We start from the raw sequence: 143,478 nt of genomic DNA, 5'->3' as shown, positions 1-143,478 counted from the left end.
TTCTTGTGTCGCTGCAGAGAGAAAATAACTTTGCAGTCTGATTTTATGCTCTAAAGAAAATCATTCACACTGTGACAGCACTTCAAAATATTTCAATCCTTATTCTGTATATGCTGCTGGCTATGACTGCAGTGCAGAATAAAAACGCTTCACTGAATCAGTACTTATGGGAAGAGGTAAAGTTTCCAAATCACTCCTTTCCATCTTAATTTTGTAACTAATCCCTCATCCCTGCTGTATCTCCAGTTTGAGATGTCTCCCCTGTAACTCTGCACAGCTCCCAACTTTGGCATCGCTGACACAGTTGGTTGCTCAACACTGCTTGAATATTGTGCAGGGTAAGGTCAGATGGTGCTATGTGGGCTGCTGCATATGGAATCACCTCCTGGCTGTGGGGAATCTCCCCAGGGAAACGAGCCCTGGAGTGGGTGGTGAAAGAAGTGAATCAGAAAGACACTTATGGTGCAAGTACAGTGCGTCCTACCCATCCACCGAGGTAAGGTTTCTTTTAGAAAGGATGCTGTTCAGGTTTTACCTAAAATAAAACTTTGTGTGCTTTCTTGAGTGATGATCACATGTGTTCCCATGTTATATTGCTTGAGGTCACTTTGGGGAGCATGAGAAAAAGCTGCTGAAGACAAACAGGAAAGTTGTTATCAAAGAGGGCATTGACTTGCCAAGGCCATGGAAGTGACTGAACTGATGGACATTAATAGACTTCTTTTAATGAAAAAAAATTATTTACAGAGGAGGTGGCAAGCACATAGAAAGCAGCTGCACTATAAGGCTCATTTATAGGTTAATTTTTGCAGGTCGTAAATAGAACCTGAGGGAAAAGAGCAGTGAACAAGTCCCTCCCTACCTCAGTGTGCCACATTTATGAAATTGAGTAACAACAGCAGTCTCTCTAAGAAGGCAGAGATATTTAATCAAAAAGCAAAATATCAGATGTACACTTCAAACAGACAAATGGTAATTTTTGGGCCAAGGGGAAGAGTTTAATTTTGACAAAAGAAATTGTAATAAGTCATCTGCTTTACCACAACAGAAACTGCTACCACCACTCTCGTTTTTATTACAGAAGTATTGTTCCAAAAGACTCCAGATCCACATGTGCAATTCTCCACCTGAATATTGAAACATCACAGACCAAATTACACCTGCACTTTCAGAGAGCTCCAGTGGAAGAGCCAGTGGTTACATGCCTGCACTACTGGGATGCCACCCTTGCTCTGAGCTCAGACGATGGGGACAACATGGTGATAAGACAGATGCCATTACTCCAGCAGAAGGTGTTGATCAGGGACAATGGAAAATGCCAGAGTAGCTGTGTGCAGACAGCAGATTGAGATGGAAGAAAAGGAAATAATCAAATTGTGCATTAAGACAGAGCTTGCTTAGATATTTGTTTACATTTGCACTCACCTTGTGAAATGAATTTGCTGTTTTCCTCTAGATAAAGATTTCCTCAGATGACAAAATTTTAAAAACAGGCAGAACTCCCAGCTTAGCAGTAGGCCAGAACAAACTCAGAGTCTGAAAAGAGCAATTTCTTATCCCTGAAAGAACAAAGCTGGATGATTATGCTGGTTGCCTACAGCTTTAAAATGCTACTGCAGAGCAGAGCCTGACACTGTTCTCTTTTGCTCTGCCTGCCCTCTCTGGGACAGGACATGATGCTGCCATGGAGAAACTCACCTGGACAGAAGAGTCTGGCAGATATTCACAGGCCTTCACGTGCAGCTTGAAGTTTTCCCAACTATGTCAACAGTGTCCATATTCAACCTTTCTGTTGCAGGGTTCTGCCTCTTCCTCTCAGCTGTTTTATATCCTACTTGAACCTAAAACTTCAACCAGCAGCCAAGAGAAGAGCTGTGTGTGGGTTTTAGAGTATTCAGTGCAATCTATTTGAAAAATGTCTGATACTAAATGGTGTAAAGCCTTTAGCAGTCAAGAGTAGAACAACTTTTTGTCAAAAACAGATTATACCAGTCAATATTGATTTTTCTTGTCTGAGCAATTCCCAGATCAAATGTGCTCTTTCTACAAGTCAAAGGATGATATTTCTAACTACAGTCACTCCAAACTCTGAAGAGCTAAACCCCAAGTTTTTCTTTCTGTGCTCCATCATTGCTGTAAATAACAACTTTACAGCGAAGACTGGCCTTACCATTTGTTGCTGATCCAAAAAGTTTACTTTTTAAACAAGAAAAAAGCTTCCCAATTCAATAAACTGGACATGGCTGTGATGAGCAGTGGCACATAAAAAACTCAGTTGTGTGCAGCTTTTATTCTCCTGAGCACCCCAAGTGCTCTGATATATCCTGCCCCCTGCTCCCACTGTCTAACCTACACACCCAGCTTCCAGAGGACACGAGTGCTTGGAGTCTGTGTTCTTCTCACCAAGTTCTCTCTGCTTCAATCTGACAGAACCAACTTGTGCACACAACAGGGACAAGAAAGAGCAGAGTGAAGCAAGAGGTGAGAATGCCCAAGCTCTCGGCATCAGATTGGCATCGGATGAGATTAGTACCTCCTCTCCTTGGGGTGTTTAGATTAATTTCCCCTCCTCCTCCTTGAGGTTTGCCAAGGAGATTCTGCTTCTGCCAAGTGATCTGTGATGCTGATGTTTGAGATCTGCTGGCAGAGCTGCCAGAAGCAATATCTTCAGCTCTCCACAGAGGTGCTGGTTGAGAGCAGACCTGGAGTGAGCCCCACACAAACCTGCAGCAGTGTTGCCCCAAATACGATTACATAACCAAGATGATGGATTTTAAGAAATTAATAAATCAACATTTATTCATGAGTGGACGCTGGGAGGATTCTTAAAATCGGTTTCACCACTAACAAAAATAAAACTGGAATTTCAAAAAACAGAAAATATGCCAAATACCAAAGAGACATCCTATTGAAGGAGAGGAAATCAAGTTGACTTGACTCCAGAAACAAAACCTGAATACTTTGAATATTTCTCTGTGTACGACTGATACAATGACTTTTGTTTTTCCAGAAAAAAAACTACACTTTCATCTTTTTTATCTTTTCTTAAAATAAGTATTAGCCCAATATCTTTGTTGTGAAGGTGGAGTGAATGGTGCTGGTTTTCATTCTTGGACACTCTTGAGGAAACAAAGTTATCAACAAAAAGCTGATGGTGACCAGATCCAGACCAACACAGGTCTCATAACTTATAACACTTTGAACCTATGTCAGAGCCCAGACATTCTTCTGTCTGACCTCAGCCTCCATCCCCTGTCCCAAAGTGATGGCACAGAGCTCTGTGGTCCCCAGGCTGCCATCAACAGCAGAGTTGTTGATCAGCCTCCAGGCCCCAGAGTAGAATCATCCTGAAGCCCTTCACTGGCAGTGAAAGCCCTTTTGAGCAATCCCTCTGTAAAAAGTACATTTAGCTGCTCTGTGGGCTTTTTTGGTCTAGGGCACAGGGTTTTTTTGTTGCCCCAAGGATCCTTCTTCTCTGGTTCCAGATTTCCTGGCCTTTCTGCACATACACTTCTCCTTTGATCTCCTTCCTTCCCAGCCAGAACTGGGAGGGGTTGCATCCCTTTTTTTCCTGATTATTGTCAATATGAGAGATGTCCTAAATACCAGGTTAAAGCTGAATTCCAGACATTTTACATCTGCAGGAGCAAGGGCACTGCACGGTTATTTCCCATCTCCATTAAGTGTGTGGTGCCCTTCACATTCAAACAGAGCACTCGATCTTTCTTACACAATTTATCTCTCTCATTCTTTTCTCTTATAGTCTGCCACAGCAAGGCCCCAAAGTTATCTAATAAACAGAGATGTTATTACATTCTCCCACAATAATTCTAAATATCACACAGGAAACACCACCTAATAAATTATATAATTACTGTGAGGTAGGAAATCAGCAATCCTGAAAATTCACTGCAAGTTGCTCTTCATCTTATTGTAGAAATTCTTTCCATTTCTTTACTTGAGAGTGTTTTTTTAGTCCTGCTTTGCTTTTCAAGCTCTTCTTTTGCCTCAATGCTTGTGATCACGTGCAAGAAATGTATATCTCCAGGCACAGAAATATAAAGTGCAGTCATTCTTAACTGGCACGGGAATGCAGGTCCACCCAGTTAATTTTTTCCTTTTGTACTGGGTGGAGTGGCTCTGCAGAACCATTCATATACACACCCTTTCTTTTTTGGTATTGTTAATTATTTTAAACTGCTGTTCAGGTTGGTAGCATAGCTTATTACTGTAGAAAATGGGCAGTTTCTCTCCTTCTGTGGTGACTTGCAAGTTATGAAAAGCTTTCTAGCTTGATTTATTCTGAATTCTGACATGTCTTGCTGATTTATCTATTATGTTCTAAAATAAGGCCAATTAAGCCCAGCAGTTAAGCCAGACAAAGGGAAAGACATGCATTTCCCTACCCAAAAGGTACTTTTGAAACAAAAAGACAGGGCTTTAAGCCAGCAAATGGTATCTTTTGCTTTGAACCAAGGACAGCACTATAGGATTATCAGTGACTCTGTTGTCATGGGCACCTCACATTATTACTTCACTTTGCTTTGTTACCACATTCAGTCAAAGCGGAGACACACAAAGGAGAAGGCAGCGCTGTCAAGTGCTCCAAGGCCGGGATTGCTGAACGCTGTATTTTAATAATCTGACTTGTTCACATGAGCCGAGCCAGCCTCAGCCGAGGCGGGAGCTGTTGTTGGCCAACCAAAACACAGCTGTTGTCGCTCATTTTGAAGTCTACCAGCCTTTCTGCTGTTCCCTTTCAAAGATTAGGCTTAATCTTCTGTATGGAGGCTTATGTCACCTTATTCAGGAAGGGTTTCACTGACAGCCTTGGCGTGTTTTTTTTCCTCTTTGCCTCATTTTATGTGGTTCTGGCAGGGAAGAAGATTTAATAGAAACATAGCCAGGCAAAAAGCAAAACAGTGTGAATGCTGGGTGGTTCTGCCTCCCAGCCAGCCCACGGCAGTGCAAGGGCCCAGGGAAACACAAGGTTTTTGGGAAAAGTGCAAGCTGTATTTTGGAATGTTCTCCGTACTGGGGGAAGCTAACCCTCTAGTGTGGCTTAGGCCAGTGGGCATGTTCCCAAAACAGAAGCTGTGTTTTAAGCTGAGTTTTCTTTTTTTTTTTTTTTTTTTTTTTTTTAGCTTTCCCTGAAACCCAAGTGAAATTAAAGTGTGGGAGGGGAGGCAGTTGTCTAATCTGTATGGATCAAAATTTCATAAAATCTTAAGTGAGTAGCAGCAAAATGAAGCAGCTGAGCCTCTCCCCATGGCCTCATCTGTGCTGTGCAAAAGCCAAATCAGACCTATAAGTAACTCTGCTCCACTGCCAAGGAGTCATCACATTGGTTTATCCAGAAGGGCTCCTGCACCAAAGATAGCCTCAGGCATGTGGGTTACATTTCTGGTCTGCTTTTAGAAGAGGGCTGTTCTCAGGAAAGCTGAATGTTGGTCTTCAGGCCTATGCTGTAAAAGTCCAGATTTGAGCTTTCTTTACTGCCTGGTGTCACAGCGCTCCTCTAATGACCACTGGTTGATGCCACAGTTGAATAAGTTTCCCAGATTAACCAGCAAAAAGAGAAACCGTCCACCCTTGGTTCCTTTTTCATTTTATAATTATCTGCTGTTTCTCTACACTTGCTCTTTTATCCTTAGGTTTTGCTCCTGCCTGGATGTGCCCAGTGCCTTGCAATTAAAACGGAGCTGCTCTGTACAGTTCACAATCTAAGATCACATGCTGCCAACCCTTGCTCATTAGAGCAATCCCACTGGAGAGAATAAGGCTGTTTCACACCAGGCCTGCTTGCTTGGTGTAGTTGAGTTCTGACCTTAAGTTACGTATTTTAAAACATCAGCAAAACGTTCTCTGACTCACTGCTAATAGCAGAGCTGCTAATGGGATGAACCTCTAAAAAATACATCCAAATATTTTTATATAATAATCACAAAACTTTCATTCCCAAAGGGAAGGAGGAACAGTTGCACTTTCAACATCACTTGTGTTTTGGCCTGGAGGTGTCCTATATGCTGTGCCAAAAAGTAATAGTTAAAGGGACACAGTCAACATAAAACTAAGTTTATTGAAATTCCTAACCTGTGCTCCTTGGCAATGCAGCAGGGTGTTCAGAATAAGGAGTTTTTTAATATAAGTTTGTTTTGCACACCACTCAGGCTCTTTGTTCTTTCTGCAGTGCTCAGTTTTAAGTATAAAATTTGTTTTTTCTGGTTTTGCTTCTAGCTTGTGTTCGATCATTCAGTGTTTCTGTGCTGTATGTGTTCTGAATTTAAAAGACATCTGCTTCACTTCAGCTGGATCCCCTACTGTCAGTCTTTGCTTCCTCCTGTTATGTGCATGTTAAAATATCATTGGCATGAATATGCAAGGAAACTAAATGCAAAGCCAGCACCACAAATAATTGCTGATCCTTTTAAAGTGTCCAAGCCACTCATGAGGTGTTTGATGCAGAAGCTGTTAAGCAAGACAAAGATTTTGACTGCTCTCTTTGCAAGCAGCAAGAGTGAGCATCTGCAATTACTTTAGGAAAGCAACCACTGGTGAGAATTACAAATCAATACAATGCAATGTGCCTGGTGTATTTTATTTTAATGAAACCCTGCCTCACACAGCGTTTGGAGTTTCTCAGCTGCCTTGTTCATCCCTGGCAGCCAGGCAGGGTGATAAAGGAGTGAGCCACCTCCTCCCCAGCTGGAGTCATGTGGCAGATGCTACAAGAGACCCCACGAATTTTGCTGATTTCTTTCTTTGGTGGGGTCTCCCTTGGTTGGATGGTGTTGCAAGGAATTCACCGTAAATCACAATTCACTTGGGTGCCAAGAGTTTGCAAGTAAAATTGCAAGAGATTCGAATTAAAAAGAAAAAAGAAGTCTAAACCCACGTACCTCGGAGTCGGCAGGCGGCGTGACGCTCCTGCCTGTGTCAGAGGCAGCCGTGCCAAGCAGACATACCCAGCCAGATGTTGGCACATCTGCCCTGCCGAGGGGGTCTCGGGGGAGCCAACTCCCACCCCTGGGTTTGAGTGCAGGGGGCTCTGCCCCCCATGCCAGGCTCAGGGCCTCGCTCATGCAGCCCCACGCTTCTGGCCAGGAGCCACCTGCATCTGGCCAGCAAAAATCTGAGCCAGAGGAATTTCTGTCCATCTGCACCCACGGCCTGTTCCTGCTCAGGGTGCAGTTGGAGGTTAAAGCTAAACCAATCTTGCTTCTAGGAACACTGCCCTGAGCAAGGCCTGTCTGATCCACAAGATTTTATGTTCTCAAGATGAAAGAAAAAAAAAAGAAACAAAACCCCAAACCAAAACCCAAAAAGAACAATCATCTTTATGTCAAAGCTGTGCCATTATTCCCCCGCTTACAGGGGTCAGAACAAAAGGGTCTGGTGCTCCTACAGGGACAATCACAATCCAAAGGCTGTGCAATAGCCTGCTCTGCTAGTGACTCCTAACATGTCCAGAGGGGGAGAAAAAGCCAAAACCAAAAATGCTATCAGAAAGTGTCATGGATAGACTTGAGAATCCATAGGCTGCCCATCAGGATGGCTCAAGCTGGAATGGAGGATCTAGATACCCCATTGATCTTTGCAGTGAGAGCCAGCCCTTCCTCTGCAGCGGCAGCAGCAGTGAGGAGAGGACCCAAACAAGACACACTGCACATTTCCAAAGGTCCAAGAGAGCACTGGGGAAAAAATACTATAAATACTAAGTTGTATGAATGCTCAGACAGGTCCAAAAGCCAAGGGGAAGATGAGAGAGGCTCCCAGCAGAGCAGCACTGCAGGGCAGAAACCCTCTTCCTCCCAAGTACCGGGGGCTTTGCTGTAGCTGTGCTGCTTCTCTTTGGAATTTCATTTAGTTCAAATCTCTTTCTGTCCTGATTAGTAATTCTTCATGAAAACCGGTTGTTGTTTTTTACTTCAAGGGCTCAGTAGCCACTTGGCTCCTTTCCAGCAGATGCTCCCCATGCAAAGCCAGGGCTGTGTGCTCCTCTGTATTGCAGCTTTTATTTCTATATTCCCTGCCCTGAATGCAATGAAGAGAGGTTTGTCTGTAGTGCACCACGGAGGGGTGAGAGGGGGATCCTGCAAACCCACAGGGTTCAAGGGTGAATTCAGACAGAATTACAGCCACGTGCAGGGGAACACGTGGGGCCTTTGTGGCTGTGAGCAGACTTGGCAGCTCCCAGTGGCATGGGCACAGCTGCTGGGGGCTTGGCCCCTCGGGATGCACAAGGCACTCCCTGGGACAGGCTCCTGCTGCTCCTGGGGCCGGGGCACTGCAGAGCACACTCTGCTCTTGGCTGCTCCTGCAAGAGCAGCATAACCTCTCTGCAGAGAGAAGTTGTCTTTGGACTGGGAATGGCATTATTCCTTCTGTCTTTTTGCAGCATCCTGAGCAGGTTTGGATATAAACACCCAGGCTGAACAGCCTGGTCTTGACCTGTCCCCTACTGCAATGGGCATCCTGGAGAAAGTGTGCCTTTTGGGCTTTGAGGGTTCCCAGGATGGGGAGAAAGCTCAGTGCACCCCTCTAAAATGGTCCAGTTCTGCTGGTGAATGTGTGGCTCCCTCAGGGAGAAATGCCTCATTTGCTGTAATTCAGCGGCTTTCTCAGCCACATTGCATTTGGGATGTTCAAATCCTATCCAGAGAGGCTGGCCTGTGTGCTGCAGTGGGGAACTAAATCCCTGAGAGCTTGTTTGGACTGAGTTCTGCATGTGCACAAGGGAGAACCTGCTGAAATGATAAAAGCCTAGGCTATGTCCCCATGCCATTGTTTGACTGGCTGATAATATAACAATTCCTGGGGCAAGTTAGAGCAAAGAGACAGGTTTACCCTTTACCATGGAAGTGAACTGAAAGTGAACTTATACTCTGAATGTAAGAGAACTTGAAGAAAGAAAACATTGAATTAACACTGAAGGGTCAGCAAAACAGCCAGAAAAGCCCTTCATGTCTCTGATATTCACATGATGTGGGTGCTCAGTACAAGACAAGAGCCCTTTGCTTTTGATGGCAGCATTCCAACTTGTGACCTGGGCATTTCCCCATGGGTTCCATTTTGGGGGGATCCTCTGTCACAGCATGGGCTGCTTTTGTACCCTGTCTGAAACCTTTTGTCTTCCTGCAGCAGTTGGTGCCCTACCAGTGCAGGACAGGCCAGGATCACCTGGCAACACTTAACTCTCTCAAGAAGTGATACCTGCTCTTCCCCAGACACCTCCAGCACTGAGCACATGGCTCACAGTGGCAGGAGAGGAAGAGTGGTGTGTAACAAACCTGGATGTTCCTCAGAGAAACTCCTTTAGATGTACATTAGAAGATATTAACTTTTTGGAGTAAACTACTATGAATCAAGGTACCTCAGTTCTGTTCTGCTCCGCCATTGACTTGTTCTTCCATCACAGGCAAGTCACTTCATCTTGATATAATGTAGGAACATATACCCAGGGGAAGTCTGTTTCATGCTTTTCTGGTAATCACTTTCTCCTTTGTCCATGTTCAGTTGATCTGGAGATACACCTTTAAAGTTCAGAAGAGGGTAGTATGGATTAGAGGTCCTTGTTAAAGAGCCAAACATGCAACAGATGGTTTAAAATTGTAGTGAAGGTGTAATTGGTTAAAGAATGAGTTAAATGGAAGGGAACCTGTGGGAGGGAGGGCACAGAGCTCCATGTTCTCACCCCATCAGCCCACAGAAATGATTATGGGGCTCCTACATAGATTTCAAGATTCACTGGACATCTGGCTGCCATAAAACTTTTTGCCATAAAGAGCTACAAATGTGTCATGTTCCCCATGGCATTTACTTGTCTGGCAACACAATCTCTTCTGAACAAAGTATTTCTATAGTGGCACCACACAAACAGTGTTGCAGCTTGCTACCAAACATTGAGTATCCCCTTTCCAGAGCAGAAGGGTGGCGGGGAAACTGCTGACACCCCTGGGCCTGTGGACTTTCCTTCTGCCTGTGCCAGCTTTGGGGAGCTCTGCAGAGCGTGGGAGCAGAGCTCTGCATTCCCCAGCTGCTTCCCATTGCTTTTACACAGGACTCATGCAGGGGGGTGTCTGAGCTGGAACTGGGAACTGAGCTTGCCTTTGGGTGTGGGTTGTGAGGACTTCTTAATGAGACACTTGTGCTCTTCTGCACATCTTTGTGATGTGGTTTAGTACAATTCTGATCCCAAAGGGTGATGCCCAGCAAACATTCATCCCAGTGAGTCCTTGGGGTTCTCTGTGCTTGAATTTACTTTGACAATTCACATGTCTCACTTAGGTAATAGCAAAATATTCCCCTAGAACCTGGTTGAAGGATTTATATTCAAGACCCAGGGTGCTGCCTTTATATTGATCTCTTCTTATGCAACTGTCAATGCAGCTCATAGACTAGTGCACCCATTGTGTGCTCCTTCTGCACCTCTTACCATCATCTCCTTCTTCATCCTCACTCTCCTACACATCTCAGTCCATATCTTACACAAACTATGCCCACATTTTCACCCCTGAGCTTCTAATGTAGAGAAGACACAGCACCTGTGTCCCTGGCTCCAGCAGTGTCCCCTGTTGCTCCCATTCCTGGCCTCTGTGTTTGAATGGATAATAAAATGCTTTTCATTTCATCTTTATCAGGCTTTCCAAAAGGCTTTGGAAAATAAGATGTCTATCTGAGGGGGTCTCAAAACTCACAGTCTCAGTTAACTGCATGGCCTAGAAATCACCTGGAGGGCTTTGTAAAAAAATTTTTGACCTGTGAAATTTAAATTCAGCAACCAATATTTTCTCTGCAAGAGAGGGTGAAATTACCACCTCTTAACTCGAAGAACAAACCTACTTTCCTTGATTTCCTTACAATGCTTTAGGTGTAGTGATTAACAGTGTGAGCCTTCATTTCTGCCTTTGCAATACTGAATTTTGTGCATATGGCAACTGATGCAGGTACACTACATATTGCTAAAATGGATCAGCAACAATAATTCATTTCAGCTGCTTACAGTTTTGCCAAATTGCAACTATTTGGATTGAAACTTCCTAAGCAGAGAAGGTCTGTTTCATGCTGATTAATTTGATTTAAATATCAGCAAAAATGTTTCAGCTGTTCTTTGGCCAGGGATAAAGAGCTGCAGTATTGGACATTGCTCTTACTACTTTTATTATGGCGGAGGTTTTTTATCCCTTTCATAAAAGAAATTCTACCACCCACATGGGTTGTACTCTAAGCATGTCATTTCTTGGATGTGATTTCTGGTGTCAGACAGGGCTGTCCTGAGATCCTCTACGAAACAAATGGTAAAATCACAGTCCATTTTATTGCCTCCTGTTACAGTCTGTCTCCTGGAAATCCTGCTTTCCCTCTTCCTGTCCTCAATCCTACCATCCAAGCTGAGTAGATTTCTGCTGTTCCCTCTTTCAATCAAATGCAGTTGGGGTTTCACACCTCCTTCCCCTCAGTGTGGCAGAGCTGGTCCTTACAGGTCTGTCCCAGGTGCTCAGATGGATATTTCTGCCCTCCCTGAAGTCAGAAAATAGGCTGATTTTTTGTATGAGTCTGGATGTTGTGAACATTTCCACTTGATAAACCCTCTCTGCGCTTTCTGCATCTGGAGAGGATATGGACACTGAACACCTGGGAAATGCTTGTGTTACATGAGTTTCTGCTGGTTTCTTCAGATCATTGATTGATTTTACAGTCAATATTCTTAGGGGTAGGTGAGGGGAAGAGTTTTTTTGGACAAGGAGAAAACCAGATACCTGAAGCTAGTTAAGAAAAGATTCCTCCCCCTTCTGCCCCCTACTTAGATAATATATTTTCTTAATATCACTTAATATGATTTAAAGTTGGCAAGAAAGACTTGCTGCAGGAAAACAGAAATATTCACATCTGTCACTGTAACTAATGGGGACTTTGTTTAAGCACAGCCCAGAAAGTCAGGTGCATTTGTTTTCATTGCTGTTGGATGTTTCACCAAAAGCATTTGGTTCCCCAGCAGGATTTCCTGCTCTGGCTTCCATGAGATTAATTGTTTCAAAAGCTGGAGTGGATGGAAAGTTGTGATTGCTAAGTCCATATAGAAGCAGCACTAATTCTCCACGCAGGAAAAGCTGATATTTTGAGCAACGCCATGTGTTTTTGTGCAGTCTAATATTCATTCAGCTGTTACATATTTTCACTTTATTCAGTGATTATCTAACACATTAAGGAATGACATGAAGAGGTTCCATGCTGCTGTTGATTGATACCTTTTCTATTATAGTCTGACAGCAACTTTTTCAGTTTCATTGTCACACACACAAACATCAACATGCAGTCACAGATCAGACTTCTTCAAACCCAGGGCAGGTGTCTGAGGCACTGCAATCAAAAGGAGGAGATTTGGCTTTGTGTCATTCACTGTTACTCCGAGCTGTGGTCACAAAGAGTGGGATTTAGGATTAAGTTTCTCTCTGCAGTCCTGACTGATTGAAGAATACATTTGAGAGACTTCAGCTGAGAAGGGTTTTCTTTTCTTGGCTTCTGCATTGTCCAATGAAGATTTCATTGGAAAACAAGGTAGGTATAGCTCTTCTTCAGCTGAAGCTGTAGCAACCACATAGCTATAAATTCCTGTATAGCCAGACAGTGGCTCACGAGATCCATGGAGTCATGCTCACTGTGTCAAGCTCTGGACATCCTGAGAGAAGACTCTGGAAAGTTAGCATTCGCCTTGGCTGCATGCTTGGCTGGTTTAACACCATGAGTCTCTGCTGGGCTCTGCAGGAATAGTTTGGCTGGCTACAAACCAATGACCAGAGAAAGTACAGCTACAGGAGCAGAACAGGACAAGACAGAGTTGTGGTTTAACCCAGCAGACAGTAAAACACCACAGAGCTGCTTGACAGACTCTCAGACACACACAAGACTGGGGAGAGAACTGGGAACAAAAAGTGCAGGACAACAGTAAACTCATATACTGCACTGCAGTGGGGATGATAACTGTCAGAATACCAGACCTTTACTACATTTTTTTCCCCCTAATTCCTAATCTTTTCCTAGCATGGAGCCAGAGTTTATACTCTGGGCCAAGCCTATTTCTAGATAATGTTTAACCATGATTCCCTCTCACTGATTATCTTACAGCTCAGTTTCAGCTGCTTTGCTGGGCAGCATGAAGCTTTTCCACATGGTCTGTGGACATCATTAAAGTGTGACCTGAGGCTGGTGCTTTCAGCCCAGAGGGATTTGAACCCCCTTCAGCACAAGGCTGAGGCACAGCAGCAGCCCCCAGCCCTCCCCAGCCTCGTGGTGCAAAGAGGGGCTCTGCACAGGGAGCCTCAGCCCGCACACTCCTTGCAAGCTTGGATGAGATCCACGTTGCAGTACAGTAAGGATTCATAGTTCATTCAGAGCATATCCCTCTCTTCCACCTCTGCAATTTGAGCAGCAACTTTCTAATCTCTCACTAATTATTAGGTATTCCTTGTCTTGCTTTGCTCAAGCCAGGAGGTTGGGGGTGGTGTAGTCCTCCACCCTGCATTGGGGAGAGCCCTCTGGAGGACTGCAGGACAGAATTGTTGGCCAGGGGCATCTCAGGGCATAAGCCACAGAGAGGCTGACTGAGGCACTTTGTTCAAGCTCCTTCACTCCATTAGCGCCAGGATGCCAAATGAGAATAAAACAGAGCAAGCTTCAGTGCACTTCTCATTGCTTCAGGTTTTAAACATCGCAATATACGCTTGAGCTACCTTGTACTGTGTCCAGCTGGTGCTTCTTGGACATGCGCTCATTGGAATAGATAATCGTGCTTTGTTTAAATTAATTTCTCAAGTTTAAAAGCCCATTTATATCTGCCCAGTTCACTGAATTGAACCTCTGCACAGTAGCATATTCAGTTTCTGCTGTAACCTGCTACTGCTGATTTTAGCTGTAGATGTAACCACAGAAATAGCAGCCAAAAAAAAAAAAAAAAAAAACCCCACCACAAACACTCTACTCCCTTCATTTTTTTCCTTTTTTTCCCCCCCCAATGACACTGGCTGCACTGTTCATTGCAAAGAGGGTTTGGGCAAGGCATATGACTGTGCTGTCTTCCTCAACTGAGAGAGGAATTGGAATTTTCTCTGGCTTTGCTGAAATCACTCTATTGCTGAGAACAACTGCAGAAAGGAAGTAGCTTCTTCTCTTCCCCTCTCACTGACGGCAAACTTCAGAGAAGGGCAGGCTCATGGGTGTTTGTGTGGATTATTTTCACAACACTGAAAAGGGGAGAGCCTATCTCACTGCAACCAGCTCCAAATACAGCAACCTATTTAAAAAGTGCATCATTTAGCTGCCATCAATATATAGATTTGGTAGCAGCCAGACTGTTCTTCAACACTGTCAGCAGTACTAACACAGGAAGGCAAGCGCTCTGAGAGGAGGTCTGGCCCTGCCCTGGGCAGTGCACAGCACCAGTAACTCAGGCAGACACACAATCTGTGCTCCAGGGTGGCTCATGGTGGGACACAGGCTGCAATGAGAGCATCTGGGAACTAAGAGTGGCTTAAGTTAAAACACAGGCTTGAGTTTTTGGGAGCCCATGACACAGAAGCTCATGAATCATCCTTCCATGGCCAATCTCTACAAGAAGAGGCCAAGCCACTACTTGAAAACCTTTGATCTGAGGGGTTTGGCCTGCAGTCTGCAGGGCTCCTTGGGCTGTTGCTCCTGAATTGAGTGTGATCATAATAAAAGCTCCAAGGTCCTGTTTCCTTCTGTCTGTGGACACTGGGCTGAGGTGCTTGTTTGAAAGATTTCTTTAGGAAAGAGAGAGGCCAGCTGGCTTGGTTTTCTTTGCAGTGGCTCAGAGACTTGGAATGGGCTTTCTCCATACCACACTGAGCTGATTTGGTATCTCTCCAGGACTAAACTTCTTGCAAAAGACACTTCTGGATATAGTTTCTGGTGGAGGTAGACACCATTCTTCCTTAATATACCTCCTAGACATTACTGGTGGGTGGCTGTCTGATTTTAGCAGTGCTGGAATTTTCTAATGCAGACGTAATTCAATTAGGGCACCCAGAAGATTGGAGAAAAGCCTTTATTATTTTTAGTCTAAATAAAAATAGTACCTCAGGCTTCCTAGAATAGCGAAAACATAGAATATCATGAACAAGAGCTGGACTAAGAATATTTATATGCCTTTTCAGCCAAGGTTTCCATGAAATAGAAGCTGTTTGAATTGGATTTGACCAGCCCTATCATGTTCAGACATACGCAATTACTTCTCTATGCTTAAAATTGCAGTAACAGACCTGAGTTTGACTTTGTGGCTGTATGTGCAGGGTACAGCTTCACTAATGGTATTTAGTTGATGATGATTATTTTAACTGTACCTCCTTCAGTAAACAAGAAGCTCTGTTTTTAGTCGTGAGTGAATGTATCAGCAGTACTAAAGGGATTTTGGAACCTACAGCCTCAGCTAGACATGGTCAGTGAGGACAGTACCTAAGTCATAGAGGTTTCTTTGAAAATGTCATTCCATACTGTTATCTTTGTTCATTTTTCTCTTTCCCCAGGGCCAGGCTGCTTCGTTGTAGAATCTGCAATGTCAGTATTGCAGGGTTGTCTGGTTATGCTGTCAGGACATGGGGTGCTGAGAGGAGAAAGGACAGACCTGCTCAAGCTTCCTTGATGTGAGAGGAACAAGAACAAAAGGGACCTCTGTCCCTGCCTATAACACAGGGTTTTGAGGAGAAAGAGAAATTTTCCAGCATGTTCATTCTGTGGTTGAGGAGATTTCTACAGGACTGTTCTGAGCACTGATGGTAAATTACACTTGTTATTTCCAGTGTGGGGTTTTTCCTCTTCCCTTTGGAGCCAATTCAGAGGGATGTGTGCATTGTAGCAGTGATGTGAATGCTGTGGGGAAGAGAACTCTCTCCAGCAGTGCCCTGCCAGGCTGGGGAAATGCCTCCCTTGGCCACAACAATTTATCCCCACAGAACACCCCTTCCCTCCACTCTCAGGGACAACTCTGCCTTTGCTCAGACCTGGGGAGTTACAGAATGCAACACCCCAGGTCACACTCTTGTGCCCAATGCTGCTGTGCTAAGAAAGGGACTCTCCAAACGATGTAATAAAACTAAGGTCTCTCTCATGTTGTTTCTTGGCTGTGGCTTGTTGGATGCAGAAGATCCCAAGACTAGACTATTTGGTCCCAGGATTCTGGTGATGAACATGTAAATAAATTGAAGTCCAGGAAACAGGACTTTCCAGAGAGATTTCTGAGCAGTGTTTGCTACTTGCTCTGCTCCCAAGATACCAGGCTTCTCTGTGCTGCTGAGTTATGTACTTTCAAGCAAATAAGCCCAGTTTAGAATAATCTGGTTTATATCTTTAGTGAAGTTATAAAAGCCTGCTGTTAATGAATTTCTTTCTATCAAATGCATGTATCCTGGACATGATCCCTCAGCTGGGATAAAAAATTAATAGAGTCTCTGAGCAAATGCTTAGAGCAGCCAAAGGTCTGGCCTTTTCATTACAGGCTTTGATCTAACAATCCTGGGTTGCAAATCCATCACAAAGGCACGGTGTCTGCATGGGCAAGCACTGTCTTTTGCTTCCCTAGCACCAGCTTCAGCCAAATGGTTGAAAGCACAGTGCTCAAATTGCCTTGAAATATGGAGAGGTTTCTCAATGGCATCTCCAGGCTTCTCCTTCCCCATTTTGAGAATGTTTTTGGAATGCAAGCTTTTACCTCCAAGGAGAGAATTTCTTGTTCTGACGTTCTGGAACTGTGGTAACAAGGTCAACATGTGGTGATGCAGATGTTGTGCCCATCTCACCTGGCTCTGCTGGCAAGGCCCAAGAATGCCTGAATGCAGACAGAGGCTTAACAGAGCTGCCAACACTGGATTCCCAAAGACCCCATCCAGGTCATGGTGAATTTCTGTGAGGTTTAAGGCTACCCAGTAATGCAGAAACTGCAGTGTGTTCCCTCCAGATGTAGGGAGTAGTCAGATGGAATATTTCTTTGGGGAAGATTGGCCATGACCTGTTTTTAACCCCAAATTTGGGCAGTAGTGTAGCTCTCATAATCCCCCCCAGGGATTTAAATACTGCTGTGTCACACTGTGGGGTGATGCAGCAAGGCAGAGGATGCAGTCAGGTTTTCCATTGATTCAGAAATTACAGGCTTGGGCTCTTGAGAGACCATCCTTCCCTGAGGAACACGAGTATATAACTACAGGAATATCTGTATTTTTTTCCAAATATAAAGGATTTGGTGTTATTTATTGGGATTTGCAGTACAAGGTATGAATAAGACAGAAGATATTTTTATTAAATAATGAATACTCAAGAGAAGGTGACTTGGGTCCTAAAAAAAATCTGACAATGTACCTGGTCTGAGCTAGGTGTTTGTGAGCCAGGTAAAATTCTATAGATCTTTTTTCAGGAGTCCTTGTGATATTGCAGATACAGTTCTTCCTTGGAGGGAGCAACAGCTTAAGGAATGGGGAGGAGAGGGGAAAATTCCCACCTTAAGGGGGCACTTGAAATGCATGGCTTTTTGTTTGTGCTTGAAATGCTCTAGTTCCTCGTTCCCAGCCACCACAATCAGGCTGTAAGCACAAGCACTAAATGTGAGAGTCCCTGCCTGTGCAAAGCCTCACTCACAGGACATCTGTGTGACACAGCAGAAAAAAATCTTTCCCTCCATCTCCTCAGAGTTGTGTTCCCTTGCAAGCCAGAGCAGCTGTGCACTGAGCTGCTGTGCTCTGCCACACGATGGGCAGATCCCTGGCGTGGTTCTGCTGCAGAGATTTATTTGGTTTCCTCAGGATACGAGGTCCTTGGTTAGTTCCCATCTCAGCCATCACTTTCTCTTTGCACAACCCTGGCCACAGCTGGTACAGAGGTGCAGAGCCAACCAGTTGCTTTGGGCAGTAGGGAGAAAATTTGTGGCTTTCTTCCCTGGGTGTGCAAGAAACAGCAGAGCAGGAGGCAAACCCTGACCATGCTCGTCATGGGAGGCTTGACAGGTTTGCTGCTCTTGCTGTCAAAGGAACTGCAAAAGTGCCATCGTTGTGCCAGGGTCAATTAATTTGCTTTCCAGGGTGTATCTGTAAATCACATCCCTTCCTCAGGTGAGCCCTTCAATCAGACATCAGCAGAAAGCAGGCTCCCAGCTGGGACCAGTGTATAAACTAATGAAATGTAAATGCTTGGTACAAAAGACAATACAGTCCCTAGTTTCCACCACTGAATAAAAAGTTTGATGGGAGTTTCCATCCTACCAACAGCATTTCCAGTAAATACAGGCATAGGGTTGTCCTTAGAGCCTGTAATTTGGTTTGCTTCCATCACCACTGATGCTTTTAAAAGAAAAAAAACAAAAAAAAAAAACAAAAAAAAACCACCAAAAAACAAAAAACTGTTGCTTTTTGTTTTATTTTTAAATTGTGGCAGAAAAAAACGTTTAAGGAATGTTTCCTTGAAATATATTTTGACAGAGGCCAGCATTTCACCCAGTTTTTAGTTCCTTGGTCTTTAGGAAGATTTCTGAGGACATCAGGAGATTATTGTAAAAGGGTCCCTGGGAAGTCATTGGCTTTTTCTTTTTTATGTGGTGAGGGGGTAACAGCAAGGTTGACAAGCTCCAGAATTAGCCAGGTTACAATACTGACTACTCAGAATCAGATGCTGTGTGCACTATTCTAACCCTTAATACTTTCTTTTTCTGATGAGGCCTAAGAACTTGATTAACTCTAGGCAATGTACACTCTCATACCCACCAAATCAGTGGGACTCCTCAGGGGGCAGAATGTCTTTGGGGTTGGCTGCTGTTGTTTCCCTGCCCTGTCCTTCTGAGACCAAGGAGATTTCTCAAGGCATCAGTGCTGCTTTGTATGAACAAGTGGCAAAATCTGGCCGCAGATTTTAAAAATATACACAAAGCATCTTGTTATATTCTATTTAAAGAGTAATCCTCCAGTTACCTCTCCAGAGGTATTTAATGTTATTTTTACCTTCTATCCAACCTGTGTCTTTTATATACTGACCTTGCCAATATTTAGTCCAGCACTCAATGGTGAATAGTCCACCCCAGCATGGTTCTCTGCTGCTGTGAAGTAAGGCTCTTGTATATCAGTGCAAAGTGAGCATAAACAGTAGTGCATTTATGAAATAATATTTGAAAAGTCACATTCTGCAGGTGCAAAGGGCTACAGGAAATGATGAAAAATCAATGCACTGCTTGAGAAAGCAAGTATTCCAGCTTGGTGGTCTCAGCAGCAGTGATCTTTCCTTTTAATACAAAAAAGTGGCAGAATCTGGCAGGCACTCTGCTCATCTTTCTGGGCAAAATGTCACGAGTTCCTGTTTTGACAGGGATACCTCAAGATAAGGTGCTAGGAAAAATTTTTGAGGGTTTGTAAATCTGGAAAGGACTGCTTGACAAGACCTTTGGTGTCCATCTCGGGGAAACTTGCAGAACAAGCTCAAGCAGGGGATAGGCTGAGGCTTTGCAAGGTCCCTCTCAGGCAGCATGTTACAGTGATGCTGAAAAATTTAAAACACAGCATTGACAATAGGGATAGCCAAGGGTCCACGGAAATCCCAGAGGCAGGGTGATGTCTAATGCAGTTCTTAGGAAACAGGTAATTTTCTTAGGAAACAAAAAATGACCCATGGTCATCCCTGGAGCACTTCCCAGCTGCAGATCTCAGAGGAAAGCCTGTGCTGCACCAGTGTCATTGCTCCCATCTCTGCCCAAGCCTTTCCTCGGCGACACCCGGCGAGTGGCAGCACGGTCAGTGCACCAGGGCCACCAGCAGATGGGAGTGTCACCGGCAGGAAGCCAGGGAAAACTGCTTCTGCGGCTCCAGAATTAAACAACTGGGTGCAAAGTCAAAATATCTTTCTAGAAAGGCTCTTTTTCACAGTGGCTGGACAACCAGGCCTCAGGGAGGAGTACAACAGATTCCTCAGTTTCCAGCAGAGACTAGACACTGTTTAATTTCTATTCAACATGGTCATCAGACCAAAGCTTGGGGTTAATCTCACTCAGTGGCACCGAGGTCCTGGGAAAAAGCAAAGCATGTGGCAGAAACCTGCTGAGAAGACAGTAATGAGCACTACTAATGAGCAGAGAGGGAATCAAGCATGCGCTGCATCAAAGGCACAGCATCATTCGGCAGGCAAACAGCACTTCCTCTTCACCTACAAGTCAGCTGCAGTTCAGACCTTGGCAGTAACAAATAATTTCCCTCTGCAGCATGTTTTTAGCAACTTTTGATCATTATTTTTGGTTACCAGTATTGTTTTAACAGTCATAAATAGCTCCAGCCACTGTTTGAACCCCACGGTGGGAGGCACTGTGCACACAGGGAACAGGGTGGCCCTTCACAGCCTGTCAGGGAAGGAGCCACTGCGATTCCACTGCAAATACTCATTTATCATTCTTCCGATTAACCTGGCAAAGCAACAGATTAAGACACCAGGGATCAGTGCTTGCACACTCATTTCACGTGTGCTGCTGAGCAGTTGTATTTTCATGTGTGCTTCATTCATCTGCTGTTCTCCAGCCATCAGTGGCGCCGGGGCAGGCAGAGAAGGGCTTCTCCAAAGCAGAGCGAATGGGATGATTCCATTAGAAATAGCTTGGGATCATAATCTGAGACTCTGACAGTGTGTCCTATATATCTGCGGTGATATATAGGACACTACAGCAAGCACTGGTCACTGTTGTCTGCCTTAATGGGCAGGGGCTGCTCTTTTCTGAATGGTGGGGCTGCAGGGAAGGGGGATGGCTCGAGAGAGCAGCATGTGTGACCAGGGAGGTCTGTCACACACTCACGAAGAGGCAACAGCAAAGGCCTGACCTCCCAGCAGCTGTTGCCATTGCCAGCAGTCAGCTTTTATCATAATGTACTTCTCCTGGAAAATGGGTTTGTCCTTCTAAAACGGGTTTTCTCCTTCAAGAAGGGGTTTGTCCTTTGTAAAAGGGAGCATGTGCAGCTGAGTCCACATAGGAATCCTACAAAATCCACCCGATGTACTTCCGTTTTTGGCGCCGTGGGTCCGAACAGCACTTTCACCTCGGGCTGCTGAAGACCAGCCTCGGAGATGTGATGTGCTCACAGATGGCCCTGGCCCTGCCCCCCGGCATGCAACACAGACAGCAGGCAGCAGGACTCAACAGGTCCTGCTCAGTGCCTGCGTTTCTACTGGGATGTTTTACTGTATTTTCTTTAAAGGGAAATCCCAACTATGGGTGAAGTTTGGTTATTTCTACTGTTTTTATTCCTCCTGCTGAATCCAGGGAAGCTGGGCTAATGGGATGATTATTTTCCCTAGCTCCTCTGGGAGCTTTGGGCTAGCTTTTCTGGTGTTTCAGTACCTAGATATGCAAATAATGAAAAATTTACTAACAGTCTTGAGTACACCTTACAGCTTCTGAAAAGCTGCTCCAAGGGGGTTCCCACTGCACAGGCTGGATATTTCTTCAGTCATTGAACTCTCTCTGGCTCCAAGGACAGCAGTACCAGATATCCCTTTTGCTGACCCTGGGGTCTATCAGTCCACATTTACACGTGAGGCAGATCCCAAGTCATTCCACACTCATCAAGGGGCCAAAATTACTGCACCACTTGCAACAGAGAGCAGGCTGCAGCCAGCAGCACTCCCCATGCACTATCTCTTGCTCCTTAGAGGCTGGGGTCACGGTCTCTCCTTGCATGTACCAGACAGGCACAGGGCTCTGCTGCCGAGGTCTGTTCCAGCTGGTTACTGCACACTCTGCTGTGCCCTTGCAAGGAGGGATATCAGGGTCTCGACTGTGGTCTCATTTCTATTGCCCCTCTCTAGACCTTCCAACAGGGACATCAAAGAGCTGTGTAATTCATGGTCATAGCTCAACACAAGCCTGCAAAATGTGGCGTGTGTTCTTATTTCATTGCAGCTTCCTTCACTACAATGAGATTCTCCTCCTGGTTTCCTCTGCCCTAAATGAGGGCAGAATGAAGCCCAGCATGTGCACATACCCAGGCTTTGTCATTCCCGGTGGCTCCTCCTTGAGCTGCCCTCTTTTCCTTAAAACTACGTGTGTTGGGGCTGAAGAGAAGCAGTGAGTGAGTGTTGTCGGTGGAATCCAGCTCTTGGCCTGGCTAATTTGGCAGGTGCCTTTGAGTAGATCTTGAGTGTTTTACAGAGCTAAGTGAAAAGCATTGCTGCTATTTCAAAACTGGGGCAACAGAAGCTCTGGGCTGGTTCTGCCTGTGATTACGGAGCCCGGGGGATAGAGGATGCAGTAAGAGAACTCTGCGCTCTCACTTTCCAAAAGCATGCCGAGAGTAATAGAAAATTATGTCCTCCTTCTAACAGAAGTTTTTATTGCTTGAGGTGGAATTAGTCAGAAGCATTATTGCTTTCAGTAAAAGACCGCAGGGCCGGAGGTAGCCAAAAGAATATTAAAAAAAAAAAAAAAAAAAAAAAAAAAAGAGATGAAGAAAAGAGGTGTATTTTAAGTCCACGTGTATTTTAAGGCCACGAAACTTCGTGATGCTTCTGAAGTACTGAGTGCAGAGGAAAGTCATCAGGAAACTCCGGATGCTGCCAGCACACCGGCGACTCGGTTGTCCCCTCGGGGAGCCCTAGAGCCGTGCGGGGGCTGTGCAGGGAAGCGCGCTCTGCCCCCGGGCGCCGGCGGGGCGCGGCCCCGGCCGAGGGAAGCCCCGGGCCCTGCCCCCGCACCGGGGCCGGCCGGGCCGAGCCGCCGCCGGCGCCGCGGGGCTCTCGGGGGGCGAAGTTCCCGTGGCGGCGGCTGAGGCGCCCCGTGTCACTTCCTGCGGGCGCCCGCGGGGCCGCGGGGCGGGGCGGCGGCCGGCGGGGCTCGGCGGGGCTCGGCGGGGCTCGGCGGGGCTCGGCGGGGCTCGGCGGGGCTCGGCGGGCCGGGGCCGGGGCCGCGGGCGCTGCGCTGCGCCGCCAGCCGCGGCCGAGGATGCGGCGGAGCCGGGCGCCGCGCCTGGCGCTGGCCGCCGGCCTCGGCTCGCTCCTGCTCGTCCTCTTCTACTTCCAGAGCAGCCTCAGCCCAGGTGGGTCCGCGGGCGCCGCGCTCTCGGAGGGACCCCGGCGGGGGCGGGCGGAGAGGGGTGGCAGCACGGCGGGCAGCCCCTTCCCTGCTCCTGGAGCCCCTCGGGTGTCGCCGGTCCCCGGCCAGCTGAAGTTGAGTCCGCCGGTGAAGTCGCCGGCGGCTGCACATCCCTCGGCTGAGCGCACTGAAGTTGGCCGCCGCGCTGGCCCGCGGTGTGAGCGGCTGTGCCGTCCCCTCGGACACCCTGCGCTCCTTTCCAAAGCCTCCTTCTCTCGGCTGTCCTGTTCGGTGTCCGTGCGGGGCACGAAACCGTGCTCGGCTTTGGTCATGGAACCGCACAGCTTCGTGCAGCCCTGCCGGGGCTGTGCCGGCTCGGAGCCCGTAAGGGAAGCTGCTCTGTCCCGCAAGTGCCGATTTACAGCCGCGGTCACTGAAATTCCTGGGAGTCTGAATGGCTCAAGGGACTTCTCTAGCGTGTGCTCTTAGAAATTTCTTTAAAGATGGGAAACATTTTTGAACTAATTTCTGAACCGTTTTGTACTAGGGGAATAATTTATTTCCCTGCCTTTTTCTGCTCCTTAGGGGAAATTAGTTCCTCTTTCCTAAGAGACGTTATTGGGTAATTCCTGCCGTTTTAACAATGTATTAATGTTTTCTGAGTACAGCAGAAATCCATCAATGGGGCCTTTAGAGTTACTTCTTAAAATTCAGAAGACTGACTTGACTGAAACGTTAATGGAATTTTATCAGTGTAGACTAAATGAAATGTGATTTTCCTTTTATAGGGACTGCTCCATCACTTTAATGTGTTTTTTTCCTAAAAATAAAAAGGGCATAACTTGCTGGCTGAGTAAGATTGAAAAGGAGTTGGGTTTCAGCGAGCATTTGTTATTTCTAAACGAGCATGTGAAACTTGTCAGATGAATTCAGAAATCCCAGAAGATCATAATCAGTATTGTATTCCTTTAGTAACTTTTACTTTTCTTAAGGAAATGATTTATGCATCTTATGTTAGTATTGGGACTGCTCAGTAAAAAGTGCAGCACTGAATCAGCTTAAATCTCCAGGGGTGCTAATGAAGAGATGATTGTGTTTTACACTGGATATGCTTTCTAGCATCTGACTGCAAAACATCTCTCTTTTCAGGGCTCGGATTTTGAAAAAGAGATTCTGTTGGTCTGAGTCAGCAGAACTTTCTGTGCGTAGTTGACTTTAACTCCTTACCTGATCTCAACCCAGTTTCACACAGAGTTCCCGTGAGGTCAGAGCAAACCAGGTGATGGTAATGGTGGTGATGTCTCATGAGGCGCTGGAGGGAGGTTGGGTCTGGAATCCTACCTTGAGAAGTGCTGGCCAGCTGAGGCTTTGGGAAGTGCAGTGCCCTGCAAATCTATTCTTTCCTGTGGGGCAAGTGTGGTTATTGAAAGTTCCCATAGATGGTGATAGGTCTGAGGTAGGGGTCTCTAACTGCCGGAATCAAGTAACGTTTGTCACTCAGTGGGAACCCGTTTGTGAGGGTATGGATGCCCTCTGCAGATTTGCCCCTTTAGATTCAAAAAAGAGGTGAGTTCAAGCAATGTGTTCTCTAGCATCAGCTTATTTTCTAGTCATACAGTTATCTCCCTAGGTCCAGCCTTTATTTATGTGCCATTTCTTTCCCTTATTATTTTTCAGTTTCCAGTTTTTCCTTTCCTTTTCAGATGAGTGAGAAACTTACACTAGCAGAGGAAAGGTCATTACCATATACAGGAAAGAAGCAAGCTAAAGATTGCTTCACTTTTTATCCCAAAGGAAAACAAACTGAGGCAAATTACTTGAATTTTAGAAGTTGCAAGTTACAATAATAGGTAAACAATTTGCAAATGAAAATGTCATCTTCAAAGTGATGGCTGCCTGGGGGTTCTTTGGAGTTCTAGTTGTCTGGTGTCATTTGGTTTTTATGTAATAATGAAGAAAAAATGCTAGGGAAAAAAAAAAAAAAACAGCAATGCTATGAGTTTCCCCCAGGAACAGTCAGATCCTTTCTCCATCATTAGCAGGATTGAGTAGGTTGCCTTCCCTGGGCCACCCACGGTCCATTACATGGAACATGCTGAATTAATCCTTCTAATGGCACGTAGAGACAAAACCTTTCTGTGACCAGGACAAGGAATGGGAAGAAAGATGAAATAAGCAGAAACCTTTAAGCTTGAGAGTGCTAAGGGCTCAGTCATCTCAGGGAGCAGGAATTGGCTGTTCTGTTTGCATTGCTCCATCCAGACCCTTGTGCGCCGGAGTGGTTTGTGCGGAGCTCCATGGCTGGGCTGGAATAAGGCTTTCTTGTTCTGCCTCGGGAGCCACACACCAGCCTGCGCTGAAATAACTCTGCCCCTCAGTGCAGCTGAGCGGGTTATTTTGGTGGTGGGCTGAATTAGTTTGTACTGAAGTCAGTGGTGGAATTCCCTGTTGTACCTTCTGGAGGCAGGAATAAGCTTGGTGTGTTTGCCGGAGGGGTGGGCCAGGTCTTGGTGCTCCACAGGGAGGTGGGCTTGTGTGCCTGAGTGTGCCCTGACTTGGTGGCTCTGGTGGTTTTTTGTTGCCTTTCCTTTCTGCTGGCTGTACTAGTGAGCAGACACAGGGGCTGAAGGCCCAGCTTTCCCCTGGCCCTGGGGTGGAGCTCTGCCAGGGACTGTCCCCTGCTCCCTTCAAGTCAGTGGTGACCTGTCTGTCCTCTTGGCCATCAGCTGTCCCGCTCCAGGCTCACAGATGCATGGCCAAGGGCAGGATGTCTGCATTGCAGGAAGGTGTTGAAGTGGTGCTGAGCACACTGGCCACAGGACCTTCCACACCATGCCACAGCGAGTAGTTCCAGGGTTTACCTGGAACAGTCACCTTTCAACACCTCCTGCACCTGGGCTGGTGGTGTGGGCAAGTGCATTCAGCTCCCAGGCAAATCTCATGCCATCTCAGCTGGGCTCAGGGAGTGATGAGGGCCACCAGGAGCCCTTGGTGTACCCCACAGCCATCCAGGAGATCCTGTCTAGCCTTGGTATGGTTGTCACCCATCTGAGTTGATGTTTCTCTGCTGCTCCTGGCAGGAGTAACACACTGTTAGCTGTGCTGACTTGTGTGTGCTGTACATTTTCTGCACAGAGGTGAGAACACACAGCGGGGCTCCCAGGCTGGTGCTTCATCTCACTCTGCTGGCAGCACATCTAGGCTGGCACAGCAGGAGATACTGGAGGCTGCCATTCCTTGTCTACATCAGAGCTTTGGTCACTGCTGTTCTCAGGGGTACCACACTGATTTTAGCAACGGGGGGGGGATGTGGGATGATTCTGGTAGCACAGATGTGGGATAGAGGGAAGGGGGAACATGTGAAGGAGGTAGAGGGACATGAATGGCAGGTCCTGAGGCCTTGGGTTCATCTGGCCTGAGGTTTTTCTACAGGGCAGTGCTGTGGGGCCACCCCAGTGATATGTCTTTGGGGCACCTGTGAGTAGTCAAATGACATCTGGAGAGCTGGCAGATTTTCTCCAATAAGAGAGAAGGAAAAGCTCTCAATCTCAAAGTGCTTCTTTATTTCTGCTCCGGTTCTATCCACTTGCAGCATCCAGCTGTTGTTTCTTAGGTCTTTTTAGCAGCATTTGCTCGATGCTGGCTTCTGCACTCCCTGTGTTGTTTCACAACCTGCTGTCAGTGCGAGCTGCTGGACCTCGCAGGGCTTTGCAGGTGGGATGTACTCAGCCTGGGTCTGACTCTTTCACAACAAGAGATACCAGAAGTGCCAGGGTTGTGGTACCATTCCGAAAAACTTTCCAAGCGAGAAAGCAGCAAGAGCCCTCTCTCCATCCATATCTGCTCTTGTATCAACCAGTTGGATCTCCTCTGGGCTCTGATAGAGCAAAGCCTTCTCCAACCCCTTCACCAGCCTTAGAGAGAAGGGTTGGGGTGTTGCAGGAGGGTGAGCAGTAATGCCAGAAGCCACATCAACACATGTAGGAGATATCACAGGTAGGGAACTGCCTCACCATCAGTGTGTGTTTCTGAGCCCGCTGGTGTGCCAAGGTGGATATGAAGACACCCCTGCCACCACTCTGCCAGCTCTCAGGTGGTTTGCCCAACCCAACAGCCCTGAGGACTAGCAGATCTTGGAGAAACTCTTGCTTATCATTGTTCCAAATTTATTATTCTCAGTCAGCTCCATCTCTTTGCCTAAAGATTGGTCTCTTAAGGGGGATAGAGATTATAGGGTTGATAAGTGATTGATAAGCAGAGTTCTAGTCCCTGAACCTTCAACTGCACTTAGATCTGGTGTGAATGGAGATAAATACACACTTAAATATAGCAGACCTCTGAAAACCAGGGTTGTTTTAGTTTGGGTGTTTTTGTTTTTGTTTTTTTCAGAACAGGAAAGAGCTTATTTTAGGCCCCAGTTCCTCCCCATTGTTTAAAGGTATTCGGAGGCTGAAATTCAGCCGCTGCCTTGGGACGTGTGCATGGCTCAGACAGCGAATGCTCTGAGCCTGGGTCATGCCTGCAGCTGGCTGACACATGTCCTCAGCCTTCCAGATAAGGAGGGAGATGCTGCTTTTGCCCTGGCTAAGGCTGCAAGCACAGGCAGGGATGACAAATCTAAGCCACCCTCAGATGGTGTTGCTCTTTTCTCTTTTTTCTCTTTTTTCTCTTTTTTCTCTTTTTTTTCTCCTTTTTTCTCTTTTTTTTCTCCTTTTTTCCTCTTTTTTTCCTTTTTTTCCTCTTTTTTTCTCCTTTTTCTCCTTTTTTTCTTTTTTCTCTTTTTTCTCTTTTTTCTCTTTTTTCTCTTTTTTCTCTTTTCTTTTCTCTTTTCTCTTTTTCCTATTTTCTCCTTTCTCCCTTCCCCTTCCCTTCCCTCCCTTCCCCTCCCCTTTCTCATTTTCTTTTGTTTCATTTGTCATGGGGCAGTCTTGCCTAGCTCATTTACCCAGTCATAGTACCGTGATGTCCAGGATGCAGCCCCTTCCTTTTGAGGAGCCAGTCAGTACTCGAAGTACAGCAACAATTGTCAGCCAAGATGTTGGCAAACACAGGCTGGAGCCCTCAGACCTGCCATGTTTGGAAAAGATATGAAGTGCTCCATCCGTGACCTGTCAGGGTAGAAAAATCCACCCGGTCCAGTGCTGAGAGCAGGACAGTAATGAAGCCCATCTGCTCCTGAGGGCCAGGAATGCTTTCTCTAGTCCTTCTTGGCTTTTTACAGTTTCCTGAGAATCTCTGATACATGCAAGAAGTTGCGGAGGGGAAGGGAATGGGCTTAGCACTCCTGGAGTTAACTCTGTCCCTGCATGCAGGAGGAATTCCTGTCCCGGTGGCTCTGCTGGCTGCATCCAGCCCCTCCTGGCCCCACGTTCCTCTGGCATCTCAGCCTGGCTCTTCCTCTCTGGCAGCACGGTGCACCTACATTTTGTCCTCACACACAGAAGTCCAATATCCTGCAATAAGAACTCCACAAAAACAGCACCAGCAGGACTTTTGCTGTGTTGGTGCAGGTCGGTGAGGTCCAAGGCTGGGGGATGAGTGTTCGTGCATTAGCCAGGGCTCTCCTGAAGGTGTTGGGATTTATTATGTGCTGGGTATATTTCTTGGTCCTTGGTTCCTGCGAGCATCTGAATGGAGAGCGTGACAAACCCTCCATCTTAATTCCAGTGCAAACACAGCTGTCTTTCCCAGGACTCTATCAGAAGCCAAGAAACTACAAAGGCATTAGGTACTTAACTCCCAGTACTGCCCCTTGGAGCTGAGTACCCAAAGGAGAGCTTAACTCCCTGCATACTTCTGAGGGACCAGGGGGGGATGTTTCACTTTGAGGCACAGCTGGGCAAAAGCCCTAAACTTTCCTTGTTCAAAGGCAGTTAAGGACTACTGGCAGTCTGACAAGGGGGAAACATCTCACTGAGTAGCTCTGGTGGCCTGAAAGGTCTGTGTTTAACAGCATTGTGCCTCGGTTCTGCCTGCAGGGTGCAGTTTGCACTGAGAGTGAAAACAGGGACAAATGGACCTACCCTAGGAGCTGGAGGTACTTTTTTCCAGGGAGTGACTGATGTCAATGGGGAGTTGAACCCCACATTTTCAGGCTCTGCTGCCCGGTTTAGACCAGTCTGCTCTCTCCCATACACTCACCTGTACCTGCAGAGTTTGCAGTGCTGTAAACTGGGACACCCTGTCTTTGTCTCCTGTCTGGATCAGCAGCTGTGGGTCTGTATTCAACCAGAAGCTCTCTGCAATTTCCCCACTGCTTCACACAGATCTTTTAATTGTTCCCTTCTTCAAAGGGAACTCCCCCCTCCCTTGTCAGTAAAATCCTCCCGACAGAGCTGGATGGTGGGAGAAATTGCTAAATGCCCCCTGTATGTGCTGCTGTCCTGTGGGGTTATCCCCCATCCCTGATGCTCATTTCCAGATGCTGGGATCTTTGCTTCGTGGCTGGCTGTTGTGATTTATTCTGGCTATGCCAGTTTTTGCTGTTGGATGTTTGTACCCCATGTCATTCTAGTAAATTGCCCATTAAAGTCAGTTGTAGAGCTCTGATGAATAGGGTTCAACCCCCAAATGTCTCTTCTTGCTCTGTTGTCCATTTCCTAATTGCCTGTGGCGTACACTGAGAAGCCAAAACTTCACTCTAATCAAAGGCCTGCATGGGCAAAGGTGAGAAGAAAGAGTTTCTCTGTATCCCCCGGAGCTGGGTGGTCACCGCTTGGGTGAAGCCTTCCTGCATGTCCTTCACAGGAGATCACCCAGTGTAGGAGATAGCGCTGGGCTATGGGGCTTGCTTTGTTTCTCTGACAGTTTAATGAGCTGGGGAGCAGAGATGATGCTTCATTCACTGTGTTGGAAGGAGAGCATGATGCTCTGAGGGACACCCAATGTGTCCCTCATGGGGACAGAGGAGGGAAGGGGAGCCAGAGGACAATGTGAGAAATGGCTCTATGTGACTTGGATCCTGTACACAAATGATACCAACATTGCCACTGCAAGGCTCGTGCTGTCGGGAGTTGTGGTCTGCTGGTTGCTCAGCAAACAGGGGCTGCCAGCCAGGCACTGGGACCTCTGCAGTCTCTGCAGCAGGCAGCATGGGTGGTTCCTGCAGCCAGTTCCCCTCTGCATGGAGCTGAGCAAGCCCAGGACACCCAGTAACCAGAGCAACCTGCAGTGGTCAACATCCTGAACTGTCACCCCACCACTTCACAGCCACAAATCTCTGCTCCCCTCTTGGTGGGCTGAATCTGTTAGAACTCAGTAGGCCCCTGAGTGTATTTTCTGTCTGAGCCCCTCAGACAGGGCAGTGATTGCAGAAAGCAGACACACACACACTGCCCTGTGCACACACGCTCCCCTGCCATCGGCAAATTGATCTCTGCACCAGCCCCACACATTGCTGTGACTTGCCCTGGGCAGCTGCCTACAATGTGGATTTTCAGTCTGAAAAGCTGATGAGAGGTTGTATGAGGGCACTGCAAGGGATCAGGGCCACACTCATGCCATCAGAGCTCCATCTTGGACCCGGTGCTGCCCTTCTCACCTGCCAGCTTGTTGATGTGGAGATGTCTTTATGCTGGCTCTGGTGGACAGGGAGAGGGCAAGCGGGACAGAAGCTGAGTTCTCTTCCACCATTTCTTTTGAATGCTATTGAGCAAGTTTCATTTTTTCCCAGACCTTTTGCAGCAGCCTTTACTGGGATGTCTGGGGTCTGTAGGCTTTTTGAAGGTCCCTGCCTTGTAACCTTTTCCACCTCTCACCTTTTGAAGTCTCAGAGGCAAAGACCTGCTTCAATTTTGTTTCTAGACTTGGTGATCCTTCCTTCAGAGATCCTTGCACAAGTCCACTCCCTTTAGCTTGCTGGCATGGCACTGAACACGTTTAGCTTCAGGGCATGGAGGTGTCCAGCCTTGAAGCAGCCAGTGGGGAATTCCTGCAGCCTGTGGGAGGAACAGGCTGGCTGCTCTGCCTGCTTCTGTTTTCCCCATAGTGCCCCTAAGCTCTTAATATCTGGATGAACTTTGACTAAATAAATAGTTGTAAATTTATGGGCAGGCAGACTGATGGGAACTTGGCTGGGAAGGGCTTGGAGTTGATCTTTCCTGGAAGAAGAAAGCAGGGTTTCTCCTCTCTGGTTAAGACTGTAGAAGCTCCACTATCCATGGGTTCAGCAGCTACACCCTCAGCTGAGGTGGCTCATCACTGTCTACCAGTGCAGGAAAGGCTGGCCACATAACCCACATCCTCTGGCTGCTCTGTGCTGAGAGGAGAATCACCATTCGGTGCTGGAAGTGGTTGAGAACATGGTTTTGAGGGTGTGAGTGCGTATGGATTCAGTATCTGCTGATTTTTCTTGTCCCAGTTGAACATGCTGTCCCAGGCCACCTCAGGTCCTTCCCTGTGCTGTGACGAGAGCTTCCTGACCTACAGTGGGGCTCTGCAAGCACAGCCATCCCCAGCCCTGCAGACAGCCCTGGCCTGGCTCTTTGGAGTCCTGGTTGTCTCCCTGTCTCTTGGCATGTCCTGCCTCCCCTCCACCTTACCGGTGATCTGTGATACATTGGAGCCAGGAATGGCAGAGGCACTCAGTGCTCCCAGCAGTGCTGCATCCCTGGGCACTGAGCCCTCGGGTGGGGTCACACTCTGAAGCTGTTCTGGCAGCTGTGAGATGCTGCAAACCACACTGCCCTGGGTTTGTGTGTGCTGTTGTGCTCAGATGAGTCTGGTCCATGGCTGTGTGCACAAACCGTGCTGAATGCAGGTGCTGAGACCTGCTGTGCTGAAGAACCACCTGATTCTGGTGAGACCCGGCTTTTTTCCAAATTGGACTTAATTTTCATAGACTCCCTCAGAGCAGCATCCAACTGGACTTGAAGCTGTTTTCTCCCCCAAAGAGTGTCTCTGAAGGTGTTGCTGCCTCTGCAGTGGCACGAGTGACAGATGAGGAAGCCTCTAGCCTGGGCCTGGCAGATGGGCAGGTGCTGGCGTCTCTACCCATGGTACTTGTGCAAGGAGATGTGCTATTAAATGTTTTGGATCTTCACAGCAGTGCAGAGGGCTCATAGGTCCCTTCCCATCAGCTTGTCATCTGTGATATGGAGGGATGCTGAGGCCATGAGTCCTGGCCTCCAGTCACTACACGCTCACAGATTTTTCTTCTCCGTGTAAATGCCACTTGATTTATAGCCCTCCATCTCCTGGCTGCTTTCCCAGCTCTTCCAGAGAGAGAGCAACAGCAGGTTTGAGCCATCCCTTGCAGTGCTCTCTCTCCCTAGGAGTTTGCAGCGTCATTGCTAATGTGGAACCCAACCCAGGTTTGCTCTCTGGCCAGATGTTGCTTCACTGACCTTACAGGCAGATGGGTAATATCGACATGAGGTTCAAAGGTGATGTTTGTTTGGAGCTGCCCAGTGTGAGTGTCTCTGGGGGTGCCTTGCCTGTTCTAGGTGGCTTTCTTCGAAGCAGGGACCTGAGAAATCAGCACAAACTAATTGGAGGTCAGCAGCTCCTCAGCAGCTCCCCACCCCCATTTGTGTTTCCCTGCGAGAGCACAGCTCAGCCTGCCAGGGAGAGTCTCTGCACAGGCAGATTGCTCCATGGCAGGAGAAGGCAGCGAGTTCAGTCCTGCACATATGTACAGAGCCAGGCCCTTCCTTTTGGCAAGGGTGCAGGAGTAGCATATTCACAGCTGGGTCTCTTCCAAGTTTACTCCTGGCAGTATCAGGGAGATTGATTTCCCTTTAGCTTAATAGGGTCAGCAGACACAGGCACTGTGAGACCCAAACAAGGCTGAATTGATGCTGGTGGAGTTTTGCATCAGTAGCCCACAGCTGCTGCTGGGTGGTGTAGACACAAGCCTCCCAGTTCCCTTCTTCCTGAGGTCCCTCACTTCATGTGAAAAGGAAGGGAATGTCCCCAGAGCCAACAGCCACTTTCAGGAAGGGTTAAATCCAACAGCCACTCAGACAAGCAGCTATCAGTGATGCTTGGCCTTTTGTGCCCCAGAGCTGCTGTGGCACTGGAGGTGTTTGTGTCCTCTGTTGAACATGCTGGCTGGGGAGACAGGGCTCTTTGGTGGCCTCAGGCTGTGGTCATCACTAAATACAGCAGAATGCAGCATGAGGGGCCATGTCACGGGACTGCGTATGCTGGGGATGGTTCTCAGAGATGGTTCTCCCTGGTCTCCAGCAGGCTGTAATTCACTCCTCTCCTCCTCTGTGAGCTCGTGCATCTCTTCAACTCTTGGTAAAGCCTCTTCTTGTGTATCTTGTGACAGGGAGTCTCACCAGCTAATGACCTTTAGAAAGGCAGGACACAGCCCCTCTGCTGTGAGCAGAGGGATGAGAGCCGTGAGGCAAAGCCAGGGAGGGATGGCTGCAACTGGGAAGAGTTTGCTGAGTGTGCATTTTTTCTCACTTCAGCTTGTTGAGGCTTTCATCAATGCCAGATGCACAGAGCTGAGAAGATGGCTTGAAACATATTCAGCTGGCAAGTTGAGCCATCTGACATTAGAGAGACTCCTCTATGTTGTACCTGTGCAGGTGGCCTGTGTGCAGAGGGCACAAACAGCATCTGCCCAAACCAGACCTGAGCATGGGCAGGTTTTGAGCAAGCCCAGCCTGGTCCCCTGCACGCTGGCCTGCCGTGGCCTCAGCAGCTGAGCAGGAGGCAGCAGGCTGCTGCAGATGGTCTCCTGGCTTGGCAGCTCCGTGGTGCTGTGTGAGCAGCTGTGGGCTGCCTGAGCCTGCCCAGAGATGGGGCCTGAAGAGGTACAGACACCTCACCAGCAGGGTTTTAGGGAGAGGTGGATCTCTGGTGCAGCCTTGCCCGGGGAAAATCAGCCCCTGTCCATCCTGGCAAGGATCCCTGCCTTGGCAGTGCCGGTGCAAGCCCTTCTTCTGAAGTTCCTCGGGGCAGCAGGCTGCAAAGGAGGAGTTTATTGACAAGGAATGGAAATGCTGGCAGTTCAGGCTTGTATTATAGATGCAAGCAGGCAACTGGGGCCAGGAGAACGACAGGCATAATGGGGAAGAGAAATTGCTCTTGGAAAGCTTCTAACTTGGCTTGTAGGAGGAATTAACCATTTGGAAACAGAAGATTGCATGGTACTTAACAACAAATACTTTATTTGCTCACAGAGGCCATGTTCCTGCTGGATATTGTTAATTTTCTGTTTCCTATAAAGATCTTAATTGCAGTCCTTGTGACAGTAGAGACCTAGGGACACTGCCCCAGCAAAATACATCCCTCCAGCTTAAACCTTCTTGGCATCTGCCTCAGGCTGGTACCAGGTGACCAGAGCCTCCTGCTGCTGAGGAGACATGAAGGTTTAGGAAGAACTCCTGCAGTGAATGGGGCAGAGTGTCCAGACCAGCTGCCATTGGCTCTGTTCCTAATATGATCCCTACAGACGATGCTGGGGCATTTGGCAAGTTCCTTGAAGCAGCTGGATTCCTTCTTTCCCTTTCTGCATGATTTATTGGAGGCTAATCCTTTTCCATCACTTGATTGGAGTTTCCCTGGCTGATCCTTGACTCTACTAAATGGGAATAAGAAGGTCTTCCCTGAAAAACAGAGCCTGAGCCATCCGCTGCTCTGGGGAGGAGGGAGTGAGCCACCCAGCCAAGGCCCAGCTGTGCCAGCCCCTGAGCCTGGGTATGGCTGGTGGCACTGTGATAGTCCAAGAGGTGTCATTGGTGACAAATGAAGAAGAATTATCTTTAGAAACATAAAGGCAAAGTAAGCTACGCAAGAAAGCACGAGCCAAAAGAGGAAAAAGCTTTCATGAAGCTTTATAGAAAACAAGGAGGTTCTTTATGTAATTTTAATATCTTCCTAATGGCGATGGCAATAACTTCTTCCTAAGTAAACTTTCCAGGATCTTGAACATCAAGAGTAATGCACAAGTGGTTTTAAAGCATATCCACAAGCCAGATCTCTGAATCACAGTCACTTCTGGAACCAGTGGCATCCAGTCCCTGCACTGGCTTGGGTACAACCAGTACTCCCTAAACAGGAGGCATCTTGCTGAAGCCTGGACAGACCAGGGATTTCAGATTTCAGAGGTCCCTTCCAGGCAGTTAAAAGCTGAGCAGCCTCCTGTTAGAGGAAAAATAAAAAAAAAAAAAAAAAAAAGAAAAAAAGGGAAGGCAAAATACTTAAGTTAGAAAGATAATTATTTTCCTGCCCAATGCGTGTGACATGCAGTAGAAATCTTAAACTAGTGCAGGATGTTCTGACCCCATCTCACATCAGGAGTTTAATGTTCTTTTTTGTAGCAGCTTAAAAAAACATCCATCTGACGACACCCCCTCAAACCTCTCAGCCACCTCTGTGTCTGCTGCCTGAGCTTTGTGTACAGCAGATGGAAGGCAGAGAGGCAGAGCTGGCTGCAAACCCCTCAGCACTGGATCATCCCTCAGCCTGGGTTAGCTGCAGAGTGCTGAGTGTGCACTGTGAATGTGAAGCTCTGTGGGCTGGGTTTGTCAGCCAGGCACAAGGAGCAAAACACACACAAGTCCATTGTCTCTTTTGCCTGGCAAGTGCTCCTGCAGCCTGCTGGGAAGTGCCCCTCCAAAGGGTGCTGATGGGGGCTGCACGCAGGGTCACACTGGCTTTGCTCATCTGAGAGTTCTCGCATGCCTTGGACGGTGAAAAGTCAGCTCCAAGCTTTCCAGTTCCTGCTAAACCTGTGAGAGCATTAATAGAAATGGACAGTAGAGATTACGCTGGCAAGCAGTGCTTGCTGTGTTTCTTTGGAGCACTTTCAGCAGAGTTCCCTCGTTTTTAGTGGTTTGGAGAAGAACCCAAATAGCTCTGAACATTGGACCGCTGCCTCCCACCCCACGTGGTGCTGAATGGGACACGCAGGCTGTGGTGCAGTGGGGCTGATCTCACCCAGCAACCCAGCATCCTGCTTCCAGCCATGAACTGTGCCAAAGGCACAGCAGATCCTGGGAGTGCGAATGGAGAAATTGCCCCTTGAAGAGGCAGTTTCTGGATCCTTTCAGAGGAGGAAGGAGCGGTGATGTGAACTAAGGTCTTGTCACGTTTCTGTAGTGATGGCAGTGCCAGCCCCATGTGTGACCTGTCAGAAGGCTGTCTTCAGGTGTGGCTCCTGGTAAGGAGCGTGGCTGGGACATGTTCAAGCTAAAAGAGAAGATACTGAGATTTGGTGGCAAGGGGGACAGCCATGGGGAGCCCATGGCTGGGAAGGGGGTCAGGTCAGCTGTGGGGCTGCTGCTTTGTCACACCATCTGCTCAGGAGGTGTCTGCTGCTCTTGGCACAGGGACATTGCCTGCCCCACAGAGGTTGCCACAGTGCTTGAGAGCTGGGCTGAGGCATTTTCCAGTAAAAGTCAATGTGTGTGTTTTGGAACTGGATCCAGATGGAGTAACCTGAAGTCTGGTGGCAGTTGGTGCCAGTGGCGCCTTATGCTGCTGGCCTCTGCCCCATGTGTGCTGTCTGTGGTTTTACTGCATCTGACATGAGTCACTGAGTGTGAAAATGGTTGTGGATAGGTGACAGTCATGAGCATGGGTCACTGCAACCCCAGACTGAGGAAGCAGGGAGCATCCCTCTGCCTCTTGCAGGCTGGAAACCATGTGAGTGCACTTAACGTGCCTGGGGCTTCTTGCTGTCCTCAGATTTCTGTGTGAGAGTCTGCACTGTCAGTGACTCGCACTGTGTGGATGGGCCAAGTGCCCCAATATCAGACAAAGAGGTGATACAGCTCTGCTGCATCTCCATCCCCCAGTGCAGCATGCCAGAGGCACTCCAGTCCCATGAGCTCCATTTACACGGATGCTGCCTCCAGATGACTGTGCACAGATATCAGGAATCTTGGGCACAAGTGGAGGCAGGTGTGCTTGGATTTTTGATCCCACTTCAGTTCCCTGAGGCTGTGTGTTTCCACCCCAGACATTCACCACAACCACTGCTGCTTCTGGCAGGCGTGGCTGTTCCCTGTCTGGTTGGAATGAGAGCAGGACATTTACTCATCTGTCTGCGTGGCTCTTCCCATCCATCACTTTTCAGGGAGAATAGCTTAGAACCTTCTTCCACGCCCTCATTAACATTTCCTGCAGGCAGCACACCCCTTGTCCCTCTCTTGCCCGTGGGCTGCTGCCTTCCAGACGGCCAGCCACACATCCTGGAGGAGTGAAGGACTTTTCCTATTAGGCAGTGCAGTCCATTGAGTTATCCCATGTAAAACACTGACTCATTGTCCCCTCTTTGGAGTGTGTTTCTTGGCTGGAGGAAGGCTGCCAGGCAAGCAGGGAGCCTGGCTGCCATTACCACCCAGTTGTGCCACACGGCCCTGGCACTCTGGAGAAGCTGCAAGGGGGTGACTGCTGAAAACAAGGGTACTATTTTTAGAGGGTGACACCTCCTTTCATCTCCTTCCCAAAGGAATCAATCCTGGACATTTTGCCTATGTAGACCTGGTTATGTGAGGTCCAGGGACCCCTAATCCCTTCACATCTCTGTGTGTATAGGAACTGTGTGGTTTGAGGCAGAGAATGCTGCATAAAAGTTTGTCCCAGGGGCTGGTGGCTGTGGAGCCATATGCATTTGATAGAAGGAGTTTGGAAAATGCTCCTTTCCCTCTTGGCTAAGAGGTTTGCACTGCTGTGCCTCCTCAGAAGTGAGCTGTGTCACTTCAGTTCAGTGCCTGTGGAGCCTTGTCTGAGGGTTGTGGCTGGGAAGGGGTACTGGAGTGCTTCAGCAGCAGAGACATGGGATGAAAATGGGTCCTGGGGATGGGGTGCCACATCACCCTTCAGGAGCCATCTGTGACTCTTGGAGTTGGCCTTAAGTAGCTTCCCAGGAAAACAAGAGAGTCATTTGTGCAAAAAGGGGAGATTTCAGAGGAGGAAGGTCTGTGCGATAGAGACTGATAGAATCCCTCCACTGGCTCCACAGAAATGTGGTGTATTATAGCCAGGTACTGGAGAAGAGGAAGATGATGAACTATTGTGCAGCCTTCATCCGTCTTCTGCACCCCTCATCTTGCCCTTTATCACTGTGGCTAAAACATCACTTCTGTGTGACCCCAGTGCCTGTGGAGATGGAAAACCACCCTCTGCAATATGCAAACACATAGGGGTTCACCCATCCAGGCTGATGGGAGAGAAGATTTGTCATCCCCTGCTGCAGCTCATTGTACGTGGGCTGTTCTCTGTGTGAACCTACTCATATACATGTCCTGTCTTGCCCTGCTCAAGTTTGCCCTGAGCTGCTTTCCTTGTGGTTTTCCCCTTAGGGTTGAGGGTAACCTCCTCCCAGTGTATCTCTGTTTCCAAGTGCTGGGAGGTGAGGGAAGGCAGAGGGGTTTAATTACTTGGTTTGGCTGTTTAAAGAGGACTGGGGAGGATGGGAGAAAATGTGCAGCTCTGGGAAAAAAAAAAGCCTGAGCTAAGCTTTCAAGCATCCCTGTATTGCTGGGACTCAGTTCTGTCAGATCCAGCCAAGTTCAAGTCACTTGGTTCAATTTCTGCTAAATGAAATATCATTAAGTCAGGAGCCACCAAATGGGGGCCCTTTGCCATGGGGATAACCGAGCTGACAACATCCAGGCATGGCTGTGCTTCAAAATAGAATTGTATGGCCCAAAACCAAGCTACTTGAGGCAATTTCTGAGAGTTAGGGTGCAGCACTGCTGAAAGACACGCACTGGTTTCAGAGGGACAGCTGAGCTTCATGGTGCTCTGCCAGTGCCTGAGCGTTGTGGCTCAACTGGTGACATGGAGGAATGCCACTGAATCCCGTGATGGCTTTGCAGGGCACAGGGGTGTCCCCTCCTGTGATCAGAATCACAGAGGGCCTGCCCTTGGCTGATAATGCTGCATTAGCCTGGCTGGGTTGTCTGGGAAGGACCTGCTCCAGGGCCCTTGCAGGAATACAGCCATCCTGGCCCTTGGCTGTGCTCTCATGTCTGAAAATGCTCTGGAGCAAGCATGGGGAAGGTTCTGCTGCTCCCCAGGATGCTACAGGTTGTCAGTCTGCTGTAGGGAGCTGGAGGGGAGCTGGCAGGGGAAGGTCTGATGGAGAATTATTCCCATTCCCTAGCAAGTGAGCTGAGACAGATGTCTCCAACAGACTCTCCACTGCCTGTACCTCAGCACAGAGACAGGCAGAGCAGCCAGCCCTTCCCAAGGCTTGGCTCACAGAGCCAAGGGCAGGCTGTCAGGAATTACTTGGGTTATACATTGCTGGCTTGTTCATCAGCAGGGAAAACACTGGAAGAGGCCAGTGGTGAGTCTGCCTGTGACCACATCACATGGGTCTGTGTTGGGTGGCAACCCGTTAGCTGTGTCAGTGCTGAGCCTCTGCAGCAGGACGTTGTCATGAGGCAGAACAGGCTGAACAAGGCATAACTGGGGAGAAAAGCACCATGAAAAGAGAAGCAGCGGTGGGAAGGGCCACAGGGGCATTTCCTGAGGATGGAGGATGCTGGTCTGGAACAAGAAATGCATGCTTGTATTGTGACTACTGGAGTTACAGAGTTAGTGAGTTGATGCCAGCTCCCCCCTGTGACTGCTGCTCACCACTCACTGGCACAGCCCCAGGATGAACCAGAGAGGTCAAGTACAGTGCTTGCTCCACAGGGATCTGTTCCCTGCCACGTGGAGGCTGTGCAAGGTGCAGGCTGTCGTGGGTTGATACCTGAGCTCTCCTCTTCTTGGGGACAGTGGTGTGCCTGGGAGAGACCCAGGGGAAAGACCAGAAATCATCTCTTCTGGTTGTTCTCCACAGCACTGGTTGCTTTTTGCCATTGCTTGTGCTTGTCTGAAAATTGCTGTGACATGTTCTCTCTCCCCAAAATTCTTTCTTGTATATGTGCTCTGCTGCCAGTTACCTGCCAGTATGGGGCATGGATGCTGCCCACTCCCTCTGAGTGTTCTGGGAGCAGACACCTGGATGAGCCCAGGCACTGACACCTCCTTACACTTGCAGCTCCCCAGCAGAGGTGGTTGTGTCTGAATCCACAAAGATAAAGATGCATTTATGCAGATCAATCATGTGGGCCTATGAGATTTCTTTTCCTAAGCTTTTTAATTAAGCTTCTGTTATCTATATCCTTCACTTTCTAGATGCAGTAAAAAATGAGCAATCACAAGAATCTAAGGAGATTTGATTGCCTCTTTGAAGCCAAAAATTTGATTTGCTTTCAGAGCCAAAAAATTCCCATTCCCAAATCAAAACCTTTCAGTAAGAATTAAAATAGGAATAATTCCCAAAGGTCCTCCCTTAGCTCTGTGATCACCAGAATTGCCTCACAGTTCTTCACAGCCAGGAGTATGATGTGAGAAAACAAATGGTCACTTATTGGTCATCTTGTCCATCAAAGAGAGGTCACTGCCTTCCAAAACATTAGGGCAGTAAATGAGTCTGGAGTTCTCTGTGGGATTCTGATGTTGGATTCTCACATCACCATAGTTTTGAAAAATATCTGTATTTAAAAACAAAACAACAAACAACAATCAGCCTTTGTGCTCAGGCAGAAATTAAGGAAATGTGTTCTCCACCAGTAGGAGTCCAAGCATAAAAGCCAGAGCCTCCTAGAATTAAACTGCTTTCTGGAGACAACACTGTTTGACCCTATAGCTCTGATCCTTCCAGGCAGGGCTCTTCCTGTGGACCACTGGACACTGCCCAGGGGTTCAGTTGGTGTTTCCCTGTGGGATTTCTTGGCCTCCGTGTCCTGGACCATCCTCAGGCAGTCTGTGTGTCTAACTGCATGTCTCAGTCTTTGCTATCAAACCAGGAGGGAAAACTGAGCTCAGACTGCAGGAACTGTCTGGCTCCATCACTGCTGCTGCCAAGCGTGTTGTTTTTTTTTTTTTTTTTTTTTTTTTTTTTTGGTTTTTTTTTTTTTTTTTTTTCCTGCTTGGATGTTAAAATCGAAAATTGGACAGATTTAGCAGCCAGTGGCTGCAGTTAGGCTTTGGCTTTGGCTTTGAATAGCACAGTCACAATATCCTCTCAGAAATGGCAGGATCCTTTTCTGTGTCTCTTGGGTGCATTATTTCAGTAGTGAGGAGCCTGTCTTTGTGGAGCAGCATCTTTGTGGTCAGGGGTGAGTGCCGAGGCTGAGGCTGAAGCACCCACTGATTGCCCCTGGCAGGTCCTGGAGAAGAGTCAGAAAAGTCTGGAGGAGCTCATTGCTGTGCCCATGAAGAGATCCAGGTCCTAATCTCTGTCTCTTCCAGTGACTGACTTAAACCAAGTGCTAATCCCTTTAGACCACAGAGCTCTGGGCATTGTTTACCCTTCTGGTAATACAGTTGTTTCCTACTGTACATCCTCTTTCTCCCATGCATGCAGTTCAGCTGCACACATGCCACGTGTGCCAAGCAGACAGCTCCTGTCACCAGTCCTTTTTCCTTTGTTCAAGTCAGAATCCATCAAAAACATCACCTTCAACTGCAGAACTTTTTCTTTGGTATGAGAGAGAGTATTCCCTCCCAAGAGGGTCTGCCCTGAGAACTAACTCTTCCTACAGAACAAAGAAGCACCTCTCCCACTGCCCTGTTGGCATTTGCAGGCTGTAATTTACACTGATCATTTCAGGCACCGCAATTGTTTTTTTCCTCTTTTTTTAGGTTTTGCACAGACACAACAGGAAGCAAAGCTGGGGCTGTGAGACAGCAGCGGGGAGGCAGTGGTGGGGTCAGGATTAGCTCCTCGGGGCCTCTGGGGCACCTGCTCATGTGCAAATACATGTGCTGTCTCTTCACTTCCTTTGGCTGGAGACCACTGAATCTCCTCCAGATGTTAACCCTCTCCAGCGTTTCATATTGGAGACCACATGTGGAGTTTTTGGCTTCTTGTGGCCCCAGGGTCCAGCCTGGAAAATATCTGGCATCTTCATCCTCGAGCCCACAGTGAGCTGGGATTCCTCCTGTTCCATCCCAGCCACTCACTCCCACTGATCTGGAGTTTCCAAACCTCTTTCTCTCTGACCCAGTGGCATGGAGATGTCCTGCATGTGAAACACCTGCCCTCGCTCTCTGCTGGCCTGTTCCCAAGGGCTGGTCACATCCCAGCTCAGCTCACACACACATCCAGCCCGTGCAGCTCCCGTGGCACAGCGAGTCCTGGGATCAGCTGGTAGCCCAGCTCAGCAGCTCTGGATCTGCCTTGGTCCCAGGAGAGCAGAGCTGTCAGTGCTGCAGGTGAGGGTAACCAACGCTATGGATAATAGCATATGGATAGTGCCAGGGTTTTTTTTTTTTTTTTTTGCTGTGATGGCAGATACCTCACTTGATTTGTTTCAGGGCTTCATTTGCCTTTTTTAATGACTGTCACACTGGCAGCTGATGGCCCAGAACTAATGCATCTGGGACCTCTTGCCACTTCCAGCAGCAAAGTAGCAGAAACTGCTGAATTCCAACATTGTGAAATTAAATCCTATTAAATTTCCACTCCCCTCATCCAGGATGAACTTCAGTTTCCCTGTTGATGTTTGTCTTTCCCTGCCATGGCAGCCTTTCTCAAGTCTTTGTTAGTCTTTCTGTTTTTATGTCAACTCCTTCTCAAAGTATTAATCCCAAAGCTGATCTGGGAGGTATTTTTTTAGAAATCTGCCCTCTGCCTAGTATTTTTCATTTAAGTCACTTAAGTGCCACTTGCTTTCTTGTTGCACGTGACATTTACAGTTCATCTTCTAAACTTCTTCCTCTCTGACTGAAGTCCTTGTTTCCTGTGGAGTGTTGTCTCTCATGAACTGTTTGTATCTGGGTGAGGATCTACCACATAGGTTAGATCTACAGCAACAGCTTATTTTATTTACAGACAAGTTTGCATGGGCATGAGCTGTGTCTGGTAAGTGCAATGTTGATTTTCATTCTAAGTTATTTATTATCCAGTTGCACCCACATCTTTTAATTGCTTTCTTTGCTTCAGACTGTTTCTCTAAAGCCTGGGTAATGCTGATTCAGCCTAGCAGGCTTGTTGCTGCCTGAATCCTGTCTCCAAGCCAAACTCTTCAATTCACGCACTGGATTTGCTGTTGTGGTTGCAGAGAACCTTCCTCCCTTTTTAAGGGTCTCTGCAGCCAAAACAGCATATTTTTTCATTGCTGCTTCCAGAAGTCTGGAATAGGCATGATCCAGTCTTTCCCTCACCTCACACATGTCTGGCTGTCTTTGCAATCAGCTAGTACACCTAAATATTCACAGCTTTAAAATCTATTCCCTTTTCCAAGGACAGCTGGCAAGACATTGAAGCCCCAGATCCTGCTGTGGTGTTGATGTCACACTGAAAGAGAGTAACTTCAGCTGTGATGGTACAGCACTGAAATCTGGGGTACAGGAGGAAAGAAAGGAGGAAGTGTGGTATCTTTTTAATCTGCAACAGAAAGTCTGAAAGCCCTTGTAGTATAGGAGACTAAAAAATGTGCCTGAGCTTCCTTTCAGGCTCGTCTTATTCAGCAGTTTCTGGTCAGTGTCTCTGCCTTAGCACAGGGGTTTTAGTCTCCTGCCCCACATCACTCCTATTCCCTTGCCTCATCGTTTGAAGTTTCAGAGGACAAATGTGATGCTTCCCTCTGCCTGTGTTAGTGAAAAACACTTCAGATTTGGATCATAGACATACAATGTGTTGATATTTCTCACCCAAATAGTGATCTTGCAGTTGCCAAGGGTTGGTGGTTTTTCCACTTTAGAAAGCTGATATGCCTTGGCTAAGTGATGTCTCTGCTTTCAGATGCAATTGTGGCAATGCTAAATTTCCAAGTATTACTACTGCATGTGGTGGAATCTGGGAACCTCAGTAACAAGCTATAAAGTCAGGAGAAAAACCAAGATGTGAAGATCTTGGCAGCTCCTCCATGATGGAATATCCCGCTTTACTCAGGGCCATGGTGCCAAAATGCAACACAAACCATTAATTCACTCACATGATACTCCCTCCTCAACACTGGCATTTATTTCAGTATTCCTTGGCCTTCTTAAACCTTTTGGGAGTCCAGGGGCATTCCAAAGATTGATAAACCAGTGGTACAGAGAATGGGATGCTTAACTTGCTTTCAGCATGAATGAGTGGAGTAGGAGGGATGTGTAAATTCCAGCCAGGAACAGGGAGGACTGGGGCAGGAGTGGGTGAGCAGTGATGCTGCAGGTGCTGGGGCTGATGAACAGGGGCTTGAGGTCATGGGGCAGGGCTGTGCAGAGTGTCAAAGGCTGGTCTTAGTGGGGTGGACTCCATTAAATCGCTGTCTCCAGCCTGCTGCTGGCTCAGGCAGGTTGCAGCAGCCCTGCAGGTAGCCCTGCCTACCCCTGTGATGACCAGGTGATCCCAGATGTTTTGGGGATGCTTTGGGCACAGACAGCCTGAAATTCTCTCTGTTCACACCCCTGCTCTGACCCAGCCGTGTGGAGAATGGACACTCCATCCCATGGGACACAGTGGATGCTGTCTCCTCATGCACTGGTGCCTCATGGAGCTGCACAGGGCCACACCTGCATCTGCCAGGGGCTTAACGCTGGCTCCCAAAGTCACCATCGTGGCCCAGCCAGGATCCCGGTGGTTTTTCTCCTTGGGATGATGCGTGTAGTGCGAGCAGACAGTCTGAGACTTCCTGCAGCCAAGCCATGTAAAAACCAAAACCCTAGTGCCAGCCAGGCCCGGCTCTGAAGGGTTTGGCAGCGCCTGGGGCTGGGATGGTGTCATCACTTTGGAGCACACAGGCTGTCAGGATGCAGCACTGCCCAGTGCTGGTGTCTTCCCCTGCCAGCTCAGCACTCCCTGCCTCCTCCAGCTGCACGGGAGCAGCTTGGCAGGGAGTTATTTTTTCCCACATTTTTTTTCCTCTCTTCCCCTTTTTTTTTTTTTCCTGGAACCCTGTACAGCAAGAGCATAGCAGGGATCCCAGGGGGTTTGCTGCTATCCAGAGAAGATGCCTTGTTCTCTGCCAGATCTTGCGCTGGGGAAGGGCTGGAGGAAATCCATTTTGCAACGTTTCTGCTGGGGCTGTTGGCAAGAGCCCTGCAAAGTGCAGCCACTGACCAGGTTGGTCCCTCTGAAAAAAAAAGGACTGAAGAGGTCAGAGCATGGCTGTGACCTGCCTGACCTCTGCTCCCTCCTGTCTTTACTGCATATTTGCCTTTTGTTGAGCCCAAAGAACCTCCTGCCAAACCAGCGCTCCTCTGGGGCCGTGACCTGACACTGCAGCAGGCACTGAACCTTTCCCTGAGAAGTTTCCACGCTGCCCTGTGCACCACCAGCACGAGCTGTTTGCATTTCTAACAGCCTTAAGTCAGCCTCAACCACCCGGGGTTTGATTTGTCACTGGGTTTGTCCCCCTGAGAAAGGTCCTGGCTGATGCACGTGTGAATCGCAAAAACAAACGCCTCCACATTGTTTTTACTAAATATAGGAGCAGTGTCTGCTGCTAGGCACTGCTGGCTGCCCTCAGCGGGGTCACAGTCCTGCATCCAGCAGGGGTTTGTCAGCCCCAGCCGAAGGGGAAAGGGGCTCAGGTTTCGTGCTCTCTGTTTGCAGATGTGAGCTGCAGTGAGTCGAGTTTTCAAGGTCAATCTCATTTGCAGAGGGCTGAGCCTGGAAATGTGAAACTGGGCTCCTTTGGGGCGAGCATCTCAGCCCAGCACTGTACGTTGGATTTTCTGCTTATCTCCCACGGGCACAGATGCTATTTCACCCTCTTGTGGGATAACTGATACAGAGGATTGAGGAAGAAACTGTATCTTCTCGTTGAGTCACATCTTGATCAATCCAGTGCTGCAGGAAGTGTCATTTCCCACAGACGCGCAAGCGTACAGGCACTGCTGATGAAATCTTGTGAGGTCAGGCAGTCATTTCCTCCTAATTACAGCTCCAGGAAGGAATAATGTTCAGCTGAGACCCTGGTGACTTTGTACTTTGGAGTAGTTTTCATTTAAGCAAAATACAAGCATGTCAAAATGAACACAGGATCTGGATTTTTCCTTCTGGTTATTTTGGTTGTACAGATACCATCTGGGATTTGTATAACAAATTTGGGGCTGTTTGGTGACGGTCAGTGAATGAAAAGTTCCAGAGCCCCAAACTGTCATGCGAAAAGCTTCTGTTAGAAAGCTTCATGTTGCCAGAAATGTCTTGCAGCAGATGCTTTTTCCAGGAACTTGGAGGACTGGAAGAGCCTCCCAGGCCACAGTTTCCTGAACAATGTGTCCTATCTTCCCCTTCAAAAAAAACCCCATAATTCTCCATTTTAAAACTCATGGTGTGATTCCTTCTGTGGAATCCAACTCCAGGGCTGCACAACCCCCATGGTTACAAACCTTGTCATGGGGAAATTGTCGTGGCATCCTCTGCCAATGGAGAGAGTCAGAGCCAAGAAGGAGAGGGTGAGTGAGTGGTGGGAGAGCTGTTTGAAAGTGTTGCTGCAAGTGAGAGCCTGTGCCCCTGCCATGGCTGGCTCCATGCATTGGTTTGGGATATCCAGGCCACGTGGTTCTGCCCCCACTCTGCTGGAAATAGGTCCCTGAACGACCTCAGGGGCTGAGGAATGGCAGCTGAAGCAGATGCTTCCTAGCCTAGAAGGTGGTTGCATCCCTAAATAATTTATGAGCATGAGAACTTGAGCAGCTGTCACTGATTTGGCTTCTGGTGTAGCACTTATGGCTGGCCACATCCAGCCTTGGGTGTGGTGCTGTGGCAAATGAACCTCCAAAATTAAATAACCGATCTGCAGGGCAAGGAGGAGGCAAGGACCCACTCCTGTTGGGTGGCTGAGTTCAGCTTCAAACACCAGAGGAGATGCTGCTGGTTTAGAAGGGAAGAGAAAAAATATTAATAGCAAATAAGAACTTCAATTGATTTACCAGTCAGATAAAGCGCCTGACCAATTTGTGTGCTCCTGTCCATGTCTCTGAGCCTGGAAGTGCAAACTCTGAGCCTGTGGGGGCTCAGCACAGACCTGCCAGTGTTGAATCTGTCCCTTATCTCTGCCCTGCACAGAGGCTGTCTCACCCCTCACAGGGCTGTGGCAATGCTGGTCAGGGTCCTGTCTCCTCTGGGTCATTCCCTTGAACATACAGCCTGGACAAACTGGCATTTCCCAAAAGCATATGGATCAAGTTTTTCCTAGTTGCTCTTGAAATTGTAATTGTTACCTTTATTTTATGGTGGGTTTTTTTGTTAAAAAATAGGTGTGGACCTTTTGAATCCTAACTGCAGATTTTGTTACAGAGTAAAGGAGGAGGGAAGAGCATTACTTGAGCATCACTTCCAGAGCAAAATGGGTGTATCTCTTCTTGGGAGAGGTTGTCTTATCCCAACTTGGGCATCTCAAGAAAAGGTGAAGGAAGCGGACCCTTCCAACCTCTCTAATTTTCCTAACTCCTTTTTCAGCCTCTGAAGATATGAGATCCACCTGGCAAGGCAAGGCTGGTCGCAGCCCACTCCAGGCCCTGTATGAGAGTGACCAGGTAAGGGGACAGAGACAGAGAAGTAGTGGGGTGAAGGTCAAGTGGAACACTGAGTGCTGAGCCTTTCTTCCACTCCTCTGGTGTGTGAGGCACCGTGCCGGATCCAGCCACCCCCAGGGTCCTTGCAGCTGAACCTCTGGCTGTGTCTAAAAGACAAGACCGCACTGCTTGGAGGAGTAACTTGATAAAAACTGTTTATGGCCCTTGCTGGTACTTGGGCAAACATTTTAATTACCAGTGGGCTGAGCTATAGCCAGGCAAGCCTGAGAGACTTTGCCATCTGAACATTTCAAAGCCAACTGTGGGTCATCACAGCAGGGCAAGAGCTTCATTACTACCCTTCCTGAACTAATAATTGACAGATATTTCTGTGTTAGCTGCTATATGTATGTATATGTACACACATATGTATGTGCACAAATATATGTTTACATAGATACAGCTGGACTCAGCCATGGGGGATTTATAATCCTGGAACATCTCAGGCCTCTCCATCTCTCTGATCTCTGCTAGCTCTACCTGCTGAGAAATGAGCAGCCAAGCACAGCCTGGGCAAAGAATCACCCCCCTCCAGGTGGGCTTAGTGAGTCTCTCCCTGTGCAGGAATCAGGGAAGGTGTCCTGCTTGTCCTTCACAGCGGGGCTTGTGGTCGGAGCTGTAAAAAGTGTTTCTTTCTGCTGCATTTCCCCCTGGGCAGGCAGTTTTCCCCTCATTCAGCCACACTTGCCTTTGCAGAGGGATCTTCACCCACAACTTCCCTGCAGGAAGCCCTGTGGGAAACCATCCTCCAACGGGTGCCATGCCACGTGCCTCAGCCACCAAACTCTCTCTGCATCTCCCCATGTCCGTGGGGCTGACATCTGTGGCAGCCCACAGGAGCAGAGGGCAATGCTGGTGGCCCCTCAGTGGGCTGCCACCCCTTCTGCCTGCCCGTGGGCAGTGCCCAGTGCAGCCAGAGTCAGATGTGTTGCTTTGTGGTATTGTCCAGGTTGGTGCTTATGTCTGTAAGCAGCCAAAGTACGTTTGCTCTCTGAAAAATGGCAAATGTGGACTCCCGTGGCCATGATGCCAGCAAACCCTGATGCTGCTGGAATGTCATGGTGTTATTTCCTTAAAAGTGATACTTAATTTCCCTGGCTTTTAAAGAGAAGGAAATGAAGGGAGCAATTTTGCTCTGAAATAACTGCAAGACATGCATTTATTCCAGTGGGCGGCTGCTGAAAAGTAGTCACATTTATTTGTTGCCATGCCTGCAGACAGAGTCTGTCTGTCTGTCTCTCTGGTCCAATAGTTTTGAATTATGCAAGTGCAGGGAAAAACACCTGAAAAAAATCACATTATTAAAATGCCTCTTTCTCTACGCCCTTACAAAAAGGTTTTCCAATTCTAAAAGCTGACGGGGAGCCTCCAGACAAAAGAAATTTCTACTGAAAGGTTTGGCTGTGTTGCAAGGCAGCATGAGAATGCTTCTTCAGCTGTGGTTATCACCTCCCTAGGTGCTGTATTTGCTTTGTACCCTAGTAGCCAACAATGTCAGAGTTATACCTTGCTGGCAGCTAGCATCTGTTCACTTGAATTTCCTTCATTTTGGCATTTTCCATTATCATGTCCTTGTTGGAAGGAGTAAGGATTGGGATGCTTTCTCCTCCCTGTCTCAGATTACTGCCCATGCAGGTTCCTGGAGAAAGTGGTCACTAAAGTGACCTGGATGAGGTTATTTTTTTTTGTGGAAATAAGATCCAAAAGGGTCTGAGTGTGGTTCATCCCTTGCAGAAGGAGCTGTTTGCCCAGATGTTAGTGTCTCTGAAGATGACAGGTCTGCTGGATCATCCACAGGATTGACAATTTGTCTTAGTATCCTGGTAGGAGTTTCACAAGCCCTTACAACTGCCCCTCAAAACACCTCATTAGCCCCCAAGGAGCAATGAGGGAGCACCTGAAGCCTGGTAAAGGGTGTCCTTTAGCATGCCTGGGCAGTGACAGCTCTCAGCAGCCAGGTAGGCAGCATGTCCTTGCCCTTCATCTGGAGGTTGCCACATCTGTGCTACTGCAGAGCTGTTTGCTGTGGCACCCTCTGACACTGGGAGGACTGTGTTTTCAGCCCCAAAGTGGGAGCCACGGGGATGTTGGGAGATGGTGGTCACTGCATGGCATGAAAGGCACAGCCCTGCACGGTCAGAGCCACCCTGGCATAGCGGGTTCCTGGTGCTGCCCTTCCCAGGCGTGGCTGTTGGATGTTCCCAGCAATGAGGAACACGGAATTACACAACTCTTGTGGGCAAAACGGGGACACAGGGGGCAGGAGGAGGAGGGGACCTTCCCCTTCTGACTTCCTGGAAATGGTTTCCTTCCCCAGATGTTCTAATGACATTTTGGGATTTCTGACAAAAACCATGACAGGAAAGGTCGCGTCCCCAGATCTGCAAGGGGGTTTCAGCTGGGTCAGGGGTTAAGGGACTCCGGGCTTCTGGTGAGCCAGTGCAGCAGCTGTCAGTTCTTGATGCAAGGGTCAGAAGGGTTAAAGGACCATTTGTTGGTTCCTTGTCCCTGCAGCCAAAGGAAACTGTGACCAGAGCTGAGGTGTTGGACTGGCCTGTGTGGAAGAAGTCCCTCAGGAGAAGGAACCCTTCTGAAGGAGTTCCAAAGCTCTCTGGAAGGGGCCACCTGCTCAGCCCCTTCCTCTTCTCCATCATAGCTGCCACCTCACCTAATCTCCAGCTCCCCTCCTGCTCACCAGCGTTTGATCATCAGCATTAGAGACCATTTCCATTTGCCTTTCCTTGGCAGGACATCCAGGCCATTTCCATCCAGCACGGCCAAATGTGTGTATCACATTTCAGCCCTTGGCTGGGTGTTCACAGCAAGCACGTGTGTGTGTGTGTGTGTGTGTGTGCGTGTGTCAGTGGGAGGCAGCAATGCCCCATAGCAGCAGGAAGTGTGCAGGGCCCTGTGCCAGCAAACAGGCTGTGCTTTCTGTCCCTGGGGCCGTGCATCCCCCCAGACTGGTGTGAGGGAGAGCACAAACACCTAGTGTGTGTGTCTGCTTCTAACAAAATGTTCTGTTATTGACCCTCTCTGCACCACCTGTTCTTCCTTCATCCGCTTCGATTTTTCTCCTCATCCAGCTCCTCATCACATGTTGTCCTTTCTTTTGATGCCAGCCTGTCCAAGGATTAAGTGCACAAAATCAAGTTGTGTTCAAAGCGAGTGCTGTCTCCAAAATCCCACATGAGTGACTGAACAACCCAGTAAAGAGCAGGCAGTGGGGAAAATTGTGGGCCAAGCACTGTGTGTGGGCCACAGTCAGCTTGGGCAAGCTGGTGACCATCTCTGTCGTGTTTTTTCTCCCCAGTTTGAGCAATCGTCCCTGCAGGCTGTTCACCAGCAGAGACGGGAGATGTTGAGCAACGTCTGCAGCCGCTACACCCGCAAGCGGCGTCTGCTGCAGCCCGACGACCTGCGGCACTTGGTGGTGGATGACACCCACGGGCTGCTCTACTGCTACGTGCCCAAAGTGGCCTGCACTAACTGGAAGCGGGTGATGATGGTCCTGACGGGGCAAGGCAAGTACCAGGACCCACTGGGAATCCCCGCCCACGAGGCCCACGTCCCCTCCAACCTGCGCACCCTCTCCGAGTACAGCGTTCCCGAGATCAACTACCGCCTGCGCAGCTACCTCAAGTTTGTCTTCGTGCGGGAGCCCTTCGAGCGCCTGGTCTCTGCCTATCGCAACAAGTTCACGCTCAGCTACAACACGGCCTTCCACAAGCGCTACGGCACCAAGATCATCCGGCGGCACCGGCGGCAGCCCAGCGACCGCGCCCTGGAGCGCGGCGACGACGTGCGCTTCGAGGAGTTCGTGTACTACCTGCTGGATCCGCGGACGCAGCAGGAGGAGCCTTTCAATGAGCACTGGGAGAGGGTGCACTCGCTCTGCCACCCCTGCATCATCCACTACGACGTGGTGGGCAAGTACGAGACCTTGGCCGAAGATGCCAACTACATCCTGCAGCTGGTGGGGGCCGACGCCGGCGTCAAGTTCCCGGCTTCGTCCAAGACCACCAGGACGACAGACGACATGACAGCCCAGTTCTTCCAGGACATTAGCCCCTTCTACCAAAGGAGACTCTTTAATTTATACAAAATGGACTACTTGCTATTCAATTACTCCATCCCCTCGTACCTCCGCATCCGATGAGGCAGGGGCTGTGGGGGAAGAGGTGAGGGAGAGCTGGATAACTCTCATCTTGCCGCAATTCCTCTCCTTCTACCTTGTGCTCATCTCTTGGTTGACTTTTTCCCTGTGCCCTTTTATTAGGGTCTGCTCCACCTCCTGATGCCTTGTTCATGCATGATCTGGAGGAAGAACACTTATGAAAACACTGGGGCTGGAGCTTTTCCTTCCCTTTCCCTTCCAGCCTTCAATATCTACAGGGAATGGTGGTGGGACTGGACACTTCTTGCCTTGGCTGAGGATTTTCTTTTAACTAAGAGACTCCTCTGTAGATCCAAATCCTGAGAAGGCTCCTTTTTTGGGCAGGATCCCTTCAGGTCTTTCTCCTCCTTACTGGGCTGTTTGGGGGCAGACATGGAGTCTCAGGGGTCAGAGTGGAGTGTATCAGAGACTTGCATAGAACCAGAAATAAAGCAATAATTTAATGTAACTTTCTCCTTTTATTCAAAATTGCTCCCACCTTTTCTTTTTTGTCTTGTTTTCCTCTGTCCTCATCCCACTTCCCACACCATCCCATACTGAGGGGGATGTGACACACAGAGGTGTGTTACTCTGACCATATTTTTATCCCTGAAGGGATTTTTTGTTCTCAGTTGGGGTGCAAAATACTCCAGTGGTAGAGAGGAAAGGCTTGCAGCAGGTCTTCAGTGCTTTCCTCTGAACTACCACAGCAAAGCCTTCAGTGCCTGTGTGTGCATGTCTCTGGATTGCTGGTCAAATCCATTAAATCCAGGCCCCACACCTCCCATATTCTGAAAGCTGGTGGTAGCAGTTGTAAAGCCGTACAGACAGCAAGAGTACAGGTGTCTGCGCTGATGGAATCACATCATCCAAAGTGTCCTGCCCACGGCCCCACTGGTCAGGCAGGGCCCTGCTGGCAGTGCTGGCTTCTCTTCCCATGAAGAGCAGCATGGGCTGCTCCTGTGTGCAGCCGCTTTATAAAGGTTATAAAGTGTTTGGGGGAGCACTGAGCTGAGATGTGGGAGATTGCTGTGGTAATGGAGAGGTAATGTTGGACTGGGAGGCCAGAAAAGTGTGTGTGTGTGTGTGAGAGAAAAAATTGAGGATAAAAACGGAGAGAGAGACACCTAGAGGGAAACAGTCCTTTGCCTGGTTGCCTTTGGATAATCATTCCTTGAAGAAAAAACAGGGAGGAGAGGGTGAAACACAAAAGAAAATGACAAACTGAGCCCTAGGATTTTAAATTAAAACCAGTCCATATTTCAGTCTTTCCTTTTCTGTTTGGCTTTGGCTTGCTGGCTGCCTTTGTAAATAAACACACTGGTAATAGATGCTGTAGAGTTTGTCTGCTGGCTGGGCTGCAAACACTTGACTTATTAGTGCAATACAATGGGAGGTTTTATAAAACCACAAGGCTCTCAGTATCTGTAAAAAAATGGTGTTTCCAGCTAACAACTTTCAGCTGTTATACCTTAACCTTTTTCCTCTCTGACTGGCATCTATATGCTGACACTCCCTCCTCACTTGCTCCATTGGAGATTGGCTTTAGCAAGGCAATGAAAAAGAAAAGTAAATGAAGCTGCTGGTGATCCTGGCAGTGTGACTGATTCTCCCAATCTGCACTGGAGATCTTGAAGAAATGGCCTTTCTCATGCTATCTTGGTATCTCCCTGTGTAGCTGAAACACAAAGCCCAAAAACAGATTATATGATGCAACAAATTTCATCTGCAGCGTTCAGGCTTGGAGTGCATTCCTCCTGCTTTCCCAGGAATCTCATGTTCTCTGCTTAGAGCTGCCTCTGCTTGGAAAAATCATTGTTCAAATCACTGCAAGATATTTTCATTGTTTTTGGTCATGAATCATAATTTAGGGTCAGTGCAGGGACATAAAGGAATGGATTTTTGGATGGTTGTTTTTGTTTTTCTGAAATACTGTTCCCTGCCAATCCCTCTAAAGAGCTGATGGCACAAGTGAGTGGCAAGGACAGATATACTCACTCCCAGCTGTGCTGTCTGTGGCTGTTCAGACGTATCTGGCTGGCTGGGAGCCACTTTGGGCTTTCTTTGCTGTGCAAGTGAAGGAATAGAAATCTCTAGGCTTTGTTCTTCAGCCAGGTGGTTTCTAATCTTTCCTGCAACAGTGGCAGTGGGGAGGTGGTCCCAGCTGTGAATGGCTGTTTGGCTGGCAGCCTGTCCTGGCGTCCCCATCAGACCTGACCCACTGACCCAGTCAAGGGCCCAGCCACACATGAATGGACCAGCTGCAGCCCTGCAGCCTTGGCTGTGAGCTGCTGAAGGCAGGACTCTGTAAAGGTGTGGTTTGGGTCATGTAGGACCTTTACAAATATCCACCTTTGGGCTGTTTCTATAAAATCCCAACGGCCAACAATTCAGACCACTTAGGTCATATCCTTGGCTTCCTCTCCGCCTAAATCCAAAGCTTTCCAAAGGAAAACCCAACCATGAAAGCAGAAGAGAGGAACTTTGTATTTCTGAAGCGAACACCTTCAGCTGGGGCTGGAACTTTCCGGGACAGGAATCGTTCAGTCCGTGCCATTGCTGGACCGAATTGCTGGGACCGGGATGCTCCGGGGCCAGCTCTGGACTCGGGATGCTGCAGGGCTGGGATGCTGCAGGAGGAGGGTCGGGATACCGCGGGGACGGGATGCCGCGGGAGGAGGGTCAGGATGCTGCGGGGCCGGGATTCTGCAGGAGGAGTGTCGGGATGCTGCGGGGCCGGGATTCTGCAGGAGGAGTGTCGGGATGCTGCGGGGCCGGGATTCTGCAGGAGGAGGGTCGGGATACCGCGGGGTCGGGATGCTGCGGGGTCGGGATGCTGCAGGAGGAGGGTCAGGATGCTGCGGGGCCGGGATTCTGCAGGAGGAGGGTCGGGATGCTGCAGGAGGAGGGTCGGGATGCTGCAGGGCCGGGATTCTGCAGGAGGAGGGTCGGGATGCTGCGGGGTCGGGATGCTGCGGGGTCGGGATGCTGCGGGGCCGGGGCCGGTGCTGGGCAGCCGCCGCCCGCACGGTCGGACCCTTCCAGGAGGACGGGAGCAGGACGGAGCTACGAGGACCCCGTGTGACCGGTGATCCCAACTACAGGCAGTGCAATTCCCTGTACGGGTGCTGGGAACAATTTGAGCGCTCCTGGTTGGTTGGGCTTTTAAAATTATTTCACTCGGTCCCTTTTTCGAGGAGAAAATATCAAAGAGGCCTGGGCTGTCTCTGAAGTGTGACTGGATTTGGTTTTCTCTTCCGCTTGGAAGTGGGAATGTGACAGTGGCTGATGTGCAGCAAGGGTATGAACTGCAAGGGGATGCCTGGGGTCTGCCCCCCGGGAGCAGGTCAGGGCATCATCCCCTCGGCCCTGCCTGAGCACTCCTGTCTGAGCAGGGACTGTGACAGCAGAAGGTGCCAGTCCGGGCCTTGCTGAAGAGAGGACCATGGCAGTAATGTCTCCCCAGCCCCCTGAAAGGTTCCCATCCTGGCCTCAGGCTGCAGAGCTTGGGGACAGAGACTCCAAATGAGTCAGGTCGGTCCTGGAGTCTGGCCCAAGGCTTGAGAGCTACTGGGGAGCTCTCAGAGCACCAGGGACACAGAAAACAAGACCAGACTCATTTTAGTGTCTTCATGTGTGCGCAAATATACTAACATATATCATTATATATATATTATATATAATGATTGTACTATAATGTATAATAGAATTACTGCTGTGTCAATCTACATATTATATATTGGGCGATTGCATTTGTGTATGGTTATAAACTTAATAGACATTTGCCTTATGTATGCATACACATGCGTGTCTGTACACCATCCCATTTATTATAGAAATACTCACATACCCCCCAGCATAAAAGAGAGAGTACCTTCCCTTGCAGCACTGTTGAGCTTTGCCACAGTCCAGTGTGGCTCAGGATTAATGGAGAACCAGCCCCTTCCTCCAAGTGCCTCCAGCAGCTCCAGCCTTCCCAGTGTGGTGGGCACTCTGCCTGTGCTGTGGGTTTTCTGTGCTATGGAGCTCCTGGCCCCATCCTTCATGGCCCACGTGAAGCTGTTGAGTTTCTTCCTCCAGTGGGACAGAATGGAGCTTCAGTGATCAGGAGGTTTCCTTCCAGACTTTCCTGTGCACTGCAGATTGGGTTGTTTACCAGCTGGAGGATTAAATAGACTTTCATTGAAGAGAAAAAACCAAAGTGTGTTGAAGTATGTGTTGGAAGCAGTGTCTCCCTTGAAGGAGGCTTTTCAGACTTACTGTGTTTGCTGACTGGCACTTTGCTTGTCCCTGGTGAGGAAGCTCCATCTCACAGAGAGTTTCTGGAAAATTACTGTGTTAGGATGGAGGCAGCAAGTGGAAGTGGCGGGGGGGAGAAAAATAAATTATTTGACCGTCCTTGAAAACAACCCCCTGTTCCCATCTGCATCTACAGGTGGTGAGAGCCCTTTCTTTGCTTGCAAAGAAAAACCTTATGCACCCAGGAATGGGGGAACCCCTGACTGACCTTCCTTCCTAGTTCAGCTGGGATCTCCCCAAGGTCCCAGCAGCCACCCCAGCACCCCAACACATGTGGTGGTCCAGGACAGGCACCCACCCCCTCCCAAGCTCCAGTGCTCCTCCTCAGCCTCCATCACACCACACTGACATGAACCTGAAGATTTAGTGGCTGATGTCAGGAGTGAGCCTACCTGCACTGCTAATACAACGGGAAATAAAACCATGGGACAATTAAAAAAAAAATTGTTTCACTGGCCACTACTAGAGTCTAGATCAGCTGGCTGATGGCTGCACAGGGCTCAAAAATAGCCAATCTCATTCTCTGCCAACACTCCACATTTTCCTTTATTCCCTCTAAAGATTACAAGGTAAGCCTTTCACAAGCATCTCACAGCATTGGATGGGTTTCCAGGACCAGCACTGAGCCCAAAGGGGCAGGTCAGCAGCCAAGGACTAAAGAGCAGCAAGAAAGAAGCTCTCTTCTTCCACCTCTTCCTTTTTTAAGGCTATTGCTTATTCGGGAGCTGTGAGGACTAAATACAAATAGAAGTCACTGTTGGCTGAAACAGATGCTGGTGACTCTGGCTGGGTGGGTCCAGCCCAGTGCAAAACTGAGCGCAGTAATGACACAGACACAGCAGCAGAGAAGCCAGCCCTGCTGCTGGCAGTGATGTCCCTGCTGGGATAGATTGAAGACAGAAATCACTATGAAATGTCCCCACTCTCTCTGGGCTCTGCTACCCACACCAATCTGCTTTGAAACTGAAATTTGTGGAGGAAAAGGGAGGCAAACAACCTCCTCTCCAAATCTCCTCCCTGACCAAATTGTTCCAACACAACACCACAGGCAGGGCCTGCTGTGATGTACTGAAAATTCTGAGAAGCTGAGGAGCGTGCAGGTGTTTAAGCATCGAATTTCTGCTTTTAAAGGGAGGGAAGGGGGAGGATGGACAGCTCAGGGGCTTCTGGCCCTGCTGGGAAGGCTGGTGCCAGGGGACAGAGAAGTGCTTCCCACTCACTGGGAGGGCTGGGGGTGCATTCTTAGAGGAGCAAGTTCAGAAGGAGTTACAGGAATGCTGATCTAAGCTGTGCTCTGGAGTTACATATAAGCTTTGTTAGCAAAGGCCCTTTCTCATTTGCACAAAGAAAAAAAGAGGAAAGTAAAAGTAAACAGGCTGAGCAGCCAAATAACTAGCCTCTCACTGCCCTTTAAAAAAAAAAGAAAAAAAAATCCCATTTTATTGAAACCATTTCCTTTGGTTATATCATTTCTCTTGAGGCTGGAAGCAATTTTAAGTCTTAAGCGCGTTCCCTGCATTAAGTGCACAGGCACAAGGCTGATGCTTGGCTGCCCACCAAGGGGTGCCCTGGAGAGCAGCACGTCTTGCTGTGCCCTCTGTCATTTCCCCACATCACCTCTGAGCCTCCCCTCCTGCAAGAGGAGAGGCCCCAAGCCTGGCACAGGCAAGGTGCAGCATAGGTCACCTTGGAGCAGCTGAGTCCCACAAGTAGGACACAGATGGCATCCATTACGTGTTCCCATCCCTGTCCTCTGTCAGCAGTGACAACCAGATTAAGCCGAGTTCTGCCCAGAAATCCCCCAGCGAAGGGACATGCCAGTGCCAGGGCTTTGCTGCAAACACATGGCAGAGAGGCACCTGTGTATTGGGCACTGGGATTTGATGATGGAGGAGTGTGACTGGGGTCCCTTGCACCAGCCACTGGCTCCAGTCTAGGTCTTTTGCAGGATTGGAGGAAACAGGAACAAATCTGTGTTATTAAGAGAAAAGCAGAAGGAGTTTCACATGTTCAGGATCCTGTTGGGGGCTAGGCTGTCTCCAGCAGCTTGGCTTTAGCAACAGCCTTACCTGATTCACAAGACCAGCAAAAGCACCAAGCTCCAGAAAGGACCTCTGAGGTGGGGACAGTGCAGCAAGGAGGAGGAAACATGGTGTTGAGGCAGGAGGAGTTATTTGCCAGGACTGCTCAAGCCAGTGCCAAATTAAAGCTTTCCAAAGTAAAGCACTAAGCTCAAGTTATTAAAATACATACGTATTTTAATACATATCCTCTAATGCGGCCCCAAACGGGCTCTGGCAGTCAGGTGCTTCGCTTTCCCCACACATCCCTCAGCTGCTGCTGCTGCAGTTCTTACCTGCCCTGGGCAGAGGCAGCAGCACAGAGGCTGCAGCAGGGGATGAAGCAGTGACACCTGAGCCAGGGCAGGTGTGCCTTACCTGCTGAAACCTCCCCACCAGGGAGCTGCACAGCCTCTCCCGCCCAGCAGCATCGGGCATTTCTCCTTCATGACAGCAAAAGGAAGATGAAGCTTGGAGAAAGGGGAGGCAACAGCTCTCTTGTTTTCAGGGAGTGCTTTCCCCATGTCTGGCAGCCCAGAGCTGTTCAGCTCTTACTGCTGGGGACCTTCAGCCGTGTCAAACCCATGCAGGGGCCTCAGCTTTGCAGTGGCTCTGGGACACCAGAGCAGAACTGGGAGCAAGGAAACACGCAAGGCCAGCAGGCACTCACACAGCTGAGATTCAAGTGGTTTAGAACTGGCAGGTCCTTGAATAAGGCATCTGTCTGCCAGCAGACTGGGGGACTTGACCTCCCCTTTTCCCTTCTCCAACAAGAAGGCAGATAATTAATAAAGGTGAGGCCCAGTGATATTTTTCAAAGGTTTGATCCATGTTGTCAGCTCCTGACTCTTCAGCGTCTTATTATCTGGAGGACTCTACTGCTTCTTCAATTTCAGTGAGAATTGGCTGCTTTCAGCCCCCAAAAGCCTCCCTGACATGTCTCTGGTGGCACCAGATTGCCACCCTGGACAAGCATCTGAAGAGTCACGGGGCACAGCCTGACTGTCACCCACACCAACACAGGCAGCTTCTGGACTCACTCCAGAGCAGTTGTTAAAGAGTGGATGGTGACTGTGGGAGAGGCTTTAATTCTAACCTGAAACATGGGGGTGGCAAGAAGTCCTTGGATAGGAAACACTGATTTTCCTGAAGCCCTATTAAAATTGTGTTGTCCAACCCTGAATGGATGAGAACAAAGCAAGTTCTACCTGACAAGTTAGAACTAGAAACAGGCAGAGTTGTGGCAAGAAAAAAGCAAACTGCAAATCCACAGCATTACTTTTTTTTTTTTTTTTTAACCCACTTTATTTATGTGTGTGTTTCTATAAACATTTTAACTACTGGACATTTCATAAACCGTAAAAACAAACCTTCCTGCCCCCAAAATGCAATCTAACCAGCTTTTTGGTCAGACACCAGCGATGCTGTCAGGGCAGGTAGGTAGTATCCCTAGATAACCTTCCACTGGGCATGAGCCAGCAACTCACTGCCTCAGATCCTGAGCCTCAGAGCTATGGAGAGGAGACAAGTTTAAAGACCTTTTTCTCTGCTACTCCAGGGATTCAGCAGGAGTAGAAGTGGGGTGAATAAAGAATTTCCCTTGATGGAAAGTCAGAGTCCGATGGAGGGGCTGCAACGTGCCCATGTAGGATGAGATGCAGTGACCTGGGCAGGCTTTGGAGCAGCCTCAGGGCTGTGTCAGTGCTGGGGATAGAGACCACGGCCCAAATGCTCCTTCCTGCCTTGTTTGCCAGGTCCAGGTGTGAGCAGCGGGTGCTTCTTAAAACCATCTTGCTCACATGCCAGGGCACAAGTTTGTGGGTGCTGATTCCTCGGGGGAGTGAGCCTGGCTTTAAGGCACGATGGGGAGGGCAGGTGGGGTGGAAGTGGAGGCCCAGCCCAGCAGGGTGACCCAACACTGATGGCCAGGTACCCCGGTGTCCCCGAGGAAAGCGTCATGTGGAGCAAGGGACGAGAGCAGCACACGGACTCTCAGTTCCCCAGGTTCATATCTGAGCCGTGGATGAGCCAAACGAGGCGGAAACAGATGGCCAGAAATCCAGTGCCCAGGAGATCACCCAGGGCAGTGAGGTAGGGGATGGAGAAATTATCCGGGTCCAGAGCCTTCCTCCACATCAGGCGCACGATCAGGTCGGCCACGTAGAGCAGGATCCCCACCTGAGAAAGGCAAGACAGGCCCTGCAGTGAGGCAGCAGGAGGGTAACACACAAACCTCGGCTCAAAAGTGATGAGCCATGGCCAGGCTACCAGAGCTAACAGGGATCACTGAGCAGTCACACCTTCCCCAGAGAGCTGAGGTTCCTCAGTGGGATGGGATGGGATGGCATGGGATGGGTGTAGCTGGCTCCTACCCTTTGGCATCACATAACCCACAGTGCCACAGCCCTCTGCTGCCAGCCACAAGCGTGGAGACCCTGCTTGAACTGCCTGCCCAAGCCAGAGCCTGGCCACTCCAAAAGCACCTCCCAAAAGTACAGTTCCTATTCCCATGCCCTGAACGAGCACTCCCACTCACTCCACCAGGTGAAGGGTTCCTGTGAATATGCAGGCAACTCCAAAGGACGAGTTTGTAGCCAGAATTTTTTCTCTTCATCCTTCTTTTTTCCCTTAGAAATTCAGATCATGTCTACTTTGTTTTTCCTAAAAGTCTCAGTGGACAACTGGAGTTTGAGGCAGTTTTTACATCAAAGCTATCCCAAGCAGAACTGACATGTTAAAAAAAAAATCTTTTTTTTTCGTCTTAACAGTTTAAAAATATTTGTTGTAATTTCTTTTAATTCTTATTTCATTCCAAATTCTGATAAATGGATGGAGGAAAAAAATACTTTGGTTAAAGATTAAAGATTGTCTAATTAATTGAATTAAGAAGGGAGAGAGAATTTGCATCCCACATCTGTGGTCCCTCCATGGGAGACCACAGCACATCAGTAACCAAAGCCTGAGGCAGCATTTCTAAAGGTGAAAACTGCAAGCTGGGTTGGGAAAAAGGGAGGAGGAGAGATGGGGGAAGTAAATTAAATAGCAGAATCACAGAAACTAAAGCTGGCTGGAAACTCAAGAGTTTTACATAGATCATTCATCTTCCTCAATTCAGGATCAAATACATCCACACCTTTCCTGACGGAAGATTTGTTTAACTTGTGCTAAACAACCCTCAGAGATGGAGATCCCACACTCTAAGCAATCACCCCCACAGCTTTTTTTCCCCGTTTTTGTTTTCTCAAGGCCTAACATAAATCTGCCTTTTTCCATTTGAAATCCATGATTTCATGTTTCCTCTCCTAGTTATTCTGTCCCTCACTACAGAAATTTGGTAGTTTAAAGGCTGTTAACCAGATTTTCCTCAAGCCTCTCTACTTTGGAATAGTTAACCCCAATCCATTCAATCACTCCTCTGAGGTCATGTTTTTTGGGCTCTGATCTTGGGCTTTCTCCAAGTGACCCAAACTTTCCCCCCAACCCACTTTCTTTCTGTCTTTCTTTATAAAGTATAACAGAGGGGGGAAAAGGGCCAGGCTCAATGTATTCTCCTCCACTGGCCTCCAAGGGAATCTTTCAGGGTCAGTGGTGTTGCTGGGATGCTGCTCTTTATGCTGTCATTTATTCTTCGTATTTTCATGCTTGGCTTTGGTCAAGGAGTTACCTCGATGCATAAAGAGAAGAATAAATATTTTCCTTCACAACTGTGGCTGTGCTGCTGGGCCTAAGGTTGTGAAAAGGTCGAGGAAAACTGATTGTTTACACGCACAAGGAATTCACCCTCAGACACAAGGCTGCTTGTAAGGCAAAGTGAGAGTCAGCCACCTCATCATGCAAATTAATGAATCACTGATTTAAAAGGGCAAGTGAAGTCACAGCCTCTGTGGGTTCAGGCAACAGCTACATGCGTTTCTGAGTGAGAAAAACAAAGTTTACAGGGCAGGGAAAACAGCAAAAGGGAACAAGCAGGACAAATCAGATGATCTGCCCATTGCCTGCCAGGAACTTTTACTTTTGAAGATGAACTGCTCAGGGCCTGGACTTTCTCTGTTTTCTACCTACATGACCCTGCCCCGAGATATTCCCTGGGTCTTCACCACAGTATGTGACAGTGGTTTCTAAAATGGGTGGGGAAACCTGCTGGCTGGAGTTCACTGCTCCTCACCTGCCCCTTGCTGGGGTGACTAGTGGCAGCCTGGAAATACTTGGAGCTTAGTGACTCAAGGAATGAACATTTTAAAACAAGACCTTCCTTGCCAAGTGTGTCTCTGCACACTTACTGCAGCTCAGTGGATGCTGAGAACTTCTTCCTCCTCTCATGCCTGATCCCTCACTCACTCTAAAGCACAGTTGTGCTCATGTGGGAAACTAGAGCCTGGCAATTTGGGTGAAGTATTACTGGACCTACAGAATGTACATGATTCTTGGTAGAAGCACACCTGAAATGACAGGAAACAGAGGCTGCTGCTGAATATTTTACTGTGGCTCCTTCTTAACCTGGACAATGCTGGTTTTATGTTATCTGATAGACTCCTTTTGGATGAGAGTTTGGGGTTTACCTGCAGCAAAGCAGCAGCCAGATAGAACATCACAAAGGTGAAGGACAGGGATGTGTGGCCCCCCTGCAGCAGATGGATGGTGTAGAGGAACACGAGGTGCCCTGGGATAACCAGGAGGAACAGGACCCGGGCTGACTTGGAATTCACCCCTGCAGAGCACAGAGACAGAAACAGGAGTAACAGCAGCTGGAGAGGGTGAGGGGACGACAGGACACAGTGCATATTTTACTGCATAAACCTGGGGCTGCCCCCTCCCACCAACCACATTGCTAATGCCTTCTCTAGATCAAACAGAAATAGGAAGCATCTGCAGGATCAGCCCAGCAGCTTTGTCTAGCACTGAAACTGCACGCCAAAGGCTTTGTGCTCTGTGCTGATCCACTCTGATTCTTGCAGATACTCCTCTCAGCTGCTCTCTGCCTCCCACAACTTCTGCTCTGCCTCACTACAACAGATTTTCCCAGTTTATAGTTTGATCTAGCACTAACTCTCAACCTAACAGGGAAAATCAAGAGGAGCTCTATAAAGACAACAGACCCAAAATTGAGTTTTGCTGATGCTTAGGTATTTCCAGTGCTGAAGATGGAGGAATTGCTGATTTTCAGCAAGATTATGGTCTATTCACTGCTCTGTCCACAGGTGAGGGCTCTAGGCTGGCCATTAAAATGACTTTCTGCTAGATCAAATCTAAGATTCTTTTTCAATTACTTTCTTTAGTGCTCCCTGAAGACCACTTTCTTTGCATGCCAGTGAGCAAATATGCTGTAAGCCTTTTCCTCACACAGCCCACTGCAAAGATGCTTCCTCTCTGATGTGAGCATTCTCTGTGGAAGGGGAAAGTTCTGCCTTTGAAACCCACCTAGTCCTTCACCAACCAGGCTTGGAAAAGGAGCTATCTGTATGACAGGCCTTGAGACATGGACACCAAGGGCTCAGGGTCTACCTGATGAGAAAAACGTGGTGCATGGGTTGGGCCAAGTCTGCCTCATCTTGTAGGGCAAAACTCCAGGCATGCTCCAGAAGTGCAGGAATGTAGAAATTCGGCTGGCTTGGATGGCAACCAGATTCCCTCCAACACCTGTGAGGACAAAACAGAGAACCTGTAAACCACCTTCACCACAGCAGGAAACATCAATCCAAAACCTAGCCTAAAGTGAGTCATCTGCATTCACTGAGAGCAGCAGTGAGAGAAAGAGAAAACCTGATCCCTGCATCTCCAGTGGTGCTGCACTATTCACTTTGCAGGAACAGCTCCTAAAAATCAGGAAGGCTCCAGTAATTGTATTCTTCTGACTGCTGACTGGAAACATTTTCCCTTTCTCCCTAGCGCTGGATGTAAATGGCACGTGGTCTCTGAACACGATGTAATTGCACCTAGTTTGACACAGTCTGTGAGCAACACCTGGGGACAGCAGTGCAGATGCTGCTCATGGCCACTTCTTGGATTTACTCACTCTCAGAGAACCATCATTGTTTAAAAGACAACAAAACATCACAGAGAGTGATTATATATCTGTCTGAAGGTACCTAATACACTTGCTAAATGAGAAGGAATCATGAGAATGAATTAGAACCCAAATATGTTAGCTAATTAAAGTAAATTAATTCCTTCCAGACTGATTAATTGTAGCAAACATGAAAAAGCAGCTACATTTTCCAGGAGAAAATAGAGGGATAATGATCTGTGGAGCAAACATCCACCACCCTAAGCATTTTCAGGGTGGAAATGCCACAGAAAAGATAACGGCGAGCCAGATGCTACTGGCTTCTCATGTTTTCCCTTCCTTGGAGAAGAAATCATCATTAAATGTGAGATTTTCCAGATGGGAATCAAAGTGAAAATACTCAGGTTATCTCACTGTAGCTCAAGATGGGATCTGTCTGATCCATGCACTGCCACATTTTGCACATGCAAAGTGAAGAGCTGCCTGTGCAAAGACACAGAGCACTGCATAACTCTGCCACCAGCTCTGCCAAACGGGTCACCTGTCCCCACAGAGCCTTTTCTGGGGCTCTTACTGCTCAACTAAATGCCTGTAGACTTTATGCAGATCCAGGAAGGTGGCAGCTGGGTGACACCCTCTGGCACTGCAACAAGACACTGTGTTTTGAGGGCAGCATGAGGCTCTAGGAACCTGGGTTTCCCTTGGAATGGGCCTGTGCTACAAGAATGTTATAATAGCAGAAAAAAAAGCTAGTGGGTCTTCAGCGATTACCCAGCAGTTTGTACTGATAGGTGTGTGTATAAAAGTACTGTGAATATAAAAATAAATACAAATATACACAAAATATGTTGAGAAATATATATAAAAATCCAATGATATCCAATCCATGCATATAATCTTATAGATACATACACATATATAATCTTATTATATTAATATTTATCAACAATTTGTATGGGGGATGATTGCACAGCACAAGTTACTGAGTGGAGGGAAGGAAACAAGGGAAAATGGATTTATTGTGACATCCCAGTAGGTTTGATGTTATGAAAAGTGTCAGTGTAGCTCTCAGAGATGCTGTTAACCTTTTTGCACAGCTTTGCCCTCGCTGCTATTATGCTCCAGAGACACTTTAAAATATAAGCAGGAATGTGATGGGGACCAGTAGCTTCACTTGCACTCATGATGGTAGCAGGTGCTTGAACACTGATCTCTGTGTAATGGCAACAGTGGATACCAGAACCCTTGGGAGAAGGGGAGGTATAAATAAAAGAATGCATAGAACCCCCAGGCCCAACCTACCATTAATTACAGGTGTGAAAACTGCCATGCCTTCAAAGTTTGGGTCAGTCACAGTTTTGTCCAGGATGAGCCCACCAATGCTGTTAAGAAAAGGACAGGAAATTAGGGTGGATCAATCTTTTCCCAGGGCAATTCCTACCCTGTGAAAATAGCACACTGACATGGGTTACTGCATCTTCCTTATTGCCAGGGCTGGACTGTTCAGAATGCACTGCTTTTACAGCTCAGTTTTCACCAACAGAAAGCAATACAGAATTTGTTAATGGCATAATGAGTTCAGGAGGACTTCCTTGCCCACCCTCAAGCAAAACTGGTAATAGTTAGGAAAGCTTTATCATCCTCCCACAAAGTTTTGTTACACTTCTATACCAGCTTTAGCAGTTTTTTGAAATTCTCTTCCAGATCTCAGCTGGTTGTGAAAGATGTAGCACAGGAGGAATGAACTACCTGGCTCTACATTTACCAGTATTTCCTCTTATATCGTATATTCTCAGCTGGATAAGAATGAGGTTGAAGCCTGACAATTTGTGATGATCATCATTCAGTTTCCTGGCTTTCACCCACGTAGTGCCTGGATGTGCAAATGAGACTTAGAATGATTTGCTTTTCCCAGTCCTTTGGGGGCCTCTTATCTGCCATCTCACAGCCTGCTGGAGGGTCAGCAGTGGCTGAGGAGCTCTGGGCAAACACCTTTCTGCTGTCCCTCCCAGTGTCACCTCTGATGGCCTTCTCAGTGTGAGCCCAGGGTCCCTCTGCAGTGTGCATACAGGGCTGGGCTGGGGCAGGGCTGGGGCACTGCCTCCTTTACCTGCTGATGCTCATGGCAACAATAACTGGCTGCCACCCAGATTTCAGGACTTCGGCCAGGGAAGGACTTTGCTTGGCAATAGCAACCCAGAGAGGGATCATGACAATGAAGACAGCACAGATCAGAGGAGAAAGGTACTTCACATCTGGCAAGGAAAAGAAATCTTGAATTAAATACCCATAGCTTCACTGGTTGCCAAATTCGTATTGCACAAAGATAGGAAGAAAGGCAGCAGGACTCTTGCTCCAGCCGAGTTATGTTAGAAGAAAAAATCACATGAAGCATGATAGTCCCCACAAAACCACCTCATTCCACCACAGAAATTCATAATTAATCCCTGAAATTCACTGCTAGAGGATGCTGTTTGAAAATCAGCAGGATTCAAAGCAAGTTATATTTGAAGACTAACAACTCTCCAATTCCATCTCCAACTAAGAAAGACAAAAAGTTACAAAATTTCTGGCTTCAGGGTACAAATCAAACAGCAAGGCAAGGGGGAACCTCCTGTGTGGAAGCTGTATCCCACCTAGGGCAGACACCTCACACCTTCACCTAAAACAAGAGGCAAGAAGTACTTTAGGAGGCAAGCTAGCAGAATTGCTGAGCAGCTGGTCTGCTCTATAGGAACAAATGTTCTCTGGCACATATAAGTCAGTTAAGATCTGGGGTTTCTTTTGTGCTAGCTTGCATGTGTTTCCATTAGGTGCTTTTTCCATTCAGCAGAGGCATAGCCTTGGAGCGATCTTCGGAAGCAAAGAAATTAAAAAATAAGTAGATGTGCAGCACTGAAAGAAAATAAACATGACTCAGAAGCATGAGAAACACCTTCAAGCAATGGGGCTGATGCCAACCCTTTTTATACAAAAATGCTTCTTCAAGAAAGCTCTCCATCTGGTCTCTGAGCTGGGGCCAAGGCAGTGGGATGTAACACTGACTTTGCAGGTAATCTGGGAGATGAAGAAGCTCAAAGTGTGCATTTTTAAAAACAGCATTGCCAAGGCCTTGGGCTACCTGGATGCGACAGCACTGCTGTGATGGCATTCTTTGTGAATGAAAGGCTCTTACACAAAGAGGTGCAATTCTTCTTGAGTGGCTTCAGTGAGCACTGAAATGCAACTCCTTCTGGGGAGTTTTGTCAGTGCCCTTTACCCCCTGGAGTCATGCAGGACAAGTGGGTTGTATGAGAGACTTAGCTGCTGTACTGGGTCTCTTACCCACTCCACATGTTGTTTTGAGCAATTAATTCCTCCTTAAATAATGCAGACACAGAGCACTGGAGTTGATCAAACCTTATCAGAGCCCACAGAAAGACTCCTGGTAGGATGAATGGTCTTCAGGCTGCACATTCCAGTTCTGCCACATTCTCACACAGGCAGCCCATAAGCAAGCTCAAATCCTTTGGCACAGTTTGTATCTCCTTTATGCAGGACTGAGAAGGACCAGAGGCAATTTAAAAAAAAATTGAGAATCTTCTCTGGAAAGAGGATATTCTGCAGAAGGAGATGGTGCTGCATCAGGTGGCACACAGTACTTCAAGCTTTACAGACTCATGTGTATTTTTGAAGGATACACATACATTTTGGTAAGACCCAGAAGTTTTTAGAGTGTGACCTGTACCTTATTACACACTGGGCAGGGAAATGGATTTGTTCAAGCACCATCAGCAGTGCCATCCCCCTATCTGCTTCACTTCATGCTCCCAATGACTTGGTGTCTGTGTGCTGACTATTTCTCTATCTCAAGAGTCTCTTTAAACTTCTGTGGCAACCCCAAAAATGCTCTCTGGTCACAGCCATGCAGGTTATCATGTTGTTCTGCCCTGTGCTCCCTGGCAGATACTATCTGAGGCAGAGCAACTGAAAGACAGATTAGTATTACAGAGGCAGGTGTGATGGCATCACGGAAAAATCCTGTTTTAAAAAAAAGCACCTCTGAGGCTCAAGCTCAAGGAGGACTGGATGGAAGCGATTCATAGGCCTCTCCCTGCAGTGTGTGCTCCTTCATTCCCTCACTTGTGCTTGCACATGGAATGAGTTATGCAAACTGAGAACAGCTGCCTCACTGTTTCTGCTCAGCCTGAAGCAACATTTTGGGTTTCAAATGGTTTTGAGTTTTCTGGATCTTTTTATTTTCCTGATTCTGTTCTAGCTTAGGCTCACAGTAACTAACACTTTAAAGGCAACAGACATATATCACCAGTGTTTTGAGCTTCTGAGAGTCATCAGGTGCCCAAGTCTTTGGCAAACACCAGCACAGCTAACTCCACACCACAACTACTCAGAGGCAACTCCACACCACAACTACTCAGAGGCCTGCAGGCACAAAACACTGCAGACTACTTCCCTCCAACTGAGTATCTCATTCATCCATGACTCTCCATGTGAGAGGATACAAGAATATTTTACTAGTGCCAAAACCCTGGAATTGTCCTATGAAGAAGGACCTGCTATTGCCCATGTAGTTTTGCTTGGCTAGTGACAGATTGAGGAACAGAGTCAGTGTCACATATGTCAGCCTTCTCTTCCAAAGCCATAAAATACATGTTGGCCATTTCTTTGACAAATCCCAGTTGTGTTTATTAGGTTCTGCCTTCCAGTCTGTTACTAAAAGAGAGTCTGCAAAAAGCCTCTTTGGTCATTTTTCTACCCCAGTGGCATGCCAGCCTCCATTCTGAAACATGCCAGAAATGCTGAGGCAGCCTGCAATAATTTCACCAGGATGTGAGCTCCCATGCTGAGCTGCAATTCCCTGCTGGACACTGTACCTATGTATTTGAAGAGTGTACTGCTGATTCCTGCGAGGAGGGAAAGGGTTATCAGATCTCCAAGGCTTGCTGCTATGGGTGTGGCAACATTGTCTGGATTGATCCCGACTTTCCTGGCTCCAATGATCACACCAATCATCACCAGACCTAGAGAAGACACAGAGCAGGCATTAGAGAAAGCATTCTGCTGTATTTTACTCCAGAACTGCTGTTCTGGTTCCCAGAGAGTTGTAGGGGTCTAAGAGGAGCAAGAGGCTCAACAGCACCATGCAGCTGGAGGTTAGGCACCCCCAGGAGTTTGTCCTCTTGTTTTCACCAATCTGAAGTGCATGACTCTGTCCTTATAAACTGCATCAAGGGCCCAGAGGCACACAAGCAAATTCCAGGGATCAAAGGAGATACCAGCAGGCAGCCCAAATGTAGAAGCTCCCCTCCTGAGCAGCCTAATCTTTGCTGCCTTGGAGCAGGACCAGGCACGAAGCACACTCATAGATAAGCACACAGAAGGCATGCAGCAGCCTCCTGGTGCCATCCCCTCCTCTGGATTCCATAGCACAAAGATATTTTCCATATTAGACTGAGACTTCTCAAAGTTTGAATCACCAAGGAGCAATAAGCTTCCTTACAGTAGCCTGCATTAGCCTTTCAGCCCAGCCATCAGACTGAGCCCTCATTTCCCAGAGCCTTTGGGGCTGTTATAATTTGCACTGGGTGGATATTGATGCTGTGAGCAGCTCCAGAGTCAAGGGGTTATGGTGTCCTCTGAGGTGCACCTGGAATACTGAGCTGCTTTTCAGCATTGCTGGGGAGAAGGGAAGTTTTTCTTGCCCAAGTAAGTTTAAGAGCACAAACCCCAAACCCTGATGAACATGTGGGAATCCCTCAGCTATCAGATCTCTCACAGGCCTGTGAAACAAGCTCCTGGAATAAGCCCTGCCTGGCCAGGCTCCACTGCTAAGTTGCAAAGGCAGCCTTGAGACAAGACATAAGACATCCCTTCAAAGTCCTTCTGTGGCTGACAGACTGCACCAAAGGAAGCCTGAGAAATGATGATTCCCTCCAGCTCACAATCTCTCTGTGCCTGTCTACACTGCCCCTCCAAAGCTGAGCATGCACAGGAGCATCAGTTCTACCCCAAGAAATGCCACATATGCATCTTCCCTGATACAACACCTCTTATACAAAAACATATCCTCACACAACACGACATTTCCACAGCAGCCCTCCCAGACACCCACGCTCCCCTCCCCACAGCATAGTTCATGCTGCTTCCCTCCCTGGCCATAAAACCAGCAGCTTCCCGTTGTGCACACCCACACACAGCCTGCCTGTCACCGTGTCCAGGGAAAGAACTAATGTCAGCAGCAAATCTGAGACAGGACAGCAGCAAAGCCTCTCTGTACCACACCAAGCAGGGAGATTGTAGGGAAGAGTAATGAAAGCTGAGCTGCTGTTTTTTAACAACTGCCTCATCCCACGTTTTTCATCAAAGGCATCTACAATCACCCTTTGACTCCAGCTTTGGGATATGCACTTGTTCTAACTCATCTCTTTCATTTAGAAACCTTGAGGTATCCTTTGTGCCAGCTCCCCTATTCAATGTATCATGCTGCCCTCGTATGGCAGACCTGCAAACTGGAGATCTTCGGGCCAGCTCCTACTGTCCTGCCCATCACGTTTCCCTGGAAGAGGAAGAGCCAAGGGAGAGGACTGCCTGGTTCCCAGCTCACAGCAGGCAAACTACAGGGCTGGTACAACAGTGTTCAGGATGTGGGGTGACCTGAGTCCATCCTGAGCATGGTCTGGATCTGTCTGCTAACAGACCCTCCATTCTCTGGGTGACATTATTTCACCTTCCCCTTGGAAAGGGCCAGTGTAGGTGGCTCATGAGACACCCAAGAGACACGGAGTGGGGGCATGTTTGTACCCCTACACACAGCACGGGACATTTCCCATGTGTCAGGTGAAGGACATTTTGATTGCTGCCTGTGGATACTGAGGGCCCAGTGAACAACAGATCATGGGGGAAGAGAAGCAGAGGGGATGAAAGCAGCAGACACAGCTCCCTCCATCCCTCCTCCCTCTGCCAGACAGAGGGATGCCAGCAGTGCCTCCTTGGTGGAAGGGACAGTTCATTCCCCACCTGAGCACTGCATGTTTGATCTGAGGAACCAGAACCACTCACCAAGGGAAAGTGCAGCTATGAAGGCCGTGGTCACACTGCTGGCACACAGCACAGCAGCCTGGCTCAGCTCCACAGAGCCCTTGGAGATGGCTCCCAGGATCACAGCAGCAACAGCAGCCAGAAGTCCCACCACAGTGGCCTGGACCTGGGGACCAAAGGACAGCTGGTGAGCGCTCGCCCACATCTGCTCCCAGGCAGCCCTGGCTCCACACGACTGCAGCACTGCCACACAGCTCCGAGGGCAAAGCCTGGCACAGCTGCTGACTATTTGAGTATTTGAACAGCATCCCTGCAAGGCTCCACTAGATCAAAACAGAAATCCTGACAAAGTTTGGAGAAAAACTCTGGGGGCCTGCAAAGGGCAGATAACACTTCAGCAAAGGACACCGAGTCCATTGGCAAAGGAATAGCCCTGGTCAATACAAAAATGGGCTCCCATCAGCACTGCACTCCTAGGATGGTTGGAGCTGTGGAGAGAGATAAGGGAAAGCACACAGACACATGTTGCCAGCCCTGGGTCTTGCCATGTGCAAAGTCTAGGCTGGTTCCTGGATTTTAACAAGCAGAAGGAGCTACAAGAGGCAATTTCTCCCATCTCTCCCCCCTGCCCAAGGCTGATTCCCAAACACTGCTAGTAAATGACGGGCTTTATCCAAAGGCTGCTGTGAAACAGGGATTGTGCCATAGCTCCTGCTGCAAAAGGAGTTTTATTAGTTCAGTTTGTCCACAAAGGCAATGAATGTCTAGATGTGTTTTACAGCTAAACTACAAGCTCTGGGGCCACACAGAGCTTTATTGGAGGTCAAGTCCTGGCTCTGCTTGGCTGTGTTGAGGATACCTGCCTCAGATCACTAGCCCTGCATTCAGCACTGCTGGAACAGACACTGCTGGTCTGCAGCATAGCAAGAGAAAGGGGACTTTTTCATCTTTCAGCTGAAGTGACTCACCTGGATAAGGGCTAAATTGCAGGTAGCCATTTTCCATTGCTTCTGGGCATCATCCATCTGTCCAGTGTTAGCCTAGGGGTCAAGAGAGATACCCTGAAAAGCTGTTTCTGTGGTACAGGTGGCTGCTGAAGGCAGTTTCACCTGGTCCCTGGTGGAAAGGGGCTGTCAGAGAGAGGAAAATGCAGGTCACCATCTCCCAGCCTTCCCTGCACTTCCTTCTTGACACTCTTCCACCAGCCCAGTGTCCCAGGGGTATCAGAGGCTCCCACTGGAGGTGCAGAGGTATTGCAGGGCACCCAGCTAAAGGTGGAGTGGGCATATCCACCACAGCCCACACAAACAAAAAGCTGAAAAATGAAACCATTTTTCATCTTTTGTTCCCCCTAAACTTCTGTGTTAAGCTACCATTTCTCCCGAGGCATAATAAAGAAAGGCGAAAGTAAATAGCATTGCTTAGGGAGATAGAATTGATCAAATACAGAGTAGCAGAAGTTGCTGCAGGTTCCAAGAAGCCTGGGTCTGCTCCCCCTGAGGTAGGATTGCTGGGAAGCCCTCAAGGATCAATACCAACAGAAAAGAAATCCAGTGTGGAAGCTGACAGCTGTGGAGCCCTGGCTTTGTCTCCTTCATGTGTCACAGGGCCCCAAATATCAGCAAGTGGCCACCCAGGGATTAATTCACCTTCAAAGTGCAGATGGAAATTCTCTGTTCCAGTTACAAAATGAGGGCAAACACATTATTTCAATGCTCACACCCCACTAGTTTCTACTTAGCAGAAAAGGGCATCTCTCATACACAGTGTGATTACATAAATGAAGAATCTCCTGATGTTTCCTGCTAATCACCCCCTTCCCAACACCCCCCACCAGCTTGTTAACACTCACAGCAGTGGAGAGCCTGGATGCCAGTGTCATCTCCAGATTACCCTTCAGGCCAACCAGGGCAGGAACCAGGATAAACACTTCTGTAATTGTCCGAAACACATCCCAATGCTGGAAGGGAACAAAGGCAATGACCTCAGTTTGTGATGCTGACCAGCCCGATGCTGTTGCACCCCAGGGCAGCAGGTTCTTGTCTTGCCACCTCCAGGAATCCTGAGCACATAGGGGTAGATGCTGCCCTGATGCATTTCATGTTTTGCATTTTGGGAAGGAAGGAAGGAATTTTCAGCTTGCAGTATTCTTTCTCATCTCATGCACAACAAAGCACTACCCTAATGGGGAAGGATCTTTCTAAGGGCAGCAGAAGATTTTAGAAACTGACAAATTAAAATCTGCCTTTAGCATCAGCCAAGACCAATGTTATAAGTAACTAAGGCTCACAAACCAAGTGAAATAGAGCATGTTCTCCATCCTTTGCACTGACACTAGATACAGGAACCTCTATTGCTTCCCAAACTCGTAAGACAAAAAACAAAGATCTGGAAAATGATGTCACAACAAGAAGTTATGTCTGTCTTTTCTTACCAAACTTCTAGTCAAGCATCTAAGACAGGTGGTGGGAGGGAACGAGATTTTTGCATCTGTTCTCCACAGGCAGTTCCTAAATCTTCCTGTTACCAAGTACATTCTCCGTGCAGCTGGAAAAAGGTTTTGAATTAAGATATCTCATAAGCCAAACTGCTGGGCCAATATCTTGACTGTTGTTCCTCCTCTGAAGCTGAACTGTACAAAGCTGTTGAATCACCTGCAACACCAGAGACAATCTGAAAATGTAAGAAACTTTGTTGACTGACGTGTCTTCTCTAATTCTTGTACCATACAGTGCCTTGGAATAGAATTCATTCCTCCTCTGTGCATTCAAGGGTATTGGCAAAGTCTTGCTGTAGCCAGAGAGGTTTAAATCAGGATGCAATCACAGAATGGGGCCACTGAGCATGAAGGAAAAGTAATGAGCCCAACATCTAAGAGTGGAATACAAGGACAAAAGGGTGTCTGCAATGAGTCAGATGAAAGGTCTATCTAACCCACCCTTAGCTGTGCCAATAATCCAGTTTGGGTGTATAAAACAAGAATCTACAAAAATGACAAGTAAATGTGATAATTCTCCTGTGTATTTTCCAGGCTGTGATTATCTGCCACAGGGTACTGAGCTGGTGGGGGTTTTCTGCACACCTACCAGTGTTGAAAGGCTTTCTCTTTCAGGTCCTCATCCAAACTCCCCCCTCCAACCCATGTGCCATCCTGGGACAAAAGTTTCCATAGTTTAGCTGCACATTACCTGAAGGATCAATTCATTTATTGTTCCCAACTAGTCACTGGCTAGTACCCATGGTGGCCCTGAATTCCGGCACTAGAGGACAAAACTAACAGCACGTCCCTACCCATCTTTTTTACATCCACTGGAATCCTATAAAGCTGAATATCCAGACGGTTGGACAGACTCAACAAATGGTGACACATTCAGCTGCCAGCCTGTTAGGAAATATATATAGGGTGAAACAGCTCGGTGTTTTTCTCTGGTACGCCATGGGAAGCTGCAGGAAGCTGTGGGAAGGTGGTGGTGTCTGTCTGCTGGGAAGATCTCACAGCTTCCTTCTCAGTCAGGATGAATGAAATTGGGGCTGAGCCAGTCGTGAGCATGTGGTACAAGGCAACAGAAGTGTAGGTAACAGGTAAAATGTTATTATCAATATAAAAAAGGTACTTTTCCTGGCAGTGGTGACCTGGAAACAGGCACATTTCAAAATGTTCAAGGTACATTACTGTTGCATAAACAACCAACACAAAAACTGTTCCCTTATTTGACACGCTACAGTTTTGTTTGAATTTGTTAATATGGAACTTAAATACCTGAGAAAAGCTAGGGGTAGACATGTCTTTTAAAGATTCACATCCCCCTCTCTCCTCTCTCTTTAATTAAAAATAAAGATCCAAACACATCTCTGCCACCTTCAAAAGAAAGAGGAGAATAAATTGACTTCATAGTCACAATGTAAAAGCCCCCAATCATTAAAAGCACAGAGGCATGCAGAAATTCATACTTAAGACCTTGCATATTTTGCACATAAAAATAGAAAGCAACAGAAACACTCAACTGCTTGTATTTTCTGTGCATGCCACCTTTGGGAAATATGACTTTGGTATATTTAGGCAAGCTCAAATCCTTGTGACATAATAGATTTTGCAGGTCTCAAGCCATCAAGAACAGAAGTTTCAGCATATGAGGCAAGATTTTTTTGGGACTCTGCCTTACATATAATTACACCTGAAAGCTCTGAACAATTAATAATCACACAACTGTACTAATAAAGAAAGCTGACTTAATTGCCTCTATTTGAGTCTCATTAGTGACTCACCGAGAGCCTAAGGACAGATTCATGAGGATTTATACCACAACAGCCAGGACTCCGTTGTGTTAGTAACTGCAGAAATGCAGAATAAACAGATGATGCCTTTGGACATCTTGCAGGACTGACGGCTGGAGGAGGAGCTGAGTGGGACAGTTTGGAGCCACGCAGGGAAGGAACAACCTGAATGAAGACACCTGGACAAAGCCTTAGAAATGTCTCTGCCCTTTGAGACAAAAATTGGTCTAGAAAGAAAAAAAACATTCCATGCAGCATTGCAAACCCACACAGAGCGACACAGCCAGAAGGAGACTCTTTTCCACTTCACATTTTCATAATGGAGTTTCAACCCTAAAATTCAGCTCTGAACAAGTTTGGTTAACCCTCTGTTCTGCCCATAGCAGCTGAATCTGCTTGTGGGATCCCTCAGAGGAAGAGAGATTATCATGGATGCACTGAGCCAGCCACCCCAGCCTCAGTGCAGCCCTGCTGGAGCTCCTCACACTGTCCTCACAGACCCAACCACATCCTGTTACCTCCCCAGAGGAGGTACATCCATCTCCTATGGCAGCAGCTCAGAAGCCCCAGAGATTTTCCATTGGTCTGAACAAATCAACAGAAAAATCAAACTATCTTAGAGTACAAAATGCAAGCCAATTCAAAATCCTTTTCAAAGGCAGTCATCTCATGGGCTTTTATCAACAAAGGACAGAGATATCTTATATCTTTTATTTGGACTATGTCCCACTCCAGTGGCGTTGAAAGGGAAAATGAAAGGGAAGCTTTCCTCCTGAATTCTCTGGTTTGAAATCTGATCATCCAGCCTCAATATGATTTTTCACCTTACTGTAAAAAAATGGGCCAAACACTGGCAGGACCCTGCAAGGTCTCCAGCAATGCCAGCCAGCCCAAAATTCAGATTGACCAGTGGGCCAAGGATCACTGGAGCAGAGGCAGAAATGTCCAGAAGGAAGAAAACCTGTGCCATGCTATCAGCCCTGCAGAGAGATTTTATCACCTGCACACACAGAGGAAGAGAAAATGGCAAATATCTGCTTCTTTGGGCATCCTTTTCCTACAGCATGGGAGACCCAGGACTGAGCCTTAGAGTCAACTGGGCTAGATAAATCTCTTCTGTTGATTTTTCTTTTAAACAGTAATAATTAAAGTTCTTGGCTTCATCCCAGAGCAGATCAGGAACTGGTAAAATCCTAAGAAGTTTGATAGGATAAGAACGAGCAATTTACATTTTGTTCTCTTTACAGCAATATGAGCCCTGCAAAAGACAGCATCAGCTGGGCTCACAACACAGAACCAAGTTATTTCAAGGTATTTTGTATGTAATAAAGGAAGGGCAGCAGGATTAAACTCAGTATTATCTATACTCTAGATACCATCCTTAAGCTTGCCCATATATCTCCCTGTCCAAGGCAGACACAGAGTTTCCTAAGAATGTTTTGCGGTCACTACAAATAGGGCAAAATATTCCTTAGCCAGAAGAGCCACTAGAAAATGGGCAAATCATTCTCCTGGACTTGAAAAACCTGTAGTTTCAGTATGTGAGCCCTCATGACAGGCAATACAAGTCTTATGGTACCTGGCCTCAAGCAAACAAACTTAGTGGCTGGTTTTAGTTGGACAGAACTGTGAGTTTCTAGCTCTCACACTTCCAGGAAGTTGAAAATAAACAGCTCAAAGACAAAGAAGCACAAAAGAATATCCCAAAGCTTTAAAGGCCAAGATCTCTGCATTTTCCCAGCTACTGGTTTTGGCTTTAGCTCTGGGGTTGTTGTTTCCACGGCAGCTCACCTCACTAACATCTCTCCTGTGCCACTGTGAATCTCAACACGTAGCTAAGAACTGGGCTCCCTCCTCTGGGAGCTGAACCCATGGACTGATGGTTTCTATTTCAACATAGTTCACCAAACTATACACTTCCTGTGGTTGTGGTTTACACCTGACTCCATTTCTGGAGTCAAGTGAGCAAATACACGAACTAGATTGCACACTGTTATTTAAAGGACAGGTGCAATGTACGCACACATGGCTTGTGTTTCCCACCAGTTTGGATACAGTTACATTTTTGAACACAGCTCAGTTCCTAGCAAGTGAATTGATTTCTTCTAGACAAAGATCTATTCACTCCAAGGTACAGAGTGGGTATGTGCTACATCTTTCTCCTTCTTTGAGACAAATGCTAACTATTAACATAACATCCCGGGTAGTTTGAGAACGTCTGTAATGCTGCAAGACAGGTCTGTGCCTAAGTACAGCACAAGGTGGAGATGACAAACACAGCACAGCAACAGCCTGTCCCACTCCAGTTAACCCTTCTTTGATATCCCTTGTGTTTCCTTTAGTTCGACTTCTCTGCCTTCTTTGTTTCTTCCAGTGTAAGAAAAAAAACCAAGCAAGGTATTGTCTTTCCAAACATTCAAGTATCCATATTTAGCTCCTCCTGTGGTATTAATGCCAGAGAATCCAATGTACTCCAGTGAGCTCAGAGTGCAGGATATATCCTTGGCAAACTCTGCCTGCCTTTTGGTTTGTAAATCCACTGGCATGAGATGCCCAAACTAGATCAAATTTTGCATTTCTATTTGTGCCACTGGTACAAAGGAAAGACGGATGGGATAGATCCTGGTTGTGGGCACAATGGTGTAAATGCAGCAGCATTCCCTGGCAGTCAGTGGAAGTTATTCTAAATTTGTACCCACCTCAGAAACTGCCCAAGAAACACTCAGTTTGTAGGTAATGGTAATCATTTAATGGTGGCATGCCTCTCATCACAGTATCTAAATGCTCTCTAGACCAAAGATTACATTAGTTTGAAAAGAACTTGCCTCAAGTAAAACAGGTAGTTAATAACAACTCTGACCTAGATCTTCTTATCAGCTTTTTTTCAAGGAAAGAAATGATATCATGCAACAGGGGATTATTCTGCAGCCTGATCCAGTTGCTTCACAGGAGTCTCTACCAAAGTGTTTAGCTCGATAGAGAAAAGGGAGCACCCAGTCTAACGCACCCAGTGCAGTGTTAGGCAGCCATCTGAAAACCAGTATCCCACATTACATGGAACCCAGCTACTGATCTAAAGGAGATGGATAGTGTCCCTCCAGCACAGAAAAAGCCTACAGCCATACTGCTGACCGGCTGCTAGGACCACAGTCATTCAAAACAAACAAGCACAAATTCTCAAGGTCAGAGCCTTAGCCCACCCTCTCACTACAAGTTGCCTAATCAAAGGTACCTACTTGAACAACATCCATCAAGAGGCCAGCAGCTACCATTCCCAAGCCAGCCAGAAGGAACGGCACAAAAATCTGGGAGGCAATGGAGAATGAAGTCTCTGGGAGAAATCCACTGGCTGACCTGGTCAACTTGCAGGTGAAACCTCTCAGCTTCTTGCCGTGGAAGCACAGTTCCAGCTGTAACTGGGTGACCACCATGGTCACACACTGCTACCCCATGCTCAGCAGGAAAATGGAGGGAGATCAAGACCTCACACACATCCTCCTTGAAGCTCTCTGCAAAGTCAGAAGGAATGTTTTTCCTCAAACTACAGCAACGATGCCAAATTCCTTTAGTTTCTTCTCCTCCTAGGAGCACGTCCAGATGATTGTAGCAAGGGTATCCTCCAAAATTGGTTCAGCTGGGTTGAGCCCAGGTGGCAGCAAACTCGATGGACACAATTTCTCTGATTAATATCCAGGGGGGAATTAAAAAAGAGAAGAGAAGATTGTAGAGATGCCTGTGGACGAATAGAAACGAGCCCACACCCCATTCAGCTCCCACCACTTCAGTAAAAACCAGTAAGACCTGCTCAGGCTACAGCACTGAAAGAGTGACAGGTCATACAAGAATCCCTCAGCGTTCTCAAGCACACTGGTGTCCTTTCTCCTCGGGTTACACTTGTTGTCAGAGCGCGGCGCGCGTTTGATACGACGGTTTAATGTGTAAGCCTGCTGCAAACCAGCCCAGCTCCCGCGCTCCCACCACACACACTGCTGAACTTTCCTCACTGTCCCGAGGCCGAGGAGGTGGGGAGTTACCAACCACGATCCATTCTGCGCTTCTCCAAGGTGAAGAAAGGTCAAGGAAAGCACGAGGCCGCGTTTCTCTCAGCTGACAGCATTACGCAGGTCCCATCCCCGGGCAGGTGACACAGCTGAGCCGGCTGGTGACACAAGATCTGCCTGGCTAGACCCCGGCCCCTCATGTCCGCTCCATGGTCTCCGTGGGACGGAGCAATCGGGCTGTGCCAGCTGTACCTCTGAATGACTGGCTCTCAGGGGGAAAAAAAGTTCAGAGGACCAGCCAATAAGCTTCAAAAGCGAACACCCTTATCTGCTGTCATCACTTCAACTTTCTGCTAGTTTGCAAAGGCCAAGATAAGAGTCCTAGCCGGAGCTTATTTAAGGTAGCTCCATAATCTCTCTGCACAACAGGCAAGGCAGAGAAAGGGCACGCTGTGAGCTGGTCACCATTCCTGTTCTAAACTGAAACACGCTGCTCCTGCATGCTCCCGGGAAGGTACTGTCCTTGAGACAGGGGGTCTCACCCCAGAGGCTTCATCTTAAGCAGCTGATACAAGGTCAAAAATCCGAGCCTCAACATGGCTGCATACAGCCAAAATATTTGGATACAATTATGTATCTTGCTCTGTAAAAGCTTCAGCTCAAATTCAAGTGTGTGGGGAAGAGAGTCACGGTATTATGCTTGGGCTCCTTTCTAATAATTAATTTGGGCAAGCAAATTTAATCAGAGGGTCAAAAAGCTTGAAAAACCACCATTTAGGATGGATCAACCCCTTCCCTCACATTCTCTGCAGAGAAAAAGGCTAATGACTTGTGGACTCTGTCCTTGTGACAGGGTCCCCAGCATTGCAGGGGAGTTGGAGAGAACATGACATGCTTGCAGCTAAATTGGGAACTGAGGAAGCTTTCGGTCATTTAGACAGTGTTTATTTGGTCTCAATTCACACAAACTGAGGCAACAGAGCAGATCACCCTGGATGCAAGGCAGAGTGGAAAACAAATGCAAGCTACAGAGGCTTTGCCCTTCACTGCTTTCTGGGCTGTTATTTTGGTACAGCCCCTAAAACCTTTTCCATTCCCAACTGCCTTGGTGTGTACTGTGTCTCCACCACCTAACAATGGTCCAGTTAGCTGAAATCTAACAGGAGAGAACATTTCAACTAATCTAACTGGAAAAAAAGTCCCACAGTATCTGGAAGAGTCAGGTTAATAAAAATCCTGTCATAACCACACATGACTCAACCTCTTTATACCAGCTGGAAAGTAAGAAATTATAGTATGAAGGCCCAGTTCTGGTTAGTCAGAGAGGCTTTAAGGAAATAAAAGACAATTTCTGGACAAAATTTCTGGACAAAAATAGGTTTTCAAGTTCTAATAATATGCCTACCTAGTCCCATATGCCATTGTATCAGCCAACTGGATAGATAACAGGCAAAATAATTAATGTAAAGGAACTATCTATGAGCCTAAATGACTCAAATGACATTAAAAATACAGCAGCAACACATCCTGTTCCAAAGTGTCAGCCTGATAGGGTTTATGAGTTTATTACGCTCCATCTCTCTCCTTCTAAGCAAGCACCATAAAAAGCCCTCAACCAATAAATCAGTATGCAGAGAGGTAATTGGTTCAGGTGACCCATGTGTGTACACTGGGCCATTTTATTATGCATTTAAGGAGCCTCTGATAAAGAGCCACACCATATTTGTTGGCAGAGAGATGCATCACATTTTCTTGGCAAAGAAATATAACTTATTTGTACAGAAAAGATACATCAGGTTTGAGAAGACAGAGAACATTGCTCAACAGTGGGAAAAAGATTGTAACTAGCTAGTGACAAAAACTAAAAAAAACCCCCACAGCTCATGGCTGTACCACTAAAGAAGGCAAAATCTGGGGAGGTGCACTGCTGCCCTTCTGTGCACACAGATACACTCTGTCCTGGTGTTGCTGACAAGTCAACAAGTAGCACTGTCCTGGAGGAGTCAAAGCAGAAACAGCCTCCTTGGTGAGTCCTGACCCTGATCTAGATCCTCCATCCACTGGCCCAGTATAAAAAACAGAACAGAAAGATGGCAAGTGTCTGAGAGCACAGACTCACACCTACCTTGTCTGCAAAGAAGAGACAGAACTGCCTGTGAGTGCTCTCACAACGTGGCAGTGTTAGCAAGAGGCAGCACTATTCCAACACCTTGGGCTCACAGGAGAACGATGCTCTTCAGGGACTGCACGTCCCAGTTGCTCAAGAACTGCCACTCCTGACTCTTTGAGCTCTCTGTTACATACGTATTTTTGTTTCTAACCTTGCTCTTCTCCCCACTTGAGGAAAGGGTAGAGAAGAGAACTTCTGTGGAGAAATGGAAAGCAGGCAGATGGAAAGTGCCTGGGGCCCGGGAATCTCAGGGATCCACTGCTGTCCCACAGAAACAACAGCAGCAGCCAGGCAAAGGTCAGGACAGGCTCAGGAAGGAAGGGCAGCAGCAAGTCCTTGATGAGATGTGCTCAAGCAGTCCATGGTCATCCACAAACAGCCACTGTGCTAATTGCCAAAAGCCATGTTTCCTATGACATATTGCATGGGTTGCATGGGTTGTTTTCCCATACTTTAGGAACTAATATGACACTTTTAGTGAGCTCTTTATTTGTAAAAGCAGAAAATAGACTTTTGCAGTTTCAGAGGAGAGTGAGGTTTGCCTCACATTCTGTTCATATTAGTGGCTCAGTTCCTCACAGGAAAAAAAAAAAAAAAAAAAACACCAAAAAAAAAAAAAAACCCCCAAAAAACCCCAACCCAAACCAAAAAACAAAAAAACCAAAAAACAAACAAACAAAAACCCAAACAAAACAAAAAACAAACAAACAAACAAAAACACACACACACACACACAAAAAAAAAACAAAACCAAAAAAAACCCTCACAAAAACAAAAACAAAAAAACTCCCAAGGAAGAAACATTGAAGGAAAAATCCTCCTTCAACATCATAAACTCATCTGCAATCCATTTCACACTTTAATAACTCACAGTAGGAAGAAACATACATTTAATGTCAGAGATCCATAGGAACAGGCAGCTCTAAAAAGTCTAAAAAATAAAAACGGAAGGGGCTGCTCAGTGTTCAAGACTCTTGGGAATAAGGTCTAAGGAGACAAAAAGTAGTTTGACACTGGGTTCTGGATTTGCCTGGTGTTCTGTGATCTGACTAGACATTCTGCTGTGTATCAAGTACATGCTAAGGTCAGTTAAGGATACTGGGTCACTCCTAAGCCTTTATAGCTCTTCTAGCTCAGGGAGATCAGTCCTGGGTTAATGACAAAGGAACACAGCTCCACATTTTTGAAAGTTGTCAATGTCAGCATAGTAGTTTCTGTGTCACTGTATCAGATAGGTCAGGGTAGTTTGACCCCACAGCTAGTTAGTCAAATAACAAGGTTAACAAAAAGGCACGCTGTTAGAGTAACCCAGAGTGCAAGGGCATGGCAATTTATAATCTGGAAATTAACTGCAGCTTTAAACTGTCTCGTATTAGGTGCTGATCATTGCCTTAAAGGTCTGTATTGCTGCACCATGAAAGGAAAGGTCTCATCTTGACCACCACAGAGTCAGAAATGGGACTTAAAGAGTTCAAGTCATCTGCTGTGAGGCCTTAGAAAAGGATGTGGTGCACAGGCAGGGCTGAGCTGTTGCATGAAGTGCTGACAGTGCTGGGCTGGCTGACGCCTTGTGCAAGGAAGCAGCAGGTACAGGACTGTCCAGAGCTACATCCATGAGTGATGTCCCCAGGGTACCTGCAGGAAAGCACTGTGCCACCCTAGCTGTGAGGCTGCCCTCACCCATCCTCTTCCCAGGACCAAGGGGAGATCTCTGCACAGGACTGCACATTCCTAATCATCCTTCATGTACTCTTCAGTACCATGTTCTCTTTTTTATCCAGGGGAGGAAAGGTGCCAGACAAGTACCACAAGTCTCTTGAGAGCTGCACAGTACATAATAGCCGACTTTGAGGGACAAGCTGGCATAGGAAACTGCTGCAAATCCTCCCTTACTATGCAATCCCTAGAGCAAATCTCTGTCTGTGAAGAAAAGTCCCCCATTTATCCCATATTAGATATGTCAGATGAGTTTATTTCCCTTACCTGGACATAATCCAAAACCATGCCTGCCAAGACCATGCCCAGCCCAGCTAGGAGGTATGGCAGGAGCACTTGCAGGCAAATTGAGATTGCTGACTCTTCCTGTGACTTTGCCATGGCCGCTTTCTCCTCAGCCAACAGCTTCTTCTGTGCATGCAGAGAGACATCCTCTGCCTCCTGGCTGCCAAGTCGGCTCTCTCTGTGTTTACCCTTGCTCTTTCCTTTGTGCCTGGATCGCTCTCCATTCCTAGACCTGCCCTCTTTTCTCCTCTGCCGAACTTCCTCACCTTTCATGGTGGCTTTCTTGAATCACAGTTTTTCTGAAAAACAAAGTCAGAAACAATGAGATAACAAAAAGAAGTATCAGATAGGTGAGAGACAGGAAATTCTTTGCCATGGTGTGCACTTAATCTGAAGGCAAACTACCACTTACTCCCCAAATCCAAGATACTCTGCTGGCACAAATACCAGTACTTAGTTTATCTTCAACTTTGTATACTGTCAAACCAATCTCCCTTTCTGCAGTTGCATCTCTTCCTAGGCCTGTGTTCATGCTGCAGTGCTTGCTGTGCATCCTGGCTCTTCCCCTGAGAAAGCCTAGAAGAACGCAGAAGGTGCTGCACATGGCCTGAACTCTTGACCCACCAGATCTCACACTGGGAGTCACAAGAACTTATAAGCCCAGCAGAATCCAACCCTTTTCAGGACCTGACCCCTAGCCAAGAAACAGGAGCAGTTGACTTCCTTATATCCTAGCATCCCGCAGTTCAGCAAAGGACTGGCATCCAGGTGTGTACTGTGACTACTACCTAGCACAGCTGGCCACCACTCCTCAATAACAAGACAATTAATTCTTTGATCTTCATGCTAATCTGGATACTTTTCCTTCCTTTTGTGCCTTAGTTCACATGCCTGTACTACAGGACTCATTCATCTACAGGGAAATTGCCATGACCCCACAGCATCTTACAAGAAAAAATAAACATGCAAAATTCTAAGCAGTAGCCCATTCGCTGCTGTCAGATCTCATTTCTTGATGGAACTGTCACTCATACTGCCTGTCCCACTGCTGGCCCAGGCAGTGCCCCAAGTCTTTCACCCATCACCTCCTGCCAAGCCCTCATCTGGACTAGCCTCTGCCAGATGTTCTCTGATGCTCTCATTTTCAGGAGGGACCCCTAACACCTGGAGGCCCTGTGCTACCCCAGCTAGGACCAGCCCTCTTCTTGCCCCAGCAGAGAGGAGCGGAGGCAATCTGCGGGCTGGGAGGCCGCAATCACGGCCGGGCAGGGCAGGGAGGAAGACCGAGTCCCGCTGTGCGGGAGGAGGACCCGCGGCCCGGTCCCCGCGCGGCGCTTACCGGCTCGGTGCGCTGCCCGTGCCGGGGCTGTCCCCGCGGGCCCGGCCCGACGCGAGCGCGGGAGGCTCCCGCCACATCTGGGCGCGGCCCGGCCCCCGCCCTGCGCCGCGGCCGCGGGTTCGAGCCCGGCCCCCGCCCGAGGAGGCGGAGGCGGCGCCGTGAGTGGCAGTCGGCGGTCCTGCCCCGGCGCCGTGCCCGCCGCACGCCCCGCCACGCCGGCAGCGGCCTCAGCCCCCTCCCGGTGGCCCCTGTCCCAGCACGGGCGGCTCTGGCTCGGGCACAGCCCCCGGCCGCAGCGATCCCGCTCTGCCCCCGCCGCTCCGGAGCCCGCAGGGGATGGTAGGGAAAGGGTGACAGCTTCCAGCGTGGGCAGCGTAAACAGGAGGCTGCGATTAGGAGCTGCGGAAAAACGTTTCCTCTGTTTGGGTTCGTCGGGGTGTTTTTTGTTGGCATGGTTGGCGGGTTGTTTTTTTTTTTTTTTTTTTTCCCTCCTCATTTTGGCATTTGCGAGAGCTCGTGTTGCAAGCTTCCTGTGCGAAAGCCTGCCTCCACCACCGGCAGGGCAAAACTCCTGTTGATTTGGTTTTTCTCCCCCTCCCGTTCTGAATCAGCGTGTTAGGAGTGTGATTACAGCATCCATCACATTTAAGCACATAAATCTTATTAAGCGCTGGAGTAACCATAGTCATGCAAGTCTCCTGAATCATGCAGCTCAAATTTCCAGAACAATTGAGGATATTAAATCATACCTCAGTACCAGAGAAAACTTATATCCTGCTGAAGTCTCTCAGATGTCATGCTATGCTAAAGGGCTCTTAGAGATAAAATGGTGCCTCTGGCTCAAAGCAGGGCACACCAAAAGGAGTTGAAGGTTTTTGTAAGTGGCAGTAACGAAACCCTGCAGCTGCTGCGTGTCGAGGGTGCACGGTGACTGCTGAACGTCACTCTATAAGGGCAAGGCTTTAAATTTCAGCTCACTTGGTGTAATTTTACGTCTTTACTTTGCAACTGATGCTTCCCCGAGAGCGGTCAGAAGACAGCGTCTTGGTGTGAGAAATAAGAGGGGAAGGAACGCAGGTTTTAAAAAGTAACAACGTTGCCAAGACAGTTTTAGACCTGTTAAGTGTGTTCTCCTATCATGTTACGAACTGAGCTTCAAAGAAAAATATCTACAGAGCAAGCACAAAGTCTCCCGGGGAACTTGATTGACAAGGGCATTTTGGTAATGCTTCCAGCTCAGGATTGTAACTGTTCTACACGGGATCTCACACCTGGGTCTGAGCAGCCACAACAAGAGCTCCAGCTCCCTGCCGGAGCTCACTCTGGGTGCAGAAGACCTGTCTGGCTCATGTGCCGTGACCTGATGGACCAGGCTGCAGCCCTGGAGCATCCCCAGTGGGTGTATGTTTGAGTAGGCTGCCTTTCAGCAGCGGCACAAAGCTGCTCTTTCTCGGAAGTGCAGCGACACTGTTTGGAAAGATCCTGCCTTTGACGTAAGGGAGCAGTGGCTGGACCTTGATTGCAAACAGAGCTCCAGAGACCCTGTAGGTAGGATAGTTCAGCTGCTCCTTGCAGCCTGGGAAGTGCCTGTTGGCACAACGCTGAGCAACCTCATGCTAAGATGTTTTCTCTCTCCCCTGAGCTACAATTCACATGTGCTGCTTTCCTCTGCTCTCTCACAGGTGTGCGGGTAGCACCAGCAGTTGCAAGGTGAGGACTCAATACACTCATTTCTGTGTCTCCCCACGGTGCTTTTGAAGACTGTTTCCTTCAGCAGGGAGAAAAAGAAAAAGATTGGTATTCCCTTTGTCCCCTCCACGTTGCTTAACAGCTGGACTTTCTTTCCAGAAATTATTTCCTCAGCCAAGAAGAGTAGAATTTTACAGCTTTCTTCAGTATTCTGTCTGAAGATGTGATTTTTTTTTTCCTTCCCGTTTTCTCCTATAAAATGGTGTTTCTTGAGTGACTAGGGAGCACTGGAGACATTTCTCAAAAATAAATCTTGGTTTATGACTTCAGTTAGTGCTGGTCACAGACTTAGGTGGACTGCTGGGCCATGCAAGCTCCCCTGTCACTACCTGGGCTGTGTAAAGGCTGCTGGAGACTGCTGCATGGCTCATCAGGCTGCATTCCCTTCATGGGACAGGCCTCTGGATACCACCTGCTGCAGCTCAGGGATGCACAAAGGAATATGCAGGCTCCAGCCTTTCTCCCCTGTGAGACAGCGTTAGCCAGCATGGCTTTAAAGAATTATTTGGAGATATGTGCATAGACAGACACAGGCAGTGCAAAACTGATACATGGTCAATGCTTTTACATTATAAATCTGAGGGTTTGAAAGCAGAAAACAGCAGGAACTTCCTGGAGCTGGTAAAGGAGGAGAAGAAGAGATTCCTTCTCTTTTGTGTTCCTTTATGTAATATTTGAAGGAAAGTGAGCTGTATTATCTGCTAGGCCAGATCAAATAATTTCTAGATAGTTGTGTAATTTTGTTCTAATCTCCACCTCCTTCTCCTGATACAAAGTTCTGGGAAGTCCAGATGCTTTGTGTGCACCGGTGATATTAAAAAAAATTAAAAATGCCATCTCCTACCTTCTTTTCCTCATCACCTTCCCTTGTTATAGGCACTCAGTTGCCATTGTCCTTGGGGCAGTTGTTAAGCCAGGCTACAATCACAAACTTTCCCTGAGGTTTCCTGTACGGAAACAACCCAGAAGAGAAGAGCAAAAGTGTTGTGAAGACCTGATCTTTGTAGTGGGACACTTCTGTGTTGAGTTGCAGCACAGCAGTCCTTTGTCAAACTATTCTTTAGAGGAATAAAACCAGCCTAAACACCCACGCTTCCCCAGCACTCTGATGAGAGCTCTCTGTGCAGGTTCCACCATCTATTAGAGTCCCAAGGGTGATATTTATGTTGCTTTCTATTGCTTGAGGCCTTTCCACTCTCCATCTGCCATTAGATGGCAGCAACTGAATATGAATAAGGCTTTGCAACTCCTATTTATCCTGTGGCTTGAGCAGGGATTTCAAGCTTTTCACTTCTAGGTCAATGGTTCAAATCTGGCCCAGGTCAGGAGGGGCCAGAGATCTTTATAATCCCACAGCTGCTGAGCGTCCTCTGTGAGAGCAGTTTGTGCATTTCTGCTTCTGATCTTGTGGACCAGTGCCCTTCTCGTCACTGGCACTAACTGGCACCAGTGCTTGACATGCCAACAAAGAGGTGGAAGATGCTCCAAAGAGACTGAATTCTCCTCCCTGAACTCCACATGATGGGACAAAGGGGAGCACTCATGCCTGTGCACAAGCCTGCCCTCAGTAATGATGCCAGAAGAATGTGCTGGCCCTATTCCTCCTCTAAGCAAGTAACTGCCCAAAATTATCTCATTCCGGACAGGAGGGTGACAGTTGGGGTCTTTCAGCAGATAAAATTGATTTGTTATTAATTTGAGATATGATTTTGGGATAGAGTAGTGATGGCGCAATGAAATCCTGTCAAACATGTTGTAATACCTATTTTATTTACAGCCTCTATAACTGTGGGGACAAACTCCATCCAGAACTGCCTTACAAGGTGACCTAATTTGGAAAAGAAAACAGATACAGAATTTTCTCACATTAGAGGACACCTCACTGTGACTTCTTCCCTTACAAATTTAAAGCCCTGTGAAGGACTGGAGCAACTGATACTCTCCAGAGAAACCCATGAGATAAGAACTGAGCCTAGCAAGCATGTGATTGTGATACAGTTCAAGCCCGTGTGTGTATCACTCAGCCTGTTCTATAAAGATTTGAGAAGCATGTCACTACGTAAATCCCTCTGGGCAGCTGGGCTCCCTTCCAACACACAGATTTCCCTTGCTGCTAATGAATCAGCCTCTTTTGCTAACTTACCTCCAAAGTTCGTTTACTTGGAAACCAAGGGAGCTTAGGGAACAGGGTTCTCTCCATGCATAACAATGACCTATTTTAGATACTTCTCCTCACGAGGTCACAGAGAAGGGGCAGCAAAAGAGTGCTTCTATCCAAAAGGCATTTGCTGGAATCGGTCCGAAATAATGCCAGCCATTTCCATTTTGAGACCTGACATTTCATGGTGCGAGTGCCACCACACAACAGAAAATGCTGGTGTGAGCCAGGGATGGGATCCAGCTGCCTCATTCCAAGGACACGCACTCAGGCCCGCTGCATACGTGAGTATTATTCTCCAAACTGCCCCCTTCTCACGGAAACTGGTAACCCAGAATGGAAATCCCTCACAGCACTCCCAGAGCAGGATGGCAGATGAGGCCAAGGGCATGTTTCACACATCTGGGTGTTTTTACATCGCTGGGTTCTCTCAAGTATCATGAGAAATACAGTAAGGAAAACACAGAAATGCATTAGGGAATCTGTTCTTTCTCACCAAGATCTGAGATGCTACCCATGATGAATTAGCAGCACAGCTTACAGGACTGCAGGAAAGAGGCATCTGGTAGCCCCACAGGAAATGCTTGGAAACAGGAAATGTTTCATGTGCCATCTTGCCTCTGAGATGTGGGTTACTGCCCAAGCCTGGGAAGAATTCAAGCACTTTGTGATTTTCCCGCGGTTAGTTCCCTGAAGCAAAATGGAAGGAACAAAGTGATTATAATGTATTAATTTTGTATTTTATTTAACCCAAACCTCACCAATCTGATGACAAGGCTGAGACCCCCACTGGACCTCTGTGGTTTCAGCCCATCTATGGTTGATATCCTGCAAGGCGAGCGAGGACCATTGTCTCGTGTGACTCAAAGCACACAGGATGTCTTTAGATTAGCTCCTGGTTGAACTGGAGCATTTCTGATAGAAATTCTGTTAAAATGTCTTTATGAGGCTAAATTTTACTCATTTTGGCTTTCAGCCCATGAATACAGTTACATCTTTATGACTGTATAAGCTCATTTCCAAGCTGCCCTTTCCCTTCTTGACATTCTCCTTGAGTGCCTCACATTAGGACAAGCAGATGAGCTTCCCCTTGCTCGTGTGGGTTTCCTCAATACTTCTCCCACTAAACTAACTTTCCAAATAATATGCAAAACAACAGGGCCCAGTATTGGCCAGTAGTGCTGAATCCAGAGAGAACTAAACTATGTGCACGTGCAGCAGACTTTGTTTGTCAATCCAGGGACCATTTTAGCCCTGCTAGACCTTTAAAGACTGGCCCATGGATTTTCATAACTAAAGTGCTGGTTGTTTGCGTGGGCAACAGGAGACTGTCAGTGTGCTACAGTGTCACTTCAGCCCATCAATAATAGAACTCTGCCTGTAACCCATCAGCCTAACTAGATTAAACTGAAGGGACTCATTTTTCCTAAATAAATGTTCACTGGTGTTAATTACCCAGTTATTTTCATTCATGAGTCACCTCTGAGCTGTTCCATTATTTTGACTAATAACACTGTCACAAGCAATGACACACAGCACAGTCTTTTTTCCCTTTCTCCTGGAACATACCTGTTCTTTGCTGCCCCTGCAGGGTACATTTCTCATCACCACAGACAGCTTGGGCTCCTGAGTAAGAGGAAGAGAAAAAAAACCCAAACAAAATCAGTGTTTTCAGAGTTGGAAGGAATCATTAAGATCATCTATTTCCAACCCCCTTGCCATGGGCAGAGGTTTTTTCTAGTTACCCATAGGTAGTTACTCAGTGTGCTTCATCTCCCAGATTTACTCATGGCAACATCAAATATGCTCTATTCAGTTAAAGCTATTTTTAGTATTAAAAAAGGAGTCATCTTCCTGACCCCTGAAAATTTAGTAAGATATCATGATGAATAATTATTCTTAGTCATCTCAGCATGTTTAATTTAGCATAACTGCACCTTTGCTAAGAAACAACATGGCTTTATTAAAGCTAAGCACTACAATTAGTTCCCTGAAGTTCACACCAGAGTATGAGGTAAAAGCTGTACTCAATATTTCTCAGTTTCCCAGTTTGCACTGATCACTTCAAGATACTGGCAAACCATTCAAGAGTACTTACACTTGCAGTGCCCTGGTATAGGACACAGCCTCATAATAGGTTTTTTAGGTGCTTGAGTACAATGGAGGTGGCAGTAGGAAATTTTTCTGCTGGGATGTAGCAGCTCTAAATGTAGGTAACAAGAACGTAATTTCTTCCATTCAATTCTGTCTGGAACTGATACCTAAAAGTAAGGCAGTGATCCTTCTACTCATTTTTTTTATAGCTCTTAAAATAAACAATCTTTCAAAACCCCTCAGTTTGGCAGAAACTTGGATACTATTGAATATATTTGGAGTTGTGTCACTGCCCTCAAGGAAGATGAACAAAGCAACCTTTCCCTACAGATAAATGCCTCTTGCTTAAGAGGAATTAAATATAGACACTTATTCCTTAGGGCACAGCTATACTGAAATGAATTTTTATTAAGTGACTTAAATATGATAATTTTGAAATATTTTTCTGGTTTGTCAGGATATTTCCTCAGGAAACAGTTTTATTCTTACCTTTTGCTGATCTGTATTATGATTTCTTGCCTTTGGTTTCTTAGCTGTTTGCTGCTGCAAATAGCAACAAACTTTCCTCTCTGAACTCTTTCCAGAAAAGCTGAAGCTTTCTTGAGAAAGGATCTTGGAACTCTGAACAATATTGTTTGGCAAAACAAAATATGCACTGAAAGTGTCCCAAAGATCACCATAAGAAATGGCTTCAGGCTTGGCAGTCTTAAGTAGAAAACTCAGGGCGTAAAGAGGACGGTGAAGTGTGATCCTGGACACATTAATTACCAAAACCAGGCTTTTCAAAAGAACAGTTATAGCCATAGGCATTCAGGGGCACCTTTTCAAAGGAATTGTCTAACAAGGCAGGTGCATTTGGTGTAGCCTGTCTCAAGAATTTCCAAATGAATATGTAAACTGCACATAGTTATTATGCAAATGTATTTTAATCCTCAGACATCTCAATATAAAACTCTCAAGACAGCATTTAGACCTTTTGGAAATCATGGGAGGCACCAAGGTCAGGACACACACTCTGACAACACCCTCAGACTGTGCTCTTTACTCAGCCAGCCCTTGGTCACCTGGGGGACCAGTGTCCTGCCCCTGCCATGGAACAGACACACACAAATGTCACAGATCACCTTCTAAGAGCAGAATCTGCTTGTGGGTTGGCTGGCAGGGAAGACATTTTAGCAGCACAAAAATAACAGAGTCATATTTCCTCCAAGGATCCTTGAGCAATTTACGAGCTTCCCCAAGAAGATTTATTTGTTAAGTGGTGTTCTGAGAAGTTGATAAATGTTACATGAACGTCCTGATGCTGCTGTTATTAGGCCCAAAAAGGCAGATTATGGAACCAAACTCAGTCCCTTCAAAGTACAAATACTGAGGGTTTTCTCTCCCCATCAGTTACTATGCACTCACACGGTGCTTTCCCTGCACACCTGCAAATTCCTGCTCATAGTATTATTTCTTTGTGCAAGTCCTAATATAACAAACTCTTCTCGTTGAAAACCAGCAGCAACAACTTTTTCAGCACTTGCAGTTCTATTTCAATTTTGACTTTTCTCCTTCTTCTCCCACACACCAAGCAAAGCACCCAGTTTCTTGTCCCCATCAATGTGTTCTCCACAAGCAGGAGAAAGGGATGTTGTTCATCCTTAGCCACTGCAGCCCTGTTCAGAGCATGTCACCCACAGGCAGAGAGAAATGAGAGGGAAAACCTGTGTCCCTGCTCTGCAGCTGGGGGCAGCATGTCAGCCTGGTCATGTATTTAGTAGGTTTGCAGCTGCCTGTTGCTCAGCTCCACAACAGAGGCTGATCAGGCTCACTGGGGCTGTGCCAGCCTCTCCTGAAAAAAAAAAAAAAAAAAAAAAAGGGAAAAGGTATTTATTTATAACTTGCTTGTGAGATGGAAAAGTGGTTTCTATATTTAATAGAAAGTGTTCCCAGCAGATTAACCCTGGTAGTATTAGGTTTGGGGACGTGTTTGGTTCTATTTGAGAATTAGCTACTCTACTTATCATATTTCCAGGTCCAATCCTCCACAGAGTGGAGTTCTGTAGCATAATTGTTTACTGCTTAGAGAGGAGGTAGTTTCTTCTCAGCCTGTCGGAAGATCCAGACTTAGAATTGTACAGGAAAGGAAGACAGTAATTTTAAAGGTTTTGCTGAGTTCTTATTTTATATTTGAAAAAGAGAGAGAATTGGTGTTTGAATACACTTGATGCTTTCTGCTGCAGCCATCAGTACCACCTGAGCCCCTGTCCTGTGATCCTTCAGTAAGATCACTTCTGCCTTTTGAGGCCACATTCAAGGGCATGTTCCCACCTAAACAGCAAGTTTAGAAACACTGCCTAAGATCTTCTGGGGAATGGCCACTTCAAAGTAAGTTTGAGCATGTGTTTCTCAGCAGCTCCATGCAGTGAGGCGATGCAGCAGCTGCAGTGCCCCTGTGCAGAAAGCAGCTGGGTGCAGGCAGACAGTGCCTTCACAGAGGCTTCTGGAGCTGCCCTGCCAACACCTCACAGGTCTCTGCAGTCAGTGTCCTGCCAACATAGCACAAAGGCAAAAGACATTTTGAGAGAAAGGCTGTCAAGCAGGGGGGCAAACTGAAGGAGAGAAGTTCCTTATGTAGACAGTCTCTGAGTTCCAGCCTGGGTAGATTACATCCTTCACATTTGCATCACCAATTCTTCTTCAAAGGTATGCAGTGCATGATCCCTCCACCCTGCTGTGAACTGCTGTGCCAGGCTGTGAAAAAAGCACTGCTGTAACATTCAGTCCCAGACATGGGTACATTCCAGGAGCAGGAGACACTATTCCTGTGCATTTCCTTCTACCATGTCCAGCTGAGCTGGTTTTGAAAATGACTTTCTATTTGTGAGAGACTTTGGGGATACTTGGCTAAAACATACACATAGATCACCCTTTCCAACTTAGGCTGCATTTCTCTTGTGATGCCTTAAAGAAACCGAGACACAAGGAGCTCTAATTAACTCACACAAAGCTATGAACATATCTGTAGAAGACTCCAAGTAGAAAAAAACCTCTGTAACCTCTAGATTGTATCACTTTTCATTATTTTCTAACCTCTTGTTCTCCAGTTCTGTCTCCCTAATGAGGAACATCTTTCCAGACTCAGACTCTAATCTGAAGTGCTGATATACCCCACCATGCAAAGAGATCTCATCCTGATATGGCAAGCCCAGATACTCTGAAAATAGCTCAGAATTCTGATTACGTGCAACTGTGTATATATGTAACATTACAGCACCAGGGACAAACATTATTCTAGAAAAGCTCGACTTTTTCCTTTCATTTGCAGACTAGACAAAGGGAAAAGGCCGCATGTTCTTTCTTGTATGCCACCACTCATTTGGTGCTGGGAAAATCTCGTTTCCTGAATGCAAGAAGTGCACGGTCAGAGAGGGGCCTGCAACCCATGGGTGTACAATCCACGTGCTGCCTCCAAGTCTCCTACCAGCATGCTGAGAGCAGCTCTCACATGGCTTTTCAAGAACCTGTACGTACATTACTCAATCCTCTACACACCCCTGGCCAGAGGGAGAACCATTGCTTGCCTGTATCAGCAGTGAGAGGTTTATGTGAAATGCAGAGCCCTTCTGGTTCAGAAGCAATGAGCAGCCATAGCACATGATATATGCTAAGTAGCTCTTCAATCTGTTTACCAAAAGCTTTGATATGATTGTGAAGGATGTTGGCAATGCTGGGCACACAGCACAGCCCAGCTGTCGAAAAAGCACCTTTGGAGGAGGCGAAGCAAAGCTTACATTTGAATGTGCTGCTAGTTTGGGCAGCATTTTAGTCTCCTAAAATGTGTCTCAGTCTTCTCATGGATGCTACCAGGATAATTGCAGTTAACAATTGAGCACAGTCTGTGGTAAAGCTTTCTTAAACATTTGGGTGATGAAAGCTGCCGACAACATTTATGGCTTTTCATTCCATTAGCAGTTAGCTTCTGCCACAAATAGGACCCAAAGCTTTGATATCCTAAGACAAGATCTATTTATGTATCTGTGTGCTAAGCAAAAAAAAAAAAAAAAAACAAACCCAGAATCCTTGAAATGACAGACAAACAGGTTTCTCTGTGTGCAGAGCCAAGCTGCTGAGGATAACCAGTCTGCTGAGCACCATGTGTTTAATGTTCTCCTGTGCCACAAGAGACAGACACTGGTGAATGGACACTGCCTTGCCCTGCCTGGAAGCTGTGACCTGGCAGGAAAGTGGTTTGGAGTAATGGGAGCCATAATAAGTGTGTGAGCCCTGAGCTTTCCATGTCATGGGGGTGTGTGGAGCCTGTGGCTGCACTGTCAGTGGTACATTACATCCCATGACCTGCCCTGTAATAATAAGACTGAATGTACGGTAACATTAAGACATGGGGTAAATGTTTTGCAGTGTGCACTCCTGGATGAAGGTAATAATTTAATGAGCTTTTGAAGAATTTGCACCCTTCCAGAAAACTCCACCTGAGAATGAGCTTTAAAACAAGTTCTTTCCCATCTCTAACACCAAGAGACTATCACTCTAACTGAACAAATACTATGTCACAAGTACCAGAGAGAGTCTTGGGTAAAGGTGCAAAAAGGATCTTGCTGAAGCTCTCCTTCCTTTTCAAATTGCTATATGATACTTCATTAACTTGAACTGGAAGAACCCTCAGTCACTTGCAGTTTCTCTAAGCAAAGTGACTTAAAAAAAAGGTAAATGTTACAAACTTCCACAAACAGAGCACTTCCTAAAATATCTCTTTAATACTATAAACAGTCACTATCTTCTCACTGTCAGAATCTAGTTACATCTGCAGATGTACTGCAACCTCCCTTCTCTTCCCTTGTCCACTTCAACACCCACTGAGATTTTTTGCTTAATTTTGTTGTTCATTAATACATTAGTTTAATTACCTCTGTTGAAATGCTAACAAGCACACAGAAAGACATGGTAAATTTGGCTTCAGCTTAGGAAGAGGTTTCAGACTACAGAGATAATGAAGCATTAGGCCAGCATGCCTCCAATAATTGAGATCTTTACAGGCATCTATAAACAGGCATATATAAATATCGATAAATATCTATACACAGGTAGCTGCAGCAGAGGATGGATGAGAAGGCTTTTAGTGTTGCCTTCCCACTCCACAGTTTGTTAATTAGCTATAATAAACATCAACTCCCCACTTTCTGAAAGTAATGAAGTATAAGCAACTATAGGTACATCCTTTAGTATTTTATAAATTGCAGTTAAATTAATTGCAGTGTGTCTCATTCTCAGACACTCAATTGAGTTGCTCTGGTTTACTGAGCTACTGCACGTCAGCTGAGCTACATAAATCTTTGCTTTTCATAGATAAGGAGGAAAATGTAAGCTGTGAGCACTGTTAACCCAGATGAGTAATGCCTAAAGCCCCTGACTGCATGTCAAAATTGAAACAGGTTGGATCATACCCGTTAAACATTAGGAAGGCTAGAGAGCCAGGGAGCAAATCATCAAATCCATCTTAAACACATCTCTTCAGATGGGACCTAGTAAAAGTGCTCATTGTTCTCTGCTGGCTACAGAAGGAATCTGCCTTAAACACTGATTTTTAAAGTAAACAGACAACATGAGTCTTGGAAGAAATCTTCAGCACTAAACAAAGCCCAGTAACGCTGCCCACCTCTGTGCTTGTACATGGATGTGCTCGTTTTGGTTAGACAAGGACAAGGAGGAAGGCTTTTTTTTCAGACTGCGGTGAACACAAGATACAAGTGGCTTCAGGGTTCATGCCTTCCGACTGAGGTGCATTTCTTCTCATCTGGTTAACTAGTCTTTTGGCAGAACTGCTTATCTCAGCCCTGCAGCTATGCAGGGAGGTTTGCATTCACAGGAACACTGTGAGAGCCTCTCAAGGGAAACCTGCCCAGCGTTTTCCCACATTACAGCCTTAATTCTCAAAGTTCACACTAAGTGCCTCAGCTCACTGTCTGTTGCACATGGCAATGGATTCTGAGCAAGGAGACACTGAAATATGAGTGTTTAGCATTCCTTTCCTGATGTTGACAATGTGATCCTTTTAGAGCAAAGAAAAAGTAAAGCCCATGATGAGATATACCGATATGGCTTGGTAGAGTTTCCCAGAGTAAAATATAGATCACTTACTCTTCCCTGTCACACAGCTGTTTTGCTTGCCACTATCTGCCCAATATCCTGTGCTGTCCCAGGCAGCAGAAAGTTCACTGTCTACCTCTGTCTACTGACAATCCAAGTACAGACACTTCCATAACATGTTCATTTTTCAGGGAGTTTACTTCTCCTTTATCTACGCCCAGAGAAATTAATCCTCAAGCTCAAAACTCATCAGAAGATGAAAGCCTTTGGAAATGCAGAGCAATGTTGGAAAGGGGTGGATTAACGTGGCTCAGTGCTGCAGAGAGCAGACTTGTGGGTGTCAGAGCCCTGTGCTGCGGTCACAGCCAGCATTGTCACACGGCAGGCACACAGCATACCCCAGGGCATCAGCTGCTCCACAGCTGGTGCAGGGCTGGCTCTGGCTCCTCACACTCCCAAACACAGCCACTCGGTGTGTTTTGGCACCACGTGCAGCTGACAGTCACTCAAGTTTGGCCACAGTGCAAGTGCAAAAGGAACAGAGGTGGTTGCAAGAAGCAGCTCTTTTTTCTTTCCACCTCCAACCTCCATGTATCGACAGAAGAATAAAGTCATCACCTTAATCCAAGGCACTTCTTCAGACAGAGAAATGTGACCTGTCTCTAGACTGGACAACGTTGCCAGATTAGGTCGACTACAACCAGCTACAGACAGCCCTGGTTCTGGCAGAGGTCCACATAACACATCCCCATTAAGGACTTCCACCCTCACTTCATTCATTTCCCAGCGAGTGAAAGCCTGCTGTCAGAGAGACATCAGTGGTTAAAGGGATAAATTCATTCAGAGCATTAAATTCATTGCATGCTTCCAAAAATGATGAGCTAACCTGCTAAACCATTTGCAGCGAGATTGTCTAATAGTGAAGTTGTCTGTCCCACAGGGGTGGAAGATGGGGCACAAGATCATAACATCTTCCCCAATGGCTGAGAACAAGACACTTAAGATTTTTAATTAGCTGGCTTCTACCTAAATCCTTAGGAGAGAGTACAAACTGAGGAACACTGATGTATCCAATTTAAGGTAAAATCAAGTTGTAAATACAATCCTAGCTTGAAATTCACAAGCCAGCACTCCTGCCTCCAAATCCAGCCACTGGCAAAAACCCCACTGATTCAAATGAGGCCAGAGACTGACCCCAAGTTGGTCACAGCTGGGGTTTTCTGCCATGATAAAGATTTTCTAAACTTGGAACTCAGTTGTGGGTCAGCTTCCTAACACCACCCATGTTTGGGGTTACTGGAGCTGGAGTTTCAGTTCTGGCCCTTGTCCATGGAACTGAAAGCCAGAATTATGATAATGACAACAAAAATATTCAACACTTCATCCTCAAAGGGTGGGGTGGCTAGTTCAGTCAGTCCTTAGCTAATCAATGGTACAATATGAACCATGCCATTAATTATTTATACATCTTTGCAAGCTACATATAAAATTATCCTGTGGGGTTGATAGGAATATTTACATTTATTTTTCTCTAGAGTTTCCCCTATTTCTAGATTCTCCAAAGCATTGTAGCAGCAATAAATTTTTTAAAGGGTGTTGTTATGTTCCAGAAGCAAACTTGTGAATGGATACTCCTAAAGTGATCACTTTTTACTTTGCGCGTGGCTTTCGGAGCTGTTCCTGTGTGTCTTTTTACCCTCCTGCTGAGGGGTTTGGCTGGAAACATCCTCATCAGCTGCACTGCCTCCTTGATGGTTGGAGGCATTTCCTTGGTGACCAGAAAGAGGCACAGAGGAGTAATTGAATGTGAACTCTTTAGAGGGCTGGCACAATCCCAGTAAATGAGTGATCAGAAAAGCCACTCTACTGAGCAGCCTGAGAGGAAGGAGCACTTTGCAAAGCAAACAGACTGGGAACAGAGACTCAGGTTTTTTAAGATGGAAACGTCTTGTCCAGACGATCAAAGCAGGTGCACAAAGAAGTACAGAATAAGTGTCTCAGAGTGCAAGAGATGCCTGGAGAAGATGCTTCCTTCCCTTCTTAGCTCAGGAAAGGGAAATTTGCTCGACCCACATCACACTACTTCTATGAAGGAGCTGATCCTGCTACGTGCTTGAGAGCTTTGGCTTTCACACCCATCAGTGTCTGGAGGTCACCCACTATTTTGCAGGCACATATTCCATAGCAGGGTCAAGCTCTAAAGTTTTTCATGTCCAGTCTTTTCATTGCTGTTAAACATGTCACATATCTGTTTAAAAAAGGATCAAGCTCACTCCAGGGCACAACACCCTTAGGATTTTTCTCAGTGCAGAGAGCTGTGCTGTGTGTTTACTCTTCAGTGCACTCCTGTGGATCAAAAACACGCTGTGGGCTGGAAAAACCTCACAGTGTTCCTTGTACTGCCTTCAACTCAAGACCAGCAGGTTCTTTTACTTATATCAGAGCCCAGTTTAGATAACTTGAAATAATCTCCTGAATCTCAGCAAAATCTGTCTTAATTGATCTCATTTCCTTCCTTTCCATAGGCAGTTTGCATTGATTTCTTGAGCCATAGTCAATCCACAGCAATCTTCTTCCTGGAGCTCTGTTGGTTTTGCTTTTCTCCTCCTGGAAGGGTGCAATGTTAAATGATCATGTTGTGGTTGCCCCCTCAGCACTTTGGATGGGGGCAGAGGGATGTCACGGCTTCATGGCAATTTGTACAATCAGGAAGATTTTCCAGCACTTTAAATTATGACCCTTCTTCTAAAATGTACCTTCATAGCTCTTATATAAATAGAGGACTTCCTTCAGGAACTTTTGGATATGATTGATTTGCCTATGTCATGAAGGTCAGAGGATTTGTTCATAATGGTCCCTTCCAGCCCTAACATCTATTAATACATGAATAATTTAATTTAGTCCTGCCATCTAGTCTCCATTGTGGCACTAGCTCTTTTCATAACGAAGCAAGGGGTTCATCATGTCTTGGAGAACGGAAGGAACAGAAAATTATAGTGAGAACACCATGAAATAGTGAAGAGGCTGTCACAGGCCTGATTTCAAGTACACCTCATTATCCAAAGGCAACTGGTGATTTTTTTTTTCAGTAGTGAATGAATTTGATTTATTGAGCTCCAGTGTCATTTTGTAGTAAATGCACCTTCCTGAAAAGCTGAGACCTTGCAGCACTGTGGGGTGGTTCTGTCTGTCTGACAGAGCCAGAGAAAGTCTGCTGTCCCCACTGAAGTCTGTGCCTCTGAAGGTCTTTGGGTGTGTTGTCTTTGCACAGCCTGGTTTTGGTTGTGGGGAGGCCACAGAGGTGTCTTCTGGAAGCTTCCACCACGTCCAGCAGAGCCAGTCCCTGATGGCTCTGAAAATGGACATGCTGCTGCCCAAAACTGACCCAGTGAGACAGGCTGGTAACACCTCTGTGATAACAGATTTAGGAGGAAAACCAAAACAGTGTCGTGTGCAGTGTTAATTCCAGCTAGAGAAGAGGAGGAGGTGAGAACTTGTGAGGGAAACCTCATGGAGACACCAAGGTCAGTGCAGAAGGAGGGGCAGGAGGTGCTCCAGGCACGGGAGCCGAGAGTCCTCTGCAGGCTCTGGTGAGGCAGCTGTGCCCCTGTGCCCCTGGGGATCCATGGGGGATGCAGAGATCCACCCACAGCCCCTGGGGATCCATGGGGGATGCAGAGATCCACCCACAGCCCCTGGGGATCCATGAGGGATGGAGAGATCCACCCACAGCCCCTGGGGATCCATGGGGATGCAGGGATCCACCCACAGCCCCTGGGGATCCATGAGGGATGGAGAGATCCACCCACAGCCCCTGGGGATCCATGGGGATGCAGGGATCCACCCACAGCCCCTGGGGATCCACGGGGGATACAGAGATCCACCCACAGCCCCTGGGGATCCATGAGGATACAGAGATCCACCCACAGCCCGTGGGTGAGGTGCCCATGCCAGAGCAGGTGGATGCCTGGAGGAGGCTGTGATCCTGCTGGAGAGATGGAGCCCTCCTTGCTCCTTCCAGGCTGGAACAGCCTGTCCTTGGAGGATGCACCCCTTGGAAAGAGGAACCCTGGTCATAGCAGTTTTGGGAGGACTGTCTGCCAACGGGGGGAATTTGTGTTGCAGCAGGCAGACCTGCTGCTCGGGAGAGTGGAGCCATGCTGGAGAAGTTCACAGAGAACTGTCACCCGTGGGAGGGGCCCCACGGTCTCACACAGGGGAAGGACCCTCCCCTGGAGCAGTGGAAGAAAATCTCGCTGATGAACTGACCCAAAAACCCCTGTTCCCTGTCTCCCTGCACTGTTGGTGGAAAGGAGGAAGAGGCTGGGGGAGAAGGTGTTTTATGGACTTATTTTACTTTTCGTTATCCTCCTCTGATTCTGTTAGTAATAAATTTCACTTTGCAACCTTAAATTGAGCCTGTTTTGACCTTGAAGTGTTTTGTCCTACTCCTGAATTCAGGAACCCTTTGTTAACTATTTTTTTCATTCTATTTTACCCACCTGCAGCAGGGGAGGGTGAGTGAGCAGCTCTCGTGGGTGCCTGGTGTTGGGCCAGTGTCAGACCACGACAATAGGTCTCCTCAAATGTACCATAATTAACACTCTGTGGCTATAGTCAGAAATTCTGTTGCTAAATCCCCAGGAATAGGAGCTCACAGGCACTCATCTTCACTGGATGCTGAAGCTCTGTGGGGCTCCTTATACCTGAATGTGGAAGTTTATCATTGAGGTATGCATATATACTGAGTCTTTCTCTCTAGCACCACTCAGCAAAATTCTCCCCAGCCTTGTATCTGGAAGCTCTTTTAACAGGGTCATTTAAGAAAGCATAGTTATTCCTTGGGAGTGATTAATCCAGTCACTGCTCCACATGGAAACTATTTCTTCTCTTATATTTTCTCATGGGCATGACAATCTAGATTTGAAGCTGGAGTCCTATGCAGATGTTTCTAAACACAGAAAGTCATGCTGACCATCTCCACACCAGGAAAATCACCTGCCTGGGGAGCTCATTTAATCCTGGAAGCCTCCTGGAGGGCTCAAAAACATTTTCAAATGTGTGAAATTAAAAACTGAATTAAAATCCTGAAGACTTTCTGTTGAGGTTGCAGTACTCCAGCCCAGCTCTAGGAAAGTGATGCTTTGCCTGCTCCACAGAGATATTTCAGAGATGTTTCTCTGGAGGCTCAGACACTAAGAAGCATGAAATAAGACACTTGGAAGTGGCGACTCAATTCCATCTTCATCAGTAACAGGGATTTAACTGCTAATGGCTAATAGCTGACTGTAATTACATATTAAGTGTAGTAATGAATGAAGATGAGAAACATGAGAGCCTTCACATGCAAAATTATCCAAATTACACAGTCCTTTCTGTTTTCCAAAGAGTCAGTCAGCAACCTCATGAAAAAGGCTTGTAATAAAAGGGAGTTATGCATTTTATTGTTTCTACAGATATCCCAGGAAAAGCAGCATGGTGTTCCCAGAAGTCCAGGGCTGCATCTGAAGCCTAATTTATCTTCTTGCAGCTGAATCAGCAATCTGGGCCAATAGCTGGGACAGTAATCAAACAGTAATAAACCTGAAGTCTGACGGTAAAGTTGATTGACAAGAAGAAATTTCTGGTTCTATGGATATCACCAGAGTAAAGGCATCAGAAGAGAGATCCTCCTTCTGTTGACTCCAGAGAGCTTCATGTGCCACTGAGAATAACCAATCTGTTTATTTCCTGGTCTATTCACCACCTCTTCTCAAAGTATGTTCTGGCAGGATGGCACCTTTCTGTAGATGTCGGAGCACAGGCTGGATTTACCCCTTTTCTGGAGAGATTCAGGGGCCTGACACCAACAGAGAGGACTGTGGATACCACTAAAAGTCACTTTGCAATTTGGGAATCTCTTCTCTGCAGGGGCAGCAATAAGCTCTTGGCAGCTCTTCCACCACTGGTTCCCAAATAGCAAAATATAACATTAATCAGAGTATTTCCCATGACCACCACTGTGGCCTAAAGTGTAGTGTCATCCACACTGTCTAGGAATCATTAGAAAATAACCCAATTCGTTAAAACACAGGCTGGATTATAGGGTGGTAAGAAAGGAATTGGATGGGTTGTTCCCAAGTGCCCAGACTCCAGGGGAGTTTGGGAACTAGTTTGAGTGGTAGCACCAAAAAAGGGAAGCTCAGGATGTGGAGAGGAAGACAAGAACAAAGCTTGTGACTGTGTCCAGTAAGTAGCTGTAACTTGATGACTCTCATTAGTGCCACTGAAGGGAACAGAAAGCCCCTGTGCACTCACAGAAGTTTCTTCTTGTTGACACCATTTTCAGGGGCCACAAGCTCCTTGGCTCACTTCAGGGCTGGATCACATCATTCCTCACAGACTTGCTTGAGCCTGTATCAGCCATACTCCCTCTCTCCACCCTCCTTTCACACCCACTCCTCCCTTTGCTTTCCTGTCACCTCTCTGCCACCCCTTTTTGCAGCACCATCTGTCCAGAATGGATTTGTCTCTTTTTCCTCAAAACAAGTTCTTCCTGAGAAGCATGTACACAGTTTGAGCGAGTCTAAAATCAAAAACCAGGTTAATGATAAAAGAAAATGCATCTTTCTGACTGCCCCTCATTCTGACTTCCCACCTGCCAAACATTTTCTACCCATAGCCAGTGGATTCTTTCATCTGCTGGATATGCACTTCACATTTCTTCTGCTGGAGATGCCTTTCACTCCACAAGCCAGCTCTTTCCCAGGTGTCTTTCACATGGGGTCTGCCATGCCAAATGACAAACTGCCACCTATGTGTGAGAGAGTGGCAGCAGTTCTGAGAGAACAAGCTTGGAAGCAGCAGGTTGGAAGGGAAAGAGCAGGAAAAGTTTTGAGGTTGAAGGGGACTTGTTTGAATGCATTCCCATCAAACTCCAAATGCCTTCAGTGATGAAGGGGGAAAAGAAAAACAAAAAAAGATAAATACTCTGCATGCCAGAACTACAACCAGTGAAAGTCAGCACTGCTCCACTGCCACGTGGGTGACTTCAAACACAGACCCACCCTCACCCTTTCTGTGAGGAAAGTCCTACAAAGTGCAGATCCACAGACACACAGGACACCTCCATCCTAAATGCAGAGCAAAAGAGATCCCAGCTGAAATAAATCAATGTATAGCTCCAGTGGTGCAGTGTAAATTTGCACCAACTTTAAATCTGCATTAAGAAGTATATATTTTATAAAGTAAATCTCAAGAAAGAGATTTTCAGAAACCAAAATCAAGCCAAGTTACAGCCAGCTTCTCAATTCCCTCAGCACCCTTTTTTAGGCAGCTTTCCAATTAGCGTCAATGAAAGTTTTGCCTGAGTAGTGACAAAGTAAAAATAGACTCAGAATTATCAGGATTTGACCCAGAGTCTTTAATACACAGAAATAGACAGACTCACACACCAACACACACAGAGAGGGCAAACCTCAAGAGTGATAATGAGCTTTGATTCTTCATCAGCCACAAAAATATCAGCTATGCCATCATTCCACATTAGGGCAATATTTATATTTGATCCCTGCAGTGGTTTCACACTTTACATAATCCAGTCATTCCCCATACAGTAATGGAAACAGAGAGCATTTGCCATGGTTTATTTTTTGCATCAGGCATTCTTTGCCAGGTGCTCATGGGAAGCAAGATGACAGGGGAATGGCACTAAATTCCCCCTGTGCTGACTCCAGGGAGGCCATGAACAAGCAGTGCAGGAGCTTCATTCTTTTTTTGGAACTCTTGCAGGAGCTTCTGGCTCATCTTGCCCCCTTTGCATACCTAGAAGGTGTCATGTGCTGCTGGAGTATATTTGCTGACACAAAAAATTTGGCTCCAGTGCCCAGAAAGGACTGGTCTCTGCAGTGAGCACCCCTCCTTCTACCTGTGTGAAAGGGATTCAAACCAACCTTAGGCTGAGATCACCCTTCTCACAAGTGCCATTATTTTCCTGTGATCTCTGCTAGAAAAGTAGAGAATGAGGTCAAAGATAGGTTGACCCCTTCACTGAGCCCTAGGCTCTGGGATAAATTTCTAGGTAGAGTGAAATTAAAATTCGATGTTATTGAAAAGGGACTGACTGTTCAATATTGACACCAGCATTAACTACACAAAATAGTTACTTGGTAACCTTTTGTGAGTCCATCCACCACTACACTCAGGTTATTTATGACTCTAAAAGAAAATATGGATCTGGAGTGAAGATGCCACTGCAAAACTGACTTCAGCTATGGGTTTAGACTCACTACAGATGTGGGATCATCCAGCAACATTGCTTGTTGTCTAATTATTTTTTTTTTGAATCTGTGCTTCAGGGTAGGATTTGGACAGATTATTTCTTGCTGTTAGACATTCTATCAAGAACTTCACAGAGTTGCAATATTGTTCTTTGAGTCTTTTGGAAACAAGTTGGAACAAAAGAAGCTGCCTAAGCCTAAGCTTCCCACACTGAAGTAGGATCACTCAAGCCTGGAATAAAGACCATTCTCGTTACATGTGAGTAAACCACTCTGTGCACCAGGTACCGAATATCCTGAGCCCCGGGGGCAGCACTGGGGAGCTGGGAGCGTGTAGCCTTTGACAGGTTGGGCCCTAAGCTTGTGCTTACACAGAACACCTTTCCCTGTGTCTCTCCTCATGCTTGCACAGTGCTCAGAGCCTTGCAGAGGGCTTGGCAGGTGGGGGACTTCGTGCTCCACGATGTGCGAGGTGCCCAATGCTGCCCGGGCAGACTGCTAACATCTGACTGCAACAAGGTCAGGGAAAAAACTGGGCTGGGAGAGCTCAGAACATGCCCCACGATGAGCTAGGAAGGCCTGGGAGCAGCTTGAAGGTTTTATTGGCAGGGATCAGAAGACAGCAATGGACTTCAAATCAAAACCATGTAAGCTGGTTTTTTTGGTGCCTAATTGCTTACAAACTGTGAAAGGACACAAGGGCTGGAGTTTTATCGTGTCTTTTGCTTCCAGCAAACAGGCACGATTATTTTTTGCATCCTTGCTGGAAAGAACAGGGCAGACTGTACTCCAGGACTTCATTACCTCAGGACATATGATCACCATTCCTATGTGTCACACTCAGACTTACGCCAGCCTGTTAGCAGAGCTGGAATAGTAAAGGCAGCGAGAGACAAGCTGCATTTCCACAACCCTCCAGCTGTCAAGAGGAGCAGAGACTGACAGAAATAAGCTGCATAGAGGAGACAGGCCAAACCAGAAATAATCCATCATGTGCCACAGTTCCCAGATTCTTCAGGATCCTTTCTGAGGAATCTGATGTCAGGCATTGGGCATGTCAGCACAACTTGCACTTTGGTGATTTTCCATCTGTAGCTGCTGTTTCTGATATTACACTCAGGGACACAGAGCACTTCATGAACAGCTGGAGGAGCAGTGGCCAACCCTCCTTTGCATACTGAAAATCTTGCACAGCCAACACCCACAAGACACATTCTGCAAGGATGGAAATATCTCAGAGGGGCAAAATTGGCAGCTCCAAGGGGGTCCCACTGCTCTCAGGTGTGTTGGCACCAGTTTGAACATGCTGTGGATAGCAGGCTCAGCCCCCTCCTGGCTGACTTCCAGAGATCTGAAGTTATAGAGAAGCGCCCAGAGCCCTGCAGACCCCCACTAGTGGTTATGTGACATAGTCAGTGCGTGAGAAGTTGTACTTAGGAGGCAGCTGTGGCTCCAGAGGCACACAACCATCTTGAGAAAGATCAAGACATTAACGAGGGGAGTCAAGTAAACAGCCACAGAGAGGGAGATTTGTAGTTCTTAGTCCAAGTGGAACATCTGGGCTGTTTTTGAGGGGAGAGTAGCTTGGAGTTTTCAATATCTGGTTTGAACAGCAAAACAGACCTGAGAAAGCAAGAGCAAAACAGAACAAGGATGTCACAAAAACTCCTCCCAGCTTTCCCTGTTACAACTTTCTAAAGAGTCATTTAAGATGGGCTACCCACTGTTTTTACCTTTCTCCCTCCTAGAAGATCCTTTTGTTAAAAAATTTTGGAAGTAACAGAAGTCCAAATCCCACACAGGTTCCTTCACCAAGAGACAGCACAGACAACATTTCTTTTCTGCCCCAAACCTGGGCAGAAGGTTTTGCTCATTCCCCCTAAGGCAGATGCTAAATTCCTGCAGATATTCCGTGGGACCAAACTCTGCTGCCAGCCAGTTCTGGGCAGTCATAGAAAGGGAGCAGGAATCCAGAGCATGGCCCTGCCCTGGGGACACTAGTCAGCAAAACAATCCCACAGAAACTGAAGTTTGGATCACCCCAGACTGCCTCACATGCACATTCCACCATCACTCCTCCCCTTGCTCTTCATCTCCATTCCTATCTATTCACAACCATGTTAGGCATTTCAACAAGTATGAGGAGAAGAGGATCCGTGAAAAGAAGGCAGTTAAAAAAGAGGTAAATTGGTATAATTAGGATTATTTTGGAAAACAGAATGCCCTCAGGAAATAAGAGTACTCATGACTATGCAGTTTCATCTCATTTCTCTCTGTTGTGGGGCTACAGCACCAAAACTTTAGAAAATATGGAAAGAAGCAACTCATGTTCAGAAGTAAAATGCTCAAGGTCATCTGGATAGACACTGAAAAATGCACTGGACAAGAAATTAAAAGGTATTCAATAAATGCCAACCAGCAGAAAGAAGAAACACAGTCACATTTCTCAGCCTCATGTCCCAGCAGCTGAACTTTCTGTCTCCTTCTGTCATTTAATCCCAGCTTTTCCCAAGTCATCAGAGTGCTTCAAAGGAAATTGTTCACCGGAGTGCCCTGCACAGCCCTCCTGGCTCAAATTTAACACCTCCTGAGCTACTGCCTTTCCTACCATTAAAAGGGCCTTATGGGTATATTTTAGGGACTAAGTGATCATTTGCAGCACTTACTGCAATAAGTTCACTGCTTCCTTTCTTGCCTTTATCAGGGGAAGTTTGGATTTTATTTTAAAATCTTCCTGTTCTGATTTTAAATGGCTTTTCTTCCCTTGCCCACTACCTTAACAACGTTTCGTGCTCTTCCACCAAGTCATGCTGCCTTCTATTCCTCTCTTCTCATTCAGCTGTTGCAATTGAGTTGTTGCAATCTAGCCAACAAGGCTGAATGGACAGATCCCTGTACAGGGCTCTCCACAAGATGTTCTCAGCCCTCTCCCTACTCAAGTGCACTCCCTGTTCACACAAAGAGAATTAGGTCATCTGGTTGCAAGTGTACACAACAAATGCTGCAGCAACAGATGTTATAGAACTGTGGGTTGTTCAGTGACGCAGTTTGCCATGACCCAGTTTTGAGTCACCTTCTATACCGCTGGTGTTCCAAAATGTAGGAGCTTGACTTAAAAATAGAAAAATTCGCATTCATTCCATAGAAAGCTCTTTGGATGGTTTTGTGGCTGAAGTGTTCATACAGCTGAAGAAAAGAGGAAAAAAAATAGAGGCATTTGTGCAAAATAAGATGCAGAGCTGCAGCTGCCAGAATTTTCCAAGCCATGATGTCAATGTTTGCCACATGAGAGTTGGGCAGAGCTTCAGCACACGCTGCACTACAGCAAAAATCGACACTTAACTCAAGATGGGTAGCCAAGTGTGACAATGAGTATCATCACTGGTTTGTAGGGCTCAGTTCTACCACCATGTGCTGGTTTGGGCTGGGATAGGGTTAATTTTCCCCACAGTAGCTGGTATGGGGCCGTGTTTTGGATTTGTGCTGGAAACCATGTGGATAATACAGGGGCGTTTTCATTAATCCTGGGCAGCGTTTGCACAAGTCAAGTCAATTCTTTTTTGTCTCTCATCCCACCCCACCAACAAGTCATCTGGGGGTACACAGGAATGTGGGAGGGGACAGCTGGGACAGCTGACCCCAGCTGACCCAAGGGATATCCCACACTGCATGGCATTGTGCTCGACTCACACAACTCAAGTGAGAAAAAGGAAAGGGGGACATTGGGAGTGATGGTGCTTGTCTTCCCCGATGACCATCATACACAGCATGGAGCCCTGCTTTCCTGGGGATGGCTGAACATCCGTCTGCCCATGGGAAGGGGTGAATGAATGCCTCGTTTTGCTTTGTTTGTGTGCACAGCTTTTAGATTACTTACTAAATCACCTTTATCTCATTTAATGACTTTTCTCACTTTGACTCTTCCAATTCTCTCCCCCATCCCACTCCCCCATCTCTGCTCAATAACACTGCCATGAGATGCCAGAGCTGGACAATTCAGCCCTCCATATCTTCAGCACTTTATTATCTCATGTATTATCAGCTAGCTGGGATAGTCACAGAAACATAATTTTTTATTAAAATAAAGAATAACAAGCTATCCTATCTAGAGGAGGTTTTGGAAACAATCCCTTCACTTCTTAGTCAGGAAACAGCACCCTCTGAAATCAACATCATGACTTATTGCCACTAATTCCTGTCTCAGGCAAAGGAGCTGAGGTTCATATTTCTAATCAACTTCACCACCAATGTTTGATTTTTCAGTGACTCATTTGGACCCAGCAGGGAATCCCAGAAGAGAATCCAAGAATGGAGATCCCATAGCATCAGCATCCTTTTTTTTTCAAGTATCTTCATCTAACTTGCTTCCATCCAAACCTTTACCCCTTTCAACAAAACTTTTCACCAGCCCAATTCTAGCTCCAAAGCCTTTCTCTTTCTTTTATGGAGCCCTCGTGAAAGTCTTGGACTCACCAGCACTGGGAATTAGACTGTACATGGCTGTCCTAGCACAGAACAGAGAGAACATGATGTAATTTCCATTTTTCTCCCATTTGTGCTCTTTCAAAGCCCCAAACTACTTATGGTTTCCACGCCACGTATTCTTCTGTCCGTTGCCATGGTGCAGCCACTGGTTTGTCATTAATATTGTGGGTAACTTCAGATCCTTGACCTCAGGGCTTTCAGAGCTTTTCATGGTGTATTTTCCTCTTGATTGAATTGCTCTGCATTCCCAAGCACAGCTAAAACAAAAATAAAACAGTGCTGCTTTTGAATGGTGAAAATTCATTTTACAAAGACAGGCTAGCAAAGGCTGGAAACCCATTGAAGAATAGCAGATTAAAAGGAAAACAGCCATTCTCTGCAGATGTAGCAACTGTGGCACAGATTTAAATTTACCTACAGCATCTGAGTCAAGCAATGGTCCCCAGGGCCCATGCATGAACTCAATATCTGGGGCAGCTCTGATTCTAATAATATGCCAGCCCAATGGAGAGGACCTCAAATCATTCCATAAATTCTCATCCATGAAGTTTCACAACAGTTTTAAGAGTTGTTCCCTGATCACAAATTGAAAGACTGAGGTATAGAAACAGAAAGCAGAAAGCTGAATGAAGATGTAGCTCCTGGCTTCCCATGCATTTGCCCTGCCTGCAGGCCTGTGCAAATGATTCTGTGCCTGTGAATTTTGCTCAGTTGAAACATTATTTAGACAGCAGTAAGTAAGTCAAGTGCTGTCTGTCATTCTCTATATTCAAGACTTGCATTTACTGAGAGCAGAATTTTATCTCAAGTATTCTTTAATGCTAGTGATAATTCTCACTTCAGAAAGCAGTCCTTTGCTAAGTCTCTGTGAAATCAGCAAGTTTACATACACTAGACGGAGCCTGTGGTGTCCCTGACTAACAGAAGTACGATGACTTTCTTTTTGCAGCTTTAAGAAAATAGCCATTACCATGAAAAATGTATTAATTGTCATACGGACAGGAAATTGCCAAAATAAACTGTTCTTCAAATGAAGAAATTTTAAAAACTGCACTTACTTAAAGATGGTGTTTTCACACAAGCTCTCTCTGTTAAATGGGATCCCAGAAACATGGATTTGCATTTAAAAGGCCTAAGCCATCACATTTCTGAAGGTCCAACCCTCCTGCCCAGCCTGGCAGTAGTTTTTTTTGGTGAGGGGCCATTCAGGATATAAAACCCCAAGGGAACAGCAGCATTAGCATTTTCCTTTTTTTCCTGGGGGTTTATTTTTTCCTGGATTATTTTTTTAAAGGGGAAAATGCATCTGTTACCTGCTTGGGGAAGATCCTTCAGAGGATGCAAAACCCCCATCTGAATCTACAGGCAATGCAATACTGCATGTACCAGCCAGGCAGTTTTATGCACTTAAAAATGCCTTATAACAGGACTGGGAATGACATTAAGCACTTCATCATATCAGAGCCCATACAAACACCTGTCAGGAAAAATAAAGAGCAACAAATGGACAGTAAGACACAAAGCCTGAGGGGTTTTCTGGAAAGGCTGCGGGAGCAAAGAACAAGCAAAGGAGAGAAGGACAAGTAACACAAAGTTATATCCATACGCCTCAGATTTGGAACTCAAGTTCCCAGTGAAGGAATTTTAGGAGTACTCTTACTTCAAGGGTGTCTCCCCTAGTCCCCCTCCTGGGCGGGACAGCTCTGTCCCAGACACAGAGCAAAGCCATATCACTAGTGCTTAGGGACAAAGCCCTCCCCTGCCACCAACACGTCCCTCTTCACAGATCCTGGGAGTAAAGCCAATCCCACAGCTTCTTCCCAGCAGAATAAGGACTCCCTTTAGGATTTGCTCAGTCAAGAGGACACTCCAGCTGGCTCCACTCCTCAGAAGCCTGCACTGCTGTGTATCCAACCTGCCAGGCCAGCTACAGCAGAGCCAGTCTCACTCTTGCAGTGAGGGTGAGTTGGCTGTGAGATCTCTCAGGCAGCCCATTTGAAAGCCTTTCATTGAGAAGGCCAGGCACATTCCACTTTAAACAAAACCGCTGCCTGACAAACAGCCTTGTTCCTCAGATCTCTGGCTGGAATAAGGGGGAAAAAAAGAAAAAAAAAAAAAAAAAAAAAAAAAAAAAAAAAAAAAAAAAAAAAAAAAAAAAAGCCATGAAATCCCAGATCTCCTCAGGGAAAAGTGCTTTTGTGTGCATCAGTGTGTCTGTACCTGACACTTGTTCTTCTAAAAGCAATTTTAAAAACAGTTTTTATTAAAAATATCTTATGTTGTGGATTTATAGAAGCACAGTAGAAATGTTGAGAATGCCAAACATCCTTTAATGGGTTAAATCTTGTGAGATGCTGAACATTGTCACCTTCTTCTGAATAAGGCAGTTTAAACTTGGTCATAATTTAGTTTTCCTCATATTATCAGCCCTATGTTCACAGCCAAGATGCTCGCTTTGGATTCAGGTACCAGCCTACTGCTCCCCATTATCAGAAGTGTTTTTGATTTGGTTTTTTTTGTTTGGTTGGTTTTTGGTTTTTGTTTTGTTTTGGTTTGGTTTTTTGTGGAGATGTTTTATTACATTTATGAATAAAATAATGCTGTAAGTGGAACCTCTCTCTTTATATTGCAAAAAGCCACATCTGTTCCCACAGAGTGACCAATGCAGGATTAGCCTAATAAATTCTGCTGTAAATTGGATTCATAGCATCTTACTATACCTAGGAAGAGAAAAATGCAGGGTATCTGCTGAAATAGAGCTGCCTGGTCTTTCCCAAGTTCAAATCTATCTATCCATCCATCCATCCATCCATCCATCCATCCATCCATCCATCCATCCATCCATACCAGAGCAGAACCAGTCCTACCATGAAGCACACGGGAACACAAGAAAATGATTTGCATATTGTATATTTTTCCACCTTCTCTGGTTCAGAGGGGCCAGAATTCAGCATGGACATAGAACTGCACCTCCTTATCACAGAGGAAAGAGATTAAAGAGCCTCAAAAATATTTTTTCAGTTAAACACATTTCATTAGACAAGAATTTTCCCACATGGAGATCAGGACACTGGAATGGAAATAGCTTAACCCAGTTTATAAATTGGCATGAATCAAGGTAAACAGCAGGCATTAAACAGGCTCCAGTTGTGCTGTTTGTGTGCATCACTTACTCTATGATGATAAAATTTCATCACTGTTGATTAACTAATTCTATTAGCATCTAGAGTAGCCATCTTTCAGGGCCTTGAGGTCTCCAATTATTTCTTTGCCAAAAATTACGACCTACTTATACATCATCCAATTACCTAACAGTGACAATAAAAATCACACCTTGTAGTTAAACTGCAAGAGTGAAAGTCAGGAAATAGGAATTTTGCCCCAGCTCTGTTACTCACTTGCTGTTTGTGGCCAGCTTAGGCCACAGTTTCTTCATATCCATTAACCTGGGAATTCCTGTTTCAGGCAATCAAGATGATCTCTGATATCAAGAGAAAATACAGATACTCAGCAAACCAATCTCTCAGTGCCTCCAAGTGAGCTCCCAAAAGCAGTAGAGAGTCCTACAATTCTGTAATGATTATTTAGCCGTTTAATCAGATATAATGGACCTCATGCACGAGCTGATTCCTGCCTCATGTTCCCCCCAAAAGACGCCTTGATCAGCTGCAGTGCAGATCCCTCTCTCCTGATGCAGCATCCCATGCATTAAATGCACTGTAGCAGCCACTCAGCTTTTCTTCTTACATGGAGACAAAACAAGGGATCATACATTTGCTTGGGTCTGGGCCACCTAACAGCCCTGAGGCCAGAGGAGCTGCAAAACAAAACAAAAAAAAAACCATACATGCCCAGGTGCATCTGTAGGGTGAGGAAAGCCAGTGTGCTGCCTTGTGGAATGGGGGAGAAAAGAGCTCTGCAAAACAGGGACAGTGTGTGTGTCTACTTCATACAGGCTGTGACAGATCTGAGGAGTGCAAACAGATTTTAGTTGCTTTATGGAAAAAGTGCTGCACAACTCTCCATTCTTGCGCTGTTGTCTCATGTAGCACAGCAGGTTTTTACCACTTGTTTTCAGTCCTGTAGCCTGGTTAAAAGGAAATACTGTTCCACTGAAGACGGAATGTGCTCTGGGCAGCTGAGCTAAAAGCAGAACTTCGTGCTGAAGCTGGAACAAGGTGAATCCTTTACACCATGGCACCTACTCATGGTGTAATGTGCAAGCATGAAAAATGAAACCAGCTGAGTTCTGCACAAAGCTTTTGTGTGTGTCTGTGTCTGATGTGCTCTGTGAAGCTTTTGTCACAACTCAAAGTGCTGTCCCCAGAGAAGGGCAATTTTTTTCCTTTCCCTCAACTGTGTTTTATGGTTTTATTCTAATTTTACAACCAGTCTGTGACAGCTGGTCACACAATGTGTCTGGGTTGAATAAAGCCCAGGGACCCTTTGCCAAACTTCTATGCAATGTGCTGAGCTTAATGAAATGTGTCAGCTCCACTGTGAATCGTGCATTCATGGAACTGAATGAATCCGAGTTTTCAAGGAAAACTTAAGGGATACATAACTGCACACAGCAAATTGGGAGGGGTGGAGAGAGGAGAGAAATCCCACAGAAACACTTAGCAGCTCTACTAATAGCCAAATAGATCCTGATAGCTGGGATTTAATCAACCTGTTTGAATAAAGATTTAAAAGTACCAGCCACTGCTGAGTCCTCAGGGGAGACCAAGTGTGGTTCAGTGGCTGAGTTAAAATGTTGTGTCCCAGTGGGCAAGGTTATAGTGCAGATCTGCCACACACATCCAGCACAGTCCCAAAAAAGTCTCATAATTCTGGGGCCTTTCTGTCCCATTTATAAAACACGAACAAAAGTGCTTCATTCTGGCTCAGGTTGCTTCTCTGATCTATTGAGGTTTTCACCCCTGCAGGACACTGACCACTACAGACACACAACACTGTCTAGTCAGTACTTGAAGGTATTCTCATATTTGGGAGAGGACAGACATCTGAGAGATGGAAGGTACACAAAGCAAAGAGCATGATGCAAATTGGATTGTACTCTGGTGAAAAAAAAAAAAAAAAAAAAAAAGGTAATTTTGACAGAAAAAGAGGACTTTAAGAGTTTAAGATTTTCCTGCATCATTCAATCTGTGAAACTCATGGTGCCATAGCATTTCTCATCCTTGTAGTTTCTTTCTAGAAATCAGTCTAGCAGCAAAAGAATTAATGTTTTTAATTCAGCATCCCTGAAAATTATGCATGATCTGGGAATTTTTCTGCCCTAAGAGATTCACAGGAGAAAGGGGGAAATTGTCACTGTTACCTGCTGTAAAAGAGTTGCTCAGTTTTCCTTTTCCTCAATGTTTCCAGTTAATTGACAGCTAAACTGCCCCAAAACCAGACTTCATTTTGTCATACCCAACAAAGTGGGGAGATCTGTAGGAAGGCACCTGATGTCCATGGCTGGGCCCTGCTGCAGTTTGCTGTCAAAGTCAGTCTGACATTTCTGGATTAGACAAGAAGTTATCTGACCTTGATGCATAAAAGAAAACAGCAAACTCACTTACACAAACATTGTAAAACAGGAGGACAGATGTCAAAACGTGGATGTCCTTTGGGATAGAGTTAAAAGTCAAAGACTGGATTCCTGGATGTGTTAACACTGTTTTCAAAACTTTTCTCCTCTCACCAGCAGCTTTTACCTTAGAAGTGCTTTACTAAAGAATTCAGCCTTAAAATATCCTTTTAGATATTCTATTTTATGTTAAGGGAAACATAAGATTAAATGACTCCTGCAAACTTTACACTTGTGTTGGAATCAGAAATAAACCCCAGCTATCTTTGCTCGGCTCCTTGGCTTTAGCCCAAGGCCATATTTTTTCACCTCTTAAAACAAGTCCTGCAGACATGTGCTCAAGAACAGAAACTTCCTCTGCAACCAAGAGCCCTCAGGCTGTAATGGTAGCTCTGAACTCTGCCAACCTGCCACATGCACTGACAATGAAAAACACCAAAAAAAATAAATCCACAGCCTTTTGAGAAGACACTCTCAATAGTGGCCCAGTTCCCACCACGCTGTCTCCAGCCACCTTCTTTTTGCACCTGAACCAACTGCACCATCCTCCTTGTCCCTGAACTCTCCTTCTCCTTTCACATCTGTTGCCTGCAAATCTTCCTGTCATCACCTCCTTTTTTTAAATTCCAAGGTCTGGATTGCATCCCCATTCCTTCAGGCCTTGATCACTTCTGGCCATGAGGAACAGCAAAATCCACTTCTTCCATGGAGCCTTATCAGTTGCCCATGGCCCTGACCTTACCAGGTGCAGTGTGTAATTTTCCACCTCCCTGTCCTACATGGAAGGGTGAGAAGAGGGCCAGTCCCACCCAGATCAGAGCCTTGGAGATTCAACTGCACCAGGAATATGAGATCCCACATGTTACAGGAGGGAGACTAGAACAGAGCTGCTGGGATTCAGGCTAGCACCCACAGCCCTCTGATTCCACCAGTAAGTCTGTGATACAAGACAAGTCTTGCCTGCAATGTATTGCCTATATCCCATTGGTTCTGAGACCACAATAATCCTTTAGGGTTTTCTACTTCTCTCTCTGTTCCCTAATGCCCTTCATCATGACACAAATGCACTGCTGGTGCAGGACCTTTCCAATGTTCAGAAAGCCACAGGGTCTTCCTCTTCTGCTCTGGGGATGAGTTTTCAAATACTTAAATATATTCCAAGTATTTTTCACCAAAGCTTTATGTAATTACTAGCATCTATTCTCCCTATCCTGCATGTCATTCCGGAGACTATTTGGGAGTGAGACTGATTCTAGGCCATGGCAGTGCACTCTGTTGAGCCTCATGAAAGCAGGGTTTACCCAAGAGGAAGGATTAATTTATGTGTCCTGTATCTCAGCTGTAGCAATACTTTTAATTCGTATGTTTGTAGACAAGCCAACCTGTTCAATTCTAATGACCTGTGCAAGAAATACATTTTTCAAACATATTCTCAGTAGGATACTTTTGTTTAGCATCTCTGGCAAGAAGGATCTGAGGTGATTTAGTTATGAATCTTATAACTTTCTCTGGAAGTGCGCTTAATGATGGTTAGGTTCTGAGTTTGTAGAAGTGTTTTTAATTACTAAGAGAAGAATAAAAGAAGTCAAAGCTTAGCCAGCTGCCAGAGCTTCCAGAAGACTGACTACATTCACAAATCTTGTAATCTTTTTATGTTCATTATGAGGATACTACAGAAAAAAAAAAAAAGAGCAATCAGATTTTGGCCAACAAATTAAATGCTTATTCAAAGATTAATTCACGTCATCTGTGCTCCATTAGATGTTCTCCTCTGCCAGGGAATATAATGCAATATTTTCAGGGGGAATAGTTGCTGCTATTGCCAAGAGCTTGGAGTTTACTGGCTCTTGCAGCACTGACATGGGAGTCACTGGGCTATGGGCACAGCTAGAGCAGATAGTGGAGTAATATTCAGTATGAAACATATGGAGCAAATCTGCTTCATTCTGGTGTTAAAAGGTACTGATTATAACCCAGGGAAGCAGCCAAGTGACAAGGGGGAAACAAACCCATAAACCAATAAAAGTTTATCTTTTGTTGTATCATGAATGAACCATTTGTCACAGCTGGGTTTGGGCTCCTCCTCCCCCAGTTACAAATACATCAAGATTTCATTTTAAAATCACAACATATGCTTGAGGGGAGTGGGACTTAATTTCAGTGCATCTACCCTGGAACCTCCTATGAGGGCAAACCTTCCAAGAATAAATGCAAAGTCCCATTAAAGGCAGATTCCCTGAATAATAATTTAAAAATCAGCTTTCCTAATCAATTTGTGATTTGTTTCAGAACACACAGTGCCACAATGCAGTTCTCCTATCCTGCCTCTTTATACTTTTGCTAAACATGAAGATTTTGCCTTTTGTTTGACAACAACAAAGGCCAGCTCTGCAGTGCTCATTGCTGGCTGGTTGTTAGATGGGCTCATGTACAACAGTGAAATTCATGAGAGCCACTATGCAGTGCAGAATTCCCTATGTTAGCCCATAGGAAATCATAAATACTTAAATTTTGTCCCTTTGGGAGCTGTTACTACTGGATTTAAACAGCTACAAAGACAATTATACAAGGCAAAGGTGTTTGCACATTTTACTGGATTTGGTTTCTGATCCCTTTTCTGGACAAACCTTCTAGAGACACAATAGCAATAATTATACCCAAATAGTCCTTAATTATAAAAAAAACACCCTGTTTTCTTTTTTTGTTGCTCTTTTTGTTTTGTTTTGCATCCAGGGTTCCTAATATAGTGAACACAAAAATATCAGAGAGGTAAGACTTTTGAGTAAAAACTGGGGTCTAAATGACACTGCAAAAGCAAACACAGTGAGTACATCCAGGAGAAGGGGCAGATAATTCCAGCCACTGAACTGATCTTGAGTATTCAACTGATAATATGAAAGCTGATTCATACTACACCTCTGATTTAGGTAGTCAGTTCTTGTTTGTGGAACACTTGGTTCTTTCCAGATGTTCTATTGCATCTGTGTGGTTGAAAGAGGTGAATTTAGAGCTGTTACAGAATTTGCCTGCAGTTATTTTTTATTTTTATTCTGCAGTATTTATAATAAACAAATCACCATGAAATCTAGATGCCACAGTGCCACATAATGTACCCCCTCATTTGATTTGTCTGAGGTTCAAATCAAAAACCAATTATGTCCTTCTGTTGACTTCCCTGGGTAGGCCCTGGGTAGGGCCCTGCCTGCATTTGGCTCCCTGTGTAAGGCAGATGCTGAGGCGTGGCCATTTCAAATGGCTTAAGAGCAGAACTAAGTAACAGGAAGTTGGTTTTGCCTGTAACATCCATACAACATCTGGGGTACCTAGCCTGGCTTTTAGGTAAAAAAATACATTTAATTTCCAAAACAGTTTTGTGTAAACTATTAGTCTCTGCCTGATCCATGAAGATTTAATCTCTGCTCCCCACTATAATGCACACTGCCTGCTTTTCCCACTGTCCTCTCAGAAATAAGGTAAATGTAACTGCTCTGTTTAATGAGCTGCTATTATTCCTACTATGATGCCCAATAAAAATTAGGATTTATTTTCCTGAACTCTTTCCTTCAGGAAATGTCAGCCAAACATAACCCTGCAAAAGCAAACACCTTGTTTGCCTTGGCTTCTTGGACATGCCATGTTCCCAGAACAAGGGCAGAACAAAATATTGGGACCCAGGCACATTGCCTGGCTTGCAAATTGTGCACTCACTACAGCTGGTTTGCAGATAAGCCAAACCTGTATCCTGGGGTTTGCCAAGTCGGGTGCTTTTCCTCCACTTTCCCAAACCCATGGTAGCCACATCAATATATGTATTTGAGAAAAGTCTGAGTGCATTTAATTTGTTATGCAAATATCCTCTGTTATCTCCTCCTACAATACCTGTATTGAATAACATCTTGTAAATGTTTTACAGACACCAGCATTTTTGGATTAATTACCAAGCAAAAGCCAACCATTTTCCTGTGTTACTGTACATTAACATAACCAATTAGCAGAGTCTAGTTGTCAGCAGCACCAAAGGGTATTGCACTAAGTTTCTGGAAAATTATTTGGACACCCTGCTCTCTGGTTTTGGCCCATGGACTGTTAGAAAGAGGACACCCTCATTTCTACAAATTTCACTGATGGAATAGGTTCATACTATAAATTACTCCAACTTAAATTGTGATTTTATTTTTGCATTAAAAACTCCGGAACATGATTCATATTCTTGTCACTGTATTTGGACATGAATACAACTCCTCCACAATCAATGGAGCAAGGCCAAACTGGGGTGCTAAAACAGGCTTTTAACAACTCTCCTTTTTCTAAGTCCGTCTCTAACCAGTTTCTACTTTCACTAAGAGGACAAGACTGAACTACAAAACTTTTCCATTCCATGGTGTTTATTATCAAAAATCTCACAATCCAAGCATGGATTCCTTGAGATTGAACTAAACCCACACACAAACCTAAGCTAGCCACAAACTGGGCATGAAGATTAGCCAAGTCTCCTTACCCCAAGATATTAAGCTGTAAACGCAGCCTGAAAATGAGGATGAGTTTAAGAATTGTGCCCCCTGCCAGCTTTCTCAAATTTCAAAAGAAATTTCAATTTCTTTTGAAATTTGATCCTCAGGTAAATAAATTTGGTTCAGTTTTCAGTCATATATATCAAAAATACCCATTCCTACAAATGCAGGAGCTGTCAAAATAGGGGTACAGTTGCTATTTTCAGGATATACAAGCATAACCTGCTAATCCCTCTGTTTATCCCCGCCTTAATTGGAATAGAAAAGTAAAAATGGATGTGATAGCAAAATGGATATAATCTCATACTCTTTTCCAAGAGGCTATGTTAGCCTTACCCCCATTAGTCTCTGCTCTGTGGCCCATCATTAGTCTCTCCTCCAAGGTGATGTCTGCAGAATCTTTCAGTAATTTACATTCCTTTACAGATGCTGTGATTTAGAGTTCCTGAAAGCTACATGAGCTTGTGTATGTCAAAAAAATCAGGTGAAGGTATCAAGCTTTTCCTTGGTGATTTCTGAGTCTGTGTCCGGACACCTCTGCACATCTCAGTGTTAGACCAGAGAACTTTCAGCAGAATTACTCCTTCCAAACAGGAGAAATCCCCAGTGTTGTGATATCAGACTGCATTTACCAAATGCCACATTTAAAGACAAAAGTTTTCATTGGCACAGTATTGATCTGAAATATGCTAGGCCTTGGAAGGAAAATAGAGAGAGAGAGAAAAAAAAAAAAAAAAAAAAAAAAAAAAAAAAAAAAAAAAAAAAAAAAAAAAAAAAAAAAAAGTGAGGGGAAAACAACCTCATCCCTCTAACAAGTTACCTTACAAGCAACCAGCTTCTGGGATCCTGGCAGACTGGGACCTCTTCCAGAGAAGAGAAAGGGATGCTGAGACCTGCATGTGAAATGCAATGCATGACATGGCAATGCTGTTTATCATTCATGTTCTACTCCTGTATGGTTAGTAAAACCCACAGACGCTAAAGTTGCACTTTATCAGCATGTTTCTGTTCCTGCATGTGACCATCATCAAAGAGCTCTGTCAGCAGCTAAAGCAATGAACAAGAAAAAAACTACCCATAATCCCAGTCTCTGTGGTTTTCTCTTAGGCACTTTTGACAGGACTTGTTGAACAGACAAGAGAGTCCTCAAACTTTCAAGATGAAAGCAGAAATACAAGCAAAGCTGTCAAACTTCATTTGAGTTAACACCTCTAATAAATATTGTGACCAGAAATAATTTTCCAGAAATGCAGGCGTGAGACTAAATAAATAACTGAAAGACATTGCTCCTGGACTGTAATCCCAGCTCTGCCACTGATTTTTTCAGTGATTTCATTTGAAGTATTTAATGTGTGGTTATATCACTTTCCCTACTGACAAATGAACACGAGGATATTGAACTTCCTGGATGAGGCCAAGGTAAGTGTATGTGTTCTGACATTGTCCTCAAGGGAAAGTACCATAGTTGTGTAAAATAATCAATATGTTACTCACATGTTAATTCCTGTCTCCGTTTTTTTAACGCCAGTAACTCTGGCACTATTTTGATTGAGAAACTTCATACTCCTTTTTCCATGAATGCCCAAACTGTACTACACCTTGTGGGAAGCTGCTGCTAATAAACATCTGTAAATCCATCTCGTTCTTGATTTAATTCCTTGCATCACAGCAATTTTGCCACTCTAAAACATGACAATAATGAGGCAAGCTCATAAACTGACACCTCCTTGTGCTGTGCCAAAACCAGCTGTGACTGCACTGCAATGAAATCACGATCAGGAGGTGTCTGAAGCAGCACTGTTCCACACATGTGTGAGTCAGTGTGTTTCTGCACAAAACCATGGGGAGAAAGCAGCCTCAGAGTAAGCTGAGAGCAAGTTCGAGACAAACCAGAGGAAGAAGTTTTCCGCACAACAAAATCTGTGGAGCTTGTGACCACATGAGCTCAAAATGAGATTAAACAATTTCACAGGGTCACAGGCTATTAAAATCTCCAGCTCAGAAATGGGCTAACCTGCCAGTCGGCCAACCTGAACACATCCCCTGCTCCCTGATCTCTTCCTTCCAGCCCTCCTTACCAGTCACTTTCAGAGAGAACATCACTTTAGAAAAAGCTGCGCTCTCACCCAGGAGCATACCCTTACATGTTTAGGTAAGCTACTAAGAATTGCTTTTTGGCAAAAGATTATTCCTCCTGGCGCAATATCATGGTATACTGCTTCTAGCAGTGCAGCAGTTTACAGGGAGCTCACTACCCTCACATGCTATTTATGTCCCTGTGTTTCTTGTCCCCACTTACTTGCTGATACATTATATTTAGCATGCACATTACAGGGAGCAGGACATTTGTTCAGTCCTGTTTATTGAATGCTCAGGATGACTCTGTGTAATATTAGACACTAAGGTGAGCTGTCAGAGAACCCCTGCAGAGCAAACACAGGCAGGCTCAACATCCAGCCCCCTCAATCCATCACCCCAGGTTAGCTGATATGATAAACAGCGTAAATAGAAACTACTTGTTCTGAGCAATAGCTGTTAAACCAATAAACATCCAAAACTTTGGAGGAAAAACATTGCTTTTCCTAATTTATCAAACAAGACTCTGTATCTGGGTTTTTTTTCTCTCTCTTCTTAAACAAGTTCAGTTTGTAAAGGCTGAAGAAAAACAAGACGTCCTTTCAAATCCCTCCTTTGGATCAAACCTCATTGGGTTTTGATGTCAATGGTGCATAGAAGGCTGACCACTGCCAGCACAAGTATTTGGCAGCAGGGTTGTTACATAATACAATCCTGTCTTTCACAGGAGAGATCTCTGTGCTACTCAGTGTGCTAAAATTTAACCCACTACCTTGCTCCATCCAGCCAAAACAACTTTGTACATTTTTCCATAGCACTAAACGATGGCTATTAAAAAAAAAAAAAAAAAAAAGGGGGAAAGCTTCTGCTTGAAAAATAAAATACTCAGGACTACTAAAACTACATATAGGTATTTATTTAAGGAAGTGCACACTTCCCTTTCCCCACCTCTGACCTGCTCTGAGAAGGGAGATGTTTATCCCAAAAAGCAAGAAGGGTATTTAAAACACTTGTACACCTACTACAAGAAATATACTAACAAAAATACAAGAAGTGTGTTACTCTCAAACTGTGTCAATGTCTCATGTAAATGTTTGGATTCAGAACTCTGGAAACATAAAATGTTTTCCAAGGCTGTTTACAGTAAGTTCGAATTTTCAGCTCCCATGAGTAGGAAGAAAATGTCTAACTTCAACTTCTTTTCCAGAATGGTTTTTTAGCTGTTCCTGTGTACCCTGTGATGCTTACAAAGAACAGTATCAGCTTTGAGTGGTGTAAATCAGGGGCATTTTAGTCCCATTCGTAGTTTCTGCCAACAAACTGACACTGCAATTTACAGTGCCAGATGCTGACAGGTGATATTCCCACTGAACCCAAGTTTTAAAAAACAAATTATTTTTTTCCGAGCCCCAGTATAAAACAGCCCATATAATATCACCCAGCTATCCCTGGACCAGCACCAATATCTCGTGTTCAGCTCATGAATACCCTCCAGCAACAGTGATATTAGCAAATCTGGGAAAAAGAAATCCCAGTTAAGGGACTTACTGGAACTGGAAGAAAAGCCTTCAGGATTTGCTCCACCAAGAATGAAATGGAAAGAGCCCGGGAGGCCCAGATTTTCATGGTCAATTTACAGTCACCAATAAAGATTACTCAATGGGATTCCCTCAAGGAGAGATATACTTTGGAGAAATACTTTGGGGATACAAATCCAAATTCAAGCACAGAGTTAAGGGAAACTGTGGAGCAGAGCAGAGGGAAGAGAGGTGAACCCCACCCCAAACTGAAGATACGAAACATGATGTGATCTTTCTACTCCATGGGTAGTGCCAGGCAGACAAAATCCTCCTCTTGGAAGCCCTGGTGCCAGCTGGAAGAAGAGCTAAGAGTCATAGGCATTCCTTTATGGAGTGTGGACAGAGGTAGCCACAGACATCCAACACACAGCACATATTGCACAATGTCTGTAATTGATGGCATCCCCTGTCCTGGGCTCCTACAACAGAACTAGTGATCCTGAAGAAGGGAAGATGTCCACTGAGGCATCTAAGGAAACTTCTATCCATAAGCCCCTCTGATAGGAAAGTCAATATAGGAATTATCCCCCAAGAACACTCTCCAACCACTGAGAGCAGAAGCCTCAGGGAAACCAGGGAGACATCAGGAACTGAGCTCACCTCTGGGAACACACCAGTCTGAATGCCCTGGCTCAGAAACTGGACAAGCAAAGCACCATTTCCCAGTGGAGAGTGGCCAAGCTGGCCTGTGTCACTGGAGCATTCCCATTCAGAGATTGTGCTACCACAGTGTCCAGCAAAATCCTCCTCAGTGCAACCTGGAGATCATTTCTTGGTGCTCCTCCAAATCCCAGTTGAGCCCAGTATGTTTTTAATTGAGCTGTGTGTTTCATGAGTGGCCATTTTATTGCACACAGGGAGGACAACAACAGGGGAGAAAGTAGGTGGGAAGTGTTATTTATTTAGCTTTAGGGAAATTTTGTTTACTTAGGAATTTATCTTTTGTTTCCCGGAATCAGGAATCAATTAGCCCACATTAGTCTCTTTGTTTAGATGTTGTGTGTTATGTTTTTTGGTCAGGAAGCGGCCTGGAGCAATAAACAAACACTTGAGCCTTGGAGCGTGGTGGAAAACCTGGAGATGCAAACCAGCCAAGCCAGAGCCAGAGCAGCCCCAGGCTGGCGAACGGGTGTCACACACATCCAAACCCCTCCACATCCCCTTCACACAGCTCAGTCCCCTCCACTGGGGTCCCAAATGACAGAGCCCACGTTCCCAAAGCCTCGTGCTGCAAAGGCTGCCAGTGCAGGATTTGGGGAGAGGGATGACTCCCCCTCAGCTCCGGGAACGAGCGGCGCCCCTGAGCCCAACCCCAGCCCTTCCTCCAGCCTGCCCCATCCCTCGGAGGGATGATACAGCAGAAACCTGGCTCCCACCAAGTGCTGTTACAGCCAGAGAGCTCAGAGGTTTCTCTTGGCTCACTGGCCGGCTTGTGTAACCAGGGTGAGGTGGTGTGGGGAGCACGAAGGACAAGAGGCCAGCTCTGCAGTGCTGTGGGGAATGGAGGGAGCTGAGCTGCACTTTACTGGGTGTGAGAAACATGATTAACAGTTTGGAGTCTCTATGGCTGTGCTTGGACAAGGGCTGGATTATGCAGAAACAGTGACTACACTGAGAGACCTGTGGAGCACCTCTGTGGGCACGGGCATAAGGAAACCTTGCACCAGCAGCCCCTGTGCAGGTTCCATTCCTCTCCCTACTTCACTCAGAAGCAGCACGTTTCTTCCACATCTTCAACATTTGCTTTTGGTTTAAAGTTCAACTCATTGTACAGATCCCCACCATTATTAACATTTAGAATGACCACAGTTTCAATGCCACCTCTATGTGATTCCCTGATATTCATGGGCAAGAACCAAATTGCTTTGAATTTTTTTAGCAAGTAGGCATTTAATCAGATTGATAGAGAAAGGCAAAACTTACTCAGAAAAAGGACAGTGCTCTCTTATGACATGACCATTCTAGAAACCACACTGCCTGCCAGAATTTGCCTGCTGAAGTCAGAATATTTATTATCTTTTGAATATTACAAGTTTACTTCATGCTCTCTCTTTGCAAATGACAGGCACTGAATAGTAATTTTATGAGAGTCCCTCAGTGCAAATAATACAGCAGAAACATAATTGCTTGTCATTCATGCTTGGATATTATTAAACATCCATCATCAAACAGAGTAAGTCTTTATGACTACACACCTAAATGGGGAACTATTTCAACTGCTCACAATATTTTATCATGCAAACACTACAGGCTACAGGCATCACTCAAGGTTAAAGCAGGCCGAAGAGTATTCAAAAGCTTTGGTGCCTAAATCACTCAAAATCACTTGATGAAGTATGTTAAATCTCACTGGAGTCTAACCTCTTTCAAACTCCCATTTTTTCCCTCCTAATACCACATTACACACTACTTCAGCCTACAGACATGTTAGGCCTGAATTTTAAGTCATATCAAGAACAACTCTGATCAACTTACAAACATCCATGACCACATAGATGGATCATTTGCATGTAGAATATTGTTTGTTGGCTGAACTTACACACTCCTAGAAACTTCGGGCCACCAACAGAGTCTCCACTTACCTATAAAATAGAAAATATGGCTTTGGACTACATTTGAAGACCACATGACACCTTTGGTACTCACATCTCAAATTGGCTTCCTTGCCCTCGCCTGCAACCACACAAGAGTTTAAACTCAAGACATTAATTTAAACTCTCTTTTTTCCCTGTGATTTGGGAAGACCTGAACAGTGCAAGCCACAGGCATGTTAGCATGACCATGAAGGCACCATGTAAGCAGTCATTGCTTACTACTTAGTACTTGTTTTCCAGATAAACAAACAGATAGGAATGATGAGACAAGAGCATTTTTAAATTACTGTTCCATTAAATCATCCAAATACCGCAGAAGGACCTTAATTAATCATTAATGAATCACTAATTCATTCCTTGCATCCTTGAATTTGGACTCCTTTTCTAAGCATGTCCCCTTATAATTATTAGATATGCCATTCTTCTTTGCAGATAGGATGTTTAACTGTTCAATTTATCAAATAAAGATAAAGATATATCCCAGAAAGCCTACCCAGAGACAGCCTTTGGCTCTAGTATCTCCCTCAAAAGTTAGAAACCAGGCTTTCAGCTGGTCCACAGGCACCATGATTTATGAGCCACTAGTTACATCTACCTCAGGGCAAGGAAAACACTGCAAATCGTCCTGCTATTTTTTCTCTAATGAAACTGTTTGATTTAGTCCTATTTTTGCGGGGAGAAAAAAGGTCATGTCTAAATAAAGGTTAGCAATCAAGGCTTCAGACTGGAAGCAGATCTGACCCCTACATGAGCAGACATTTCTGCAGAAACCTTCAGTGAAAAGACTGGTAAAACATTCAATTTGACCAATAGATGAGGGATCAAAGCAAGATCATTGGAGCTTAAGCGATTTGTTGCTAGAACTCAAGTTCAGTTTCTTTGAGCTTAACAACCCCTAGAGACTGAGCAAAATCTTTGCACTGCACACTCAGCACATGGAAATTCTCCCCAGTGCCCTGCCCTGGGGACTGAAGGGGGCCAGGACTCAGCCCCCCTTGCCCATACAGAGAATCCCCTGCTCCACCCTGAGAGAGAAAAAGATGTCTCAATAATTCACGAGTGTTAAAAATAAACTCAAAATTAAATAAACAGTTGATCAGGTTGGGACATTTTGTGCTGCAACAGACACTTTTTTTTTTTTTTTTTTTTTTTAAACCTTCCTTTGGCAGAGCAGCTCATTTCCCAACACGGCTCAGGCACCCTGGGTTACTTCAGAGATGATGTAAACAAGCCAACTTTTCAGATTTGCAAATTAGCTACTGCACACGTACATGTAGCATTTGCAGAACAATTTCCCAACACGTACATTTGTACCAAGAGCCTTAATGTCCCTGTGGTGCAGAGTGATTTATATCTAAGGCGTGTGTGCCTGATTCATGTTGCCCGCCCAAAGAGCTGTGGTATACACCATATATCAGTTCTCAGGCTTGTTTTCTTTTCATTTTCTCGATTAAAAAATTAAAGCAAATGAATCAGGGAATAAAGAAATGCAATTTGCCAGTCTCACGGATTTTTCACATTGATTTGAATAAATCAAATCACTATTATAAAAGGGCCAAGATGAAGAATAACTACTCATTAGAAAACATTGCTCTGAATCTGAACCAACTAATAGATTAGCCTTGGGTCTTGACTCTTCCCTTTGAACACAAGCTATACAGGAGAAGCTTCAATAAATTAGCACAAACAGGGAATTGTCTTCCTGAAAATATATTAAGCACCAACTTTTTAATATAACAGCTGGATATTTACAGCTTTATAAAAACACAACAGTGAGCCACACTGTCTCTGGCCCTTGCATGGGACAAGCCAGCTGGAAAAGGACAACACAAAGTGGTGGCAGCATTGTGCATCTTGTTCAAAGTCTAAAGGTGATCACAATTCTTCTGCTGAGGGATGTTAAAGCGAGGGCTCTGCCTACTTGAGATGTTCTAAATCAACACTCATGTGCACGTACAAACAAGCATTGCATGTTCTCATCAAGGGGACGCCAGATTTAAACACCCCTGAGTTTTGGGAAAATTTGGATGAAAAACCACATGGCTCAGGTCCACTTCTCACTGCAGCCAAGTGCCCAGTCCTGATCTCATTGAAAACAATGGCAAAACTCCTGGAGAACAATCCAGGTTGTAACTAGCCATCTGTCTATCATTTTTCTCACTACGTAAGCTCTTATTTTTACTATTATACCTGACCAGACTCTCCAAGTTGTGGGTTTTTTTCCCACCCTGATCTCACTTGAATGATGTCACACGGGGAGGTAGGGAGACAAAATGTGGTAAATGACAAAGCTGGAACTAGCACATCCAAGAAATAAATATAATAACTAGATACAGTGCCAAGGCTGGATACAGCAGCTGAGGAAAAATGGGAAATGTAGAACTTTCTTGGCAAGGGCATTTGGATTCATCCAGCTGAAAGAGGCACATTCCGGCCCACACCATTGTAAGCCGTAATCGATGTCTCTCTTGAGAAAATACAGATGTTTGTAATTTTTTTGATTTTTTTTTTGGCTGCTCAAATGAAATAACCTTGTTGTCTTGAAAAATTCCTCTAGGACTTGGTATTGCAAATGTTACTTCTCTACAAACTGTAAACTGCTGATTCAAACCAAACACACAATTACATACAGGACAGTTTTGAAATGCACTCTAATAATAAAAATGTACTTGAAGATTGACTGATGTTAATGAAATAAAAATTCATTCAGGCTAGCTATGATGCCATTAATAATAACCATAATAAAGAGACTGCAATCAGATCTTTTTCTTGTCTGCAAGTGTCCTCCTCCTCTTCATCATCTATTTCAGGATTTTCTTTGCAGAAATTATACTCGTGACTACTGAAAAAATATTTTAATTTTCTCATTTTAATTTAGCTGATACTTCAGGAACTTAATTGTCTTTTAATTAGATATTGCTGATTTACAGGAGTGCAAGTGGTTGAAGAGTACAGTCATCACATTCTTAGAGAGGCTTACTGAATTTGGCACCAAGTCTTGGCAACATGCATGATCTCGGCCAGAGAAATACTTTAACTGAAAGGGCCCAACTCTCCTCTGCTTTATTTACATAAAGCATATGGTAACTGTTGACTTCAGCCCTTCTGATTTTCACATCTTCTTGGGGATATGGACAGCTGTGTGCTGGAAAAATACCTCAATGTTCAGATGAAAAAAATTCAGTGCTCAAACACTGTTTATTACACAAGTTTTCAGTTTTCATATTTAATCTTCCTCTACATTAACCAGAAGCCTGATTTGATTGTTGTTCTCTTTTTTCCCTTCTGGCTTACAAGTGCCGTAGCTTCAGTCAGCCTCCTGGCTGAAAGTCAGCCTTTAGCTTTTGTCTAGCTCTAGGGAAGATGATGAATTGGGAGAATTTAAAATACTTCTTCACAGAAGGGCCCTAGAGTCACCACTCAATCTGTCAAGCTCAGAACTGAGCCCCAAGGCAGTTGCTGGGGACAAGTGTCAAATCTGCTGTCAATCTGCAGGAAACTCTCCTGGCTTTGCTGAATGCTGACAATTCACACCAGCAAAAATCCAGCCCAGTATTTCAAAAATGTCCAGCATTAACCTAGAACCCTTAGAGAAGGGTTAACCTTTGAGTCCCTGGAGATGAAACACACTTTCTACACATCAGAGCACAACCATTAAGAATAATGTGTCCCTTCCTGTATGGGATCATCACTCACACTGAAAGCAAGCACTCTCCTACAAATAGATTCTAGTCCTTTCTTTGGAGGGGCTCTTAGCAGGGTAAGGTGTCAGGGAATTATCTAGGTAGCTTATAAGAGCTTTGTGTAATCTTCTTTAGATATTCCATGTTCTCTTTTACTTGTAGAAAGCAGCTTCTTAACAATCGCAAGACAGGAGGATGCAGGTGAACAGAGCTGACTTTTCACAACACCTTTCATTTTCTGCTTCAAGCAGGTTTCAGCGTTTAATCTTTTTTACCTGAACACTTCTCTGTCAAGTCCTCAGTGACCTCCTTGGTAAACAGTTCTGGTTTTTAATTGATCACAGAGTTAAAAGCTTTTCAAAGTTTCTCACTTAAATCTACCTGTGTTTAATTTCATGTTGTAAGTCTTTGCATACATCACCTATGTCTCTCTCAGACATCGTCTTCTCCTGGCTTTAGTTTTTTTCCACTCTCAGTTATTCATGTCTCAGTTTTCTTCCTAAGCCTTGTAGGGTATTAAAATTGGCAATTTAGATGCACTGTAAAAATAAGAACACTCCTTCCTGCTAAGAGGACACATGGTTTATTGTTTTCTAAGCTCTGCTGTGTCAGCTTCTCCAGCCAGCAATTACAAAATTGAAGCTGCCAAGGTTGGTAAAAGTCACTTACTTATTAGCATCTAATTATCTACCAGTAGATCCAGCCTTCAGTGCCATTGAACACATATGATATTGGCTAGGGCAAGCAGAAAAATTACGATTTCATTTTTAAGGAGTCTTGTGAATAGAAATGGAAAAAGAGTTGGAAAACACAAGGAAAGCAATTAAAAACCTAATGCAAACTTTCTGTATTGCCAGAACCCATCCCCTCCAATTCTTTTCACTCCACACGTCATCCATTATATCTCACAAACTCAATTTCTGTGCACGCTGCAATGTCCCACTGATGTAAGCCCTCTGAACTGAGAGTGTTCATCAGTGTGGAGCTACATCCACTCCTTCATCTGTAAACATGTCTGAAACAAGAGTTTCAGACTCTTTTCCTAACCACATCTCCCAAAATACCCACTGACCTGACAACAGATGTCTGTTCTCCCTGAAGGAGACACACAATTCAGGAGGTGTGGTTGCTCACACAACAGGTAACTGATCTGTGTGACCCCCTGGAAATGCAAGGAGTTTACAAAGGCTCAGGGGAAATAATTTACTTGGGAAAGATCCATTTAGGGTTACTAACTAGACTATCCACAGAAGGCTCATGTCTCAAGGAAAATAGTTGCGTGTTAAAAGACTGCCTTGGGCAGAATATTGTGTGTGTTTGTCCTGTTCCTGATCTTCCCTGAGCATGCACTTGGACACCATTTAAGATGGGGTATTAAGCTAGAGGCCCTTTGGCATGTTCTCAGCACAGTTATTTTTATTACTTTTAAAATTAGGATGATATACTTAAGTACATCAAGTGTTGAGACAGCATACAGAAATCTGCAGGCACACTGGTTTGTACTAAGGATCTGCATGAGAACAGACTTGGGAGATCCTTCCTGGTTCCAGTTTCCTCCTAGCCTGATAGAGCAGTGGCTTTCAAATAGGACAAATGGGACTACCTGCATATCATCACATAAGGGAACAACTCCAAATTCAGCACAGAAAGGCAGCAGTTTCATTTACCTCTGGCATATTTACTCAACCAAGGCTAGAAAGCCCTGTCTAAGAAACCAGGATGGTAGGACAGGGCCCCTCTGCACAAACAGGCTGACAAGCCTTGTTAGTAGCTTGAACTGGATGTACTTTCCCCTGGCTTTCCTCCACTGAGGAGAATCAGAAAGGAGGCAAAAAATAAAAGCTTCACAGTCTGTCCGAGCACCCTGTCCATCTGTGTACACACTCTCATTTTCTTTAAGGTCCATTTCTGTCCCTTACATGCACCAACACTCCGTGTTGTTAATGGCTCTGTCACCTTAGGAAAAGAGGGACTAACCCAAAATCCTTTGAAGTTGATTAAAAGTCTTGTTAAGGGGCTTTGAAAAAAGTCCTTAGCCACCTGCAATCAGCTCTTATTGAGTTATACCATGCAGGTGGACCACTGTGGAGCTTTCCTTCATGGATTTCAGATCATAACTCAAGAGTTAAAATTAAGTATTAAAACCCCTACTATTCAAGTAGATAGTGAATTACCACAGAATCATGGAAGACTTAGGTTGGAAAGGACCTTATAGATCATTTAATTCCAACTCCCCTGATGTGGACAGAGATGTCTTTCACTAGATCAGGCTGCTCAGGGCCCCATCCAACCTGGCTTTGAACATTTCCAGGGATTTGGCATCTACATATTCTCTGGCCAACATGTGCCAGTGCTTCACTGTAATGAATTTCAGCAATTAATTTTTTCCTAACATCTAATCTAAACTTACCCTCACTGAACAGTTTAAAAACATTCCCCCTTGTCTTCCCCTTGTCCTCCTTTTTATAAGCTTCTTTAAGATATTGACAGACCACAATGAGATCTCCTTGGAGTCTTCTCCAGGCTGAACGAGCCCAGCTCTCTCCACTTGTTTTCACAGAAGAGGTAACCAAGCCCTCTGAGCAACTTTGTGGACTCTCCTGGACCTGCTCCACCAGGTCCAAGTCCTTCTCATGTTGTGGGTCCCAGGTGGGGTCTCACCAGGGTGGAGCAGAGGGGCAGAATCAGTTCCCTGTTCCTGCTGGCCTCGCTGCTCCTGAGGCAGCCCAGGACCCTCTTGGTCTTCTGAGCTGCGAGTGCAAGGCAGTAATGGGGAAATTAGGGTATGTTGCTCCAAAGGCCAGAGCAGTGTTCTCGAAACTGTGCTTTAATAATTTGCTAAATTTGCATGAAACAATGTTTTTCAGTGCATTGAGAACTCAGCCATTTAACAAACAGGGGGTTTTGTTGTAAGTAATAATAAGTGACTCTCAGGACCATTTTTTTCCTATGGACTCAAGATACACAGTCCAATTCTAAACAATCCCCAAATTCAGGGAGCTTGGATCTAAGATTTGATTTCAATTCAACCCCCCTTTTTTATTTCCTTATGTTTTGGCCTATCTTTAAGCATTACTAGGGCCAGAATAACTATTTCCAGGATCCAATTCAAAAGGAAGCCCTCAAGCTGCTAAGAAAGGAGTTTGCCATTAAATTACATCCTCATCTTCCAATTTTACTGCTGAATAAAAATCTGGACAGCTGTTAGCAGCTTTTTCAGAGTCTTGATTTGTAGAGTTACAAACTGAACAAGATGTAGCTTGTACATGACTTATATCTGAATGCTTGTCAGACACAGTTCTTATTCGACACTGTAAGCCATCAAAAACTAGAGAGAGATCTTCCTTCCTCAGCATGAGGAAATTTGTTTTGCTTTTCTGAATTTGTTGCATCAAAAAACCTGGCCAGCAATTGCAGAAACCTAACTCTCCAAGGATGGTGAAAATCATCTCCTTATTATTTTGTAATTATCAGAAAGTTTTGGATGAAAATGCCTGAGTCCACTGTCCACATTTCATCCTGGCTGACAAAGCTGGCAGATGATCCAGCACCAAGAACAAAAGAGTAGGAAATTATCTGGAAACATGCTAAATCTGGAGGACAATCCTTTGAAACTGCAAAGGAGCCTCTGATTAAGTGATCAGTCAGAGTATTTGTGATTGATTCAGAATAGAAGAAATGGAACAAAATGCCAACTCATTTGGGATTTGGAGCTGAACTGAACCCAGAGCAGGGAATTGTGCTCATCTTGAGGGTGCCTTTAGCAAGGCTGGAGCTGTGAGGGCAAAGGGAAATAGGAAAGCCAAATATGTAAAAGCTTCACTTTTCAAAGAAAAACAGGAGATTCAATCTTACTTTTTTAATTACCTCCAGTTTATATCCTTGCTTCTCTGGATTAAGATCTCAGAACCACTGACCAGTACAACTACACAGGGGTTCACGTTACTGACATCCCACAGTAACCTACTGAGAGCAGCACATATGTCTCTTGGAGCTGAACTTAAAATTGTTTCAAGACTTTGATTCTAGAAAAGTCCTTGATCATATCCTGAGGTTCACAGAGGAATAATGAAGTCTTCCTCTCCACTCCTGGATGAGTTACACCTTTGCTCTTCATTTCCTCTCTTTCAGGTGACAGGGACAGCAGCTTGTAAAGCCAGGAGCACCGTAAGTAATAATCTGGAATCTCTATCCCAGTTCCAGAGGGATAAGATGCACAACATCCTTAGGAACATTAGGAACAAGACATTCATGTACACAGCAGCACACCCCTCACCATCTCATTTAAAGTAATGTTCACTTTTTTTCAAAAACTTTAGGGATCCTATTAAATTAATTCAAATTGTTGCTAAGATCTGAATAAACTGAGAGTAACTTAAGACTCTCAGAAATCTCAGTTTAAAATAAAACCTAATTTCTGTCCCTTGTTTACTTTCCTACTTCATTAATAACCAAACCAGAGTTAAAAAATGCCATTTCCCCTAAAGGAAATAAGGAAATAGATAAATAAGGAAATAAATTTTAAAAATCCATCATTTCAGAATTTAATTGGCTGATGTTTCCCCATGACAAAGTAGAAACACATTCATGACATGACATGGATTTATCTTTAAACCACTCACTTACAGTCAGTGCCATGGAATATGGATCTCATTGAACAGGGTGGAAAACAACCCAAGAATCTTTTGGAAAGAATAATTTTGTTACAATTACAGGTTTTCAAAAAGGCCTGAAATCTGATGATTTCCGAGCAACAGGGCACTAAAGCATTTCCCTCAGGGAACTAGCCTTTGTTTGGGGACATTCCAGGAAAACAGTCTGGACAGATATATTTTGTTGGCTGTAGCTTTTTCGCAGACTTGGTTCTGAATGCCATTAATTAACTGAAGAGGCCCCAAAAGAGCTTATTCCACATGAAAGCAGCAGCACAACAGAAGACTAAGAGCTCCATGATAAAACTGCTTTTCTGCCCTGTTCTCTTTTGCACCCTCCATATCCACCAAATTTCACTGCTGTGCAGGACAAGAGATCTTTCCTAAATGAAATCAAACCTTGTATTTTGCTCTGTTTTTGCTTCCTATTCAACCACACTGAGTCAACCACCTGGCTGTAGGCTTTGGTAACCACATCCATCATAGGAGCTTCCTTCTACTCACAACACTTGTTTCTCAGAGGTTGTCTGCAAGGCAAAGCAAACAGTGCCTCAGACCTGTTTTAGACCCAAATGACCATTCCAGAGAACAAACTTTCTGCACCTCACTACTGAAAAGGGGCCTGGAGGCTGCAGCATCATTTCTTCCTTTTCAGTTTATTCAAACCAAAATACCAGGACTACAGCTAAGAAGTTTCTTCTTTGCAGCCATTTAACCCAGTTACTGTACACAAGATGCTGATGCTGCTTTATCTCTTCTATAGTTTTACACTTCCTTCTCTATTTCTTTGGAACTCTGAGCACACAGCAATCAGTCATGATCTCATAGATTCACGTTACCAGTTCAAAGGGGACACCCCAGACACAAAATAAAAAAACCCAATGACCAAAGAAGAAATACCTGTTGCTCACAACCAAACCTCACTACCCTTTCAAAATACAAGTGTCTTACTTCAAAATGTGTTAGTGAGCTGAGCCTAACTCATCATAAGCTGATTTATGGACTGCATCTGCTCCAGCAGACCAAGAGCAAGTTCGCAAACACCAGTGTGCACCAGATTCCTGCTTTTCCCAGGCCGTGTTCCGTTTCACATGGTGATGGTTTCTCTTTGACCAGGCAGCACAATGGGCTCTCTGTACAGCCAATGCACTCGGCTTTTCTGGAAATGGCAATGTCTCCAAGAATTTAGGGGGGGAAGAGCAACAGCTGAAATCCAGATGACTTGAGCATTTTGCTAACAAAGAAAGATTGTTGGAGGCTAAATGAGACTGATGCTTCCTAGAAAGAGCTCTGAACAAATAAGTACTGCATGGTTGAGTGCTAGATTAGGGCTCAAATGAGAATTTCTGCATAGATCATAAATCAAACCTCATAGTGGAAGGAGTTCATAGAAAAGCAAAGCAGATGTGCAATCTGTGCCTAAGTGTTCTGTTATTTCCCTTCTAAGATAAGGAGTTTCTGGTTTAAGGGACAGACTAAAATTTGGAGTCATCCTTAAGACCTTGCCAGCTCTGTGAAAGGCAGTGAACAGGAAAATGAGGGATAAGATCTTAGATTCACCCCTTTCTATTGGCTGCAGCCACTTCTTAGTCACAGTCTGCAGCCCCAACCTCCACTTGCTCTGGGCAGTCTGGATGAATTCCACCAGTGTACATTTGCCTGAATTTCATGCCTCTAACACCAATATCAACCCTGAATGCACAGCCATGTGAAAGGGGTGCAAATCTGACCTGGAACAGACTGGAATCCACACGAGTTCTCCACAGTAGAGGCACATTCCTGCTGTTAGGGGATGATGTAACAAGAGGCTGTAGCCTAAGGCTGCACCCAGGGAACATGCATCAAGGCCTCACCCACAAATACATTTCTTGGCAGTCTGGGCATAACAACTAAAGTTAAAAGAGCTCATCAGCCATCATTTTTTCCCCAGGTAAGAGGAGCTTTCAGCCCAGGAGCAAGAGTTCCCAGTCTGCAGAAAACTATTCTGTTTCTTAGAGAAGAGTATGTAAATAAAACTCAAGGTGAAAATAGAAATATATATGTATGTATGAGTGCATACATATATATAAGGTTATAGAAGTAAATATATAGATACATGAGCTGTTTGCTTTGGGTTTTTTTAAACAATATTTAATTACACAAACCCAGCACCACAGTCTGTATACATTAGACTTCGGTCTCCCAAATCACAGGCCTCTGATGCAAAGTGAACATGGAATATTCCTTAGCTCTAGCAGTCCTAAGTTCTCCTCATTAGACTTTCAGACTCAAGAAGGCATGTTTGTCCTACATACTTCAGCAGATCTCCTTTCCAGCTGCCAGAGAAAAGTGCTGGGACCAGGTACAAGTGCAGTCCCAGTGAATGCTGCCTTCAGATACACACTTGCTGCACTAGCTAAGGAAAACATGAGCTTTCTGTAGTGTTCACCATGAGATTGCTGTTATGTTCACCCATAAATAAGTGGGAGACTTTTTTTTCTCCAAAAATCAGAACATTGTTCTGATTGATTGGTTTGCTGAGGTGGCAAAGTTGCTTCTGTGAATCAAACCCTGTCATCTGGGGCATAAACAGAAGAAATGGGTACCATGAAACCTTTTCTCAGAAGCCTATGTGCAGGGAATGCCTGGAACCCAACACCTTATGGGCACTCAAGATTTTGGGAATGTCCTCCAGCCAGACCTTCCTTCCATTCATGAACTCCAGAAGAGATCCTGTGTCCTTTCTCCCTAGACCATATCAGTGAACAGGGAAGTAAAAGCATTTGTCCTCAGCTCATGTCCTTTTCACAGGGCCCCCTCATTCCCTGGCAACTGAAACCCAGCTGCAAACATGCCACAGCCCCTGCTGAGGGAAGAGGTTTATGAGCACAGACACAGCCCTGCTGTAACATGGTAATCCCTCACCGAGCCAGCCCAGGATGCGGGCACAGCTCACCCGACTTCCAGCCAAAGTTCTTCTGGATGGAGTGTTCAAACTGCTATGTAAAAATTACAGCTCCTCGGTTTGGGGTCGTAACTGCCATGCCAGAGCCTTGAACTGACCAGTCTATAAAGTGAAGAATACACTGTCAGGGTCCATCCACAAAAACTGGGCTCAAATATCTTCCCTAGTGACAAGGAAGAGCTTTGGGGGCAAGAGCTGGCATAGGCTCCAGTCCAGCAAGGTGCTGCTCAGCTGCCTTCATATGGACACCCTCCTGTATCATCTGTACCCCTTGGCCTGGTTTACTCACAACATACTCCTGCCTCTATGCCCAACACAAATTCTCCCCCAGAGAATCACCACCTTGTGTCCTGAAGCAGAGATCTTAGGAGATGTTTAGAAAGAAAACTGAACAATGGAAGACTGTATGACACACTTATTCACAAAGTAGCCAAATTAACCTTTCCTGTCCTAAGGAGCACATGCCCTTGTTTCAAACACTGTAATTTGTTCCACATGGCAGTCAGAAAAGTAAACACAGACATAAAAATAGGTAAAAATCGTATGCTTTAAGACGACTTCAAAAATCCATTTGTAGAGCCCCTACAGCGTGAGTTCAATGGGGTTTCCATTTTTTTTGTTGCTGTTGTTTCCTCCAAATAGCCACATATGTGGCTGCAACATTTCTGTGGAGACAAATACATCTTTATTTTAGTTACTGGAGTGCTCTCAAAAATGTGCCTATAAATCCTCTGGGAGTGCGGAGTCACAATGGAAAGACTGATGGATGCGCAGCACCACCGTGGCTCGCACGGTTCGATTGCCATGACTGCTCCTTTGTGGCCTCAGCGTGGCTCTGTGTCACCAGCCCCTAAATATATATTTTGAACTGTCATGTCCAATATAGTGGGCCCTGGTGGATAGTTAAAGGCAGCAGAAAAAAAAAATAGAGAAGCATGGAAATACGATGTGAAAAGATTTACTTTTTAAGGAAGAGAATAGGAGCTGTTGTTGAACATGGTGCCTGGTGCCCAGAATATTCCACTGGCTTTGAGGAGATAAAGGATTTAGTAACACAGCCTTTATGAGCTTGCTTAGTTGTACACTCTGAATGAAGAATCACCAGTATTTGGAGGCTCTCCTTGCTCCTTTTTCGTGTTCTCAAGACCAGAATATTCTCCAGCAATGCAATTTACAGCTGACCTATCCTGAGGCCAAATGGAAACAAAAGAGAGAGATTAATGGCCCAGGAAACTTTGAAGAGAACAATAGCACAATCTTGGGATGAACTAGAACACATGAAATGTAATAATCTTGGAGGGGGAAGGCAGTTCTCAAAGAGAAACCTTTTCCACGCCTTATTTAACAATGAGTATAAAATAAGAACGTGCCTGACTGTTTTGATTTAAAATCAGCTGGCTATAAACAGTGATTTTGAAATAACATGAGTCAATATTATTTTTCTTAAAATGTGACACAAGGTCTAAAAGCCAAGTTCTCCTCTGGGTGAGGCTGATACCAGTGTGATCAAAAGCAGAATTCATATTGATTGCATTTGGCATCTAGTTATGCTCACACATGAGACACAGGCAAGAAGAAAAACTCCACGAATGAATGGGTTTGATCTGAAAACAGTAACTGGTTGTTCCAAGAGGAAATGTGCTTTTATTATCAGTACAGAATGACTCCACGGTAAATAAATCATTTGTATTGCAACTGAAATATTACTCCATTATACATCAAGGATGTGTGAAACACTTCCACTTTTTTTTTTTTTTTTTTGTTTCATTTTGATGGTTTTTTTCCAGCTTGTTAAGTAGCTCTCAAAGGACTTACGAACTAACAACTAGAGGTTAAAAAAAAAGGAAACAAAAATATCCTAAGCAGTATTCATATTATAAAGAAATCTGTCCAAGCCACAATAAAACACAAAAAATTCTGTAAATAATCAGCTTAAATTGTCTTTCAGCCTCTGCCTTCCATTGCCTTACCCAAAATTCAGCCTCACAAAGAATCTATGCAGAAAGGCAATCTTTTCAGAAGGCAACTGAAATCTAAGCTCAGAAATCAAGAAATCAACTGTTTTCAAGAGTCTAGCAGGGGCTTCCATGACCTCTGGAAAAAGTCATGCACAGCTTTCTGTGGCATTGCATCCTGATGGCAGGTCACTTGGTGTCACTTAATCATTTATGACACATAGCTTCTCTGGTGTCTCTCACAAGATCTCATGTGGCTTCTCTGACACTTTTTCGGAGATGCCACAGACTTGCCTGCCTTTCTTTCTTTCTTTCTTTCTTTCTTTCTTTCTTTCTTTCTTTCTTTCTTTCTTTCTTTCTTTCTTTCTTTCTTTCTTTCTCTCTTTCTCTCTTTCTCTCTTTCTCTCTTTCTCTCTTTCTCTCTTTCTCTCTTTCTCTCTTTCTCTCTTTCTCTCTTTCTCTCTCTCTTTCTCTCTCTCTTTCTCTCTCTCTTTCTTTCTCTCTTTCTCTCTTTCTTTCTTTCTTTCTTTCTCAGAGCTGCTTTTCTGTGATGCAAGTAGAAAGACAACAAATTGGTATCTCTCTGTTGAGAAGAGCTGGAAGCTACCAAGGTTCCTAGCAGGAAAACGAGGCCTGACATAAGGATACTAAGTCATATTGCTTCATAAAAATACGTTTTAAAACAATACATGGGAGGTTGTAGGCAAAGATTTCCTAGCATGGACAGTTATACTAAATGTGCAACAAGGAGAGAAAATCCTAAAGTAATTTTAAGTCCAGATTTAAAACACTCCTGGAAAGAGTTATCTTTCCACTGCTCAGGTTGTATTTGTATGGTAGGGTGGAAGGCTTTTAGGTACTTTCCTACCAGCCTTGTGTCTATGCTGAGAGACTCAAACTGCCCCTCAGAGCCTTTAAGGAATCAGTGAGTTGGACAGACACATTATCTTTAAGAACTCACTAGGAACAGTGGTCTCCCAAACACAATTTCATTTCTATCATGGTCTCTGGAGAGCCCTTTGTAGTCAACATATCAGAGCTGACTAACAGATGAAATAAAAGGAGCACAAACATTATGCATTCCCAGGAGAAATCAGATGATCTGGTATCATCAGTGACGTATATGCTTTGCCCAGCTGAAAAGGATTTAGAAAATTCCATAGTGTCCCAGTTGCATCTGCTATTATTTTTATGACCTACTTCCTATTACCAAGCAAAGATGTAATGTTTGCTTGGTAATAGGAAGCAAAGAGGAACCCTCTATGTGTCACAGGTAAAGGATGTAATTCTAGTGTTTTCCCTTTTTTTAATACAGATTAAGTCTCATGGCTCTTTTTCCTTCCTATTCAATAAAAAAGGAGATCATATTTCCCTTCATGCATCCCAAAATACTTCCATATGCACAATAAGCCACTATAAGCAAAAAATGAAAAGCAAATAGGGAAAAATTAATCTGCCTTGTCAGAGACGTTCAAACAAAATTGACATGAACATCTACAAAAACATCTTGAAAGCTTAAACATTCTCCCTATATTGGCATGCACTATTTATAATAGACAACTGTCGAGTGGAGAGATCTGTCCTCTGAAGAATGGACAAGCAGAGTCAGAAGCAAAGGAAATATCAGAAATGTTAGAAATGAGTCCTGTATCTGTCTCCACCACCAAAAGCAGAGATTGTTAATCCACGTTAGAGGTCAGCTGCATAGTAAGGCTGGAAGACATGGATTGAGAAAGAATCTACTCAGCAGCTGAAACCAATGTTCCAGTTTACAGTATTTCCAATTTATTAACATTCAGATAAGTTGTACAGTATGGATGAGCAGACAGCCCTCCTTTAACACTTTTAGAGAATAAACAATACTCCCAGTGTAGCACAACATTTACAGTTCACAAATTTCATACATTCACTTCAAACACAGGAAAGTTAATTTCATCCTCCTGTGTTACTTGTAGAACAGACTGTTCATAAAACTGTCTTTTGCAACTATCTCTTCTTTTTAAGGAGAAAAATGTAATGAAGGTTATTCCACAGCAAATTGAGATTTAGCTTTACAATCAAATCAGACTAAAGAACAGGAGAAACACATCTCTTAAGGAGGATAAGAGAACATGAGGAGCAACACAGCTGTGGTTTCTTTCCTCTTCTTTCATTTCTCATCTGCACCTTGCTTTTTTGAGTAAGTCACAGGGATGAAGCCTCCTTGTGGAAAGATCTTACACTTTTCATGCATCCCACTATTCATGCAGAGCAAATGGGGCAGAGAAAGAAAGCAACACCTGGGATCCTTCAGCTCTCAAATCCCTTTCCAGACAGTGTGTTCACTTCATTAGCCCAGGACACATCAAAAAAGGAACACCTTTCACCAGCAACTGCATTTGAGCAGCAGCAACAACAGCGGTGGTTGCAACTTTGACAATCCAGCCCTGGGCACTGGCTGTTCTTTCAGAGTCTGGCACCAGTGGCAGCAATTAAAAAGAAGCTGAATAACAGCAGACAGAGATCATTTTGCAGTTTTGCAGGTACAGTCCAGCATATTCCCCAAGACACCCCAGAGAGTTGCTAAGGTAGGAGCCAGCACCGACATTTCCTTGTGGCTTTAGTGAGGGCGGAGTTGTGACCATTAAATAGGTACTGCTTCAGGGCATGACATGATGGAAGGGAAAGTGATGAAAGTGGGAACAGGAATCCTTTTACAGTATGTGGGAAAGTGGACTTGACATTTACACTTTAGAAGAATTAAACCCGTTGGATGCAGAGCCAAGAGGCCAGACTGAGTGAAGTGCTAAGGGTACAAACTCGACATCTAGGCAAACCCTTGTCTGATCTGGGGACTGCTTTATCTGGGGACTGTTTCTTGGGCTGCAGAATGTTCCAGACCTATCCTGAGCTCTGTGCAAAAGGACTTCAACTCAATCAACACACACTGTACATGAGCAGACATGAAGCCTCAGCAGCACACAAGTCTTCAAGGAGAAAGCTCTGAAACAGCACAATGTTGTTACCTCAGCATATTTGGCATGAGAAGTAACTGGAGCTGAAGGTGATTGGTGGTTTTGAAAAAACACATAAGGCCCTATTTCACCAAATACCTTTCTTTTTCTTTTTTTTTTTTTTCATTTAAAAGCAATTTCTTTTCATGTTTGGGAATGTTATGCCTGGGATGTACAGATTCCATTAATTGATTTTCTTTTCTGTTCCTTGAAATATCTCCTCCAGTTGCCTTCTCCAACAGTGCACCTTCATATCAATTTTCTCTCCATATGCCTGCTTTTCTCTGTGAGTAAATTTATCTTCTGGCCCTCCATTTAGAAGAGATGCGTGGTCCCTCCAACATCTGCAGTTATACACACTAAAACAATTAAACCTGTTTCTTTTCCAACCTTTTGTTGTGCACTCAACTTGATAATTGATGCACTTACATGCTTGAAGATAATCTCATCCATGCTGGATGTGGATCTCCTGTCCTTGTGTGAAAAAAGTAAAGTTCAGTGAAAATAGGACACTTGGCCAGAGCCAGAAGTTCTGCCTCTTCCATCCTATTCTAGTAGAGAAAGCAGAAATAAAGGAACACTGACAAGTAAATTGGAAATCCTGGCTACTTTGGAGCGTTCCCTCCTCATTTCTTTACAGCCCTTTGGTTTGCTCTGTCATGTGAGCAGTGTCAAAGAGAGCCAGATTCTTCCTCCTTGGACATTGACGGTCTACATACCAGCATTGATCCAACTGCCTTTATGGCCCAAGACCAACATCTTCATCTTTTTTTGTCCCCCTCAAGCTTCTTAAAGTTATAGGATAGATTGATACAGAGCCCTAACATTTATATATGCCTTCACTCAAATCTTCCTTTTCTGAGGCTGTCACAAAGTTTGAACACAATCCCAGGTCAACTGTTTCCACATCCAAGCATCCCGTCCTTCTCTTATGTTTATACCACTTGCCCTGCTTACTTTGACTTTCCCCTGGCTGATTTCCCAGAATATCCTTTGCCTCTGGCAAGGTAATTGCTCTAGTGTAAAATACTGTCACCACAAAACTTAGTTATAATATATGCTGCTCTCAATACACCCAAGGGATCAGAAGCCTGTGAAAGAGAAGTACTAGTTCCTGAAGAGTTAATTATTTCTCATGTTCCAGAAATGCAGGACAATGCCTCCAAGTTTAGGGCTTAAGGCTTTTTAAACCTGGGGTAAAACTTTTA

At 45.7% G+C, this 143,478-nt stretch overlaps 2 protein-coding genes across 7 annotated transcripts; one reads left to right on the top strand and one right to left on the bottom strand.

Annotated features, from left to right (window-relative positions):
* The first annotated feature begins 22,919 nt into the window (after nucleotides 1-22,919).
* Nucleotides 22,920-52,155, top strand: CHST13 (carbohydrate sulfotransferase 13). Its single transcript, XM_066326660.1, has 3 exons — nucleotides 22,920-23,060; nucleotides 47,415-47,491; nucleotides 50,844-52,155. Exons 1-3 carry the CDS (start codon nucleotides 22,967-22,969, stop codon nucleotides 51,687-51,689), a joined length of 1,017 nt encoding a protein of 338 aa, XP_066182757.1. The 5' UTR covers nucleotides 22,920-22,966; the 3' UTR covers nucleotides 51,690-52,155.
* A 7,169-nt stretch (nucleotides 52,156-59,324) lies between these two features.
* SLC41A3 (solute carrier family 41 member 3) lies at nucleotides 59,325-83,822 on the bottom strand. 6 transcript variants are annotated; one of them, XM_066326655.1, is made up of 11 exons: nucleotides 79,401-79,959; nucleotides 78,599-79,041; nucleotides 72,940-73,047; nucleotides 72,056-72,127; nucleotides 71,109-71,253; nucleotides 68,924-69,070; nucleotides 66,160-66,304; nucleotides 65,352-65,431; nucleotides 63,548-63,682; nucleotides 62,605-62,753; nucleotides 59,325-60,223 (listed from the first exon to the last, which is right to left on the bottom strand). In XM_066326655.1, exons 2-11 carry the CDS (start codon nucleotides 78,791-78,793, stop codon nucleotides 60,038-60,040), a joined length of 1,362 nt encoding a protein of 453 aa, XP_066182752.1. In that variant the 5' UTR covers nucleotides 78,794-79,041; nucleotides 79,401-79,959; the 3' UTR covers nucleotides 59,325-60,037. The 6 variants fall into 6 exon arrangements, 5 of the variants coding, with proteins under 5 accessions (XP_066182752.1, XP_066182754.1, XP_066182755.1 ...); XM_066326657.1 differs by lacking the exon at nucleotides 79,401-79,959 and adding an exon at nucleotides 73,522-73,741 and having other exon boundaries at nucleotides 78,599-78,732; XM_066326658.1 differs by lacking the exon at nucleotides 79,401-79,959 and adding an exon at nucleotides 73,522-73,634 and having other exon boundaries at nucleotides 78,599-78,716.
* Between the last annotated feature and the right edge of the window lie 59,656 nt (nucleotides 83,823-143,478).

The sequence above is a fragment of the Sylvia atricapilla genome, chromosome 11 (genome assembly GCF_009819655.1).
Source record: "Sylvia atricapilla isolate bSylAtr1 chromosome 11, bSylAtr1.pri, whole genome shotgun sequence".
Classification (NCBI taxonomy): Eukaryota; Metazoa; Chordata; class Aves; order Passeriformes; family Sylviidae; genus Sylvia; species Sylvia atricapilla.
This window is presented reverse-complemented; position numbering and strand designations above follow the sequence as displayed.

Coding starts and splice junctions, on each gene's coding strand:
- SLC41A3 (XM_066326654.1), bottom strand. CDS start 83,807: ATGAAAGGTGAGGAAGTTCGGCAGAGGAGAAAAGAGGGCAGGTCTAGG. Junction 62,754..63,547: donor CACCACGTTTTTCTCATCAG/GTAGACCCTGAG, acceptor TGTGCTCTGCAG/GGGTGAATTCCAAGTCAGCC. Junction 60,224..62,604: donor TGGCTGCTGCTTTGCTGCAG/GTAAACCCCAAA, acceptor TGCCTTTCTCAG/GTGGGGATCCTGCTCTACGT.
- CHST13 (XM_066326660.1), top strand. CDS start 22,967: ATGCGGCGGAGCCGGGCGCCGCGCCTGGCGCTGGCCGCCGGCCTCGGC. Junction 23,061..47,414: donor CCAGAGCAGCCTCAGCCCAG/GTGGGTCCGCGG, acceptor CTCCTTTTTCAG/CCTCTGAAGATATGAGATCC. Junction 47,492..50,843: donor CCCTGTATGAGAGTGACCAG/GTAAGGGGACAG, acceptor TTTTCTCCCCAG/TTTGAGCAATCGTCCCTGCA.